This window comes from Lemur catta, chromosome 3 (assembly GCF_020740605.2).
Source record: "Lemur catta isolate mLemCat1 chromosome 3, mLemCat1.pri, whole genome shotgun sequence".
In the NCBI taxonomy this organism is placed as follows: domain Eukaryota; kingdom Metazoa; phylum Chordata; class Mammalia; order Primates; family Lemuridae; genus Lemur; species Lemur catta.
Window position 1 is genome coordinate 99,301,273 of NC_059130.1, and position 112,048 is coordinate 99,413,320.

Genomic DNA, 112,048 nt, shown 5'->3' on the forward strand with positions numbered 1-112,048 from the left:
ACCAGGTGAGGAGAGGAGGGAGGCCTTAGAGAACAGCATGGCTGCAAGGGGGAGGGGCACTTGCAGGATGGGGGAGGAAGGGTCACAAAGGGGAGGGCAGGTGGGGGGCACCGGTGGAGAGAGGCTGGTGCCACGCCCTCACGTGGGAGAATGAGTGGTTTTTCCAGACCTTGCTGGACAAAGCGGACAGTGGCCCTGGCGTGTGTTAGAGGAGCCTGAGCTCAGTTACAGCAAGGTGGAGGATCTGGGAGGGTGTGCTTATGGTGGTACTGGGCTTCGGAGGACACAACAGGCCTTCTGGAAGGGAGGGTGAGAGACAGGAACAGGGAAGCGCAGAGCAGTGCTCTTGGGAATGATCTAGTTTGTCATTTCTCACTGGGGCTCCTCAGCCCCTCCAGCCTCTCCTCAAATTCAGCTGCCAGAGACTCCTAAAGCAAAGCTCTGACCCTGCCTCTCACCCTCCTCTTAAACTCTCAGGGGCTGCCCATTGCCCTCAAGGTAAATGGCCCTGCTCTTTAGCCTGGTACCATAAGGTCCTTTTGGAAGGACCCCCTCTGCTGCCCCCTTCCCCATCTTTCTACCTCTCTCACCCTAAATCTCCACAAAGTAGAACTTCTTACAGCTCTAAGGGCACCACAGTGAATCAGGCCTCTGGGTCTTTGCACCTGCCATTCCCTCTGCCTGGAACACCTTTCCATCATGTGTGCCTAGAAAATGCCAGTAAATCTTTCAAGCGTTTCTTCCTTGGAGAAGCCTTTTGGGACTCCCTCAAGGAGTCATGATCACCCCTTACTTTGTGCCATCGCTCTACTCATCTACCTTGTCTCACCAGACTTCTAGGAGTCTGTTTCCTTCACTAGACCAGGAGCTGCTTAGGAAGACAGACCGTGTGATATTCATCTCTCTGCCCTCCCTTCCCAACCTAGTGCCTGGTATACAGTGGTACTCAGTTCCTGTTCAATGAATGCAATGACAAACCTATTGCTAATAATAACAGCCAGCATGGACTAAGTACTTACTACGTTCCTAACACTGTGCTAAGCTCTTTAAATGTATTACCTTATGTTACCCCCATAAGAACAGTGGTGGGCTAGATATTGTTACTGTCCCTGTTTTACAGATGAGGAAACTGAGGCTCAAGGAGGTGAAGTGACTTGCCCAAGGACATTAAACTAGTCAGTGGTGGAGAGAGGCTTCAAACACAGGGCTAGTTCCTGTGCCCACGCTCTTTGCCACAATGCTGTATTGCCTCCATGAGAGAGAGAGTGGTAAGATCTTAGAGAACAGGCTCATGGAGACCAGGGTTTGCTAGGGAGTCTGTGATAAAATGACAATAACAAAGTCAGCGTTAGCCCTTCTTTGGTGCTGACAGAGTTCTAATTTTGTCTGTGAATATGCTCCCTCAGCTAATTCAGGTAAATCCTGACTATTCTAAACTAATTTTAGTAGCATCATCCCTCTTATCTGTTGGCATGTAATCCTGTTAACTGCTAAAAACAGACCTCTGGACTTGTTACTGGACTTGGTGGGTGAAGATGTAGTGCCCGGAGCTGCTGCAGCCACTTTTGCTCATGAGGGCAGTAGCCAACACATTGAGGGTGATAGAATGAGAATATAGGAAATAATGTGATTCTTCATGGGGGTTGTTGAACTACTGGATCATTCATATGTCAGCTCTTCTTGATACATTAAGTCATAAATCACTCTATTGTCTAAGCTATTTCGAGTTGGTCTTCTATTAATTGTAGCTAAAAGTATTATGATACAGTGACAATGCAGGTGGTAAAAGAGTTCTTGCCTTGCAAAGTGACATAAATGATGAGGAACTTGGCTAATCTCTAGGAGTTACTGCCTTGGCTCGGGGCCACTGACCTTTGTCTGGTCTTCCAGTGAGAATGATGATCTTGAGGGGTGAGTAGTGATAGCGACCTGGGACATCATCTGAGTAAGCCTGTAGGACCTATAAGAGGTACAGCCCCGGCCGTCTGGGGGTTCAGTCCACTGAACATTGATTATGTCCAATGTGCTGGGATCATAAGGACAAATCAGACACAGTCTCTGCTCTTAAGGAACTCGAGTGAGGCGGAGTGAAGATCACAGGCCAATGATGAGTGACAAACAGGTCTGCACAAGGTCTGGTGTCTGACTTGCAAGGTGGCCAGGTAAAACTTCATGCAGACATTTCAAAAGATGGTAAGAGATGGGTTAGGGAAAAGACATTTTTAGGCAGAATGAACAGCATGTGCAAACCTAGGGTAACACAACTTTCTCAGGGAAACTACAAGCCATTTGGCATAACCTGAACTGGGCTGGCCACTTAAAGGTCTTACGTCTCTGAGCAATTTACCTGATGTCTCTGACGCTCAGAATTCACATTTATAAGAAAAAGGAAAAAAAAAGAAAAGAAAAAAGAAACGAGAATGGTTGCGAAATTAGGTAACAGAATATATATGTGACGTACAGTGTTTGGCACACGTTAGGTGCACGGGCAACACTCTTTATTACGCACCCGCTATCATCACATGGTTCTAATTCATTATCTCCTCTGACCCAGGTGGCTTTCTTCCCCTTCTCACTCATTCCTGAGCCTAGTAGCGAGGCCCCCTAACTCCCACGGACTTTTCCTCAGGCAGGAAACCCGAGCCCACTGCCTGGCCTAAGACAGCTTCTAGGGCTGGGTGGTTTGTGTTATTTCTTCTCTTCTCTCTCTCTTTTTTCCCCTAAATGCAACAAAATAAAACCAAACAAAAAGCCCAACGCCTGGCGTGGCTTGTCAGGGAGTTATGCAAGTGTGTAAAAAAATAAAATAAAATAAACATTGAGTTTTCGGCATTTGGGGCTGTTTGATGAGGCACGGAGTGGAGCCAAGGGCCCATTAGATGCAGGGAAGGCTCACAGCAGAGGGGAGAGGGGAGGGACTGGGGGGGTTTGGAGGGGGTCCCTGGACCAACTCGGAAATGGCTGTTTGCCTCCTGCAAACTTGGCAACTGTTTGGCTGAATGAACCCAGACGCTGGGCAATGGGGACCCAAGCACTCCACTTTCTCTGGCTGTCCACCATCCTGTTCCCTGGCCGTCAGGACACTCCAGGGATCATTCCATCCATTCCCTTGTCATTGTCAACGACCCTGTGCCCTTGTCTCAATAGACAGGGCTCCCTCCTCCTCTCCTAAGGAGATTCCACAGTCTGTCTTGATTACTCACCCTCATCAGTACAGCTCTTCTGCTCTAGCTTAACTCCCGCTAACGATAGTTTTAGCCCATTTTCCTTTCCCAGGTGGAGGTGAAGCTGCAGAACAGCTGTTTGCCACCCTAAGAAGTGTCTCCTTCCCTCCGTTCTTCAGGCTTGACTTCAACATCATCCAGGTCACTGAAGGTGTCTGTGGCCCTTCCAAAGTCATTCCACAGACGTTTCTAGAGTTCCTACCATTAACCAGGCATGTGCATCCTTCATTTCACTGAACCCTCGAAACAGATGAGAACCCTGAGACCCAGAGAGGTTAAGTAACTTGGTCATGGCCACACAGCTGGTAAGTGATGGGGCAGGGATTTGAGTCGAGGTTTCATTCTGTAATCTTCCTCACTCTCATGTAGTAGCTGCGTGAGGAGGTGTCCTCACCTGGGTCCCCAGGGGCTTAGTATTTCTTCCTAACTGGGAAGATGCTCTGAAGACTTGACCCTGAAAGGGAGGAAGGTGTGGCCAGGACCACAGGGCTCTGTTGAGCTTGTTCCTTGTCACTTTCCAGGCTCCTGATGGGGAAGCTGAGGTTTCCCGATGGTCCCTGGCGGTGTTCTCACCCCAAGATGCGCGGAGCTGCTGCCGGTTGTCCGGCTGCGTGGAATCCCCGGGGTGGGGGGTCGGAGAGGGGCCTAGGGCAGAGGGTCTGCTCCAGGGTCCCAAGGACTCGTCCCTCCGCCAGCCTTGCGCTCAGAGCGCAGCGAGCCAGCTTCGGGCAAGGGACTCCCGGGCCGGCGCTCCAGTCCGTTTTTTCTTGCGGATCCCTGGAAGGGGGGCCGGCTCGGGGGTGGGACTGCAAAGGGGGGGATTCCCTCCCTCGTGCTCGCAGAGGACTGGCCCCTCTCCGGGCTGGAAGCTCCGGCCGAACGGAGGCGCGACGGAGAGCAGGAGCGCAGGGCGGAGAGCCGGGAGCGGCCAGCCGGAGCGGGGCATTAGCCCGTGTGCCGCGGAGAGCGGGGGCCGCACCGAGCCGCCCGGAGGACCGATGCGCCGGGTGGGGCGCTGGCCCCGAGGGCGTGCGCCGTCCGCAGATTGAGCAACTTGGGAACGGGCGGGCGGAGCGCGGGCGAGCGGGGCGCCCAGGACAGTCCTGCGGCGGGTGGGTGAGCGGGCCGCGCCCTCGCCCCTCCCGGGCCTGCCCCTCCGCAGCCGGCAGCACCGAGGTGAGTCCCCTCTTAGCTGCCCCGCTCCCCTCCCTAGCGGCCCCCTCCCCGGGAGCAGGGGAGCGACAGGCCCTGCGGTCGGGTCTTGGTCGAGCTGGGTGCCGGGGTGGGGGGACACAGCAAGAGGAAGGGGAGTCCGACTGCTGTGAGCAGTGAGCAGGAGAGGGCCCCTCCTGGACGCCCTCCTGCAAGTCCAGCCGCCGCCGTCATCCCTCGGGTGGTCATCCTCACTGGCTGTGCTCACTTCCCGCCTCCGACCCAGAAGTTCTTGATGCCTAGTCTCGTGGCCTCGGATTCCCCCCAGCCCCACGGTCCTTAGTGACCCCCACCCCAGTCCCGCAGCCCAGGCCCGGGTTCGACGTGGCAGGCAGCGCAAGCGTCGGCCCGGTGCTGGTGCGCAGCGAGGTGGCGCGGCTCCTTGGCGCGTGGGGTCGGCGCTGAGGGACGATGGCATAGCTTAGCTGGGGAGAGGTGGGAGCTATGTTCGCCTGGGGCTCCTGGGACGGCAGAGACGGATTTGGGTACGAGTGCTTGGGAGCAGGAGTTTTCTTGGGAAACTGGCCTCTCTGACTCGGACAGCTCTCTTGGCTCTTGGGGGGCAGCCAGGGGGACTTCAGGTGCGCCTCTCCCTCCGCACCTGTTGAGGCCTCGTGGGGAGGGAAGAAGAATGTGCGCGCTTGGGACATGATGGAGGGGCGTGAAGGAGCCTTTCTCCGCTGCCCTTGGTTTTGGGGGTGGGGGTACTGCCCCAGCACCTGGCTAGGCTCTGGCTCTGGCAGACACAGGTCCCGCAGGCACGAACTTGGTCCCGCCCCCTGCCCGCAATTCTTCTGCCCCCGCCTGCCAGCCTGCCCAGGGCGGCCAAAACTCTCCGGCCTTTAGCCCATCCTGGGGAGGGCTAATGAGAAATTATCTGGATGGTTTACATTTTGGGGTCTGAATCTGGCCCCGGACGGAGTACTAATTTATCCTGATAGGGTTGCAGGCAGGAAGGTGAAAGTTATTCCTGCCCTCTGCTGAGATTTAGTCCCCAGCCTCAGCTCCACCCCCAGCTGTGTCCCCCCTCCCCATCCTGTGTCTTCCCCTCTGGGGACCATGTGACCTCTCTTTGATCTCCCGCCCCAGCTCTGCCTCTGCCCCCAGCCCCTTCCCCAGCTCCGCAGCTCCACTCCCCAAGCTGGGATGTGCCCTACACACCTTGCCAACACCCAGTCCTGGGTATCAAACCCACTGGCTGGTCCCTAACTAGGTCTGTGACGCCCAAGACCCTTCACCTCTCAGGGCCAGGTTTCTCCCCCTGTCAAATGGGAGAGATTCTACCTTCCTCCTCCAGTTGTGAGGAGTAAGTGAGGGCCTAGCAGGAGGCAGGTGGTGGAACGCACCTAATAGGTGTGACTCCCTCACCCCTACCCTGGCAGAGAGAAATGCCCCTTCTTTCCCCCACCGATGTCTGAGGCACTGCCTGCAGATCCCATTCTATCTCTGTAGAGCAACGAACTTCAGAAAGTGATCTGCCTGCGCCACATAGTGCAAGGCCCACAGGGAGTCAGCCAGAGGAACTATGAGAGAAAGGAGTCACCAGTGCCTGTCTGCCCTCTCGTTCACGTTGTCCCTGTCTGCAAGTGTGCGTGCGTGTGGGGCCAGGGACTAGCTGGAGGGATGTGGAGCCTCTTGGTCAGGGACTGTGGCCCTCTGGGGACTTGGTACTGCAGGGTTCCTAGTCCAAGACCTGGTCAGTGTTTAAAATCAGACTTCACATAAGTTCCTGAATTTTCCACTTCTTTTTTGAAAAATCAGAAGAGCTGGCACTACACAGCCATTATTCCTGCCTGTCGCCCATCAGCTGGAGTTGCACAGAAATGCTTCCCGTAGATGGGGCATTGCCCTCCCCGGTGCCCCCTCCACATCCAGCTTCGATCGTATCTGTTTCTTGTATCCCTGGGATAGATGAGCACTTAGGTCCTTTGCAGGGTTGGTTCTATATGTATTTTTTCAAAAAGTGCTTGAAACTCTTCCCATCCCAGAGGTGAGGGAGACCACCAGCATCCTTTGCTCCGGTGAAATTCGCACCTGGATCCTCCTCACAAGTTCCTGGCTGAGACGGTGGTTCCCCGGTGATCCAGGTGGGAGTGGGCCCAAAGATCTTTGCTGGCAAGAACGGGGTGAGTGTGTCAAGGGTCGGACCTGGGAGGATTGAGGGGGGACATGCAAGGGGAGTCAGGGGAGGGAGAGCGGGGGAGCTCACATCTGGTGAGCACCAACCCTGATGTGCCAGGCACTGTGCCGGGCAGGCACAATGAGAGAGAGTTCTTTTCTGCCCCAAGAACCCCAGGGATACTGATCACACAGCAAGACCAAAGTCTCATAGATCCAGGGTTAACACCAAATTTGTCTAATGTAGTCTTCTCCAGTGTTTGTCAAACATAAGGACTCATGGAACAGATCCGCTGGGGGTCCCCAGACCTCAGTTTGAGAAATGCTGCTATTAAAGGTAAATCCTATCACTTTGAGTAGTTGCTTTGGTGCCAAGGCAATCAAACATAAAAATAAATGCAAACATGGAATTTGTATGACAGTGCTCAGTATTAAGGTTAGTATCTAGATGACATAGAAAATGTTCATACTGCTTTTTCTTTTTCTTTTCTTTTTTGCTAATTGTCTTTGCAATAAACATACTGCTTTTTAAATGACCATTAGAATATAGACACAAAATGAAGCTTTGGTCATAAAAATACAACAAATATTGAGTCATCACACATGCCCAGCACCATCCTAAGCAGCTAGAGGTATTAACTCATTTGTTATAAAAAACAACCACTCTCTTGCAGGTAAGGAAACAGGCTTAGACCAGCCAAACAACTAACCCAAAGTAACACAGCTAATAAGTAGCAGAGCCCACATTTGAAGCCAGGCAGCCTGGCTCGGAAGTTTATGCCTTTAGCCATCATGTTGTGCAGCCAGTCTCTGAGACTACAGACTTGAGGCTGAAGACCCCAGTTTGATAAACTCAGCTGAACACCCACAGTCTGTGGGTGCTGGAAGTGTGTAGTGGGGGCTGGGGAAGATAGGCTTTGGCAGGTCACGCAGGGAGTACCGGAGGGGTGCGGAGGGATTGGCAGCTGACGGGCATTTGGGGGTGGCTGGGGGCATCTCCGCTGGCTCCGGCCATAGCACCAGGTGGGATCCATCAGCCTCATGTAAACACTTCTCACAGGCAGCTTAACCACTTGAGTGTGTCTGGCCTTCAAAGCCAGTGGGAGAGGCCAAGGAGAGGGGTACCGAACTCCCTTAGGGGATAATGATTTATCTCCCATGCAGGTGGGCTCTGCTGGGGCCTCCCTGAGAGGCGAGGGAGTGGACTGGCACTGAGGAGCCTAGAGGGGAAAGGGCTGGGACGGGGGTGCGAGCGGGGGCGCCTCCACTCCAGCTTCTCAGATTTCTCGCCGGTAAGCCCAAAGTCAGCTGACTCTTAGAGCGAGCCTGTGAAGTAGTCATGCTTATCCCCATTTTATAGATGAGGAAACTGAGGTTCAAAGAGGCTAAATGACCTGTCCAAAGGCATCTCACCAGAGGATGGGAAGGCGATGCTCTGCAGAGCTTCCTGTGCTCAGACTCGAGCACTCAGTGCTGTCTTGAGTCCCTGTGCGGCGTGGGTGGCTGTGCGGGGAAGTGTGGCAGGCCTCTGCTGTGAAAGTGTATGGGGACTGTCACAGCGTGAGTGTGTGATCCGTGAATGGGAAGCAGAGTTTTCATTCTCACTCCCAGGTTGGGCTCAGATGTCCAACTTCCCAGACACATCAGGGGAGGGACCAGCTCCCCTGCCCCCATCACCCCAGCCGGCCAGCGGGTCCAGAGACCTGGCTCTCACTGGGCTGGGGGATTAGCCCCATTCTCTGTGTCTCTGGCCAGGGCGGGCATTGCTACCTCTTTTATCCTCTCACAAAGGCCAGGCCCGCCGGGCCTGCTGTGTCAGAGTTTCTGTGGCCGGGGGAAGCCTTACTTCCTTTTCTCCCGCCAAGCCCAGAGGGCCACGCAGAGTCTGCCAGTTTGTTAGGGGCCGCTGCTCTAGCTCCAGGACAGGTGAAAGGCACATGGGTGGCTCAGCACTGGGAAGAGGCGGCTGAGGGGTCACTCACGGAAGGGCACAGAGAGAGAGAGAGAGCTCCTCTTCAAGAGACATGACGTTACTACAGCATGAGGTCTGTAGGACAGACTTAAAGAAGGACTTCCAGTGAGAGCTGGACAATATTAGGCAGGGGTGGGGCCAGCTGGCTCCCATTATTGAGAAATCATCAGTGATCCACAAGCCTGGTTGAGTGTCCACCATATTCTGGCTACTCAGGTAGCCGGCTCTAGTCCCAGGTCAGGGAATTCTGTAAGATTGGAAAAAGAGCAGATTTCTTCGAGAAGGAAGCTAGGTGGGTAATGAACTGTGCAAACATTCTGAGTTCTCACAGTCTTCTGGGTAGGGGACCACATGGGAAGGTAGGAGACATAGGTGGGGGGGGCCCATGGGGCCACAGAACTAACCCTTCTCTCTCCTCCCCCCACAGGTTGGTTTTTGGAGTAGTCCCTGTTGACGTGGCAAAGAGAACTCCCATGTGATACTCCGGGGTGCCTTTGAGGAAGGCTCTCTCTGAGGACCTCCCTTTGAGCTGATGGAAAACTGGGCTGCCCATGCCCTCTCTGTCCCCAGCTGAGATTATGGTGGATTTGGGCTATGGCCCAGGCCTGGGCCTCCTGCTGCTGACCCAGCCCCGGAGGCGTTAGCAAGAGCCCTGTGCCATCCACCCTCCCAGAGACCACCCCTCCTCCCAGGGGCCTGGAGCTGGCAAGTGACTATGCGGCTTGGGCTGTGTGTGGTGGCCCTGGTTCTGAGCTGGATGCACCTGGCCATCGGCAGCCGTGGTATCAAGGGGAAGAGGCAGAGGCGGAGTGAGTAATGGAGTGGGCGGGGCCACCGCTGGCCTTGGGAGTGGGAGGGGGCCACGGGGACTAGGGGGCCTTCGGGAGTTTTATTCTGCGATGACCCTTGCAGATTTCCACTCTGTCTATTGCAGCTTTGTAGATTACTCGGTAGATGATCCTGTTTGTGCATCACCCAGTTGGTGGATTAATTTGTTGAGATTACCCACTCTGTAGATTACTCACTTTGTCTATTTTCCCCTTTGTAGACTCTGCTTTCTAGATTAACCCCTCTCTTGTGAGGACCCAGGTTGTGGATTATGCCCTTTGACATAACACCAGCTTTGTGCGGTATCCATGGAGATGCTTCCCTGGCCCCCGCCCCAGCGTGCTGGGCTCTCACCGCTGGAGGAGTTCAGGGATCCTTTCTTTCAGTGGTGGCTGGAGTGCAGCCCTCAAGCCCTTTGGGCCGGGAACTTGGCACAATTTGGCAGTGGGCAACAGGGCTTCCCCTACCTGGATCCTGGGGCAGGAACAGGGAAGTAGGGAGGGTTGTGAGACTGTGGGATCAGGGAGCTGCAGCTGGGGTCGGGGCAGGCGGGTGGGCAGGGGTCTGGCGCTACCACCCTTCACACCAGAGCAGCTTCACTTTTCCCCACTTTCAGTAATGAGCTTCCACATAAGATGTCGTTGGAAGAAAGGGTTCTCATAGCTTTAGAAGAAAAACTAAATTCTATCATTGCACAGATGCCAAGAAAGGGGAAGAAACAGGCCTTGGGACACACACAGTCAATGTTGGAACTCAGGTCTCCTAATGCCTAGGAGCCCAGTTTTCTTGAAAACAGAGTTCGTCAGAGGGTGAGAATAGCCTGTGCCCACCCCCTGGCTAGATGCTTCTTAGCCTCTGCTTTCTGTCTCCTGTGATCAGGGCCCGTATGTCATGTGAGCAGCCACAGCGTGTGAGGGACCCATGCTAGGGAGAGGGTAGGGGCCCTTAGAGTCCCAAGGTCCCCTCTCTTTCAATGTCCCCTCCAAAGAGATGCCATGCCCACAGGCAGGAAGTCTCCCTGAAGTCTAGCCCAGCTACCTCTTGCTTCACGTTTCCCGTCGGACCGAGGCTCACCAGTGAAGGCTGAAAGGCCGTGGAGTTTTGTTGGGTCTCCACGGGAGCGGCCAAGGCCAGAACTTAGCCTGGGGAGAGAAGCTCAGAGAATTGGTGAAGCTGAAAATCCCTGGCTTAACAAACAATTAGAGACGGTTAGGTTTAATCAGCAGCAAGGCCGTGATTTCCCTCCCTCTCATCTGTTGTGGCCAGTATTTTGGACTCCATGGGCCAGATGCAGTTTAGCGGTTTATAATCAGTCTCCTCTATTTCCGAAATGAGAGAGAGAGAGGAACCATTCACGCTCCGGCGACATGCATGAGTGGCTACGCTGACGCTCACACAGGCAGAGCCACACACCAACTTAAACCAGGGGTCACAGACCTGAGTTCAAGTCTCTTGTACTTAAAAAAAAAAAAAAGTACTGGACCGGGCATCAGAAAGGGCTTGGTCTTAGCAGTGGCCAATCTAATGCGGTGGTTTGATGTGCCCATTTTAGACAGTCGCATCTCACAGCCGTGGCTGCATGGGAGCCAGTTTTTACCGCCAAGCAATGTGAGTGACAGACATCCTTAATCGTGAGAGTCAGGGTGGGGCGCGGCGAGGGTCCAGGATGGACAGAGTTGCAGAGAGGGATGAGGGTGTATGTTGTTAGGCAATACTTGTCACCTGATAACTATAATAACCACAATCACAAAGCTGAAATGTGATTGTGTAGGGATATAGTAAGGCTGACATGAGATAATAGATATATATTTTTAATAAGCTTTGTAAAACATCAAGCTCGGTGTAGACTTCAGGATGCAAGTCATTGTTATATAAACAAACTGTGGACCATTTTGCCCCGGATCTCTGGGGACGTAGGGGAGGGAAGGAGGAGGACCAGACACCTGTGTGTGGCCGATCGGGGCTCTGGTCAGTGTGGGAGGGTATGGGGTGGGCACAGGGCAGACTCGGGGCACAGGTGGGTGTGCTGTGCATCTCAGCCTCAGGGCTGTTGACTCTGTCTGACATCCCTCGACTGCAGGTCACTAGAGCCGCCAGAAGCCACCCAATGTAACTCTGATCCTGAGCGGTACTCCAGTTTTGAACCCAGAAATGTCTAGTCTCAGAGCCTGAGTGATGGTCTCCCTGCACGGATAGCGGGAGAAGCTGAGCAAAGAACCTCTCTTTAGCTTTGAGTTGGGAAGTCCCTGGCAAGGCTGCTCCCTCCTCCTCTCCTCCCCTCCTCCCCCTCCTCCTCTCTGTCCCCCTCACCCTCTTCCCCCTGCTCCCTGCCTCCTCCCCTTCTCTTCCACCTTCTTCCCCTCCCCATTCCCCTCCTCTCCTCCCCTTCTTCCCCCTGCTCCTCCCTATCCTCCTTTCCCTCCCCTCTCCCTCTCCTCCTCCTCCCTTCCTCCTCCCCCTCCTCCTCGTCCCCTCTCCTCTTCCTCTCCTCCTCTGTCCTCTTCTCCCCCTCCTCCCCCTTCCGCTCATCCCCCTCCTCCTTCTCCATTCCCTGAGCCCTTCCTCACTCACCAAGCCCCTGTCTTCTCATGAGCTCTCACCCCTCTGGGTGCCTTTCCCATCTGGGGTCCCTGTACCTCATCGAGCCTCATCCCCATCCATCGCTCGCATGGAGCACTCCCCTCCCTGAGCCCCTTCTCCTCTCTGAGTCCTGGCCCTCCTTGAAGCCCCCATTCCTTCACTGAGCCCTGACTCCTCCAGAGCTGTGATCCTGATCCCGTTTTGCCCCTTCTTAGTACCCCCTCCTCCATCTGGAGCTTCTACCCCCCGCCATGCTGACCACCCTGAGTCCCTCTCCCCTCATGGTCCTGCTCCTTCCTTGGGTGGATCAGCAAATGTTCACTAGAACCTACAGAGGCTGGCCCTGGATCGCAGAGTTGAATCCTGAGGCGCCTGCAAGCTGGTGGGGGGCGAGACCATTTCAACCCGTGTCACAAATGCTTCGGCAGGAGGCAACCCCAGGGGCTGGGGGAGCCCAGGGGAGCTGGGAGCAGGCATGGAGTATTTGATTATGAAGTGGAGTGCAGCTAGGAGTAGCTAGGGAAATGATTTGTCCGTGGGGTTCTGGGGGGCCCTGGGATTTTAACTGGAGAAGCTGTGCTTATATCTGTTTCATACATTGGGGATCCTGTCTATTGAAAAGAAGGGTTCTGCTGCTAAAACAAAAAGCCCAATACGCATTAGGATACAGCAACTAAAGCTGTCTGGGGCCGAGGGAAGGGTCTTGGTAGAGGTCAGATCATCACACTCTTGGTACTTGCCAGGCTGAGGAGTGTGGACTTGGCCTGCCTCGAGCTCTGGGTGATGAGGGGCCGCTGAGAGGCTGTAATCAGGAGCGCACACGCTCCAGCTGCAGTGCAGGCTGGGGGGGGGGGTGGCGGGAGGTGGCGGGAGGCAAACAACCCAGGTGGAAGGCTGTTTGGCCCAGGGGAGAAAAAGTGAAGGTCTAAACTAAGTTCCAGAGTTAAAGAACCCTGGATCTTTCCCGGAGGACATGCCCAGGGCTTGTTGAATGTGCAGCCCTGGGTACCAGGAAGCCACAGGAATAGACAGCTCCTGGGACAACGTGTGGCCCGGAAGGCTCTTGCCTGCCCCTTCCTCAGTCTCTTAACTGAGGCCCCACTCCCTGTCCGCCGAGCCCCGCCAACTGAACTCAGGTCTGTCTTACTGAATCTAGTTCCTCCAAGGCTCAAGTCCACCCCAAACCAAAGTCATCACTCCTATGGGTCATGGCAAGTCTCTCCACCCACCTTGACCCTAACTCAGCCTACCCTGGGCCCCCCATTTCCGTGCAACCCCAATCCTTACACTTTAGTGAGTGATGCTCACTGACATCTATCCACACAGCAGCCTCTTCTGGAGCCTCTGTCTCACTCACCATACCCTCAACCCGACATCCCGGGGAGCCCTGTCCCCTCATGGAGACTTACCCCTTCACTAGGCTCCCATTCAGAAACAACAGGCTCTGCCCTCCACAGCTCTTTCTAGAGGGAGAAAAAGACATGTTAGCAGATGATGACAATATAAGGTGATGTTTACCATGATAGATTCATGGTAACAGGGGAACATAGAGAAATACTCCTTTCAAACTTTGCAAGGAGGCGAGGTCAGGGAAGACTTCCTGGAGGAAGTGACTTTAATTCTGAGGCTTGAAGGAGTCAGTCAGCCTAAGGAGGAGGAAGAAAGTCTTCCAGGCAGAAGGACCAACTTAAGCAAAGGCACAGAGGTGAGAAACAGTATGATGTGTCCAGAAAAACAAAAATAGTTGGATATTGCTTAGGGGTGGTGTTGAGAGATGAGATGGGTGGGATCAGCCTGCGAAAGCTTTTTAGTCCAGGCAGAGAGCTGAGTCTTAACTCTGGAGGTGATGGACAGCCAGTGCTAGAGTTTAGGGAGGGCTGTGAAAACATCAGATTTTTGGTTTAAGAAAGATCCCTGGAGACGAGGAAGGTGGGAAATGGAAGAAGTGAAGCCCCTGGGAGGGGCTGTGAGGCAGAGCCATCCTTCAGGGAGCGGCAGGGGCTGGGCCACCTGCAACAAGTCTTCGTCCTTGCCCAGGGCTGGAGGAGGCTGGGAGCAGGGGGACCTAGGAGGGCGTAGACGTGCTGGGTCAGTGAAGCAGGCTGGGAAGCAGTGTGCTCTGAAGCCAAGGGAGTGGGGTGGGTGGGCGGGAAGGGCAGAGCTGTGCGTGCGTGTGTGCGTGTGTGTGTGTGTGTGTGTGTGTGTGTGTGTGTGTGAGCATGAGTGTGCAGGTGGGAAGCAGGCTCCCTCCCCACTGAGCCCCCAGGCCCTTGCCAAGCCCACCTGGCCTCCTCAGCCAGGCTTGCACCCCTACGAGGCTGCCGCCCCCGAACGCCACTTCTTACAACAGGCAAGCAGCGGGGGAAGCTTCTTGAATCCCCATCCTTGCACCCCCGTCTGACCACGCCCTTCCATGGTCTCTCCTCCCCATTAGAGTACCTGAAGCCCTGCTTCCCATTTGGCGGACACTCTGGGATGGTCAGGGCCTTGGAGCCTTTGCAGGGCTGTTCCCCCTGTGTGGACCCCCTTGCCCTAGGCTGTGGGGTCAGCAGTGCGCGCTGCAACTCCTCTGCACCCATTCTGCAGCCTGTCAGTGGTCCTGCTTCCCCCTCCCTGGGTGGGCCTTTGTGGCTATTCCTGCACGGCCCAGCTCCTAGCACTCCTGGGCACCTGTGAGGTGGGCACCAAGCGTCTGTATGAATGAGTGTTGGTTTTCCCCTTTGAATCATTAGGCATCCCCCCAAACATGAGCCATCTTCCTCGGACCCTCCATTCAAGGCCATATTCCCACTGTCGAGCCCCCTCCCCCAGGTCTCCACCTCCTCACTGCCTCACTCAGCTCAGAGCACCTTTTGGTCTCTGTCCCCTGATTGACGTCCCTTTCCTCCCTGAACTAACCCCTGCCCGTCCCTGAGCTGCCATCCCCCTCTGAGCCCCCAGCCCTCATGGAGCTCAGCTGCCCAGTCGCTTGTCCTCGAGTCTGGCCCCTGGTCCCTGCCCTGACCAAGGCTGAGCTCACCCCTGAGTTCTGCACCGTGGCCCTGCGTGTCCTCACATCCCCCGTCACTGAGCCTCGGAATCACATCCCCACCCCGGCTGTCTCCTCTCGGGCTCTCTCTGTGCTCTCTGGTTTTCTTCTCTGTCCCTCTCCTTGCTTTGTCCCCACCTCCTTCCCTTCCACTTGCCCTCAGCACACTGTGGTTTGCCCCGGTCCCCACCTTCCCACTCAACCGCGCTTCTCAAGGTCACCCCATCAGTGACCGCTGATCATCGAGTCTCGTAGGTTTGCTTCAGAGCTCGCCAGCCTCAGCCTCCTCCCAGCCCTGGCCCGAAGACCTCTGCCTTTTGATGTGGCTCCTGTCACCTCTCCCTCTCAGTCTCTCCGAGGGTCCTTCTCTGCTTCCTGGCTGGGCCCCCTTCCTCTGCTTCGCTGCTGGGTGCGGGTGTTGCCCAGGGCTCAGCCTCTTCCTGGGGCTGCCCGTGCCGTTGTCTAACCAGCAGTGACAGCCGCCCAGACCGCCCTCCCGTTCTCTCCTCCCCTCCACGCCAGCTTCTGGAAGGAGGCAGCGCTACCTCCTCCCGCTACCGCCTCGCCTGCCTTTTACTCCTCGAAGACTGCCCTCTGCGTCCGTCCCCGCCGCCTACAACGGGTAGGGTGCAAGTTCCCTGTGTGACATCTCAGCAGCAGCTGGCGTGTTGATGCCTCCCTCTTTCGCTGAGCGTGTTCTTCCGCTATGATCCTCTGTGTGCCCTGCCAAGGCCTTTTTCTGTCCTCCTCTTAGACGACTAATTCTCCTCTCATCCTCTGACCCACCCTTCTTGCCGTCATGGGCCTGCAGGCCTGTGGTGACTGTTTTGACATTCAGGACTCCATGTCTCAATCTCCAGGCAAAATATTTGTCTTGAGTTCCAGACCCACGTGTTCAACTGCCCAGTACACATCTTGCCCTGGATGTGCCACAGGAACCGCAAACCCAACATGTTTAACACTTGGCAACTCATCATTCCCCCACCACCCAAGCCCACTCCTCCTCCTATGGTCCCTCTGTCAGGGAAGGGCCGACGGCCACCCTGTTACACAAGCCCAACTTCTTGGAGTCACCTTGACTTGTGCTTGTCCCTGTCTGCCACCCCACATCCAGTCCACCCTCTTGTCTTATTGGCCCTGCCGCCTGGCTGTCACACGTGTTTGCTCCTTCCCTCCTCTTAGCTCAGCCTGAGCTCTCCTGACCTGGACTTGTATTGTGGGAGTCATCCACCTGCACTTCTGCCCTCCCAAAAACCATTCTCCACTCTATGAGTGATCTTTCTAGAATGTGATCCTGACCACATCTCCTACTGTAAACCCCCCAGCAATCCCCCTTTGCCTTCAGGATAGTGTCTGGCCTCCTTCATCCGGGCTGAAGACCCTTCCTTGTCCAGGCCCTGCTTCCCTCCCCAGGCTCTTGTCTGATCTCTCGCTCCACACTCCTGCTGTGCTGCACTGATCCCAGGTCCCCCATGTGTCACGCCTTCTCTGCCATGTCATTGATAGTGCTGAAGGGAAATGCACGCAGAGAACTCTGCTGATGGTTGAATAGGGGGTGGGCACTGGGATTCTGAGAAGGCGGCCTTTGCAATCTGTCCTCAACAAAGGTGACGGCAAAGGAATAAAGGAGTATGGCAAGGTAGCGAGAGAGCTGCACATGGCACACAGGGTCACCTCAGTTACTGAAACCAAGGCACAAACCAGGAGGGAGTATTCATTTCAACAATGAATTAAATAAAAACAGTGAGTGAGAGAGGATTCAATATCTTTGAAGTGGAAATGGTACCTAAAATCTACAATGATTTAGTAATTAGTGATACAGCGAAATAAAAGCCCAAAGTAAAAGGAAAATAACCCCAAGGACTCCCTTATAAGCTACAACAACACAGCATTCGAAGTACTTTTGCTCACATGGTGACTATACCAACAAGAACAGTAGTAATTTTTAAATTGATTGATTAATAGCAACATTGACTCTACACAAATTCCTTTTTTTGTTTTTTGTTTTTTTTTGAGACAGAGTCTTGCTCTGTTGCTCAGGCTAGAGTGCCATGGCGTCAGCCTAGCTCACAGCAACCTCAAACTCCTGGGCTCAAGCGATCCTCCTGCCTCAGCCTCCCAAGTAGCTGGGACTACAGGCATGAGCCACCAAACCTGGCTAATTTTTTAATTTTTTGTGGAAATGGGAGTCTCACTATGTTGCCCAGGCTGGCCTTGAACTTCTGGCCTCAAGTGATCCTCTTGCCTCAGCCTCCAAAAGTGCTGGGATTACAGGTATCTGCCACTGCACGAGCTAGGAGGGTGAGAAGTAGCAGGCGGGAGGGCGACAACAAACAGCAGTCATCACGATGACACAGTAATGGCCACAACGGTGGCAGGGTATTACTAACTCAAGCAGGCCGGGTCGGTGGGCTCACACCTGTAATCCTAGCACTCTGGGAGGCCAAGGCAGGAGGATCGGTTCCATACTTAATTCCATACTTAAAAAAAATGAGTCTAACCATATTTTCAGTTTCCATGCAGCCTCGTATCATTCTACCCTAGTTTTCTTACACTTTGTTCCCTCTGCCTGAAACACATACTGGCTGAGAAATTTTGTTCAAGTCATTTAATCTCTCTTTTCTATAAAAATGAGGACAATAAAAAAATTAAAAATAACAATAACAATAGTACCTACCTTGTGGGTTGTTGTAAGACTTGCATGAGTTGTACTCGTCAAACACTGAGAACAGTGCCTGCCACAGAATAAGTGCTTGACAGTTTGTTTTTTCTTTTTAGACAGAGTCTCACTCTGTCACCTGGGCTAGAGTGCCGTGGCGTCAGCCTAGCTCACAGCAACCTCAAACTCCTGGGCTCAAGCAATCCTCCTGCCTCAGCCTCCTGAGTAGCTGGGACTACAGGTGCTTGCCATCACACCCAGCTAATATTTTGTTTCTATTTTTAGTTGCTTGGCTAATTTTTTCTATTTTTAGTAGAGATGGAGTCTCACTCTTGCTCAGGCTGGTCTCGAACTCCTACCTTCAACTCCTACCTTCAACCGATCCTCCTGCCTTGGCCTCCCAGAGTGCTAGGATTGCAGGCGTGAGCCCACCGACCCGGCCTGCTTGAGTTAGTAATACCCTGCCACCGTTGTGGCCATTACTGTGTCATCGTGATGACTGCTGTTTGTTGTCGCCCTCCCGCCTGCTACTTCTCACCCTCCTAGCTCGTACATATTCTCCTGTTCTGAAAGCAGGAATCATTCCTGGAGCATAGACTCCCCCCTCCCCCAGCAGCCCTCCAGAGTGAACATCTTTATCTTCCTTTTCCAGGGATGGAAGTGGAGGCGCACAGGATTCGGTGTTTTTCCCAGGCTCCCAGACTGGGAAATTGGTTCAAGGTCCCTCTGACTCGGAAGCCTGAGCTCTGGGTCCGCTGTGCTGCGCCGTCTCCTGCCATCTCTACATTGATGTTCGCGGCGCTCTGTCTGCAGCCTGTGTCCGCAGCTCCTCGCTGCGTGGCTCCTCCTCAGTGGCTCACAACTATTTCCCTTCCTCTCCTTCCACCTCAACGTGCTTCTCTTCCCATGGGGCTCTTTTCATGTCTGGCCTCATGGTTTGCCCACACCGTAGGCAGAACACCTGGGAATCACCCCAGCCTCCTCCCCTCCTCTGCACCTCGTAGCCACTACGGCCAGGCGACGGCATCCCTCGAGCATCTCTCACATCTTTCTCCCTCCATCTCCACTGAACAGAGTTTTAAGACTTTCTCACCTTTCTCACCTGGGTGATCTAGTCGGCTTCCTCCCAAACAGTCCTTCCATCCCTGGTCTGCACCCCGGCTGCCAGAGGAATCGTCCCAACATGTAAATTGCACCAGGTCTCACCCCTGCTTAAAAATCTCCTCCCTGCTGTCTAAATAGCTCTGAGAAGGTTCCCAGGAAAGCTCTGCAAAACAAGTGTTCTGTGGCCAAAATGTTTGGGAAATGCCGCTCTCTCTGTTCCTCCTTAAAGAGTCGCTCTACACAGGAATGTAATAAAGGTTGCAAGAAGCCCCATGGTTAAGAATCTTGTTTAGATTTGTTTGAGCCACTGGCTCCTGGTCTCACCTGATACAGTAGCCTTTTCTCCACATCCTCCTATTAACATATGGGGAATCGTGCTCTGAGGAGCACTCTTTGGGAAATATCACCTGGTAGCATCAGGTTCAAGTTCTTTAGCATGATATGATATACAGAAGGGACACTTTATCTTTCCCCCATTCCCCTCCCATTCTTACCTCCACCCCAAGTGATCTGCATTTCCCCCTTTTGGGGAGTTTTATACCTCAGTGGGGCTGTTACTTGAGAGCCCCTGTCCCTACTTCCTAAAGGACAAATCTCCAATAATCCTCCAAGAGTTAGCCCCAGTGGCACCTCCTTTGTGAATCCTTTCACTCCTTTTTGGGTCCACTATGGCATGGCTTGTGGTTGTCAGCGTTTACCTGTTTGTGGGTCTGTCTGCTCTGCTGAAAGGTGAGTTCCTCTGCAGAGTGGCCGGCTCATTTCCTCCCTGTCCTCGGGGCCCACACTGCACGTGGTGCACGGCAGGGGCTCGGGGAGTGTTGGCTGAACAGTGAATGAGGGAATGCGATCAAGGGTCTGAGGCTCGGTGCTGGGACGGAAGATCATGCCGCCTCCAAGGGTGGTTCCAAGCCAGGGTTTCTCAGCCTCGGTGCCATTGACATTTTGGACCAAATAATTCTTTGCTGTGCCCTATGCATTGTAGGATACTTAGCAGCATCCCTGGCCTCTAGCCCCTTAATGCCAGTAGCAACCCCTCTCCCCAGGTGTGACAATCAAAAATGTCTCTAGGCATTGCTGAAGGTCCCCTGGGGAGGAGCAAAATCATCCCTGGTTGAGACCACTGTTCTAGCTTAGGTTATTCCGGTTGTCTTCCAGTCGCTGGGCAGATGGTCCTTTTCTCAGTTTAACTCTGTATCCCTCTTGTCCTTAAAACTTTCTCAGGGATTAAAAAAAAAACAAACAAAGAACACTTCCTTCCATGCCTGAGGCTGAATTTTTCTTGCTCTGGGGAGAGTAGGGGTAAGTTCCAGGAAGGGTGCAGCTTCAGTTGCTTCCCTGGGGATGGTGGAGCCAGCCTAGAGGGTGAGCTTGTGTCATGCCTGGGGCTAGGGAGGCATGTGGGACCCCTGGGCCCTTTACTCCAGGCGTCTGTGCTAGTTCTCTGGAGAGAGGATACTGGGGACATTTATAAAGCAGCCTTGCAGAGAGCTGCCAGCCTGGCCCGTTCTTTCTGAGCAGCACATTCCTTCAGTGGAAGGAAACTCCAGTCTACTCATGTCCCGTTCTTGCGGGAGCCTGGAAAGACGGGGTCTCCTCTCCAGCCGCCTTCTCACCCTGGTTCCACCCTTGCAGTCAGTGCCGAGGGAAGCCAGGCCTGCGCCAAAGGCTGTGAGCTCTGCTCGGAGGTCAACGGCTGCCTCAAGTGTTCGCCCAAGCTGTTCATCCTGCTGGAGAGGAACGACATCCGCCAGGTGGGCGTCTGCTTGCCGTCCTGCCCGCCTGGCTACTTCGACGCCCGCAACCCCGACATGAACAAATGCATAAGTGAGTTGTGGGCAGGGCTGCAGGGGGCCCAGACTCTGCACTGTTGGGGGCTGGTGCTTTGAGCCATTGGTGGTGGATGAGAGGAGTTGTGGGGGCGCTGAGGGGAGGGGAGGGGAGGAGGCTCCCGATTCGACTATCCACTGCCAGCCAGGCATCTCCCACCCACGCTGCCAACCCAGTGTGTCCATACCAGAAACCCGGCTCCTCCCTCCGCACCTGCACCTACCTGTACTCCCGCAGGTCACTGTCTTATGCCCCAACCATCACCTAAGCCACAGACCTCGCTTGTGCTGCCACCTCATCCATCCAGTCACTAGATCCTGCCCACTCATCTCCTTTCTGTCCTCTGCTGCTGTCTTACCCAGGTTCCCATCACCTCTCTCCTGGACCATTGCAATAGCCTTTTTTGGGGGACAGAGTCTCACTCTGTTGCCCCAGTGAGAGTGCAGTGGCATCATCATAGCTCACTGCAACCTCAAACTACTGGGCTCAAGCCTCTTGCCTCAGCCTCTGGAGTAGCTGGGACTACAGCACCACGATGCCTGGCTAATTTTTCTATTTTTAGTAGACACGGGGTCTTGTTCTTGCTCAGGCTGGTCTCAAACTCCTGAGCTCAAGTGATCCTCCTGCCTCGGCCTCCCAGAGTGCTAGGATTACAGGCGTGAGCCACCGCGTCTGGCTTGCAATAGCCTTTTCTACTGTCCTCCAGCCCTCGCCTGGTTCCCTGCAACCCGCCTGCTGCACTGCAGCCAGAAAGATGCTTCTGAGACACACAACCTGTCCCATCACAGTTCTCCTTAAAAACCGCTCTTGGCTCTGCACTCCAGGGACATGCACGCCCTGTCAGCACGCTCTCCCACCTCTTCTCCCCCGGTCTTCTAGCTCTGCGTTTCAATGCCAGCTACAGTTCACGTGCTCCAAGGCACATGCTATGCTATCTCCATCCCATCTCTGTAGCCGCAGCTGTGACACACTGGGGGACACACAGTGAACACACTTGGGGGAACAATGCCAACGCCCCCACCCATTTGTTCAGCGCCCCGCAGTTCAGTGTGCATTTCCAGATCTCATATTGGTCGAGTCTCACAACGACCTTTGGAGGGAGACAGGACAAAAGTGATGGTGTCCTTCTCAGAACTAATAACATCAAGGCCCAAAAGGGAGATGACTGGCCCAGGGTTAGCAGACTGTGTTCCGATCTCAGCTCTGCTACTCAGTCACTGTGTGACCTTGGGCATGTCTCAACCTCTCAACACCTCATCTTTACAATGGGAATCCGTGTTTTCACCCTCTAGGGTTGTTGTGAGATGCACATGGGTCTGGCACTCAATAAGTGGTAGCTGCTATTGTTCTTACTTTCCTTCCTATTTTGCTGGCAACCAAACCCAGGAATCAGAGAGTCAGGGAGGGAGAGGGAGGTGAGACTGGGATAAAGCCACAGAGGCCAGGAGGCACAGAGGAGGTTGGGGGCCTTGTGAGGATGGAGGGGACCCTGGAGCTGCCCTCCTGGTCCTCAGGGCATTCGGGGTTGGGAGCTCCTGGCTGTGTCAGCTCCTGGGAAACTGGCAGCCTGGGCTTCAGGTGCCAGAGACTGGGAGGAAGTCAGCCCTGCCCACACTCTGGGAAGGGAGAGGTTGTGAAAGGCCCTGCCTGCTTCCAGCCAAGCCCTGCGCGGCTCACCCTCCCCCACCCCCCCAGAGGAGAGAACTAGTAGGAGGGAACCAGGGAGGGACCCAGGAGTCCAACCAAGGTGGTTCCTGGAACTCAGCCTTGCACAGGGAGAGGAATTTGCCCTGGGATTGCTCCCACTCCTCCGAGCAGATTCCTTCAGCCCTAGGCAGGAGGAGAAAACCAGGGTCTGGGATGTGGTGGATGCCCAGCAATGGGGGAAGACGGGACCACACAGCCACTCTCTGGGGGTCATTCAATCTCAGCTCAACTCTGACTAGGGTGGCCCTCGGGATGCCACGAGATGCTGAAACACTCCTCTCCCACCCCACCGAGCCCTGAGGGCCTCACCCTCTTCCTCTCTGGGGCCTAACCTTGGGCTCCAGGGCCTGAGACCGGGTTCAGGTTGGGCTGACCCATGGCAGCAAGAGTCCCTAGCTGGCCCCACTTCAGCCCCTCCCCCCGCCCGCCCTTGCCCTTCCCGCCTCCCCTCCCACACCCCCTCCCCAGTCATCACAGCCCCTCCGTGTGGGCGGGTGTGGACGGGAGGGCACTGGGGCTGGGGTGGGGAGGGGAAATGTCCACTCCAGGCTGGGCCAGAAGCCCGATCTGTTCTCTCCTCAGAATGCAAGATCGAGCACTGCGAGGCCTGCTTCAGCCACAACTTCTGCACCAAGTGTAAGGAGGGCTTGTACTTGCACAAGGGCCGCTGCTATCTGGCCTGTCCTGAGGGCTCCTCAGCTGCCAATGGCACCATGGAGTGCAGCAGTCCTGGTAAGCTGTGGCGGGCACCACAGGTAGAGGGTGTGGGACCCCAGGAGGAGGGACAGGGTGGGGTCTGGCCAGGGAGCGTGTGGCTGGGGCACTGTGCCAGGAGAGCTGACCCCACCACCACTTTCTGGGGTTTCTCTGAGGACTTTTCTGCCTGCCCTCTGGACTGAAGCTGCCTTTGGCCTGAGGCCCAGGCAGAGGGCAGGTGGGGGAGGCTCCCTGGGCTATTCCGGGCCCTGGAAGATGTGACCCCCTCCACCTCTTCCTTCTCTTCCTCTCCCCTCTCTTGCTGACAGCACAATGTGAAATGAGCGAGTGGTCCCCATGGGGGCCCTGCTCCAAGAAGAAGAAGCTCTGTGGTTTCCGGAGGGGCTCTGAGGAGCGGACACGCAGGGTGCTCCATGCCCCTGGGGGGGACCATGCCACCTGCTCTGACACCAAGGAGACCCGGAAGTGCACAGTGCGGAGGGTGCCGTGTCCTGAGGGTGAGCTGCAGCCTCTGCTTCCCTGGGGTCGGGGCTCAGGCACCAGCCACGCAGGTCCCATCATCTCTGCTCGGGAGAGGGCCTCAGGGCAAGGCCAGACAGTGTCAACTGGAGACTCATGCCCCCATGCTGTTCCAGCCGGGTGCCATGGCCTGGCAGAGTGTGCCCCAGAACTCTGTGTCTGGGGAGCCATAAGCTCTGTGGTCAATATCCCTCCAGTTTCCTCATTTCTCCTGAGCCAGTGGATGTCCATGCTAGAGGGGCCCCCAGAGGTCAGATGTGGGGGTGGAAAGGGGCACTAAGGTCCAGAGAGGTGCAGTGATTCCACCAAGGTCACACAGCCTACAGTTAGCAGTGAGATGGCTGCTGCTTAGTTGCCCAGCCCCAGAGGCAGCCAATGGGTGCCGGGGTCTGGGGGACTGTCCCGTCTCTCCTGAGGGCTGCACTGAACACCTGGGCAGCACTCTTGGCCCACTGGCATCCAAGATCTGAGGAAGCCATAGGGAAGAGGATGGTGTCTGGCATGCATTGAGGGTTGGAGGGTGGCAAGGCCCTTGGGATCCCCTCTCAGTGCCCATGCTGCAGAGTCCTTTGAAGTGGCTGCTGGTCAGAGGAGGCCTCCAGGTGACCCGACAGCATCCCCAGGCCTCCTTCCTGCCTCGCCCCCCCAGCATCCTCGCATTCCCCTCCCAGGGCCCTTGGCCAGGCCCAGGTCCTCCCCTCACATCCTTGGTTGACTCCTCCTGCTGTTGGTGCTGTTGCAGGGCAGAAGAGGAGGAAGGGAGGCCAGGGCCGACGCGACAACGCCAACAGGAACCTGGCCAGGAAGGAGAGCAAGGAGGCGGGCACTGGCTCTCGGAGACGCAAGGGGCAGCAACAGCAGCAGCAGCAGCAGCAGCAGCAGCAGCAAGGGACGGTGGGGCCACTCACGTCTGTGGGGCCCACCTAGGGACGTGGTCCAGCCTCCAGGCCCATGCAGGAGTCCAGCGCTGCTCTGTGTGATGAAAGCTTTCCTGAATTGGAGCGTCGGCGGCAACACGTGCACACACACTCCATCCATCCATGCCCACACAGACACACACACCCCATGTTCAAATATGCAACCATACATACATGCACACACGGATGCGTGTACACACACACACACATACGCACACACAACTGAAGCCACCAGAAGACACTTCCATCCCTCGGGCCCAGCAGTACACGCTTGGTTTACAAAGCTCCCAGCGGACGCGTCAGAGAGAACGTTTTCCGGCATCCAAGCCCAAACGATGGGGAGTGGAGCCTTCTGGCAGAGCTGCTGGGATTGGACCCGCGGCTGTGGCAGATGCCAAAGCTTGAGGACTGCTGGGGCCCCGGGGGAGAAGTCTTCCTTCTACCCCGTTGGGCACTGCCAGCGGCGTGACTTTATCGCTGGAGAGTCCTGTTACATACACACCCATGGTACTTACCAGGGCTGACCTGACTCTGAAAACTGCTTAAAGGTTTATTTCAAATTAAAACCAAAATCAACGACAGCAGTAGCCACAGGCACCACGTTCCTTTTCAAGGTGCAAGGATTGGTGAGGTATGGACAGGAGCAAGAAGGGACAGGGCTGAATTTCCAGAGACCCCTCGTAGCCTCCTCAGCAGAGGGTGCGCAGCAGGAAGACAGCGTTGGGGCTACTCTGAGGGCTGTAAACAGGTTCTCCACATCCTCGTTACTCGGAATGTGGTCTGCGGACCAGCAGCAATGTTGCCACTGGGCAGCTTGTTGGGAGTGAGAATCCTGGGTCCCCTCCCAGAGCTGAGGAGCCAGCATCTGCATTTTAACAAGATTCTAGATGATGGCATGTACATCTAAGTTTGAGAAGTGCTGCTCTAATTACCCCTAAGGATGGAACAAAGAGCCCCAGCCAGCTTGCAGCAGGAGGGATTGTGGTCAGCTATAAAGGAGGACTTCCAGTCAGGGAAAGGCAGAATCTGTATACTGAAGCCTATGGCGGCCCTCCTAGAGAAGGGAGTGCATAGGCTCTCTGACGCAGTGGGCAATAGTCCCGCCCAAAGTCAGGGCGGTGGATGGAATGAGTTCTTGTAGCATTCTGAAGTGCGTGCCAGGCTCTGGGCTAGGTGTTTGGCTTCCAGTGGGGAGCCAGACAGACACAGGCCTTGCTCTCATGGAGCTTCGAGGTGGGTGGGGAAGACAGGCAGGTATCAAGCAATCACACAAACAAACATAATTACAAAAGGTTGGAGTCAAGGGCGAGCAACCACTGGCACATACACGTAGCTGTGAAAGTGAATAAAATGGAATAAAAATAAAAGACTTTATCTCAGGGAGGCATGATATTTAAGCCAAATTCTGAAGGATGGGCAGAAGGATTTAAGACAAAGACTGGCACTGTCCAATAGAAAAATGTGAGCCACGCATGTAATTTACATTTTTCTTAGTAGCCACAGTTTAAAAAGTAAAAGGAAAGAGGTGACGTTAATTTTAATTATATCTGTCATTTAACCAAATATATGCAAAATATAACCTTTTTAACATGGAACCAATACAAAGAATTATTAGTGAGATCTTTTACATTCTTTAAACTACATCTTCAACATTCTTTCTGTGTGTAGTTTCACACTTACAGCATATCGTAATTTGTTTTTTTTATAGGCAGCATATCTTAATTTGAAAGCTAAATTTTCACCAGAAAAACCTGATCTGTATTTAGATTTCATAAACATTAAAGTTGAAAAAGAAGATTCACATACTCAAGTTGTTTTAAGAATATTTAACAGTTTTCCAATAACTGAATGGAATATAAGTTTTTGAATTTTAGATTTAATTAACAAAAATTAAATGACATAAGCACTTCAGTTTCCAGTTGCACTAGCCATATTTCAAGTGCTCAGTAGCCACATGTGGTTAGTGGCTACTGTATTGGACAGCACAGTTCCACACAGAAGGCACAGCACATGCAAATGTCCTGTGGCAGAAAGTAGCTTGGTCAAAGAACTGAAAGGAAGCCAGTATAGCTGCAAGGCTTGGAGGGCAAATGAGGTGAGATGATTCCAGAAGGGTCACCTGGAATTGGGCATTTATTCTCAGTGCCAAGGGAGCCTGCTGAAGGGTTTTAAGCGGCAGGCCAGCTTGTACTTTGCAATGATCACGTTGTCTGTACAGTGGAAGACAGACTGGGGAGAAGCTGCTTAGGAGGCTGTTGCTATCATCCAGGGGAGAGATGCTGGAGGCTCGGACTCTGGGTGGTCGTGGTGGAAATGGAGAGAAGTGGACAAAGTCAAAAGGTATCTGGAGAACAAAGTCGACAGAGTGTTGTGATGCTCTGGATATGGAAGAGGGGAGAGAAAGAGAGGGAGGTGTGATGGCGGAAGTCCCCGTTTCTGGTGCAAACACCCAGACACATGACAGTGCCGTGTTCTGAGGTGGGAAGCCTGTGAGCAGGACCAGTTTGGGGGAGGAAGCAAGAACATAAATTTGATTTTGACCCTGTTGAGTTCGCAGTACCTCCAAGACATCCCGGTGGAGATGGTGAGTTGACATCGCACAGACATAAATACAGGTCTAGGTGGATCGGGGTCGCTTGGGCTGGAATATACACCGGTGCGGAGAAGACAGTTGAGGCTGTGGGTTTGGAAGGGGTCAACTAAAAAGCGAGCACTGGGTGAAGAGAGGGCTCAGGATCCAGCTCCGTGTCCCTCCAAACATCAAGACCCGATGATGGAGGACGAGTTGACAAAGGAAAGAAGGAAGGAACAGGTGAGAGGAAGGCCGGCAGGTATCGAGTCCCAGAAGCCGGCAAGAAGGAGACAGAGAGCAAGTGAAAGAGGCCTGGGAGAGCCCCTGGGCTTAGCGACACGTGTGCCAGTAGCAATCTTAGCAAGAGCTGTTCGGGGAGGGTGATGGAAGCAGACAGTTCCTTCAGGACGTTTAGCTGAGAAAGGGGGAGGAGAAACAGGACAGGGCCTGGAAAGAGATGTGAGTCAGGAGAGACTCTTGTTTCTGTTAGGTGGGAAAGACTTCAGCATGTTCAGAGCCTCTGTGCAGGGTGCAGTTAAGAGAAAGGGGCTGGGTACATGGGAGAGGGAAGTGGACATCGGCAGTGGAAGATTCTGGGGGAGGGGCAGCTCTGCAGGAGCGAGGTGTGGCTGATGCAGGTATGCGAAGGCTGGTAGGCGAGGAAGGTGGGGGACATCAGGTCTGCGCATCTGCCACCCTGCTGGTCTCACCCCCACTTACGCCTCTGACCCCCTTCACTGCTGCCCAGGATTCGGAGCCCACGCTGGAGGCTGCAGGGTCACAGGCTGCACACGGCCAGCACCAGCCCTCTCCTCTCGTTCTTTCCCTGGTCTCCTCTCCCTGACCCTTGGCTCTATCTGCCAGCTTCTCTGTCCCTCTCAGTCTCCCATCTCTGCTATGCCTCTGTTTCTCTATCTCTTGTCTTCTCGGTCCTTCTTTTTGTCACCCTGTCTTTCTCTGTTCCCACCTCAACCCCTGACTCTATTTGCATGCTGCACCATTGTTTCTCCCTGTCTTTCTGTCTCTCACTTCTGAGTATCAATCCTCAGTCCCGATATGTCCCAGCTATCTCCCAGATCCTTAGGCCTTTGGTACTCAAAGTGTGGCCCTGGACCAGCGACCTTGGCCTCATCTGGGGGCTTGCTAAAAATGCAGGATCTTAGGCTCCACCCAGACAGAAGAATCTGAATCTGCCTTGTGACAAGATCCCCCAGATCATTCATGCACACATTCAATGTTTGAGAAGGTCTGTCATAAGCTTACCTCTAAAACAACGCTGACACAGAAATCCAGAATTTAGCAACATCAAAGAATGAGCTGGGTCCTCCTGGATCACCTTGGTGATGCTCTGAGACATTCAGCTTCTCTGCATCACCTCCCCGAACCCCCTAAAAAGCTGCTCCTGAAGCTCTAGGCAGCTAAGCAAAGAAACATAACACAGGTTTCAGAAGGTGCTGGGTCTGCTGCTATACGCGCCACACCTCAGCTTCAACGTCTGCAGAATTACTGGCCAGAGGGTGTTCTAATACTGATTTACTGGGTGCTTCCAAATGTGATCCCACTGCATCCCTGAAAACAATTATCCCCACCCGGACCTACTCCTGTCTGTCTCACTCCCTCCTTTTTTGAGCTGGAGGTGGGTAGGGATTTGAAAATGAAGGACAGTTACCTGCTCACAACCTAGAGGCATCCCACCTAAGGCAGCGACAATAAGGGCTGAAAGCAGCCCAGGGTTGGTCCAGAATTCACACCTTGTGCTTTTTAGGATGAGCGGGTGCTGGAGAGAGGGAATCTGTGTCAAGATGTAGGGTTGCCTAACCCTACTCCCAGGTTTAGGCAACAACAGCACATGATCGTGTGCGGTCGTTATCTGCCCACATTGTTATTTGGAAAATGTTAGCTTTTTCCTCTACAGGGTCACAGACTTGCCCAGACTAACACATTTCTGGCCACCTCACCCAGTTCCAGCTCTGGTATGTTTCAGATCAAGTCACCAGAATATGGATTTGTTTTCCATTTCAGTATTTTGGGTGACGGTTTTCTGGATTTGCTTTTTTTTTTTAAGTGGGGTTTTTCCTCCTGGTTTGTTTGGTTTGGTTTTGGAGGACCGAGAGGGAATTTAGGAAAAGGGTCAGCTTTGGGGGCCCTGTGACAAGTCCCCAGTGCAGGGCCAGCAACCCAGGTGCTGGCTTTTTGCCGGTCACTCCTCCAGCTCTGACCCAGGCCAGATTTAAATGGGCAACAGGCAGAAACCCTAGTGAACGGTGGTAAGGTAGGAGCAAAACAACCAAAGAGAACAGGTTCCATTTTGAAGGACTGAATGGATTCATTGCAAAAGAACTGGAGTGCTGTCTCTTACTGCTAGCAGAAGTGAGCCAGAACAAAAGCCTAGTTACAGGGGAGTGGAGAAGATCTGAAGATTAGGTGCCTCAGGGATCGCTGACATGTGAGCATACCAGAGTTGGGTGCACCTGCTTTGGTGTGGCGAACCTCCTGGCTCTCCCAAGGGGAAGAGCCAATGCAGGGTGAAGAATAAACAGGTCTTGGCTGGAGGCTTGGTTGAGTCTCCTTTGGCATCAAGAGAGTAACTTGCACTTAATAGACCCTTGGATGAGCAGCACAGATGGGGACAATGGGTGACTTAGTAAATCTGGGCCCCTGTCTTTCTCCAGTACTGCTAACCTACCAGGTTGGTGGTGACAACAAGAGACCCGGGCCAGTGGCTGGAGAAGGTGGCTCGGGTTCTGCCCTAGAGCCTTCCAGAACTTAAGTAGGAAATTGCGAAACAGGGCTACATTTTGAAAGAGAAAGTATGTGAAAAATGGTTCCTCCCTTACCCATTTGCTCTCCCGGAGCTTGGTGCGGGGAGGTGGGTGAGATGGATTCCTGGCTGAACTCAGTGTAGTGTGGGAAAGAGGGCAGAGCCAAGCCCCCAAGGGCCCATCGGGCCGGGTCACAGCAGCTGTCAGCCTTTGCTTATTGATTATTGTTACTGGGACGCACTCTTTCCATCTGTTGAGTATCAGCCTGGTCCATGGAGAAGGCAGCTCCTTCCTCTGGCTGGGTTTTGTCTCCTGGAAGGGTTGGCTTCTGAGGGCTCCCTCTGCAACCCAATATGTACAAGGGGTTGCTGATTAAATACTTGGAATGTCTTTAGGGTGAGCCAGGCCTGTCCATAAAATGGAGGCATTTTGGCAGTTCCAAGGCCCCTGGCACCCAGTCTTGGCCCTGGCCTGGCTGTCTTCTTCAAGGATCTGGGGTGGGCCTCCTGCCAGCGTGCTTCCCTGGGAAACATCGAAGTGAGTTAAAGTCAACAATGAGTTCATCTCTAAAAGGAATAAGCCACAGCCTTCAGGGGAGGGAAACGGGGGAGGGGGGCAGGGACTGGGGGGCAGAGGAGGAGTTGAGGTGATGCTGCAACAGCGAGACCAGATCCAAGCCTGTCCAACGAGCTGGCAGCCCAAGGAACAAAGAGAAATGCATTTCCAGGCCAGTCCTGGAAGGCTCACTTGGCAAAGGTGGTGACTACGAGCGTGTCACAATCCCAGGGACCATGGGAAGTGTTCTCCTAAGGATTGGGAGCTGGAGCAAGACACTGAAGTGGACAGAGGCGGGGCAGTGAGCTGTGGCTCTGCTGGTCCCAGGCCTGCCTCGTGGGTCCATCACGATGGCCATCTGGGCAGTTGAACTCCACAGAATCATCTTGTAGGATTGGAAGAGGGGACTCGATGCCAAGGCCAAGTGACAAGGCAGGCTCATAATTGCAGAACCCAACATTTTAATCTGAACATCTCTACCATTAGATTTATTTCTGAGGGCTTTCCATGTGGATAATGGTTCCTGATTTGAGCCAGTGTCTCTTCATGCTGCAGAGCCACATCCTAAAGGGTACTGGACTGCCCTTGACTCGCTAGATCTGACACACTGTGGGCCTCAGGAGCCAGTGGCATGGCAAGTCCAAAGTGAACACTACTCTGGGACAGTCAACACCTCTCTACAGGCACCAGAGTGTGAACCCCAGCCTGTGCAGCCACCGCTAGGGCTGGGCTCAGAGCGGAGGAGGGCAGCAGCGCCTCCCTACTTTGGACAGAAAAGCCTGATAAAAAGCTGCCTGTGCCAGGTTGAGATACACAGAACGCATCTGGCTCAGACCTCCGATATGCCCCAGGGGGCTTGCAGACTCTGGCAACAGCTACCTTGAATGTATACTTGGCCTTTCTCCCAAGGGCAGGACCATTCCGATAGACTGTGCTTGATTTCTCCCATGCTCTCGCATTCATTCTCACAAGATATTTTATTGTACAAGGTATTTGCCTACCATGCATAGTTCCAATTCTTTTCCCACCACCAAACCAACAAAATGTCCACAGACATCGCATCTCAATTTCTCACAAACACATTTCATTTCATTCCCATGGTTTACCCTTCTCCTGTTTCCCTCTTTTTTTTTTTTTCTTTGCTTTTTCTCAACCTGCTTCTGATCCTCCTGATCCCTCTCCATGCAGGCTGACTTGGTTTTTTCTGCTCCCGGAGAGACTTTACCACTCATTCACTGCCATCCCTTGTCTTCCTTTTTTTTTTTTTTGCTTTCCTTAGGATGTGTAGTCACAGGTTCTTCATAGACATGGCTTGTCCAGTCCATAATTCTCCCATATATCTGAACAATTGCATTTGTCTCTTGGTATCACAGGCTAGATGTTTGTTGCATGCATGAAAAAAAAAGTGAATGAATGAAAAGCTCCCACCTGAATGGGTTTTTTCTCATATTGTCCCTGGAGATGATAGTTATTAATGGTGCTTACTCCTTTTTTCTTTCTGGGAGGAAAAATAAGGCCAACAGCAAAGTTCAATGGGACACTGGGTCAAAAGCAATGCGACCTCAGCTGCTCCCGAAACTGTCCAAGATTGCCTTACCACTGCTATGCCTGCCATGTGTGCACCGGAGTCGTGCCACAGGGGGCTGCCTCGGAATGCTCCTGAAGCTGCCCACCCTGGGGACAGCCCCTGAAGATCCCCCGTGCACCAGGACAATGCTGGGCAAAGCGGATGGTCTCCTCTATTTTGTGTCATGCTTTGCCTCAAGGTCACCAAAGCGGCTCTCACAAAGACTCTAAACAAAGGTGCTGTTTGGATTTCTGCCTGAAGCTCCCTTCTCTTTTGGGCTCAGGAAAAAAAAAAATCCCAAGGCTTGGCTAGGAGACTGACAGGTCAGTGCCGCTCCTCCAGACCCCCTTTTGTCCTCCAATACGGCGCTCTCTGAGACATTGAAACCTCTGCAGAGAGCCCCCTGCTGGCCCACTAAAGCATCAGCGACACTCAGATGCAGAGTGAACCCCCTCATCTGAATCCCCAGGGCAGAAAAAATGAATGTATCTCTACATGGGGATAGGCACCATTCACTCTCAGAGAGCAATGGCAAATGGATAGTCATTTCATAGTCAGTTACATGTCTATTCAACGCCCAGAACACACACCAGCACCCTAGGATAGGGGTCGTGGGCAAGTTTTTTCTGTAAAGGGCAAAGTAGTAAATATTTTAGGCTTTGCAGGCCATATGTCATCTGTCACAGCCACCCATCTCTGCCTACGTAGTGCAAAAGCAGCCATCGACCATATGTAAACAAATGGTGTGGCTGTGTTCCAATAAAACTTTATTTATGAACCCCGAAATTTGAATTTCATATAATTGTCATATCACAAGATGTTATTCTTATTTTGACTTTTTCAATCATTTGAAAACATAAAGACCATTCATAGCTTGTGGGCCATATAAAAACAGGCAGCTGGTGGGATTTGGCTGGGCGTCTGTAGTTTGCCTACCCCTGAGATCAGAGACAAACTATTTGGTGTGGTTCATGCCCCTTCTTGTGCACTGGGGATGTAGGGAAGAGGGAAGGACACAGCAGAAGCATGAGTCCCCAGGTCTGGGCACAGTGGCTAGGCATCCTGCGGATTTTCCCAGCTCTGGCTAGAAAGAAAATTGGCACTCTAAAGTCTCTTGAATAGACATTTAAAGCATCTAGAAGATTCCTCCAACCTGGCTTGCACAGTGAGTTGAAAGGATTGCTTTTTCCAAAGATCAGAGAGTGATAGACTTGTCTTTTTCTAATCAGGGCTCTAAAAAGTTGTATAACTCAAGGTTTTCACTAGTTCTTCTTCTGCTGCTTGAGAAGTTATTTACCCTGCCTTCCTTCCACACTTTAACCTAAATCTCTCTTTTGGAAATAAGATTTTTTTCCCAGTCTAGACTAGATCAGACAGGGGAGCAAGAGGCATGGAGGAGGCCATCCCATTCTGTCTCGATAGACACAAGCTGCCCTTAAGGCAAGAACGACCTCCTGACAGATAGAGCTTCCCCTGACACATTGGTTTGAGGAGTTGACTTTTCAGATTCTTTAACATGACATTATTCTTCTGGAAACAATCCAAGGGACCTGATAAAATTTTTTAAAAAGTGTTTTCCTAAAGAAACAGAGGGAGGTCGGCAGAAGACAAGCAGATAAAGAACTATACAAAGATTTAGTCTAATGGCTTCAAAATCAAAAGGGTCACTGGACAGATAGATACCAAGTGTAACAGGAAACCAACTGAGCCGGGGAAGGTGACTTACTATGGGCCCTCCAGCCTCCTCGGAGCTTAAATAATTATCTACAATTTGGAATTATACTTTAAATTCCCACATCAGTGTGTGTTCTGGATCCATTTCTCAGGACACAGCCAGCAGTCTTGAGTTATCTAAACCAGGCTGAAAATTAGAGGCCATTATTAGCATCTCAGAAAAGTGTTTCTCAGATTTTCTTAAGCTGAATATGCTGAGGGCCACAGGGATTCAGCGATAGGAAGGAGCAGAATGCTTCTAGTTGTTTTTCCAAAGCTTAATCTGGGGATCTTTTTGAAGAGCTCCTACCCAGCGATGAGATGAATGCCAAGACTAATACGGACTATGTTTTTCCCACTAAGAAGTGGTGACCACGAAGAGAAGTTTCTTGGGTTTGCTAGAGGTGAGTCTCTCTGCCATTTTTCATAGCTAGCCAGCCCACCAGCTTGCTATATCCTTGCCCAAGAATTACCCAGGCACCCTAGGCTGAAAACTGAGGGCAATTTGGCTTATGAAGCTTTGCCTTATTTTTCTTATACTTGTAAAGTGCTGAGGTTGTATAATCAAGGACTCACTTTTTTGTTTTCTACAAATGAAACAAAACAACAAAACCCTGAAAACGTATGCTGAGTGCTCCTCTGTTCTTCCAGGGTCCCAGAGCCTCCTGCTTGGGGACTAGGACTGTTTCACATTGAGCAGCAGCCACTCCAGGGGCCCAATTGTTGGTCCCGGCAGGCAGGGGTCAATGTATCATGGACTTGCCAGCGGAGAGACACGAGGGGACTGGATAGAGCAGCCTCTGCGAGCGGTTCAACTGGGAAGTATAAACCACCAAGCTGGCACTAATTAAGAGCTAATGGCCTTACAATGGAATGTTGCCAAAGGATAACAACCCTCCGGCTGCAGCATAAATATCAAGGCATTTGGGGCAGAGCCAAGACATATATTTTCAGAGTGCATTAGACACTGCTGCAGCCCTCCTCGCCCTGCTGTGAAAAATGAGAGAATTTAAGATAGGTGGGAAAGAAGCTGGACCTTCCAGGGATGCCTTTGGTCAGCTAGACAGAAAGCCTCAGGGTGACTTTTGGAAAAGACTTTGCTTTTCAAATCTGAAACTTTTGTGTATACAGGAATCACTCGAGGAGCTTGCTAAAATGTAGATTCTCTGGGCCCCACCCCAGAGGGTGCAATTTTGGAAGCTCTGAGATGAAGCCCATGAATCTGCATGTTTAACCGGCTCCCCTAAGTGATTTTGATGCTGGTGGTCCTCAGTCCACACTTTGAAAACTGCTACTTGAGAAGCTGCTGCTATTTGCTCATTAGACCCCAGCAACAAAGTCTTTTACAGAATGAAGGCAAACGAGGTCAAGATTCTCTGCTTCCCATGAAAACACCAGTCCAGACGGTGGCACAGGGCTGTTTCAGAAAGGTGGCATTTCCAGCCAGTCTCTGCTAGGGTCTTCCCGTTCACACAAACCTGTGGTTACTAGGAGCAAGATTCCAGGAGATGAGGTGCTAACCTTGGGTCTAAAAGAAAGACAGCATCCCAGCTGCATGGTGTACCATGTCTGCAATGCTGTCATATACCATAACGCATACGATCATACTGCAATCTTTCCGGGTAAATTAAGTCAGTTTCAGAGCTGAGGGACTATAGACCTGTAAGTATGTCTTGTCTCCCCTGGTCACCATGACATCAGAAAGGAGAGTGAAAAATAGTCCTTGTATTACAATCGCAGTAAGCAGGACAGGGAAACTAAACCAGTAATTTAAGCTTGACTTACCTTGATCAGGCTTATTATCTGCTGGTAGAACTGAAGTTGATGGTCAGGATCAGCAAATATTGTTGTAAAAGGATTGATGGGTCAGATTATAAAAATAGATGGAAAGTTTGTATGATAAATGCAAGCAGAGTATGAGAACAGGAGAGAAACAACTCACCATATCATCTGGGAAAATGAAACTCCTTGGCAAGACTTCACAACAGCCTGATTCAAAATTTCATAATGAAATTATGTCTCTGATCAAAGCCTGAATGAGCTCATGGGCTGATTTTTGCCATTCGTGTTTATTCTGGTTTGCACCAAGTTGAGGCATCAGAAACACATTAACCCAATCTTCTAGCTTACATTCTAGTTTCAGGGAAGCAGCCTCTGGGAGGAGGTGATTATACCCTCGTTTTGGGGATCAAAGGGACAGTGTGGGGTGCAAGGGGGCATCTGAGCATGAAGAGTTTTCTGACTAGCTTTGAGAGATTCCCTCAGGTACATGTAAGGGTCAGAGCGTTCCTAGCTAAAACCTGTTTAATCTCAGGATACTTGCCCTTAGGGCAAGAAAAGCGACGCTCAAGAGAGAGAAGGTAGATCCAGCTCTTATCTGGGACATGGCCTGCTTTTGCTCTAGAAAGAATGTTTTCGGGTTTGTTTGTTTCAAACTCGGAGAAATAAAGACTCAATCATCCCTCCCTCAATTAGAGTACCTCACTTTTTAAGAAGTTGTTTGTTTTTACTGAATGAGCTACACTACAGGAACCCACCCTTCCTCCTGCCTAACCATCTCTTCTCTGGTCTATCCTGAGGGCACAGTGATGGACACTTCCGGGCTGCTTGAGGTACCAAACAAGAAGGAGGGCTTCATGGCTGAAACACTGGCATCTAGAGACGTTATTTTGACAGATGTGGTAGCCATCCTTCACCCTCAGGGCAAGAGGCATTTCCATCTATTTATTCTTTCATTCCATGAATATTTGTTAGATCCTTACTTTGTTCAAGGCTTGAGGTCACAGCAGTGAGCAAACCTACAAGGTCCCTGCTCTCAAGAAGCTTACATTCTATGCTGGCACAGTGGTGCATGCCTATAGTCCCAGCTACTTGGGAGGATGAGGCAAGTTCAAGGCTGCAGTGTGCTATCATCGTGCATGTGAATTGCCACTGCACTCCAGCCTGGGCAGCATAGCGAGACCCTGTCCGTATTTTAAAAAGAAGCAGCAGCAGCAGTAGCAGCAGCTTACATTCTAGTTTTAGGGAAGCAGCCAATAAACGTGTAAACACGATAATTTCAGTTAGTAATAAATGCCACAAAGTAAATAAAACAGAATAATGTAACAATAATTGCAAAAAAGTGGGAGGTGGATGATTTAGACAGATTAGACAGAAAAGACTTCTCCCAGTAGGAAAGGTTGCCAGATAAAATACAAGACATACAATTAAATTTAAATTTCAGGTGAACAATGAATAATTTTTTAACATAACCATGTTCTAGGCAATATTTGGGACATACTTGTCCTAAAGAAACGTATTCACTTTTTATCTGAATTCAGATTTATCTGGGGGTCCTGTATTCTTATTTGCTAATTCGTGCAGCCCTCCTAGTAGGTGATATTTGAGCTGAGGAGCGAATGACCAGAAGGAACCAGCGGTGCAGAGCAGAGTTAGGGAAAGAGTGGTTCAGGCAGAGAGCACATCCAGTGTAAACGTCAGAATAACCAGAGGGAGGGAGGTACAAATGAGGTCAGATAAATAGGCAGGGACTAGATCACAGAATTCTGTAGGGATGGCAAAAAATTTGAATCTCTCTCTCTCCTCTCTCCCTCCCCCCCATCCTAAGAATGATAAGCCATTGAAGTTTTAAGGAAGAGGGTGACACGTTCTCATTGATATTTGGCTGCCGTGTGGTCGGCCATTTTTGGAAGGGCTTAGAGGACAATCTCTGAAGATAATTAAACTAAAGCTTGTGCCATTGGCCTGGGAAGAGGCTTCTGTATTTGGTGGTGGACCCAACTAGGAGCTCTGGGCTGCGCGTCCAGGGTAACTAGGCGGTTGCTATGGAGGGGCAGCTTGGTGGTTGCTAGGGCAGAAGAGGGTGGCGGCTTGGCGCAGGCTGGTGTCTAAGTGACGGGGCGGGGGCGGAGCCAGGAAGGTGACGGCCCCGCGCCGCGCGTTCGCAGGAAGTCGCGCGGGGACAGAGTTGGGCGCGAGCGGAAGTGACGTAGTTGTTGCACACGTGGTCCGGCGTGGTTCACGCGGGTCACTTCGGCCGGGCCTGGGAAGTTTTGAGCTCTTTCACCCGAGGTTAGCCGGACTTACCACTCCGATCCCCGTCTCGTCGCCAAGATGGTGAAGCCCAAGTACAAAGGACGGAGCACCATCAACCCCTCCAAGGCCAGCACAAACCCGGGTACAGGCGGCGGGGCTTGTCGCGGGTGGAGCTTGGAGGAAGTACCGGGGAGAGCTCTGAGGAGGCCGAGAGGGAGGAGGGGCACCTGGGTGGCGTTGGTTGGCGAGTGACCTCGAGGGGAATGGCTGTGGGGGATGAGAAGGGAGAAGGAAAGCAACATTTGAGGTGGTTTTTTCACTGGGGGGTCCTGAGGAGGGCTGACATTTTGCACGACTGGCAGGCCAAGGTGTAGTCACCTGGTAACGTGAACACTCAGGCCCGGCAGCCTTGGGTCGTCTCCAGTTGAGAGATTCAGAGAAAGATTAAACATAGTGTAGGCCGACCCAGTGGCGCTTTTACACTTAACTACACTTGCCTGCCACCTTAGCTTTGACCATTTAAATGAGAACGGGATTGTGGATTTGGCCCTTGGAATCATCCCATTGCTGTAAAATGTATAGAAAGTCCTACAGATCAATCAATATGATCGCGTCAATAAAGATATTTTTGGAGATATATATAAGTTGGGATGAGGTTCCACCTACAGGATGAACAAGATAGCCTTTGAGGGAGTCCCTTCCATTCGGGGTTAGTTAATAAAACTTTGTTTTTAAATACGGTTTAGAGATTCTAACGACTTTAATGTATGTTGACTGTTTTCCCTGGATTGATAATAAATCATTCAATTTAGGTACACTGTAATCTGAGAATGTTAGCCCTCAAAAGTCCCTTAGAGATGATGATTTTATAGATGAAGAGAAGGAACCAAAACAGGGGAAGTGGCTTGTCATGGTTGGCACAGTCAGTGAGTAGTAGAGCCCCCAGTGGTGTAATTTCAGCCCGTTTTATACTGCATCACTTCAGGTGCAGATAGGTGGTTTGAAGGGCTCCTGAAATGAGAAGCTAGGCTAGTATTATCATGCTTATTTGTCCTTCTCTTTCTCTTGGAGATGAAGGCAAGAGTTGCTACCTAGTTAGCTGTGGATTAAACTACAATGAAACATTAGGAAGTTAAGAAACTGACACCTTAAGAACACTTGTGTGTTTATATATTTGTGTGTGTGTGTATTTAAGTTGTCTCCATGGTGCCTTGCATGTAGCAGGCACTCAGTATTTGTTAAACTGAGACATAGAAATAGGTGTCTTCATGGTTAAGAGCACAGATGGTGATCGAATGCTTGTGTTCAAATTCCCACTTTGCCATTGGGTGGCTGTGTGATCTTGAGCAATGTGTCTGACCACTGCCTCAGTTTCTCAGTCTGCAGCGTTGGGATGTTGTATCTCTATAGAATTATTGTGTGACTTAAATGAGGTGATGCCTGTTATGTGGCTAGCACAGTCATTGCTGTTATAATAGTCAAAAATATTAATGATTATCATTCTCAAATACAATCCCAGTGAAGATCAAAGATTGGGTCAGCTTTGTCATATCATGTAGCTTTGAGTGATAATAATTTTATTGGAGCAACATACAGAAAAAGTAGAGATTTTGTGGTGAGGTGGCAGCTTGTCTAGCTTGTGTGAGCTACTTAGCATGTTTTAAGCAATGACCTTACTTGTACCTGTTGGTTATCAAATAGTGCACTGTCTCCTTCTGCTTTTTGTAGATCGAGTGCAGGGAGCAGGAGGCCAAAACATGAGGGACCGGGCCACAATCCGGCGCCTGAATATGTACAGGCAAAAGGAGCGCAGGTGAACATTGGGTGCTATTATCCTACCCCCTTTCCTTCATGATCTTGACTTGTAGCTGAGACTGATTAAGGCTTTGATGTTCACATCCCCACTTTCTCCAAATAGTAGTATATTTTCAAATATCATTTTATATGAGTGTTGCTGTGATACACTGTTAATTTTTGGTTAAGGGCAAGAGTCGTGGGTGGTTTCACAGTACTCCACAAGTAAAGGTCTTGTTCCCCACAGCCCCAGCCTTCATGAATGTCACATTAAACTCACAGGTAAATATCTGTCAGATGGAAATACAAACAGTATAGGACTATAGTTAAGAAAGCCACCAGCAAACTTGTTTTTTAATGCCAAACTTGAGATCACTTCATTGTGGCACTTGGACACTCATCCCAACTCTGAGTTCTGCTGAGGCAGCCTCTAACACAGGAACTTGCTGAGTATGGCATTTTGCTTGCTGGTCTTAATTTGTTTGGTAATTAGATTCTTCGTCTGTTCTAAAAGACGTGTCTGAAACCAAACATCAGTGAACTTGATTTGCCTTAGTCACCTACTTTGCAGTTTGTTTTAGAATTTTGAGTTCCATCATAAATCACCCTCTACTTAAAAATTCATTTAAACCAGCCTTCAAATAATTACCAAAAAACTCAAGTATGTGACTTTTTTAAAAAAGTAAACAAACAGTAAACAGATTTTTAAACATCAGCATTATTTATTATTCCTCTAGCAGAAATCATTACGTGCTCTGTTGCAAGAGGTTAAATGGCTTGGGGCAATCTGTTTCAAATGTAGAAATACTTTTTTGTTTACTGGAATCTGTATTTCGTGATCATTTAGAACCAGAATAAAAAGTTCTTTTGATGGAAAGTGTATTCTGTAAACCAAACTTTGCTGTTGCCTTTCTTCTGTTGTCAACCAAAATCTGTTATTTCCCCAATTTAGGAACAATCGTGGTAAAGTAATTAAGCCCCTGCAATATCAATCAACGGTGGCTTCTGGCACAGTGGCAAGAGTAGAGCCAAATATTAAATGGTTTGGTGAGTATTATCCGCTGTTACTTTGCTTTACAAAATGTATGCTGTAAGGGAAAGGCTAGAATGTTTAAATGTCTAACAGGCAGGAGTTTGTGGTGAGTGGAATTATCAAGGATTATATGAGAAAGGGATAAGAAATACCCTCAGTGGAAAAAGTGCTGAGAAAATAGTGGTGGTAGATTTTGTAAATAACTTGTTTCTTTTTTCTAAACTCATTTTGAAGTCTTCATAAATAACTTCTATGTGAAGAGCGCTCATCATCATTAATTATAAGTGAAACCTCTTGAGCAGATAAGACCATCCTTGATGACTAGCATTCACAGACCTTGGGACTCTCATCTTAATCTCTGGTTGCCTAGAGAGATTACTGTTTGAGAGGTGGCCTTGCAGGTGTGTTTGTGTGTTTAGCTTGCAGGATAAGTGCATTAAGCTGAAGTTTCTCTGAAACACTTTTTCTTAATGGAGTTGTCTTTGAACTTGAGTAACAATGAAAGGATCTCATTTTTGGTCCTTCCAGGAGTGACTAGGGTATCTCTAATCACAGAGAGATCAGAGCTTCTTCCTTTGGAAACTTCCCTTTCCTTTTAATCTGGGCTTTCAGTTTTTCCCTTAGCCTTTGGTAGATGTGTGGGCACTTCAGATGGTCAGCCCCAGTGTTTGCCTGGCATTTGACCTCTGTGCTTGGGGGCAGATGGCAACTACCATTGAGTATCTTTTACACCTTTTGAGAAGATACCCACTAAGAACTGCAACACAGAGAAGTGTCCGAAGGAAACTGTGGAGAGGCATTTAGCATGGTGGCTGGGTATTGTGACTCCAGATCCAGACTGCCTAGGTCTGAATCCTAGTTCTGTCATTTACGTGACGGTGGGCAAGTTATTAAGTCTGTTCATCGATTTTCTCAGCTCTAAAATGAGAATAAAAGTAGAACATATCTCATGGGACTGTTGTGGTAATCAAATGAGTAAATACATATAAAGTGTGTAGAATAGTGCCTGTAGTTTGTAGCAAATAGTGAGTGTAAGCGTTAACTGCTATCATCATCACAACCTTGATGTTTTGCATTTGTGCCGCAATATACTGTTTAATTGAATACTTTCTTCATGATCTTTCACTTACAAGGTGTCGTGGTGTTGCAGGCCTGCGTCTTGTTCCCTTGCATGCATTCATTAGTTAATTTAATAGTCCTTTCAAACCATTATAACCCTAAAAATTGTAACTATGACTCGAGTGTTTGTGTTTCAAGATTCTCTGTTTATACTGACTGATCAGCTATGATCAGCTCCAAATTTCTCTGCCAGATCTAGCAGGAAGTTGGACATTTGTCAGATCTCAGTTCCATTCAGTGCTGTTTATTTTTTGGTTGGAAAACTATTGAAACCCTTTGTGTGTCATGGGTTGATAGAATAGTTCCTAGGTATGAGTGCAGAAAAGGCAGTTTTTTGTTCGTTTGTTTTTTTCCCCCTCTTTTAAGTTTGAAAGCAGCTACAAGGGATAGATATATCAGGCGCTTGGGTGAGTGAGGGTAATTTAAAAGCTTGCCTTTCACTGTGTCAGTGGAAGATGGATGCAGAAGTAAAACCAAGTTATTTATTAAATGGCAACATTCTTTATTTATAAAACAGGAAACACACGTGTGATTAAGCAGTCATCATTACAAAAATTTCAAGAAGAAATGGATACAGTTATGAAGGATCCATACAAAGTTGTCATGAAGCAAAGCAAGTTACCAATGTCTCTTCTCCATGATCGAATCCGGCCTCATGTAAGATGTAGGATATCCCTGGTGATGGAATTTCTTGGGCAAACTCCATGCAGATCCCTCTTTGACATATTTGTCTTTTGTTTTTCCTTAGAAAATAATGACTTTAATGTAGCAGTGATGAACTCTCTGGGACTTCTCTTTTCACCTTTGTCAGAGGTCTAACCTTCAGTATGAATCACATTTTATCAGGGAGGTACAGTAGTATAGTGGATCTAAGCACCGATTTTGGAGTGAGACCTGAATTTTAATCCTTGCTCAACCCTTTCCTGTGCTCTTAGTTAGGTTTCTCCATGAGCTTTAACTTCTCATAGACACAGTGTAGATAATCCACCTCCTTGAGTGACTGGATACAGATGAAATGTCTGTAAAGCACTTGGCCCGTAGTAAGCCCGTAGCATACCTCCTCGGAAGACCTAAGTACATAATAACTATTAGTAATATTATTTTTTATCATATATTTATTTTGGTAGGCAAGCTTGTTTTAAGTGGTAATTCCATTAAACTTTGGGGAAATGTAGAATTAGGATTGAGTTGGTAGAACTTTGGTGTTGTGTACTTCTAGCTTTTGTGAGATCCTTGGAGATTTCTTCTCTGCTGAAGGAAAGGGTGCTCTTCACATTGGTTGTTGGTTGCTGAAGTTTGAAGTACAGTAAGGATTCAGTCTGGCTTGAGTGGAATGAGTTGCACACAGAACAAAGAAGTGGCCTAATGTTTGCCTGCACGCTTTTACTTGCATTGAATAATAATTCCCAGAAATGTAGCCAGGACATAAGCTTCAGTTCCAGTATAAGGAGGGGAGGGAAACATTGACATGCATACATGGATTAAACAGTTCAAAGAAAAGTGTTTACTTGCAGAACAAAATAAAACCAAGGCCTGGTTATTGCCTCAGGTTTTGTCATTTATGTTTTGTTTTATGATGGACTGGAAGAATGGCACCTATTAGTGGAGTGACTGTTTTCTTTCAGGGAAACACATGAGTGTAATTCATGAACCACAGACAAGTTGCTCATTTCCCATGTTCTCTTTGTCTATTCTCCCTAAAGCTATCTTTTAACCAACTATTGAATCCTGTTTATGGGAAGGACAGAGAGGTTCTATTATGGATTTATTGCTTTGTTGCCTGTTCTAGTGTTCACTGCTTCTAAAATTCAGTGTTTAAATATCTGACTTGTAGAGTGAAGGATCTGCAGTTGCAGCAGTCAGCTTCTATTTTGATGCAGAAAGGTGCTCAGCGTGGTTGATGAGTTTTCTGCTTTGGCCTTGAAAAACCTTACCTATTTTATTTTAATATGATATCTACTACTTGCTATACATTCTAATTCTGAGATTATTCTGCACGTTGGAATCAAATCAGATATGCTTTTAACTTTTGCACATTCAGCTACGTGTGTATTAGAATTCCTATATTTTTGTAGCAATGCGGTAAAAATACTGTAAGTTATTTTGCATGTACTCTATTATATGCTGCATTATACTGACTAATGTGTAGGTTTATAGACATAAAACCTTTTTGTATACTATACTTTATAGGTTATGTGAGACACTTTCAGGGATAATTTTGGTCACACTTGATTTTACCCAGTGACATTAGAACCTATTTCCCATGTAAAATGCGATTTTTCTGTTTGGAGATGCTCCTGGTGGAGGGTAGTGACTGAAACTAAACTAAGTGATGGGATGGGGAGTCTGAGAAAATGCTAAAAGTTTAAGGATCTATAAAAGTTGGAAGCAGAGATCTGTTAAAGTTCAGAATCCATAGGGGGTTGCTCCGGCATCCCCACAGCTTTTATAGTAGGGGAGCTTATTCTGAGGAGAAAAGGAAGTTTTTTTGGTTTTGTTTTTTTTTTTTTAAGGATATTCTCTACGGCCTGTTAACATTTTGCTACGTGATAGATCCTAACTCAAGCTTTGACTTTTATCCTGCTTCAAAAATTCCTATGTCTGTAACTTCTTTACAGGCACATCAAGTTCTAGTTAGTATCAGGTTCCTTTTTTATCACATCTAAACTATTATTTTGGACTTTTGCTAGATGTTTTTCATCTGAAGACTTTCCATGTGTGTTTAATAAAAACGTTACCTAAATTAGGGAAAATGTTATCTGAAACTAAAATGCATCTTACAAAATAAGCAATTCCTTTTAGCCATGAAAGAAATTAACTTCCAAGAAAAAGTTGGCATTTATAGGTGGTTTAAAAAAAACACACAAATTTGAGTATGATTGTCCTTGACAAAATCTGTGAATTTGGCGAATTTTGTGCACTTGTTTAAAAGCTCAAAAAATGGCAGAAAAGATAAGTTAATTTTCATCATTGTAGCCTTAATTACATTTGACTAAAGTTTATGATAAATGAAATAAAGGAAAGCTTTTGGCAAGTCTTACACAACTATTCGTATTTGCTTTGATTATTTGTATTACTTTTGTATTTCTCCGAGGAAGCTTACAGAACTTCAGAATAGGGGAACAAGTGCTTGTTGTGCTATTTAAAAAAGGATTGCTGATTTGGAAGGGGACTGAATCCATGTTCTTGTGGATTTTGGTATGGGCTAAGCTTTGGAAAAATAGAATCAGAAAGTCTTTTCCAGGTAGGTTTTTAACTTTATGCTTTTTCTCTGTGTTTTCCTTAGTTTTACCTGTAATTTTCCTTTCTCTTTAGAACTCGAAGGTGCACATTCTTGATACTGAAAGTTTTGAAACTACATTTGGCCCTAAGTCACAAAGGAAGCGACCAAACTTATTTGCAAGTGATATGCAGTCTCTTCTAGAAAATGCTGAAATGTCCACTGACAGCTATGACCGGAACAAAGATCGAGATTTGGTCACTGAAGACACTGGTGTGAGGTACAGTTTTGAGGTTCATGTAGATCTTGTCATTTGCTCTTCTGCAACAAAACATTTTCCTTAAACTTTTTTTTGCCTATGTGAAGCTCAGTAGCTTTAAATTGTAGATGGAGAGTTATCCTCTTCCCTCAGACTAGAAATGTTGGTGAAATTGGGGCCAAACTGAAAATAGTTTAAGGTGGCTTGATTGCCACATGTCTCTCACCATCCCCAAAATAAAAATAGATGACATTTTCTTCTTCAATATCATAGCAGTATATCCTGTCATAAACAAATTAAAAAATATTGTTAAGTTGGAAAATGCAACAAGATGGAAATAACTCATCTATGACATACGTTAAACATTGTTAACACCTTCCTTAACTGGAGGTCTCTGGACCACTGGGGAGTTCATGGATGGCCTTTGAGGCTTCTGTGACCCTCTGAAGATAATATGGGAAATTTATGAACCTGCTTAAAGGTGGTGGGGTTTTGTTGTTTTTATTTTTGTTTTTGTATTGTTTTGGGGAGGAGGAGGAGAGGAAGGATCCATAACTTTCATCATATTCTCATAGGGATCCATACCCAAAAGAAGGTTAAGAATCAGTCACTGATATATATCTCTCTAGATAGTTTTCCTTTTTTTATTTATTTATGTATTTATTTGAGACAGAGTCTCACTTTGTTGCCTGGACTAGAGCACAGCAGCCTAGCTCACAGCAACCTCAAACTCCTGGGTTCAAGTGATCCTCTTGCCTCAGCCTCCCAAGTAGCTGGGTCTACAGGCACGTGCCACCACACCTGGCCAATTTTTTTTTTTTTTTAGTAGAGACGGGTCTCGCTCTTGCTCAGGCTGGTGTCAAACTCCTGAGCTCAAGCCATCCTCCTGCCTCGGCCTCAGCTAGGATTACATGTGTGAGCCACCGCACCCCACCTTAATTTACTATTTTAATCATTTTTAAGTGTACAGTTCAGTGGCACTAAGTGCATTTACATTGTTGTGCAACCATCACCACTGTCTGCCTCCAGAACTTTTTCACCCCAAACTGAAACTCTGTACCTTTTCAACACTGAGTCTCCATTCCCCCTCTCCTCCCCAGCCCCTGGTAACCACTGTGCTACTTTGTCTCTTGTGGGTGTGACTGGTCTAGGTACCTCACATCAGTGGAATCATACAGTAATTTTCCTTTTGTGTCTGGCATAATGTTCTCTGGATCATCATGTTGCAGCATGTGTCAGAATTTCCTTCCTCCCTTCCCTTCCCTTCCCTTCCCTTCCCTTCCCTTCCCTTCCCTTCCCTTCCCTTCCCTTCCCTCCCCTCCCCTCCCCTCCCCTCCCCTCCCCTCAGCTGAATAATGTTTCATTATATATATATGCCACATTGTGTTTATCCATTTGCCTGTTGATGGGCATTTGAGTACAGTCACTTTTTAAATTCAGTTTGTTTTCAGTCCATCTCCAACTGGGTTTGAGAACCTTTCCTTTTGTACATGGACTTTTCCCTGAACCAACCTTTTAATCTTGACAGTGCTTCAGTTGCTCATTTTGGGTGCTTTCTTATTTAGGAATGAAGCCCAAGAAGAGATATATAAAAAGGGACAGTCCAAAAGAATATGGGGTGAGCTGTACAAGGTAAGACTCTTAAATTCTCTTTTATTGAGTGATTCCTTTGGGTTTCGTGATTTTATATGAGAATATTGGTTTTGATATATGGAAGCTCTATCAGGTAAAGTGCAGACTCCATTGCCTGTTCCATCCTCTTCCCCTACCCCAAAGAAATTAGGATTGACGTAGCCATGCATGATGTATTACCATTGTTTTAGGTAACTGACTTTTTGAAATTACTTGTAAAAGAGTAACAGCTACCTTTTATACACTCATACATTACCTGTCAATATTTCTTTAGATTACCTGCTAAAGTGATAATTGTATTTAAATTTATCATGCCTGGTTAGAGCCACATGTGAAGTTTTAAGCTATTTAGTCCACCCATCTCCTTTTATAGGTGAGGACATGTATCTAGAAAGGTTTAACACCTTACCTAGCTTACCCAGCTCATTAGTAGAAGAGGCTTTGCGTATTGTGATTCTTGATCCAGTGCTCTTTAACTGGCTGGTTTTATGCACACATAGTAATAATAATCTTGGGAAGAAAGACCTTCAAGCATAGTTACATAATTAAACAATAACATAATTGGAAACTAGTACCATAAAGGCAAACTACATTTTTAAGTTTTCTATAAAATACGTAAAACCTATAACAATAGAAACTTACGGAAGTCTAAGGAGTAAATGATTCAGTTCAGTAATCCATGGTAGTTATGAAATAAGATGGGCTTCATCTAAGCTTGTTTTCCTGTTTGAAATTTGGCAAATTCAAATACCCACAGGATGAAAAACCTTTTTATTCTGATCTCTGGGCATTAAGATTGGCTACAATCTACTCTCCCCACAACTGTTTTGAAATTATCTCTAAATATTCTTATTTTTTCCAGATTCCCTTAAATGTCATCTCTCTTGTGTTTGTCCTGTAGCAAATCATTTTTGCCTCTTTAAATTTGCAGGTGATAGATTCATCAGATGTTGTAGTTCAAGTTCTTGATGCTAGAGATCCAATGGGTACTCGTTCCCCTCACATTGAGACTTACTTGAAGAAGGAAAAACCCTGGAAACACCTCATTTTTGTTCTTAACAAATGTGACCTTGTTCCATCCTGGGCAACAGTAAGTATAGCTACTAATCTAAAACAGTCTGTCAAGGTCACTCAACGTGTACAGACTTTGAAATATCTGTTAATAAATCAGTTTTATGGTTTTTAGGATAACGTGTTGCACTTTTGAGATTGCTTGTAGTCATTGGGGTGTTCTCATTGAAAACAAAACTTAAATGTGCTTCATTGCTGATGGGCAGAGGCACCTTTTATCCTCTGGCAGTTTGTAATTCTCTGGCGGGACAGCTGCAGTGTCCCCGCACAGTGAAGACTGTGCCCCTTCAGAAGGAGACAGTTGCCGCCACCACTGGCCTGCTTCGTATTATGTTCCATTAACTGTGCTTAGTAGCAATGAAGGCATTTTGGGAATATTGTTTTGCATTTATAAGACAAAAGACAAAGCATTAACTGTCACACTTGAAAAAAACATTTCAAAGAAATATAGCTAACATTTTCCTTAGATAACAGTGTATTTGGAACACAATCCTGTAATTCAAGCTCTGATTTCTTCCACGTATTATAAATAAACAAGCTACAATTTACCAGCATGCCTCTTTCTCTCCCTTTAGAAACGATGGGTTGCTGTTCTCTCCCAGGATTACCCAACACTTGCTTTCCATGCAAGTCTCACCAACCCCTTTGGCAAAGGGGCATTCATTCAGCTGCTGCGGCAGTTTGGAAAGGTACGGAGACCTGACCTGTTTCTCCTGACATTGTGTAGCTGTGAGTTTGTGTAAGAATCTCGCTTGCCACGGGGTGGCACAAAGTTACCAGTTTCGCTTCCCTCACCTTGGTGTGTTTTCTAGAGATGTCAAACTCATAGAGCCTATGGATTGGAAGGGATTCTGAAGTGTTTTCTTGCTCAACCTTTGCCCCAATCCCTGACCAGCGTCGCCTCCCTTTCTGCCACATCTCTGGCACCTTATGGTCCAGCCTCTGCTCGAGGATGGACCTCCTCCCCCCCTCTTTGTTCTCCACCCTGGGCTTTCAGGGCTTGCCCTGCTTCCTCTGCCTTCAGGGCTTGTGCAGTTTCTGTCTCCTCTGGCTGTGCAGGGCCTTGGCAAAACTCAAGCCTCAGATCCCTGGTCCGATGTCAGTTCCTCAGGGAATCTCTGAAACCGCATCACCTTATCAAATGTTCTCACAGCTTCATGCTCTATCCCTGTCATTTTGAATTTGTGTATTTGATTAATACACAACAAAAGACCCACGTCTCCTGTTCACCCTTCCCCACTTCCAGGAGTGAACACTTCCAATCCTTAGCTGTTATTTCTGTTATTTTCCTTCACACTTTAGTGCAGGCTTATGATTTTATTTCTTGATCTCCCCGCAACACACCTCCCCAGTTTTACATGCTTATTAATTCCTGCTATAGAAAATGAGGATTCAGTTTCTCACAGCCATCCCCCCCACCACACACACATAACTTTCCTCCCTCTGTTTTCCCTATATTTTTAGGCAATAATGTTGGGTTACATTATTATTCGTTCAGTGTTTATGTTATAACTGTAAAGTATTAGTCGTGCCTGATCCACACGGTGTGCTATGACTGTAATTCCTTTCTGATAGAAGCCTTCATTTTCTCTGTTGTTACTTTGATGTGTTTTATTTGTTTCTGTCACTAATGTGCCCCCACATTCTCTGGTAGAGTGGGCACATTCAGGATGTCCAGGCACAGCATGTTGTTCCCTTCGGTGGCTAGCCCTCTGTCCCCCTAGTTGGGACTGGCTGCCCTCCAGGCCTGCTGCAGCATCGTGTGTCTGGGATTTTCTTTCACCATCATCCTGAGAATTCTAATGGCTGTTTCCCTGTATTGGATTCCTTGTTTATTGGATCCCTTTTCTTTCCTTTTTTTTTTTTTCTGGTTTACTCCTTCCTTTTGATGGAATGTAATTTCCAGAAGTTTCTTGAGAAGGGTGCTTAGAAAGAATGTTTTCTGAGATACCTTGTGTTCCGAAAATATCTGTATTCTACCCTCATACCTTTTCTTCTGAGAATGTTGAAGGCACCACTGCATTGTCTCCTGACTTCTGAGAGATCTCAGGCTGTTCAGACCCTTAATCTTTTGTGGCTATGATCTTTTCTTAAAATTCTTCTTGTTGTAAAGTGTCAGAGTGATGTGCCTCAGTGGGTCTTTTACTGTTTAGAAAGCTAGGCATTTCTGGGGACTTTCAGCCTGATATTGTCTTACATTATTTCTTTGACATTTCCTATCCCCCTCTGTTGTCTGCATTCTTGTTTAGAAATTTCGTTTTACCTCGTGGTTGAATTCTTTAATTTTCTTGTCATTATTTTGGTATATATAACATTTTGCTCTATTTTCTGGGCTGTTCCCTTGACTTGATCAGTGAGATGTTCTATCACAAAATTTACTTTGCCTTTCACTTTTAATTTTTAATTTCTGAGAGCCCTTGTTTAACTCTTGATTTTCCCCACCCTCTTTGATGTCTTATTTCACAGATACAATGTTTTCTCTGTCTCTCTGAGATTGTTAATAATAGTGATATTTTGGAATTTTCTTCTCTGCCTACGTTGATTCTGTTCCCTCCAAGTTTCCATTAGAGTTACACTTCAAATGTCTGGTTATTCTTCGTTCTCCATTCATATTTAAGAGTAGGGCACTAAAAAGTGATAGCATTTTTTGTCATTGCATGGGGTGGGCTTGTTGACTGATAAACTTCACTGTAGGGTGATTGGTTAGGAGCCCAACTATTTTGTTGGAGGATACCCTATAGATGTCACTGTCTGTGGGTCTTTTTTCTTGGGCTTGTGAGTTTCCCCAGAAAAGAATCGTCCAGTCTCCAGCTCTGGGTGTGTATTAAGCCTGGCTGCCAGCTTTCTGGGTACTCCGTAACAATAGGGGGTTGGGGGTCTCACTATTCAATATTTAGACTTTTAATTAATCACTCTGGGAATACTTGCCTTTAGCTGCTGTTACCTCTAAATCTAGGATCCCTTTCAGGTCTGAAAATTAAAGATATATTCAGACATGTAGGAATTCCAAAAAATCTTTATTTCCTAAGGCTCTGGACTGCTTGTGGGGTAGAGAAGTTTTGTGCCCATGCTGATTGAGGAGAGTGTGGAGGGGTGTGGCTGCTCGAGAGACTTCTGCAAGTCCTCTTGTCTTATGCCTGGGGCATCTACTGTCCATTCCTGGGGCTTTCTGTGATCACTGGCATCGATTTTTTAGTTTTTCTATCTTTGCAACTACCTAGCTTTTATATGTTATGGTGAGCCAGGTTAGATGCTACTTTTTAGTGTCTAGTATTTTATTTAACATAATGTTACTTTTCATTGTCTCATCTCCACCCTATTGTTTGGTTTTGTGTGCTTGGTTCTATTGGGTTAAAAGCGTTAACGCCCATGCTGTCATTCTCGTGGAGTTAGGGAGGGAGTGCGGTTGGCATCTTCAATCAGAAGGCGCCATCCATGCACGGGCCTCTTCTGGATAACAGGCTGAGCTCTGTCTCCTTGAGACTTTCACTCAGTAGTCTAACTTTCGAGGCTGCCCTTTTTCATTTGTTGTTTATTTTTGGCAGTGAGAATGCAAAACATATTGTGTAGAGAAAAGGAGGGTTGGGTCATGGGACTGTCAGTTGGTAAATCTGTTAAAATTTTCTTTCCTGAAGACATTTTATCAGTGTATTGTTCTAAGTTGATGACTAATGAACTATTTCTTCCCATATTTCTTGACCTACATACTTTTAAACTTAAAACATTGAAGGATAATTTCACATAAACGATTGAGGAAATGACTCACCTCTGATTTATTAATAAGCATATATATCCAGCTCACACAGATTACGTAGGTTGTGTGTGTGTCAAGGCTTCAGATCAAGTTGTGTCAAGAGTTTTGCACTGTATTCTTGATATTAGCAAATTAACACAGCCTGCATGTCCAAAGGGATATTCACAACTGCATGTATGTGGTATGTATTCTCCTTTTCAACAGTTGCACACTGACAAGAAGCAGATCAGTGTCGGGTTCATTGGCTATCCAAATGTTGGCAAGAGCTCTGTGATAAACACATTGCGTTCCAAGAAAGTTTGCAACGTGGCCCCCATTGCAGGTGAAACGAAGGTATGTCTGGCTCAGAGGGATGTTACTTCTGCATATTTTATTTCCCCAGAGGGTGATTGTTTAAGACATGGAGATTTCTATCTGCTTCTCTTGAATGCAGACCTCTATTGAGAGTTTAGGTTTTCCACGTAATAGTTTGGAACATACCAGAGTTGTTTCTGCCCACTTTGATAAAACTGAGAGTACTTTGTATGCCACTGTGTGGCTTTGGTGTGATTTGGTTAATGTGATTCATATTTAAGTCTGTTTTAAATTGTCACTCCAACATTTTACTTTGGTAAACAAAATAAACCCAAGAAAATTTGAAGCCTGGGTTAAGAACGAAAACTCAACCTTAGGGTAGGTTCTGAGAGTTGGGGTCACATCCTAGAACACAGAGTGTTTGAGGAACAGCATGGTTCTGCTTAAAGGGAAAGAGGCTAAGCAGTACTGCACTTCCAGGAGTACTTTTAAAACTCGGGGAAAGGTTCATTGGTTGTTATTGCATGATACTAGGTGGAAATCCTGTCTCTGTGTTATTTTTACTCTTAGCTGATGGAAACTATAGTTTATGTTTAGTGGCAATGTCTTGTGCATGGCACAGATAGAGGAGAAAGTTAATAGCTTAATTACTCAGCAGGTTACTTTCCTTTGACTCCCCCTTCCCTCCTTTTTAACATCATACGTGAGCATGAGGGGTTTGTGAAATTAGACTCCTAGTATTTGACACAGGACATCGCTGACTTTTTTCTGTCTTCAGGTCTGGCAGTATATTACCTTGATGCGTCGGATATTCTTGATTGACTGCCCAGGTGTGGTTTACCCGTCTGAGGACTCCGAGACAGACATCGTGCTAAAAGGAGTTGTGAGTATTTGGTCCTGATGGGCTGTTTATATTTTGGGGAGAGTGTTCTGTAGGGGCCCCTGGATACCTCTGCTTTTTACTCATTCAGAAGGCAGTCTGGGGTCAGCCTGTCTGACCAAACTTTAGGAACATGACACTAAACAGGGCAGCTTCTCGATGTAAGCCTGTTTGAGTAGTTCGTGGAACCGTGGGCATATCTGGTCAATATCATCCCACAAAAGAGTTCATGGTTTACGCACAGGATCCAAAGGGAAGCAGGGCCTGTTTATGTTTAGTGATAATTTGTCTTTGTGAGTTTATGGGTTGAGTCATTTGGAACCCAGTCATTTCCTCACTTGTTTCTGAACGTGACTGAGAACGTTAAATGGTTCCACTTAACCTTAACCGTACTTCTGGCTTTACATCCTCGGCACATTCCTCTCCTTTCTTGAACTATTCCATTCTTTCTGTGTCCTGGGATTGGCAGGCTTTTAACCATTTCTGCAAGTGAGTAACAGGAAGCATTCCAAGTTTAAACTGCTTGCGGAAGCCACACAGTTAGTTTGTGGTGAGCTGTGATTAAGGCTGAGTTCGGGGCTTCGTGGCTGTGGTCACCCGTCAGTGGTGCTCCCTGCAGCTGACCGTGCCTACCCACCTCGGAGACAGGGTCCTACCAGGCTCCAGTTGGCTCGTGATGTTGAAATCTATTTTCAAATAGTGTCATAAAGAACACAGGGAACGTCACTACTTCCACAACAAACTTCATAAGCAGGAGATTTCGTATTAACATTTAGGTTCAAGTGGAAAAAATTAAGACTCCCGAAGACCACATTGGTGCTATACTTGAACGAGCAAAGCCAGAATATATCAGCAAGACGTACAAGATTGATTCTTGGGAGAATGCTGAGGACTTTCTTGAGAAGCTAGCTTTCCGGACGGGGAAGTTACTAAAGGTGAGCCAGGGTTTGTGCGAATGTAGACTGGTACATAGCGCAGGCATGTGTGTATGTGATGTGGACCTTTGTTTGTATGCATTGTGTGAGCATTCAGAATGCTATGCTCATTGTTCTATAGGGGGTGATGAACTGGGACAAGTGAAGTGCCCCCAAAGTGGGAGGTGGTTTTGCTCATTGAATTTAATTGGGAATCTTTCTGTGACATTTCAGGGAGGAGAGCCTGACTTGCAGACCGTGGGTAAGATGGTTCTCAATGACTGGCAGAGGGGCCGGATTCCTTTCTTTGTCAAGCCGCCCGATGCAGAGCCACCTGCGGCCCCCCAGGTAAAAACAGTGGCCCACCTCTTGGAAAGCATGATTCTCTAGATGGGGTGCAGCTTTTGGCAGCCTCCGTTTATGGAGCAGCTTTTCCTAGGTGGCGGGTATTTGGACTGCAGTATCTCTCATTCCGGTGTGCCAATGCCATGGCCTTGTGGGGTGGTGCATTTGGAGTCTATAAATAGATGTTTGAGAGAAGACTAAGCTTAGATACCAGTTTGTAGGGCTTTGGAAAGAGAGGGCTCATTAAACATAAGTGATCTTCTGATACACATGTGTTGTCTCATGCTCGAGGAACAGAATCATTGCCAAAGTTCATTTGTTTAACAAACATTTATTGGCACCAGCCATGTGCCAGGCACAGGGAACATAGGAACGGATAACAGCCCTCGCCCTCAAGAAGCTCGTGATCGGTGGGAGAGGAGAGTGACATGGTCAGTATTCGGGGAAAGAAGTCTTGGGTTTGGGGCCTCTGGCTGTGTCAAGAGGCTTCCCTACTGCCCTGGTTCCCACGCCCCTGCAGTGCACTGCCACAGGGCTCAACATCAGTGCTTCGCTTTTCTGTTTCTAGGACCTTTTTCAGAACTCAGCCAGGTATCTTGAAGAGGTGGCTTCGCATTTTGCTTCTGTGCTAATCTTGTTGGGTCCGTACAGCTCTAGCTGCTTCTTACCTGAGCTCCATTCCCAGAGATGCAGGTGTAGCTCAATGTTCCCAGAATATATTCTCCAGCATTTTAAAATTAGCATACCTGAAACTGGCGTTAATCAACCTTCTCCCCTCTGTGCCAAAACCACCAAACAAAACAGTTCCTCGCCCTCTTCTTTATATTAAGTTATTCATTTGTTGGTACACTCACATATTGAGTGCTGAATGAACTCACATCTCCTCTGTACTCTCTGGGTACTGGAGGTGCTTCAGTGAGAAGCAGACAAGGCCCTGCCCTCCTGCACTTATATTCCAGTGGGGGAATGTGGTTTTTTTCTGACACCAAGTATGTGTCTTTTTCCCACACTGATTCTACAATTCTTTGACACCAGCTAAGTGTCTAACAATTAGATCCGATTCTGACACAAACTTCCAGAGTTAGTACAGACCCCAAAGGTGAAGGCCTCAGTCCCACATGCCTGCCCTCACTTGAGATGCCAGCTGCAAGCTACCCACATTTAGGCCCGGCTGACAACAAATTTAGGGGTTCTGGGGTTGATAATTTGCTAGAATGACTCAGAGGACACAGGGAAGTGCATTACTTAAGATTGTAGTTTATTATGATGATAAAGCTCAAGAACAGCCAATGGGAGGGAAGCACAGGCAAGGAAGAGGTACAGAGCTTCATGCCTTCTCAGGGCAGGCCACTTCCCAGCACATTGATGTGTTCACCAACCCGGCAGTTCTCGGAACCCCAGCGTGTAGGGTTTTTATGGAGGTTTCATTACATAGACATGACTGATTAAATCTGTCGCAGTTGGTGACTGGACTCAATCTTCAGCCCCTCACCTCTCCCCAGAGATCAGAGGTGGGGCTGAAAGCTCCAACCCTCCAATCAAGTGCTTGGTCTTTCGGTGACCACTGCCCCATCCTGAAGCTATCTGGGGGCCTCACCATGAGTCACCACATTGGCATAAACCCTGGTGTGGTGCTGAGAGACTTGTGAATAACAAAAGACACCCATCACTCAGGAAATTCCTAGGGCTTCAGGAGCTCTGTGCCAGGAACTGGGGACAAAGACCAAATATATATATTTATTATATCACAGGGAAACAGATAAATATACAATGCTAGGAAGTACTGTGTGCTGTGAGGGAAGCTGGACCAGGTGAGGGGTTTGAGGAAGACACAGGAGTACATTTGTGTAAGGGGTGATCAGGAAAGGGCTCTGAGGAAGTGGCATTTTAGCAGAGACCCAACGAAAGGAGGCAGGAGCCATGCAAATGTCTTGGGAGAACATTCCAGGCAAAGGGAGCAGTGCATCCAAAGCACCTGAGGCAGGAGTGTGCTTGGCGTGTCCGGAGTACTGAAGGAAGTCACTGTGGCTTGAATGCAGTTGGCAGGGGAGGGTGGCATGATGGGAAGCTGTTGGGGGGTTTTGAGTTAAAGAGCATTTGGGTCTGAGGATCATTCTGGATGCCTGTGTGTCTCTATCGCTGCTGTCTTGTGACCCTGTGTGTAAACACTGGAATTATCTTCAATCCTTCCTCCACATCTAGCCATTAAGTTTAAATAATTAGTTCAGAAAATTCTTAAGAATTATTGTGTCCCCTCTTCTGTGATTCTCTTATTTTCCTTTTTTGGTGAGGGCAGAAACCCCTTGAGAATCTGAAAGCTAAAAATTGCCTCACTAGGAAAATGTACAAATGTACATACAAATTTTTTATACGGTTTCCCAAATTATATTTATAGAGTCCTGATGTATTGAGTACTTTACCTGACCACTCTTGTGAGTCTCAGTTGCAAGGATAAAATGATATCATATACGTGAAGCAACAGTAGAGACCTTGGCGCATGCTTATCTTTGCACTGTTACCTAAACAGGCCTATCATTTTAGATTTTAGTGTCCCCAAGCTCAGTGCTCCTTGTCAACTCTCCTCACTCACAAAATTCCCCCTCCTTAAGTTACAGTCTTCCTTCAAGTTGCCTCCTATCTTGGTCTGTTTTGTGCTGCTGTAACAGAAGACCACAGACTGGGTAGTTTATAATGAACAGAAATTTATTTGGCTCACGGTCTTAGTTGCTGTGACATCCAAGAGCATGGTGCCAGCATCTGGCTGGGGCTGGGGTGGGGGGGGGGATGCTTCGAGTTGCGTCATCCCATGGCAGAAGGTGAAAGGGCAAGAGAGGGCTACAGCCACACTCACTCTTGCAGCAACTAACCCACTTCCAAGATAGCATTAATCCATTCATGAGGGCAGAGTCCTCGTGACCTAAACACCTCTTATTAGGTCCTGCCTCCCAACACTGTTGCATTGGAGATTGTTTCCAACACGTGAATTTTGGAGGATTCATTCAAAGCATGAGACCTCCTCAGTGCCCCTCCTTAGTACTTGACACTTTCTAAGCTAGTACTGTTCTGATACTTACCATTCAGCCTGACTTTCAGTTTTAGGTTGTGAGTGCTAATTTTGTATGTGCTTATCACAACAGCCCCCTATTCCTAACGATATTGAAGGAAGATTAGGGAATCTTGGCTATGGTAAATTATTGATTGGTTTTAATGGTTAAATACTCTTAGTTGGCTCATCCTTTGGATTTGTAGATATATTCCTTTGATTGTTTAATACTGGTTTCTGAGTTTAATGTATGTTGGCTTGAAGTAGATTAATGATGTAATTCAAATTTGGGTGTTTTCAGTACTTACCCTTAGTCCTAAAAACAGAACTGCCTCATTTGAGAGCAAGATGTAAGTTGGGAAATTTAGTTTTCATTTTCTGATTCCATTTTTCTTCCCTACATCCACCCCTTTTGGCCTCAATAGCTTCCACCATCCTCGTCTTTGGAAGTTGCCACAGAAACAACCAAGAACAATCCAGAAGAGGAAGTCACAGACACTGTAGGTGAAGGGGCAGAATCTGTCACCGAGAAAGAAAAACAAGAAAACAGTCACTGCGATGCTAACTCTGAGATGCAACAGATTCTTGCACGGGTTCGGCAGAACTTTGGCAAAATCAACGTTGTGCCTCAGTTTTCTGGGGATGACCTAGTTCCTGTGGAGATGTCAGATCTGGAGGAAGAGCTTGAGAACTTTTCTGCTGAAGAGGAGGAGGAGGAACAGGAGCAACAAGAAGATAGCGAGGAAGAATCTTACCAGGAGTCCCAGGAAGATCATATGGAAAACAGCACTAAAGCAGTTATTAAAGCCCTCGATGAAAAGATTGCTAAATATCAGAAGTTTTTAGACAAAGCCAAAGCTAAAAAGTTTTCAGCAGTCAGGTAATATTTTCATCTTCTACAAATTGTACTTTGTTCGTTTCCCAGAAACTTGCGTGGGTATTAGAGCAGTATATTTATGGGGGTGGGAGGGTTGTTGCCATTTTTTTTTTTTTGTGGGTTCTGTTTTATTTTGTTTTTCTTTGGTTTCTCTGAGATGGGGTCTTTCTATGTTGCCCAGGCTGGCCTCAAACTCCTGGGCTCAAGCGATCCTCCTGCCTCAGCCTCCTGAGTAGCTGGGACTAACAGGCGCATGCCACCATGCCTGGCTGTTACTGCCATTTTCAAAAAGTGATTTGTAAATTTTATAAAATTCAGCTGCCTGAAGTATGAAAACCTTAGTTAATCCAGTCTTTAGAAATGCCCAGGGAGCTGCAAAAACTGCTGGGTGTTCACTTCTACCACGGGTGATAACTACATAAATAAGGGGTGGGGTTTCTTTCATCTGTGAGTTTGTTGCAGGTTTCCAGGTCATGTGACTTGGGCAGTACAGCTTCATTGCTTTGTTCTTCTGTTTCAGAATATGCAAGGGGCTGAGTGAAAAGGTATTTGCAAAACCTGAAGAACAAAGAAAAACATCTGAAGAAGATGTAGATGATACAGGTGAAGATAAATTATTTAAATCATTTAGATGTGATTTGCATCTTTTTTTGTGATTTGCGTCTTTAGAACTTTGGGGAGCCTGAGTTTAATCTCCAAATTATCTCTCATACAACCATCCACACAGGTCCTTATGGTATCTGGCAGACTACCGATTGCCTTGCTTCCGCATACTATTTATCATATAAATTGGATCATCCCCTTTTCATTGTGCACATTTCTTAGGATTAAAATGGCAATTCAGGAAACTTCTTTAAAAGGGAACATTATTAACCTTAGAATCCAAGGGTGGGTTTGCAGCCAAATGAGGGGACGTGGCTCACACATTTACATGTTTATTCTTTACTCCCTTTTGCTGTCAGCGTCCATATTGGGAGAGCGTTTAGAGGCTTCCTGCCTAAGCCTGGTTTACCTCCGCACCCTGCTCACCCTCTCTGTCCACACTGGCCTTCCTCCTCCTCCTCCTCCCCGACACATCGAGCTCGTTCCCACCACGTTGGGTTCACAGACAAATTTTGAATAGAAAATTCCTGGGCTTTTTTCTTTCTTTCTTTTTTAAAATTCCTATTTTTTTGTATGTGTGTTTGTGTATTATTTGTATCCAGCACCTACCAGAAAGGGAAGGAAGCGGAAGGCACAGAGGGAAGAAGAACAACGTTCAGATAAAACCCGCAGGACGCTTACATCTAAGGAAGTGAGTATTTTAGGTCTTAAATATGGCCCAGGTAGAGAAAGTAGAGAGAAGTCCATTTCTCAAGACCCACTGTTTCTGAAACAAATGGTCTAGAGCTCAATGCCAGGAACCCCAGTCCTCAGTGACCTGGTTGAGGTCAGAAATAGGGTTAAGAGGTGGCCTGCTAGGTCACGGTCCTTGAGTCCATGTCTTGGGTTTTAGGAGTTCCTGGTCACTGTCCTCAAGCCTGTGGCCTATCTAGAAGAGCTGTTTGTTTTGTGTGGCCCCAGAGAAGTGACACACAATAAGCAGAGCAGGTTAGGAAGACAAATCTCAATCTCTGGGAAGGACAGCTTGGGCAACGAGCTGTTCAGAGCTAGGGCGGGCTCTCTGGGCAGGGGCATAGTTCATTATCAGCAGTGTTCAGCCTTACTGCAGGGGACCACTTGTACAGAAAGAATTCGAGCACTGGATGAGGGTGGGCCCAAATGAGAGTCTGTAACTTGGGAGTCCTCACAGGTCACAGTGGAAGAGTAAACAAGAGGTCTGTGAGGTGACCCCTCCCTCGTTACCACAGCTTCCAGTGGCTGTGGAGGCGGCACGGGCAGTGGCGTGCAGAGATGAGGCTCCTGTCCTAGGACTTTCAGTGTTTGATTTCAAAGTTTCTCTCCCCTCTCCCTTTATTTTGCCATTTTTTACAGCGGAGGCGAGCAGTGCGGCAGCAGCAATCCAAAAAAGTCGGTGTACGCTACTACGAGACACACAATGTGAAAAACAGGAACAGGAACAAAAAGAAGACCAATGATTCAGAGGGACAGAAAAACAAACAGAAAAAATTCAGACATAAGCAGTAACGTTTACAAAGTTGTTTATTAAATTATACAAAAATATGCAATTAGAAATTGTGTTCATTTTCTTCCCACAAGCTGGCATTTCTAAGGCCATATTGCATTTGTTCTGAGGTTTGACAGTTGAAGCCATTCACCAGCCCGGGTGAAGATTAAAGCCCCCTCAGCCCTAAAGATTTCAGTGATCGCGTCCATTGGCACTTGAGGTGCTTGGATTAGCCCTCTTAGTCCCTCCAGAGAGTAACCCTGTCATGAAAACATCTGACAGAAATAGGGGATGAGGTCTACAAAATGGAAAGTGTGATATTTCTCTTGTGCTGGTAATTAGCAAATTGGAGCAGAAGGTACAAAACTGTCAAAAGAAGAAAATCTCAAGGATGGTTGTGTACACGGCCTGGGCTTTAATATCTGAAGGAAAGGCAGCAGCAACTTCTGTCCCTCATTGAGTCTGAAGTGGACCCACCTAGGACATATGTGCATTACTGTCTTAGAGCCCTGGAACTAGCAGATCTCAGTGGACAGGGTTCTTTCCCATGGAGGTGACAACATGGGCAGGTCATTTTAGTGGAGCCTCATAATTCCTCAGGACAGTGTGTCAGTGTGAAAGCTGTGACTTCAAACTCGAGACTAGAGCATACGGGGCATGTTTGTCTCAGGGAAACACAGCTCTTCCTGTGGGACTATGGTTCTTCCAGTGAGTCTTGAAGTCCTAACCAGGGTGGGTGGCGGATCCAAGCTCTGGTAAGAAGTGAGTCCCTTCTTGCACCTCTTCAGGAGGATACTGAGCATGTCAGTGCCTTTAGGTAATGTTACTTGTGCAGTTTCACTGAGTGATGGAAGTCACCCATCATGCCACCCGTGCCAGATTTATGCCACTATTTCAATCTTCTCAGCCTACAAAACCAGAAGAGTTTGATTTAAGAGAGATAGTAAAATGCAGTTGTCTCCACGCCATAGTCTGATCATTAGTAATTAGAGCTACATGTGAGATTTGGTTACCTCTCCAGTTAATTAAACATAGCTAACTGGGGAGGTAGAGTCAGGGTTAGATTTTCTGCAGAATAAGGTGAACAAATCAAATCTGGTGGTGGAGAAGCTGAGTTGCTAACAGCTCAAAAGGACACTGTGACTGGTATTCCTTTCCAGCAAACATTTACTTTCTGCAAAGCCATGGGTTTGACTTTGCCATTGGTTCCTAACCGAGGTAGTTTGAAAGTGGAGGGGGGGGGAAATCCAGTTGACTTAGCAGGTGGGAACAATACAGTATAAAACCAAAGCTCAAAAATGAGTAACTATAGAAATGCATTGTAGTAGGGATGAAAAACCATCAAATAAGGAAGGACTGAGACCAGAGAAGCCCAAGTTGAAGTGCAAGATGAATGAACCAAAAGTTTGAGGGGCAAAGAAGCAGCTTCATTTGGCCAGAAATAAGCGATGGTGTGGAGTGGCGATGAGAAAGCCAGTCTTACTGTTTGAGTTGGCAAATCCCAAGGTTGGCTAATAAGCCATATGCTGAGACTGTCTGGCCTACACCACCTTCTACTGCCCAGCCAGGTGCCTGGCTGGCAGACCTTAAGTGTTTGATGACACTGGGGCAATAGCGTGACTTCTGAAAAACACACAGGTGGTGATTAGGGGAGGATATGGCTTGCTCACTCAGGAAACTAGCTTTTTATTACAAAGGGCTTATGATTGGGTAGTAGTGTTTGCTGAGACCCATATGGAAATTATCACTTCTTCGGGGCAATAATGCCTTCCAGTTGGGCCTGAAAAACAAAAACAAACTCCCATTAATATTTGAAACTTGCAGCCTAACACAAATAGCTAAGAGGTGATAAAAATCTCTGGGAAGAATAATCCAAATATTGCCACTCCAAGCAATCTCTTTTTCCTTCATTCCCAACTCCATATTTTCTAGATTAGCTGCCTGGCATACAGTCTTGCTACATTAGAAGTAACCAGAGCTGTCCTGGTTTCTATACAATGATGGCTCAGTGTATAATAGAAAGCACTGAAAAGAAAATTGAATAAGTTGTTGAAATAGTGGTTTTTCATGGCTCAGATTCCAGGCCTGAATATGTCTGCTGAGTTAAACATTTGTCTCTCTGGTTTAGGATCCTGGGAGCTCTGCTGAGACCAGAGGTTTGGGAAACAGCAGATTTTCAGCCACCAAGACAACTTGACACCCAATTAGCGAAAATTGCTACCAGTGAGTGGAGAGCTGTCCCTCTTGTATGTAAAGCTTAAGATACTTGGGAGTTATTTACCATGTTCCTCTGGCAGCCAGTAAAATAATTTGCTGTCATGGTATGTGGGCAGATTTTAAGTAGTTCTGTTCTTGGGAAGGCAAAGCTGTTTTATTTGCAGTGCAGCTTTGTGCCAATAAAAATAACTCACTTGTAAAGAATTTTTCACCCTGGGGATTACAAGCTTGCTGTTAAATGTTAGAAAGATGCTAAGGTATTTGGTTTCCTCTTGTTGCTAATACTTACTATAGGAGGAACTGAGGAACTCAGGATTATGATAAAGGAATATGGCAGATAAGGGAAGCAGCTTCAGAGGCTGCTAAGCAAACAGATTCACCTTTGGGTGTGAAAGTTTCTAGCTTTTCTACTTTTCAGCAACAAGAAATCTGTAACCTTCCACTAGCGGTTCATAGAAAGCTGCCTTTATCACAGATAGCTAGCCCTTAGGTTTGTAGACCTAACAAGCCTGCCAATCTCAAGAATGTAAGCTTTCTCTGTGAGACCAGGGAGGAGAGGAAGATACATCCAGGGGCCTTTGGCCAGGGCCATGGGAGAAAGCCACTAAATGCCAGCAGTCCATCTACCCAGAACAGTGATTCTCAGACTTCAACAAGCATCAGAATCACCTGAGACCAGTCAGAACAGACTGCTGACCCCAGCCCCAAAGTTCCTGATTCAGTAGATCTGGGTAGGCCTAATTTGTATTTCTAAAAGTTGCCAGGTGATAAGGATGCTGCTAGTCTGGAGCCCAACCTTTAAGAACCTTCGGACCAGACAGAGCCTGGAGTTGCAGGGGCCAGTAGCATGGCTTCCTGCCCAGGCCTACTCACCAGCCCCTCTCATTGCCTTGGTTGCAGAAAGGCATGCTTCTAGCACTGGGCTTTGAGGAAAAACACCTACAGCTGGGTTCCTTTGGTCACACACATGGGGAAGGTTTCTGACTTGAAATGGTTCTTCCTCTCAAAAGGCCTTCCCTGCCTGCCCACCAGTTCTGATTTCTTCCCTGGTTATGCCCCAAACACAGCGCCTCAGGGGCCTGGCAGTGGGCAAGCACTTCCACTTCCATGCCAGCCCGCTGAAGAATCCTGCCTACTAGAGGAAGGCTCCAAAATACCGGCTTTGACAGGAAAGAAGTTCAACTCTTTGCCATATCCACCTCTCCCTTGAGGAAGAGCAACTTTTTCTGGGGGGAGGTGGGGGGAAATCCTCCACTGGAGAGCCAGGCTGCAGTGTCACGGGGATTCCGAGTTGAGAACAGAGCCCCCTCCAGAGCCAGGTGGAATAGAAGCTCATCCACCCCCAAGTCAGCTGGCTCCCTTTACTCCTTGGCATTGCGTGCGGACAGATGTCTAAAAGCCATCGGTGGCAAACGAAGCGATGCCTGGCCTGCGCTGTTACCTTCAGCTGCTGATTCGTCCGCTTTAGGAACTGAATCTCCTCGTTGTGCTTCTTCTCCTCCACCTGCCGCCTCTCAGTCTCCCGCTTCTCCGTGGCCTCGCATTTTGCCTTCTGCTCGTTTACTTGCCTCTCCAAGTCTCTCTTTTCGCTCTCCAATTCTGCAATCTGAGGACAGAAAGCCCAGTCATCCTGGGATGTCAGCAAGTGGACGGGGTGGTGGGAAAACCTGAGAGGAGGGGACCTGGGACACAGCCGTCCATCCCAAGACATTGCCAGGGTGTGTACTGCCACCCAGTGGGAGGTCAGTGACAGGCATGGAACATCCACAGGAGATAACCCTGCCAGGACCACCAGGCTGGCCATTACCCTCAACCAAGGGTCTTTCCTGAGGTTATGTAGGTCCAGGGGTGGTGAATGTCAGGAGAGCACCTTAAGGGGCCAGAAGTTAGTGCTGGAATGACAACCATGTGGCTCTGAGGTTGACAGATGAGTCACAGAGGACCAAAGGTCATGGTAAACCCCACTCACTTTCCTCTCCATGTCTGACTTCCCCTGTTCGGCCTGCAGTGCCTTCCTCATGCCAAACGCCACACTGCTCTCGTACAAGGTCTGGTAGGCAGCGATAGTCATGCGGATCTCGTCCCGGACTCGCAGCAGCAACAGCCCCCTCTCCGCACAGTTGATGGTGACCTCCCGGATCAGCTCATCTTCCAATGCACACACACCAGGAATCAGAGAAGGTGGGGGCAGGGGGATGCACGTCTATTGCAAACTACCTTTCCTCTTGGGAAGGACTCTAGGGTCTGTTCTCCTTGCTTGGAGACAAGGTCTCAGAGAAGGTCCTCAAGGAGGGTGCCTTCAGTGGCCCATGGAGCATTGCCACGTGGCCACTCCTCTGAACTTGGCACTTTGGAGTAGCACGCAGTCAGCAAGCCTAGGTTGGCCAGGGCAGAGGGAGACAAGAACCTCCCAGTTTGTTTGCAGCAGTGGGTCCCCTCCCTTCCATCCTCAGGTAGAAACTGGGTACTAGTCAAAGAAATTTGACTTTTTCAGTTTAAAGACGGTGGCTGTTTTAAAGCAGCTGTGAAATCTTGTGTGCCCCCTTGGCTGGATTGGTTTGGGGCTGGTAATAGCAGGGGCTAGAGCTTGCTCACCTATCTCCTCCATAAAGGCCGACCTGGGGGGCAAACCATAGTCAGACAGGGGAGCCTGCTGGGCCCTGCTGCTGCCTGAGCATTTGGAAGTGGTTTGCAGATCAGAGTCCATAAGAGCCAGTGAGACTGGGCCGGGAGACAGCCATTTGACACCGGCACTCAAGGCAGATCTTAAATCCCTTGTGTCTGCTGGCTAACAACAAATTACCCTGCAGTGTTTTTCTGGACTGAGGGCCAAATGTTGATGGGTAGATATAAACATAGAATATTAATTTTTCCAATTAAAAAATTAGCATATGTTGGCTGAGTGGGGTGGCTCATGCCTTGTAATCCTAGCACTTTGGGAGACCAAGGCAGGAGGATCACTTGAGGTCAGGAGTTCAAGACCAGCCTGAGCAAGAGCGAGAGCCTGTCTCTACAAAAAATAGAAAAATCAGCCAAGTGTGATGGTCTGGGCCTGTAGTCCCAGCTAACTCAGGAGGCTGAGGCAGGAGGATCACTTGAGCCCAGGAGTTTGAGGTTGTGGTGAGCTATGATGATGCCCCTGTACTCTAGCCTGGGAGACATCCCTTGTTTCAAAAAAATAAATAAATAAATAAATAAATAAGCATATGCTTATTAGAGAAATCTTTGAACAAACAAAGATTTAAGACGGACATTCTTGTCTTACTCGAAACCTCTGCTAAGGGATGAGGAGCCCAGGTTGTCAGGAAGATAGTGACTGGTAGCTGGGGGACTGGGAGGGGGAGGAGGGGGCATCTAGCAGTTGCAGGGTGGGTTACGCAGGGGGAGAAGAGATGATTCCAGCATGGGGTGGGCTTCAGCTCAGGGGAGCTCAGGGCTTGGGTCTGTGCTGAAGGGGAAGGGAAGGAAGCAGTAGGGTGGGTAGCACCCATCCCCCACGTAGCCCACTCACCAAAACACTGCGAGTAGAGCTCCCTGCGCACAGGGCAGATGCCCGTTTCCCGGGCCTGCCGCTGCTGCAGTTTCAGGTCCAGCTGCTCCTGGAGGTGCACCACGTCCATCCTGGTGCTGGGGGTGCTGGACACCTGCTGGATCCATAGCTGCGTGTTTTCCACCCACTCCCTGTGGCACAGACACAGCCAAGCTGAGCAAAACCATTGACTGGAGAGCATCCACAGGACATGAGCAGAGTGGGCCCTTTGAGCTCTCTGCTTGAGCAGCAGTGATTTGCCCCTAACCCACCAGAATCCTCCATCTCTCCCTTGGAGTGTGAGGCTCCAAAGCCACACCCACTCTGCTGCCTCCACAGCGACCCTACTTTGGGACTGGGTAGGTGGGAAATTTCTAGTTTCTAAGGGTCCTCTGTGAAATCATCACCCACTGTTCCTTACCCTCCTAACATGCTTAAGACAGATTTATGGTCATTATTGCTTGATCTGAACAGAAAGCCCAGTGGGAATTCCTCATTGGCTTACAGGGTGGGAGACACAGGACAACATAAACCTTGTGCAAATCAGAAAGAGGCAAATGTGTGTAATGGGGTTGGGGAGGTTCTTGAAGGTGTGTGTCTGCATGGGCCCCCGTAATGAAACTTGCATCAGAGGTGGCCAGGGTTTGGAGTCACAAGAAGAGGGAGCTTAAGGGCAGAACTGCCATGGGGAAAGGACCTCTATGCTATTGGTGGGAGGGAATCAATTTAAAAATCACCCCCCTCCCTGGACCTCCATCTCAGAGAAGATCACAGTCTCTCTTTGTTACTCCTTTTCATCATAATCTTAAAAACTGTACAGTCAGCATATTACATAGAAACAGCTAAAAAGGCAATGTTAGTGATACATGTGGCTGCAGAAGAAAAAGGCAGGGAAAGGGAATCGTGCTGGGGAGAAGTGCTCTTTTATGCAGGGTTCTCAAGGAAGGCCTCCTGGAGGAAATGCCATTTGAGCAAGACCTGAGCGAAGAAATGAAGGGAACCAGGGGTATATCAAGGGAACAGCCTTCTTAGCAGTGAGGACAACTGTAAAGGCTCCGAGGTGGAAGAGTGAATGAGGCACTTCAGAAACAGCAAACCAGGCCCCTGTGGCTTCAGCACAGCGAACACGGAGAGTAACAGGAGATAAAATCAGGGACGTATCACAGGCCAGACCATGCCACATCTTCCAGGCCACTGCAAGGACTTCGGATTTGAGTCTGAGTGAGATAGGAAGCCATTAAAGGATTTCTGGCAGAAGACTGCATGATCTGACTTATGATTTAGGGGCTTTGTAGATTTTAGGAGCAGTGTGGAAGCAGGGTTTTCAGCTAAGAGGCCATGGCAGGACTGCAGTGGCCAACAGTGACTAGGAACAAGATGGTGGAGGTGAAGGTGGTGAGAGATGGTTGGATTTGGGATAGAATTTGAAGGTGAAGCCAAAAGAATTTGATGAAGAATAGACACATTGTGTGAGAGACCAAAGGGAATGAAAGGTGGCCTGAGTCCCTGGTAGAAAGGAGAAGGTTGGGGGAGGAAAAACCTGTGATTTTGTTTGGACATGTTGAGTTTGCCACGTCTATTAGACGTCTTTCTGAAGGGAATGAGGAATTAGAAGACCAGAGCTTAGGGGAGAGGACAGGGCTGAAGTACGCACTTGGGAGCCATCAGCATACGGATGGTATGTAAAGCCCTGAGATTGGGTGAGAGTGCTCAGGAGATGAGGGCAGATTGAGAAGAGGTCTCCCATCACCCACCCTCCCAGGATCCAGCCGTAAGTAAGCAAAAAAATGAAGGGAACCAGGGGTACTGGGAGGAAACCACAGCCAGGAACAGAGGCATAGTGCCGCCCCCCACACTCCCAAATTCTGGAATGCAAAAGCCTAAGCCTTCTCCCAGCCACTGCTCCTCCTTTACCTTGGGGGTAAGATGGCATTCAAGATTTCTTCTGCCTGCTTTGTAGGATCTGGGACACAAATATTTGAGGGGAGCTTGGTCTTGGGTGGCTGTGGGACTGGACTTGAGGGTCCAGGCTGCTGGGGGCTGACTTTCAGTGGCCGAGCCTGAGAAGGGACAGGTGAGGGCAGGAAATGATTGAGGCACTTAGCTCCACACATCCTGGCCCCAGAGACTGCTCCAGGTCACCTGCACACCCCTCCCCTATTCCCAGTCTAGTTTCTCTGTCTTCTCAGCAGAAATTATGTCTCAGAGCTGAAGGAGGTCATGAAGAGTCTCTGGTCCCAACTCAGTGCTTGAACAGGTCTTTCTGGCACAAGTGCTCAGGCCTCTGCTTTCCCACCTCTAGTGATGGGGAAATCACTACCTGATCTATTATTCTTGGACCCAGCTACCATGAAGAAGAGTGAGCTCCATCCATCTCCCTGTGACCTTCTTTCTCCTCCTAAATCTGTCGTCTGATGTCACACTCAGTATCTTGGGCTTCTTGTACTGCTCTCTCACCCTCTTTTCTTGATTCAATTCCCTTATTCCCAGTAGCTGCAATCCCTGTCCCTTGAGGGATTCCCAACCCTCAACGCAGGGATCTGTCTTTCCCTATTGGAACTTCCAGGCTTCCTCATCCCCCAAGCCCCGTCCTTACCTTGGGGCTCCGTTTCTCCGGGTTCCGGCTCACCAGCACCGGGGTATCATACTTGAGCAGAGAGTCCGCGGGGGGGATCATGGCGGCAGCTGGGACTGCAGCCCAGCTTGGGCGGCCCCTGCAGGCAGGGCCTTGTTTGCTGTCACCATGGAAACTTCCCCTCACAGCCTCGTGGCTTGGGCGGGGCTTCGGAGTGGGGCGGGGCCAGTGGCGCAGGAGTTTCGTTCTGCGTCAACTTCCGCGAGAGCTCTTGTGCTGGCTTCTCAGGACTCCGGCTCACCAGGTGACCCCGGCACTCTTGCAAACAGGGAGAACGGGGGTTCGAGTCCCTGGCTTGCGTCCAGTTCGCTATTTGAATGAAGTGGGCAGATCACCTTTGGTGAACCTCAATTTTGACACCTGAAAAACAGGAATCATCTGACTCCTCAGAGAAAGGTTGGAGACGATTCCCAAAGGAAGGCATCTGGGGTTCCCAGGTTTTTAAGAGTTTTTTTTTAAATTAAGTGGATAAATGACAACATAGAAAGTTCAGGAAATGGCGGGGGTGATAATGATTTGCCCGTGGTTTTACCATCTCCGTTTGCATTTCCGTCTCTTCTCTTTGTATTTCCAAACGAAAATGTAATCACAGTTTTGCGTGCAAATTTGTATCCTGCTTTTTCGTTAACAAGTCGGGACTTTCCATTTGCCATATACGGTTTGTAAATAGCTTTACTAATAGCCACATAAGATCCACTAATTGTCTAAACAGTTCCCTACCGCTAGGCATTTAGGTTGTCTTCGTGTTTCCTATTTACTAACAACGTGGTGTAGGGGCCAAGGGAAGCCCCTTTCACCTTCTGAAGGTTCGCTGAAGGATCAACTCAAAAAAAGGCAGATTATTCCTAAACTCCTGAAAGCAAATGAATTAAAAAAAAAAAGCAGATTACTTGGAGAAAAGGCATACAAACTTACTTAACGTGTAGACACGGGAAGAATCAGTGATTGCCCAGCTTCCAGAGTGGTTCAGAAGCTTATATACCATCTTGACAAAACAGGTTATGGGAGAAGGGGAAAACAGGATTTTTGTTGAGGGCCTACAAAGGATTACTAGGGAGAATGAATGAATCGGGGAAAAGAGATTAACTTGTGATTAACTTGTAAATTAGCTCTCTTTGACAGTGAAAGGGTGTGTTCAGGTGTGGCTACTTTCTAGGTCTTACAGGCAGGGGAAGAAAAAGCAACCGTTCCTTTGGTGGGGCTGGATCTCGGCAGATAGAGGAACTGCAGCTTCGAGAGAGACCTTGACGCTTCTTCAGGTCAGCATATCAACGCGCCATATTTTGCTTTCCGAGCCCCAGTAGTGGCAATAAACAGCCCTGAAAGGGTTGCTTTTTCCTAGAAGTTTGCTTTGAAAACTCAAAACCCCCGCCACCCGAGCTGCTCACTGCGGACCCGCCCACTAGGGGGTCGTCACGTGCCTCACCTCGCCGACGCAAGGATTTCTGGGAGAGCAAGCACCCTGGAAGCGGAAGTCCAGGAGACAAGTCGTCATTTCCTTCGGCGAGAGGAGCTCAACGGACCTCTTTTCTCTTGCTCAGGAACATCGCAGAATGGAGGCGGTGAAGAGTGAGCGGGAGCGGGGGAGCCGACGAAGGCACCGGGACGAGGACCTGGTGGCGCCGGCGGCGGTGGTGGTGAAGCAGGAGCGCCTCAGCCCGGAAGCCGCGCCTCCGGCCCACCGCCGTCCGGACTTCTCTGGCGGTAGCTCGTCCCCGCTGGCAGGCGAGCCGGGCCGCCCAGGCCACCGCGGAAATCGAGCCCGAGGAGTTAGCCGGTAAGTGGGAAACGCCGCAGGATGGGTCTAAGGTAGGGCTCATTCAGAAAGGAAGGCAGGGTCAGCGTCAGAAACACGGTTTGAATACTGATCGCAGCTGCTTAGACTTAATACTGAGGTGGTGGGAGGGACCCAGTCGTGCTTGTGCTAAGGAATGTTTACTCCGGTACCTGTCACTTGTGTTATAGCTGAGTGTTAAGAGCCAAATGCCCCTTCATTCTTGTGGTCCCAGCACTTTGCAGAGTGTGGCCCAGCAGATAGCACTGATCGTCTGTTAAGAGATTTTCCCCATCTGCCCACAAATGGAGTGCGGGTGTTGTCTTTCCAGTTATCTGCCCTAAAGGTTTCCATATCGAGGTCTAGGCTACCTATGTGATAGAAACTCTGGGGAGAAATTTTTTGTTTCTTGCTAGACGTATTCATTTATGCATAAGTGCTTTTAGATGCTAAAGACTGTTCTAGGTATTGGGGCTGTAAGAGTGAACAAGATAGATGGTCTTTACCCTTGAGAAATTGGTCATACTCTAGCCCCAAGACAGATGATAACAAGCAAATAAAATAGATTCAATTAGTAACAAGTATTAGGAGTAGGTTAAAACAGTAATGTGATAGAGATTGGAGGGAAGTGGAAGAAGCCCTCTCTAAAGAGGTGCCATTTGAGCTGAGACCTGAATGATAGGTCTCAACTTTAAGAGGCTGAATAATCCAGCCTCTTAAAGATCTAGGCAGAGGAAACAACATGTGCAAAGAACATGAGGTAGAATTAAGAGTGATTGGAATGGGAAAAAACAGTGTAGCTGGAGTATAGCTATCAAGAAGGAGGAGTGGTAGGAATGAGATGGGATAGGGAGGAAGTAGAGCCACAGGATGGATGGATTGTGATTGGGGGGGGGTTGTTGGTGAGGGAAAAAGAGTCAGTGGTGACTTCTGGGTGGTGGTGCCAATTAGCAAGATGGCATGGGAGAGGAACGGTTTTTGAGAGGTTGGGAATCAAGTAAGAAGGTGCAATAGGCAGTTTTACGTGTGTCTGTGACTCAAGGGAGATTTTAGGGGTTAGGAAAGTGAAGCTCCTGGCTCCTTTAGTGTGGTCAGTAGAGACCTTCACAGATGTGGGTTTGTGTTAGTTGGTAAGTTTGATATTTGAAGCTAATTTATATGGGGGAAGGGAAATTGAGATAAAATCCTGTGTGTACCATGCTCTAAATAAGGTCCCCAGCCAAAAAGAAAAACAAGTCCTCAGGGAGAAGAAGCAAATCTCCTCGGAGTAAGAGAAGCCGAAGTCCTCACCATTCAACAGTCAAAGTGAAGCAGGTAAATGGGGTTGGGGTGTTTTGATGCTCAGTCCAAATCGAGAGCCATTTCCCATCATAGCTAAAGAGAACGAGTGTGTGAGTGTGTGTTGACCTGTACCTGCAATGGTTCCTAAAACTGAGAGCATCTTTGTTTTTTCTGTTTGTTTTCTTAAACTTTTTATTTTGAGATAACTGTTGATTCACATGCAGTTGTCAGAAATAATATAAGGAGATGTCCTCTACCCAGTTTCTTCTAATGGCATTGTCTAACAGAATTGTAGTACAATATCACAGTCAGAGTAGAGATCTCGGTATGGTCAAGATACAAAACATTTCCATCACCGCAAGGATACCTCATGTCCTTTTATAGCCAAACCCACTTCTTTCCCAACTTATCCTTCCTTAATTCCTGGCAACTTCTAATCTGTTTTTCAGTTCTGTAATTTTGTCATTTCAAGAATGTTACATAAATGTAATCATGCAGTATATAATCTTTGGGGTTGTCTTTTTTCACTGAGTAGAATTCTTTGGAGATTCATTCAGGTTGTTGGCATCCATCAGCAGTTCATTCCTTTTTATTGCTAAGTGGTGGGTAATTCATGGTATACCATGGATATAGCTATTGGCCCGTTAAAGTACATCTAGGTTGTTTCCAGGTTTGGGCTGTTACTTAAAGCTGCTGTATAAATATTTGTGTACAGGTTTTTGTGTGAACATTAGAAGTGAAAGCTTAAGAAGCCAGCAGGTTTGGTTTCTCCTAAAGAAACCCTCTCCTTGGCTTGCTGATGACTGCCTTCTCACTGTGTCCCTATATGATCTTTCCTCTGTGTACAGGTATCCCTGGTGTCTTTTATTATAAGGGCACCAGCCATAGTGGACCGGAACCCCACCCTAATTTTAATTCAGTCAACTCTTTAAAAACCTAATCTCCAGGCTGGGTGTGGTGGCTCACACCTATAATCCTAGCACTCTGAAAGGCAGAGGCGGGAAAATCGCTTGAGCTCAGGAGTTTGAGACCAGCCTGAGCTAGAGTGAGGCCCCGTCTCTACTAAAAATAGAAAAAATGAGCTGAGTGTGGTCGTTGCCCCTGTGGTCCCAGCTACTTGGGAGGGTGAGGCTTGAGCCCAGGAGTTTGAGGTTGCTGTGAGCTAGGCTGACGCCATGGCACTCTAGCCCCAGCAACAGAGCAAGACTGTGTCTCAAAAACAAAAAAATCTAATCTCCAAAACCAGTTACATTCTGAGGTATTTGGGTTTGGTACTTGAAGATAATAGTTTTGGTGGGCACAGTGTAGTCCATAACAGTGGCTATACCATTTGACATTCCCACCGCCAATGTATGAGTGATCCAGTTTCTCTGTATCTTCACCAGCGTTTAGTGTTACCACTTTATTTTAGCCAGTCTGATAGGTGTGTAGTGAGTGATACATCATTGTGGTTTTAATTTGCATTTTCCTGGGGCTAGTGATGTTGAACATATTTTCAGGTGCTTATTTGTCATCTGTATGTAACCTCTCAAATGTCTCTTTATATTTATTTTCCAATTAGATTATTTGCTGGTTTACTGTATAGATTTTAAGAGCTCTTTGTATATTATAGATAGATACAGTCCTTTTGGATATGTGGTTTACAAGTTTTTTCTCCTAGTCTGTAGCTTGTCTTTGCATTCTTTTAACAGGGTTAAGTTTACCATTTAAGTCCATGATCTGCTTTCAGTTTGTTGTGATACAAGGTGTGAGACTTCAGTCAAGGTTCTTTTTTTGGCCTATGAATGTCCACTTGCATCAGCGTTTGTTGAAAAGCATCTTTCTCCTCCTCAGTATGTAAAATATAAACTGAGACACTGAATTGCTTTTGCTTTATTGTCAAGAGTCAGGTGGGCATACATGTGTGGGTGTGTTTCTAGGATCTCTGTTCTGTTCCCTTTATTGACAAGTCTGTCCTTCTGCCAGTACCACACAGTCTTGATTACTGTAGCTATGTAAGTCTTGAAATTGTATAGACTATTTCTCCTGCTGTATTCTTTTTAAAAATTGCTTTAGATATACTAGTTCCTTGGTGTTCTGTATAAATTTTAGAACAGTCTTGTCTGTATAAATTTTTGCTGGGATTTTCATAGGAATTGTGTTAAAATGGTATTTGGGGGTAAGAATTGACTTTTTTGTGTTAAGTCTTCAAATCTATGAACACCATATGTCTCCCTTTTTTTTTTTTTTTTTAGATCTTCTTTGATATCTTTTATCAGCATTTATAGTTTTCAGCATACAAGTCTTTTTTTTTTTTTTTTTGAGACAGAGTCTCGCTCTGTTGCCCGGGCTAGAGTGAGTGCAGTGGCGTCAGCCTAGCCCACAGCAACCTCAGACTCCTGGGCTTAAGCGATCCTACTGCCTCAGCCTCCCGAGTAGCTGGGACTATAGGCATGCGCCACCATGCCCGGCTAATTTTTTCTATATATTTTTAGTTGTCCATATAATTTTTTTCTATTTTTAGTAGAGACCAGGTCTCGCTCTTGCTCAGGCTGGTCTCGAACTCCTGAGCTCAAACGATCCTCCTGCCTCGGCCTCCCAAGTGCTAGGATTACAGGCGTGAGCCACCGCGCCCGGCCCAGCATACAAGTCTCATACTTATTTTGTTAGATTTACACTTAGGTATTTCTTCTTTTTTGAATGATTATAAATCTTTTGGGGGGATTTTGTTTTTTGTTTTTTAAAACAGGGTCTTGCTCTGTTGCCCAGGCTGGAGCTCAGTGGTATGATCGTGGCTCACCACTGCCTCAAACTCCTGGGCTCAGGGGATCCTCCCCCCTCAGCTTTGGGAGTAGCTGGGACTGCAGACAGGCACCACCACACCCAGCTAGTTTTTTAAAAATTTTTATTAGAGATGGTGTCTCATTATGTTGCCTAGGCTGATCTCAAACTCCTGACCCCAAGGCATCCTCTCACCTCAGCCTCCCAATGTAAGTGTAAATAGGGTTACAGGCATGAGCCACCGTGTCCAGCCTATAAGTGGTATTTTAAATGTCTACACGTTCATTACTAATATGTAGAAATATAATTGATTGCTGTGTGTATATCTTTATTCTGTGTCCTTGCTAAACTCATTTATTCTAGGAGGTTTTTTAAATTATAGATTACTTGGATTTTCGACAGAAAATCATATCTACAGATAGGGACAGTTTTATTTCTTCCTTACAATAAAATACACATTTTATTTCCTTTTGTTATTACACTGGCTAGAACTTCAAGCACTGTGTTGAGTAAGAGTAGTGAGAGCAGATAAAATCTTGAGGGGTAAATTCAGTCTTAAACTCTCTTACGGGGTGCAAGTTGAAGCACTGGCTTTAAGCAAATGGGATTTTCTGTGAATTTGAGAGACTGGCCAACTTTCTACTACCTTAATTGGAGAAAAGGCATGCGGTTATATATAAAGAACTTGAGCATCCTTGGATATTTTTATCCTCTGGGGATCCTGGAGCCATTCCCAAGGGTACTGAGGGATGGCTGTATTCTCTTTTCTACCTCTGAATCACCATTTTCAAAACAAATATATTGGGCCAGGTGTGGGTGTCTCATGAGTGTAATTGTAGCATTTTGGGAGGCTGAGGTGGGAGGATGGCTTGAGGCCAGAAGTCCAAGACCAACCTGGGTAACATAATGAGACCCCCACCTCTACTAAAAATTTTTTAAAAAATTAGCTGGCCTTGGTGGTGCATGCCTGTAGTCCCAGCTACTTTGGAGGCTGAGGTGGGAGGATCGCATGAACCCAGGAGTTTGATGATGGTGGCTCAGCATGTAATCCTTGCAAACTGGGAGGCAAAGATGGGAGGATCACTTCAGGTCAGGAGTTTGAGACCAGCCTGAGCAAGACTGAGACCCTAACCCTACAAAAAATAGAAAAATTAGCCAGGCATGGTGGTGTGCACCTGTAGTCTCAGCTGATCAGGAGGCTGGGGCAAAAGGAACACCGAAGCTCAAGAGTTTGAGGTTGCAGTGAGCTATGATGATGCCATTGCACTCTAGCCCAGGCGACAGAATGAGACCCTGTCTAGGAAAAAAAAAATGGAAAACAAATATATTGATTGCATGCTCATTATAATAACACAAAAGTATATAAAATATAAACTGATAGAGTATTGTGTTTCTAGTGTATGGTTACTCTTCTCATCCCCAAAATTGTACCACCTCAACAAAAAACCTCCACTTCACTTGCCAGAGGTAACTGCTATAATAGAATCTGTGCCTCTGTCATCATGTGGCCTTCTGTGTTTCTTATTAAGAACATTAGTCACATGATGCACATCAGCAGTGACCTGTGGACAAAAAAAAATTAAAAAATTTAAAAGAATTTATGATTTAAATAAATAAAAATAGAAAGCTATAGAAATTTGGAAAAAAAGAAAAAGGAGCACCAGTCACATGGGATTAATGACCCACACTGCAGTATGACCTTATCTTAACTAATTACATCTGCAGTGACCCTATTTCCAAATAAAGTCACATTCTGAGGTTCTAGGAAGGACATGGGTTTTAGGGGGCACTGTTCAACCTCGTATAGATGTGTCGTGTTTGAGATATCTATTAGACATCCAAATGGAAATGTTGAGTGGACAGTGAAATTAGAGACATCTGGCCTGGAGATAAACATTTTGGAGTCTTCTGTATGTAGATGTATGTAAAGGATTAGAATTAGATGAGATTACAAAGGAAATGAATGTAGAGAGATGACCACCCGACCAAGGACTGAATCCTGGGGTGATACAGTGTAAAGAAATGGTGGCAGCATTATCAGCAAAGGGGGCTGGAAAGAAAGAAGAGTAAGAGTCTGGTAACTCTGAAGCCACAAGAAGGAAGTGTGTTGAGGGCAGAGTGATAGATGCTGCTGGTAGTTAAGTAAAAGGAAGACTGAGAATTGGCCATTGGATTTAGCAATGTGGAGGTCATTGATGATCTTAACCACTGATTTCAGTGGAGTAGTCAAGGTGAAACCTGATTAGGAGGGTTCAAGAGAAGACAGAGGAGAGAGGAACTGGGAACTGATTTTTAAAAAACAACACTCTTTTTTGTTTTTCGAGATGGAGTCTCTGTCACCTAGGCAACTTTTTGTAGAGATTGGGTCTTGCTATATTGCCCAGGCTGGTCTTGAACTCCTAGGCTCAAGCCATCCTCCTACCTCGGCCTCCCAAAGTACTAGGATTATAGACATGAGCCACAACACTGGTCCCCCTTTGAGGAGAATAACTGCAAAGAGGATTGAAGACATGGCGTGGAAATGGAGTCTAGAGAAGAGCATGTTCCTGTGCTGGTGGTAGTGATCCAGTAGAGATGGGACTGCTGCTGGAGTAATATTCTTGGTGAGAGGAGATGTGACCAAGCTCCCAGGTGTAGGAGTTAACTTTAGATAGCAGGACAAATAGTTCATTTATGGTCCCAGGAAGGGAAGGCAGAGGATACGAGTATAGATACTGATAGGTGGGTAGATGTCAAAGATTGTTTCGGAGTAAGCAAGGAAGGGACGGGGAAGAGCATGTTGGAGATGGAGGAGAGAGAAGGAGTGAAACAATCATCAGGGAGAGTGAATGGATCAAGGAACTGTAGGGTAATTCCTGGGTATCCCTAAGAAGTCACGGGGTTGTGCATGTAAGTCAGAATGGTTTGTATTTTCCTGTAACCATATTCATCTGTTGGTGCTGGTTGTGGTTTTGCCAGGAGAGTGCAACAGAATGGCACAGGGACAAAGGATTTGAATGTGTGTGCAAGGGAGTCATCATACTGCTTGACTGTGGAACTTAACAATTTAACTGCCCTGTGAGTTGTGTTTAACTCACTCTAGTTTTGAGCCCGGGGCCTCACGAAGCCTCATGGCCCTTCACCTTGGGAGCCATGTGAACTATTTTTCAGGTTGTATATAACTCATGCACAGAAAACAATAAATAACAAATTTTTCATTAAATTAGAAACGATCGTTTTGTTTTCAAAGTTTTTATTCTATTTTCTTAATAAAACACTGTGGCCCCATGGCAAATTTTTTTTCTAGTGTGGCAGTTATGTTTTAAGCTAGACAAGAAGTGGTGAGAGGCTATCAGGGTGAGGGACTGTGCAAAGTAGTTATCAAAGGATTGGCTGTCTTACTGGGATAAGGATTGTTGGATTTGGGGTAAAATGTGAGCTAGAAAGATGAATGGTAGCCAGGAAAAGGATTTCTTGAAATTGCAATTATAGTGAGGTTAGTTATTAGAAACAAAAAGGTCTGTATAACAAAGCGAGTGGGTGGTATTGAGGTGAAGGCATTGGAAGAGAGGAACTCAAAGAACAAAGAGACCAGCATGTTGGAAAACCTATGTATATGTAACCAAAATCACCAAGAATGATGTCAGAAAGTGACTTGAGCTAGCAGTGAAAGGGCTAAGAAATGAGGGAAAATGATTTGAGGGGTAATAGATGACAGTAACAGTGAGAGTAGTGTTGATAATGGTCTTGTGTGAGATTCAGAGCTGAGGGTTTTTAGGTAGAAATGAGGGGTTGGGGAGTGTTCTAGAATTTGCAGCAAGAAGCCAGGAGAACATCTGCTTTATATTCATGCCCAGAGATTGGGGGTGGGGAGACAAGAACAGCTACTATTTGATTTGAGAGAGCTTTGGGGAAGCACTATGCTTAAGGCAGAGGTAGGGTTCTGTTAGAGCAAAAGGGGAAGGAAACTATCAGAGGAAATGTTAAGGGTGTAGATTTTGCTGAGTTTTCAGTTCCAGGGGGCTTAGTACAATGGTTCAGGAATTGAAGAAGGGTGGGCTTTGGGGACAGATAGTGGATGTTCAGAGCCTTATGGGGATTAGAATACCAGGGAAGTGGGTGTGATGACCAGGAGTCTGTGGCTTCTTATAGTGACTCTTAATCAGGGATAAAGGGTGTAATGAGATTAGTCCTGGTGAACGCTAGGCAGATAGCAGTGGCAAGCTTGTGTTTGGGGGTAAGAAGGGTAGGTGTCTGAGGCTCCCTCTTGATGCTTGTCTTTGGAGGCTAGGAAGTCTAGAGAAATTGAGTCTTACTCAGAGCTAGCAGGCCCCCACTTGACTCCTGTGAAGGGCAGGTAGAAGGCCTTGGAATGAGGTCTCGGGTCCAGTGCTTCCACTTTTAGGCTGTTGTTAATGCTGCTGTGAACGTGGGTGTACACATATTTCTTTGAGACCCTGCTTCCATTTCTTTTGGATATATACCCAGAAGAGAGATTGCTAGATCATACGGTAATTCTGTTTTTTTATTTTTTGAGGACCCACCATTACTATTTTCCACATTGGCTGTACCATTTTACATTTCCACCAAAGGTGCACAAGGATTCCAGTTTCTCCACATCCTCAACCAAAACGTGTTATTTTCTGTTTTTTGATAGTAGGCATCCTAATGGGTATGAGATCACTTAACTATTTAAATAATTCCATAACATCATTAAATACCTAGTCAGTGTTGATATTTATTTTATATGATGGCTTGTAATTTTTATATAAGTTTATCTGTTCAGATCAGGATCAAAATAAGATATACACATTGTGTCAGTGCTTCTTTTAAGCCTCTTTTGTCTGTAGATTCCTGTTCCCTCTCTCTTTTTTCCCTTTGCAATTTATTTGTAATTTACATCACGTGGAGTCTTTTTAAGAGATAGGGTCTCTGTCACCCAGGCTGGAGGACAGTGGTGTGATCATAGCTCACTGCAGCCTCCAACTCCTGGACTCAAGGGATCCTTCCGCCTCAGCCCCCTGAATAGCTGGGACTACAGGTGCGCACCACCACCCACGCTTGGCTAATTTTTTAAATTTTATTTTTGTAGAGATAGGATCTTGCTGTGTTGCCCAGGCTGGTCTTGAACTCTTGGCCTAAGCAGTCCTCCACCTCAGCCTCACAAAGTGCTGAGATTACAGGTGTGAGCCACTGCCCCTGGCCAAGTGTGGGATCTTTTAAAATTACTATTATATTTTCATTCTTGGCAGAAAAGAAAGCTAACTTTTTTCTTTGCATATCTTGTACATGACTACTTAACTAATAACTCTCTTTGTTAATTCTATTTTCTGTACACTCTTCCCTGTAAATTTGCCTTTGTTCTGAAAGGGAGACAATTATTTTTTTCTTCTCCTTTCTGTGCCAAATAATCTCTCTCTTTTTTTTTTTTTTTTTAGGGCTCTGGGCATGGGCGTCTGCTGTTGGGGCTATAGTTGAGTAGCAGCATGGGATATCGTCTTTGTGTCCTTGCAAAGGAACATAACCACCACAGATAGTCTTATTTGTGTGGGACATTTTATTCTGAAGGCCAGAGTGCCCATTACAAATGACTTTTTGAATGCAGCTTATTCACAGATTGTGGACTACCTTTAATTTACTGAGTCTGTTTGAATTTCAGGAACGTGACGATCATCCCCGGAGAGGACGTGAGGATCGGCAATACCGGGAACCATCAGAGCAGGAACACAGGAGAGCTAGGAACAGTGACCGAGACAGACACCGGAGCTATTCCCACCAAAGGAGAACCTCTAACGAGAGGCCTGGCAGTGGGCAGGCTCAGGGACGGGATCGAGACATTCAGAAACTACAGGCTCAAGAAGAAGAGCGGGAGTTTTATAATGCCAGACGCCGGGAGCATCGCCAGAAGGACGAAGTTAGTGGCAGTGGCAATGAGGCTCAGGAGTTGGTTCCTCAGCCTGGTGGCAACAGCAAAGAAAAAGAGGTGCCCGCTAAAGAAAAACCAAGGTTTGAACTTTCTGGAGCGCTTCTTGAGGACACCAACACCTTCCGAGGTGTAGTTATTAAATATAGTGAGCCTCCAGAAGCACGTATCCCCAAAAAACGGTGGCGTCTCTACCCATTTAAAAATGATGAGGTGCTTCCAATAATGTACATACATCGACAAAGTGCGTACCTCCTGGGTCGACACCGCCGCATTGCAGACATTCCAATTGATCATCCATCTTGTTCAAAGCAGCACGCAGTCTTTCAGTATCGGTACGTATACATATGGAGGAAGAAACTAAAATGCAAGCAGAAGCTGAATTTCTCAGTCAGGATTACCAAGATTTGCGTACGTGTTTATGCGGAAGAATCCCATACCCCTCATATATGATGTTAGTCCTAAAGAGTATGCCTTTTGAATAAGTGCTTACATTTGTATAGGAGCATTAAACTTGGTGTCAGAAACCCAGATTTTGAATCTAGCCCCTGCCACTTAACCTTGGGACAAGCCACTCCCTGGGCCTCAGTTTGCACCTACTTCACGAGGCTATCGTGAGGGTTAAGCGGAAATGTAACTGAAAATGCCTGGCATTTGTTAGCTGAATCTGGATCTTGATAGCTTGCATGGTACATTTGTTACCATTAGATTCTCATTAACAATCCTGTGAGGAGAGTAGGACAGGTATTAATATCCCCATTTGACAGATGAGAAAACTGAAGCTCAGTTAACACCAAGTGACTTGACTAATGATCACCATGGTAGAATTCTGGCTCAAATATAGCTCCCTTGACTCTGAGTCCAGATCCACTGTTTTTTTCCTATTTGGACAGAAGCTAAGATATATTGAAATATTGGTGAAAGAAGCATTAGATTGAGTATAAACAACAGGAAAAAAGTGTATTTTCTTAACCACAGCAAGAGGCTTTGGTTTCTGCATTTCTACCTTCTGATCTGCCATGGATTCCCCCAATCCCTCAGCAACCAGTTCTCACCTTTTCTGTTAAGTATATTTTAAACTCCCAATTTCCCTACCCAAGGGCCATGCTTTCCCCTTGAATTCTTGATTTCCTAGAGTTTTAACTTGAACTGTGTTCAAGCCAGGTTATTAACTTAAGCTGTTTTAGCAAAGAGCTTTAGAGAAACTGGGTGATCTGAGTCAGGATTTTGCTTACAGATTTCTTTTTTCTCTCCTAGGCTTGTGGAATATACTCGTGCTGATGGCACAGTTGGTCGAAGGGTGAAACCCTACATCATTGACCTTGGCTCAGGCAATGGAACCTTCTTAAACAACAAACGTATTGAGCCACAGAGATACTATGAACTTAAAGAAAAGGATGTACTTAAGTTTGGATTCAGTAGCAGAGAATACGTCTTGCTCCATGAGTCGTCAGACACTTCTGAAATAGACAGGAAAGAAGATGAGGATGATGAAGAGGAAGAGGAAGTGTCTGACAGCTAGCAGACTAAGAACCTAAATTATTGAGATACCTTTTCCTTCTTGGAAGGCTTTGACTCAGCACTGTGAGGCTCTCTGTAATGCCTCTTACTGCCTTAAGTCTTTCCTCTGTTGCTGACCAGCTTACGTTACAATTTATGAACACTGACATGTGTTTCATTGAACTTTTTTCTGGGGCACATCAGCCACATGCCTGGGGTCATTTGTTTTCAGAACAGTCTCACCAATTACAGCACATCCGTGTTTTAATAGAAGTGTGGCTTTAGTTGGTGCTTTCAGAACTGCTGTCTAGGAAACCATAAACCCTTGGTTAAGGGGGAATTGTGGCTTGTTCTCTTTGTACAGTTAACTTTATTTATATAGTTGTTAAGCTTTGTGGACCAGGTATTTTTGTTTTGGGGGCAAACTCCTGAGCAGAGATTCTTGATAAGCTTTGGTTATCCCAAAACAGTCTCCACTATATACCAAAGCTTTGACCTGGTTGAGCTCTTGAGTCATACAAGTTGATTTTGCACTTAGTTTTTTGGGGTGGGAATTTACTGCAGCCAATAAACATTATTGACTATTAAACAGATGCTTTATGGCAGCTGCTTAAGCCTACAGACTGTATAGAAGGATCATGGTGACTACCAACGGGTGATGATTTAATGTCACAGAAGAGTGAAATGGGTTGTGGATCTGTTCTCCACGAGAGAATCCCTGATTTCTCCATGGAGCGTGTACATAACAATTTTGATCATATTAACTGTTCTTCAATTTTGTGTTTTTATTCAAATATTATCTCCTTTTTTTTTCTTTGAGAAATACATTGTCATTTACGTGGCAGGGTCCTTATGTTATTTTAACAACGTGTATATGTCTAAAGGAAATTGTTTTGTTTACATATTTCTAAACATTTCATCTTTAAAAAAATTGTTCAGAGAGGTTTATTTACCTTCCCAAGGCTGGAAAGCAGGGCAATTTCCCAGTTTCCTAATTTTCCACCAGAGGAATATGTGTAAGTAGAAAAGTGTTGACTGCTTACATACAGTGTGTATGTATGTACATATATAAATTGTGTGTTAAAGAGCTGATACTGATTTTCATATGACAATGTTAGGCAAGGGCCTCCCTGCATTTGAAGAGCAGGTTTTCATTTATATGTATTTTTGGGACAGAAAATAAAATTTGTAAATATAGCCCCATTTCAAAGAGTAATACTTTCCTAGCATAGAAGACCTTGTGTTCATAGGTCTGTTCGCAGCTAAAGGAGACTTTGTATATCAGTATTTTTAAGATAAAAATAGGTAACTGTGTAGGGTATTGTGGGACAGGTTATATGTAGTTGGCCTTCACATTGGTGAAATGCTAGTCCCTGCTATTTCATCCTCAGGTGGTGATGGTGGGGGGTGGGGTGGGTTGGGGAGAAAGAAGATGATAGAACTCAATCAGTGCTGCTGCTAACTTCCTTTGGGTTGAAACTTCTGATGCTATTAAATTAGATTATCTTCTTTTCAATTGTTTTTACATTATGGTCTCATATACCTGTGTGCTCCGGGCTAAAGGTTGGCCAGTGTGGGGAGGGGCAGCTAATTTTCATTCAAAAGAACTTAAAAGATCCTGCTTGAAGAGTGAACTCTTAATAAGTTCATTACATGAAAGGTGAGATGAAGGGTGTATTCTACGTTGGCCGCCGTAATTGCTAATTTCCTTGCTTGGATATGTGCCATTGATCACATATTACATATGTGCATGTCTGAAAAGTAGATTTTATTTTGATGAATTTTTTCTTGATCCAGACTGATGGGTTTCTCTCTTCTGGGATTAGACACTAGTCTGATATCTCATTCCAGGGCCTCCTTGTTCAGTCTGTACTGCTTCCTGGGAGCCTTGGGCTTTGCTTCAGACACCATCTTGGTGGGCATTGTGCTAGAGGTCCTGACTGTGTAGTTAACTCTTGCTTTAGTGGGGGCAATAGCTTCCTGGATTAAGAGATTTTTCATGCCATACATCTGGAGAGGTGTTCTTTTGTTTTTGTTTTCCCCTTCCCACCCTTTTTTTGAAGAAAGAACATCAAAACAAAGATACTACTCATCTCCAAAGTGAGATAGCACCAGCAGACTTCTCACGTGAAGTTGACATAATCCTAAAGCTTTCTTCTTGAATTAATGCATTCTGCTTAGAAACTCATGTTCATCTTAGCTATTTGCACCTTCGTCATTACCTTTTCTTCACTGTGGCTTGTTTGCAAGTCGTTGTCAAAATCAAACTTATTTTCAAAACCAAACTATTTTCAAAACAGCCCTTTGCTTCTGAGCCCTACCCCTATGTCCTCTGTGGTGGTCCACAGTTCTGCGGATTTACGGGATAGAATCTTCAGATTTTTCCCCTCGAGTCTCTTCCTAGGTGTATTCTGGTTCCCTCATTCTAATATTGACAAAGGACAGTTCATTAGGTGCCACTGGTGATGTAACTTTCAAATACCTTTATTGTGTCCTGGTGATAAGCTAAAGCAGAAATAACCAATTGAGATACTAGAAGATTTTTAAACATTTTTTAAATTGTATTGAGTATGCCAATATACAATATAGCTTGGTTTTAAAACTTAGAATTTAAATACATATTTCAGATTGATTGTCATTTGATACATTGCATAGATGGTTATTTTTTAACATCCTTCCCAATATGAACATTAGTTGTTCATCTGAGGAACAAAATGATGTCATGTTAATTGGAACCTAAATGTGACACACAACATGCCAGCAATGCTTGCTTGTGAAATAATGTTCTGAGCCCACATATTCCTGGGTATGTGAGTTTATGTCAAGTGAAAAGGCTACTTAATTTAAATTAAAAGCTTTGGAATTTAAAGCTTCATTTGGTCTCTTGGGTAAAGTTTTCAGTATATTTATCAAACGGGAAACAATTTTAAAAGACAGTTGGTATTTCGCATTTACTCTAAAGAGACGTAATCCAATCAACAGTTGTAGCTGTGATTTGGAATTTTGGAGCAATAGCCCAGCATGGTAGCCATAGTCCCAGCTACTCCAGAGGCTGAGGCAGGAGGATGGCTTCAGCCCAAGAGTTTAAGACCAGTCTGGGCTGGGTGCAGTGGCTCACGCCTGTAATCCTAGCACCTTGGAGGCCAACTCTGGAGGATTGCTTGAGGCCAGGAGTTTGAGACCAGACAGAGCAAGAGTGAGACCCCCGTCTCTATTAAAAATATAAAAAGTTAGCCAGGCATGGTGGCTCATGCCTGTAATCTCAACTACTCAGGAGACTGAGCCAGGAAGATTGCTTGAGCCCAGGAGTTTGAGGCTGCAGTGAGCTATGATCACACCACTGCACTCCAAGCCTGGGCAACAGAGCAAGACTGGTCTCTTAAAAAAAAATTTCCTCAAGAAATGAAGCTACCAGTCTGAATGAAAAAGACAGCACTTCCAATCTAAAACCAGGGAAATTAATTAGATCTAAAGAACAAATAGAAACTGTCTAGAAGATGGCCGTTAAAGAACCAGATTTCAGAATTAAAAATCAATTGTTGCCCAGGTGTGGTGGCTCATGCCTGAAATCCTAGCACCACGGGAGGCTGAGGCAGGAGGATTGCTTCAGGTCAGGAGTTTGAGACCAGCCTGAGCATGAACGAGACCCCTGTCTCTATTAAAAATATAAAAAATTAGCCTGGCGTGGTGGCTGATGCCTGTAATCCCAACTACTCAGGAGGCTGCGGCAGGAGGATTGCTAGAGCCTAGGAGTTTGAGGTTGCAGTGAGCAAATGAATGATGATGCCACTGCACTCTAGCCCAGATGACAGAGTGTCTCAAAAAAAAAAAAAAAAATCAATTGTAATCCCAGCACTTCGGGAGGCTGAGGTAGGAAGATCATGTGAGCTCAGGATTTCAAGACTAGCCTGGGCAACACAGCAAGATCTCATCTCTACAAAACAAGTTTTAAAAATTAGCTTGGTGTTGTGGTGCATGCCTGTACTCCCAGCTACTCAAGAGGCTGAGCCTGGAGGATAGCTTGTGCTTGGGGGTTGGAGGTTGCAGTGAGCTGTAATCACACTATTGCACTTCAGCCTGGGCAACAGAGCTAGACCTTTTCTTAAAAAAAAACAAAACAAAAAAACCAAAACCTCTTGCAATTTTACTAACAGCAAATCAATCCTTTAAGAAAAACTTATTCTAACATAGGGGACCAAATATTTTTAGTTTTTTTAAATGCATTTTTAATATCAAAGGTCAATCTTTTTTGTAAGAGTTGAGGTCTGGCTACGTTGCTCAGGCTGGTCTTGAACCTCTGGCCTCAAGTGACCCTACCACCTCAGCCTCCCGAGTAGCTGAGATTACAGGCATGTACCATGGCACCCAGCTCAAAACTCAAATCTTTAGAAAATTTACAAATAATTGTCTTTTAATTATAGCTGACTTAATCACATGCAAAATGTTTTTCATAATTTTTTCCCCATAAACCTTACCACAACTTACTCAGACCACTGACAACGTTCTTGAAATTTCTGCTTTGTTCTGTATTTCTTCTTAAATAACCAGTCATTTTATATTTAGATAAAAATGTACTACACAGGATTATTTCTCATATAAAATTATTCTTTTTTCTTTTTAACCTTCCTGACCAAAAATATATCTTCATATCCGTAACTTTCTTCATATCTCTCCTACTTATTGGTTCCTTTCTATCTTGTTCCATATTTTGAAACAAACTTTAAACTCCAAATTAGGCAAAATTATTCTTTTTAAACAACATATTTTATGCCTTTGTAATGATTTTTTTTTTTTTTTTTTTTGAGACAGGGTCTTGCTCTGTTGCCTGGGCTAGAGTACAGATCATAGCTTATTGCCACCTCAAACTCCTGGGCTCAAGCAATCCTCCTGCCTCAGTCTCTGGAGTAGCTGGGACTATAGGTGAACACTACAACGCCCAACGACTATTACTTAATTTAACATAACTTTAGATTTCAAATTACATAAAAAGTTCATTGATAGATGCCTATCCTATTTACATTTACCTAATTTATTTTTTTTAACAGTTTACTTAGATTACTTAGGATAACTGAGATATTAGACAAAGCTAGTCATCATTTCAAGTTAGTTTTGTTTTTTTTTTTTTTTTGAGACAGAGTCTCACTCTGTTGCCCAGGCTAGAGTGAGTGCCGTGGCATCATCCTAGCTCACAGCAAACTCAAACTCCTGGGCTCAAGCGATCCTATTGCTTCAGCCTCCTGAGTAGCTGGGACTACAGGCATGCGCCACCATGCCCGGCTAATTTTTTCTATATATATTTTAGTTGTCCAGATAATTTATTTCTATTTTTAGTAGAGACATGGTCTCGCTCAGGCTGGTCTCGAACTCCTGACCTCGAGCGATCCACCCGCCTCGGCCTCCCAGAGGGCTAGGATTACAGGCGTGAGCTACCGTGCCCGGCCTCAAGTTAGTTTTCTGTTAACCATATCTATAACCAGTAAATATAACGTGTTCACCTAAGTAAGAACCTTAAAGTTAAATATATGGGTATTTTGCCAGTAACTCAGAAGATACAGCTGTTTTCATTAAACCAACATTAAATTAGTCTTATCCAAAAATTATACAATCATTCTGTTTTAGGCTGGGTTTATAGTTTTATAACCTTCATGTTAAACCCTGACACTTTAAACTATATATCAGAGACAAATATAAAACTGACCAGTAAATCCAGGCAAACATGTATGCTCACAGTTCTGAAGACATTTCTATTTTTATTTGATTAACAATTTTAAAACCAGCTTATTTATTAAAGATTTACTAAAGTCGTGTGAACTAACAGGCACTTGGGTTAATTATCATGTATTTTATATAAGTATCCATCGATCTAAATAGAATTTCTTAAGAGATTTCTGGCTGATTTTGCCAGATTTTACCATGTAGACACACTATATAATACATTTATGCATACATAAACATATCTAGACACATATACTCACATAAAGATCTTATAGCTTTCTTTTTAGAATTTTAGTATTAAAAGTCTGGATCATTTCCAAATAATGTAATACACTAGTTTGTAAAAGACAGTTGGATCCAAATTATATTTCTGACAAAATTGTCAGAACCAGTTCATATGACTAAACTCTATTTGCCCTTATAGGTAATCTAATGAAGGCTGTGGATGAAAAGAAAAAGAAAAAAAAATCCCACCTAGGGTTATGATGGTGAAATTGCAGAACACTGAAAATTGGAGAGCTGAGGCTGAAGAAGTAAGCAGGAGCCTAGTGAAAACACCGTTTACACATTGCTCTTGGAGATAAAAGCTATGTACTTACAGCCATCATTACGTACATTAGATGATTTACTCCTCACAGCAACTGTATTAGGTAGATTCTATGACTACTTTCACTTTACAGATGAGGGAGTTGAGACAAGTGAAATCTAGTTACTTGCCCCAGGTGGCACATTTTATCAATGCAGAGGTAGGATTTTGAACAGATAGTTCTGCCTCCAGTTTGTGTCCTTAACCCCTACACATACTTGTCTCTCTAATGGGCAATGGGAAGCCACTGAAAGGCTTTAAACGGGGGAGCGATATCACATTTGTTTTTAGAAGATGATCCTGGTACCATTGCAGATAAAGGATTAAAGGGGTCTAAGGGTGAAAATAAGGAGGCTGTTGGAATAATGTAGCCCCAAATAGGGAGGGCCTGAGTAAACTAGGGAGGTAGCAGAGGGAAGCAGACACAAGCAGATGGATTGCGAGCTTTTCTGCAGTAGAGTCCGCAGGACTTGATTTTGGATCAGATTTTAATCCTGGGTCGACAGGGAGAATGATAACCAGGTTTCTCACTTGGGCAATTGGGTCGATAGGGAAAGTCATTCACTGAGGTGGGCTGAAGTGGGGCACACAGGAGACTTGGGAGGCTTAAGGACAAGCTTGTCTTTGGACGCAGTGAATGTGTGGTGTCTATAAAGCCCAGCGGCCAACCGAGGGGCAGAAAGGCGAAAAGTACCAACAGCAGCAGCCTCATCACCAGGAACCCCAACTCCAGACTAACAAGCGCTGCGCAGGGCGCCTCGCCGGAAGCCGCGCGCGCAGGCGCAGTGCGGCAAGTCGCCCCCTGGCGGGCGGCGGCGCGCAGAGACCGCCCACAGCTTCGTGCCGCCGCCCGCCTCAGCCCAACATGGCGATGCACAACAAGGCGGCGCCGCCGCAGATCCCGGACACCCGGCGGGAGCTGGCGGAGCTCGTGAAGCGGAAACAGGAGCTGGCGGTGAGGGGCTGGGACCGGGGGCGCCCGGCTCGGGGCCCCGAGCCCGCCCCGCCTCCAGGCCCCAACTGGGCCGCGCCAGGCCATTCGTTGCCCCGGGGGGCGCAGCGCGGCGGGCCGGGAGTCCGGCGGCCCGAGGCAGGCGGCGCACTCCGCGGCCCGCAGGCGGCTCGGCTTCCCGGCCGTGCGAAGCCGGAGCCGGAGCCGGGAGGGGGAGGGGGAGGGGGAGGGGCGGGGCAGCGGCAGGAGGGGGCGTGGAGGGAGGAGGGCGCCTGGGGCCGGGGCTGGGGGCTTCTGTGAGACAGCGCCAGAAAGGGCCGGTGTCTGAGCCTCGGACGTGGGTGAGGGCGAGCGAGCCCGTGGTCTTGGCGGGTGCGGTGCGGGCGTGTCCGTGGGCTGTGGGGAATGAAGCGGCTGTGGGAGGAGGACCCGCTCGCCCAGTCTGGACTTTGGAGGTCGGTGGGGAGCGTGTCCTTTTTGGTACTAGGAGTTATTGAATTGGGTTTTTGATAGGCAGGGATGTGATTTGTTTGGGAACATCTAGAAGGTGACAGGCGAGGGCAGAGGACTCAATCTAGAGAATTCGGAATTGTGACATGCACCCAAGGCCCCATTTACCCTGGTGGCAAAGCCGTCCTTGCCCCCGCATTTTGATTTGAGCCCCCGGGAGGCTCTTCTCACCTGAAGCTGCCCTTCCAGGTTTCCATAGCAACTGGCAGCCCAGCGCCAGCGGCCTGTCTGAGCCTGCGGGGAGGGGAGTGAGATGATGCTGAAAGGCTGCTCACTCTTCCCTCTCCTGGTAGCGATACCTTTTGTGCGTGGGAGTGGAGATGGCCCCATGTTCAGCCTTAACGTGGGTTCTTGACACTGGGTTTCCATGAACTCTCTGAAGTATATGCAAAATTTTGCATATGTTGGCATTTGTCTGGGGACAGGTTTTATACATTCCATTCTGTTCTCAAGGGGGTCCATCACCCCCAAAGGTCTATCAGCAGTCCCTAACCTTTTGGAACCAGGGACTGTTTTCATGGATGACAATTTTTCCACAGACGGTGGGGATGGTTTCGGAATGATTCAAGCACATTACATTTATTGTGTACTTTATTATTAATACATTGTGATATATAATGAAATAATTATTCAACTCACCATAGGTTGGAGACCCCTGGTCTAGACTTAGTCCTAAATAGCCTGCTTCTCCCCATATCATCCATCTCTCCGCAAGGGTGGTTTAGTGTGGGCGGGCTTGGATTTACAAGTCTAGTATCAGGATTTCAGTGTGGTCAAACTTAAATGTTTGCATTTAAAAGGCATTATTTATGTCCTTGTTTGGCATCTCTCAGGAAACACTGGCAAACTTGGAGAGACAGATCTATGCTTTTGAAGGAAGCTACTTGGAAGACACTCAGATGTATGGCAATATTATTCGTGGCTGGGATCGATATCTGACCAACCAAAAGTGAGTGTCAGAAGCCTGTAGTGTACCTATTGTGCCCTAGTAACATTTGTTTGTAGGACTATATGCTCTTGGTAGCAACTTTGCAGGAGGCAGTAGTAAAGTGGTGTTGTGGAAAGAGGTGTGGATGTGAACTTGAACTCTGGCTCAGCCACTGCCTTACTGAGTAATCTTGGCAAAGCCCACATCTGTAAAATAGGGACAGTCAGGCCTGTGGCACAGAGTTGTGTGTGGCTTAAAATGAAATACAGCATATGACAATACCTTACACAACTGTGCTCTGTTTGTGTTTTCCACATTTTAATCAGTCATGAGCTCCACCCTCACAATTTTTGCCATACCTCTGTGCCAACCGTATGGCTATTTACTTAGTAATAATATTCTTTAAAAATTTCTAAACTTTTGGAAAATTTTCAAATCTGTAGAAAAATTGAAAGAGTAGTACGTGAACACTTGATACTGTCCACCTATATTCACAAATTGTTAACATGTTGGCTACATTTTCTTTCTCATTCTCTTTCTCTCTATAGTATATATAAACACACACTTGTATCTACACTTAAATTTTTTTATTTTGAAATAATTACAGATTCATAGGAAGTTGCACAAATAGTACAGAGCTGGGCATAGTGGCTCACACCTGTACTCCTAGCATTTTGGGGGCTGAGGTTGGAGGATCTTTTGAGCCCAGGAGTTCGAGACCAGCCTGGGCAATAGCAAAGACCTCCATCTCTACCAAAAATTTTAAAAATTAGCTGTGTCTGGTGGTGTGCACCTATAGTCCCAGCTACTCAGGAGGCTGGGGCAAGAGGATCACTTGAGCCCAGGAGTTCAAGGTTGCGGTGAGCTATGATGTGTGCCACTGTACTCTAGTCCAGGCAACATAATGAGACCCTGTGTCAAAAATAAATAAATAAATTTAAGAAAAATAGTACAGAGAGGTCCTTTGTATCCTTCACCCAGTTTCCCCCAGTGGTTGTGTTTTATGTAACTATAATACAATATCAAAACCAGGAAATTGACATTGGTACAATGTTTATGTATAGTTCTGTGTCATTTTATCACATGTGTAGATTCATGTAACCACAATCAAGATATGAAACTATTCTATCACCACAAAGATCTTCATGCTATTCCTTTATAGGTATATCCCCTTGCCCCCCTGTACTTTTTTTTCTGCTAAAGCATATGAAAATTAGATGCAGATATCCTGACACTTTACACCTGAATATGTCAGCAGTTACCTCCTGTGAATAAGGACATTTCTCCTACCTAACCATAGCTATCATACCTAGAAAATTAGCACTACATTAATAGTATCATCTGTCTAATACAGTCTTTATCACAATTTCCTCAATTGTGCCCCCGATGCTTTGCTCCTTTGTTTTGATCAAGGATCCAGTGAGCATTCATGCATTGAGTTTGGCTGTTATGTCTTACAGAGAGTCACCCTCTTTGGTGGTGGTTGTAGTGGTATTCATGACATTGCCTTGTAGAATGTCCCAATTTCACATTTTTATTGTAACCTCATGAGAGATCCTTTAAACATTTTTGGCAAAAACATTACATAAGTGATTTGTATACCTTTTGTTGTCTACTTCTGTTTTACCAGGAGGCACATAATGTCAGATTGTCCCATTATGGGTGCTGCCAAGTTTGATCATGTGATCTCTGCTATAAAAGTTTATTTTTCCCTCTATGATTAAAAATAATTTTGGAGGTTATACTTTTATTCTTTTTTTTTTTTTTTTTTTTTTTTGAGACCAAATCTTGCTCTGTTGCCCGGGCTAGAGTGCAGTGGTGTGATCATAGCTCACTGCAGCCTCAAACTCCTGAGCTCAAATGATTCTTTTGCCATATGCTCCTGAGTAGTTGGGACTACAGGTGGGTTCCACCATGCCCTGCTAATTTTTCTATTTTTTGTAGAGATGGGGGTCTCACTACATTGATAGGTTGGTCTTGAACTCCTGGCCTCAAGTGATCCTCCTGCCTCGGCCTCCTAAAGTGCTAGGATTACAGACATGAGCCACCATGCCTGGCCAGGTTATACTTTTAGACACTGTGAATACACTGCTTCCTCCAAATTTTTATTTAGTTGTTTTAATATCCATTGTTAATTCTTATCTGACTCAGTTATTACATTGGAAGTTCCAAAATGGTGATACTCTAATTTTATTATTCTGTTTATATTTATTACTGGCATTCTGAACAAGAGTCTTCCTTTTTTAATTTTTCTTCCTTTCATTTTTCCGCATTTGTCCCAAATGTGGTCAGAGGGAGCCTCCTCAAGCTGATTCCTTTGTCCTTTTGACATGACACTATTAGTCTTGGAGTACTTTGTTGCTTTCTGGCCCAAAAGATACCCTATACCCTATACTCACCTTATTTCTCCCCCCGTCCCAGACTTGGTATTAGCCATTTCTCTAAGGAACCTTTAAATTTGAAAATTAAGTTTATTTAAAAGACACTTCACTAGTGTTTGCTAGTCTTTTTTAATAATAAGCTTTTTTTTTTTTTTTTTTGAGACAGAGTCTCACTCTGCTGCCCAGGCTAGAGTGCTGTGGCGTCAGCCTAGCTTATAGCAACCGGAAACTCCTGGGCTCAAGCAATCCTACTGCCTTAGCCTCCCGAGTAGCTGGGACTACAGGCATGTGCCACCATGCCCAGCTAAATTTTTCTATATTTGTTTAGTTGCCTGGCTAATTTCTTTCTATTTTTTAGTAGCGACGGGATCTTGCTCTTGCTCAGAGCTGGTCTTGAAATCCTGACCTCGAGCAATCCTCCCACCTTGGCCTCGCAGAGTGCTAGGATTATGGGCATGAGCCACCGTGCCCGGCCAATAATAAGCATTTAAAAATACATATTAAAGTGAAAATGTTTGAGAAGCAACTAAATCTCATGTTCCACAGTGGAGCACATACCATACATTGGAAAACATTGCTTTCTATGTAGGCAGTCTGCATGAAGGTCATTTAGGCCAACATAAGTGATACGGAGGCTTTCTGCATAGAACTTGGTTTAAAAAGAATAGTTCTTGACATAAGTCTTGGGGCATCCCCAGCTCAAGCCATAGACATAGCTTGGTGCTTATAATGAGTTTCTTCTGTGTGTTGTAGAAACTCCAATAGCAAAAATGATAGAAGGAACCGGAAGTTTAAGGAAGCTGAGCGGCTCTTCAGTAAATCTTCAGTTACATCAGCAGCTGTAAGTGGTGGTGAGGGGGGATCTTTCTGTGGCCTGTTGTTGGGGAATGTGAGTTTTCTCTTTCCATTCCTCGGGGAGTGCTCTCCTGAGGTCTGCTCACTTTTCTAGTAATTGGTGGTTTTTGTTTTTTTTTTTTTTTTTTTTAGGCAGTAAGTGCATTGGCAGGAGTTCAGGACCAGCTCATTGAAAAGAGTAAGTTTATGTTTTTACTTTTCTCGTCAGTTTGTTTTTAAGCTACCAGAGCCCCTATATTTAACTCATATCCAATTATGTATCTGAGGACTGCACCTCTTGTACTCTTCCCTCTTCTTGCTAGCAGGTAGGAAGCCTTTGGGGTGGACTTAATCATGTTTTTCTTTCAAGGAAGAAACCACCATTTCCTTCCTGCCTCTTCTGTCACATGAAGGTTGGCTTTAGCATCTCAAATACACAAAGATGTCTTTACTCCTGATAAATCTTAAAAATTCTTAGGGAATTTTAGAAAAATTAAAGCAATAACTTTAATGGAAAATTTCAAACATACCTAATAAATCCTCACATACCCAACTTAATAATTCTTAGGAAATTCTTATCCTATAAACAGACTGTACTATGTGTTCTTAAGTACAAAATGGGAAGCAGGTACCATTTACTTTGTAAACAAATTATATAATTTTCTGTTCATAAGCCATACAGTCTCATCCTGTTCTAATTTCTAGTGATGGGATCTAGATCTGTACCTTTAACTTTCTGAGTCTGTGTAGCTGTTTGGATGTTCCCTCTGTACTGGGTCACTTTGAAATACAGCCTATTTTTTTTGTATTGCTGTGTACTGCTTTCAGGTGATATACCTGGTGAGATCTAGTTTTTTTGTTTGCATTGGGACAATAATTTGAGGAAAAAGAATTTTAGTAGTTTGGAAATTAGAACTACTCAGTTATCATCTCACTGTACAGATTTCTAAATTTGTTGCTCTATCCTTAACTTCTTTCCTGAGCTTTAGTCCTGCATTTCCTTCTAGACACTTCTACTCAGATCTTTAAACTCAAAACATTTTGTCTAAAACACGGCTGTTCTATTTCTTTTAAAATTTGTCTGCCCAGTTTTTTTGTTATGGTACTTTTCTTCACCCTCATTCAGAAATCTGTGGACATCTTTGGCTCCTTTCTGCCAACCTAATCAATTGTACCAACTCTTTTTTTTTTTCTTTTTTCTTTGAAGAGCCATTTCGTCTCAGTACCAAGTCTTTTTGATTTTTCTTTTACTGTAACTCTCAGCCATATCTTATTTCTTTTCAATTAATACCACTTCTAGAATGTAGGGCTGTATCATCTCCTTTGTAGAGTAACAAGACTGGTTAAGGAACATCCTGGACCTCATTCTTGTAAATTGAGATGGAATGATGTCTGACTCAGTTTTCATAAGAGCCTGTAATGCCACCCTGGATGAGATGAGCTAATAATTCAGTATATGGCTCTGTACCTATCTACCCATACAGAACAGCTACATCTATGTACTGGTCAGGAAAAGACTCTTAAAGTCACTGCTCTTAGAGGCTTGCTTGAGACAAACACTTACGTATTAAAGATTTTAAAGTCTTCATCCTGGATTGAGCCACACCTCTGGAATGTATCATATTGGTATCTTTTGGTTTTCCTTGTAAAGTTATTTTTGCTGAATTATGCTCTGGTCCTGTAAAATGTGTCACTGTATGTTGTGAGAGGATGTTGCAGATGTTTATTATCATTACTAATTATCTCCTTTAGAAATAATTTTCCCTGAACAAAGTTGTTTTTTTTTACTGCAAAATCTAGTAATTGACTGTTTTCTTCCTTGTGTGGGTGCTAAAATGCTTAAAGCCAAATTTGTTGTTCCCCTCTATCAAGCAAATAGATATTTATAGGATACATTTTGGGAATGAATCTTAAAACTGCATCTAGCTTATTTTCCTCTTTTATTTCTCTTTGCCTTACTTTTCTCATTTTTAATTTATTTTATTGGATTTCATTATGTGAATCTTGGTAAGCTGCCTTGAATTCTTTTTGGAATAAAGCAGAATATAGAGAATTACATAAATACTGGAGTTCATGAATTCAAATGTCAGAGGCCCTTTACAGTAATTCTGTTGTGTTATATCCCACCACCTCTCTGTCATTACTGCTCCTCACTGCTCTTTTTTAAGATTTCATTTTTGTCTTGATTTTCTGCAGCTAACTACAATGCATCTAAGTATGAATTTCTTTATCTAGCTTTGGTTTCTTTGGACTTCTTGAAACTGTGGTTTGCTGTTTTCCATCAGTTCTTGACAATTCCTAGCTATTATTTCTTCAGATATTGCATTTGCCCCATGCCCTTTTTCCTCTTTTTCTGGTACTTTGGTTAAATGTATTTAAATCTTCTCAGTTTATCCTGTATGTTTTTTATTGTCTCTTCTATCTTTGTCTCTGTGTTGCATTATAAGAGCACTTTCTTTTCCTGACACACCTACCAGTTCACTAATTCTCTTTTCAGCTGTGTCTGATATGCTGTTAACCCTTCTCTTGATTTTAAATGTTTTGTTTTTGCATTTTTGATTTCTGGAAAATCTAATTATTTTAAAACTCTGCTGTTTAATTTTTTCATAGCTTTTTCTGCAGTTATTTTCAGACTTGTCTTTTACTTCTATACATTTAGTAAGCATTGTTGTTCTATAGTCTGTAGTTTATTTCAGTCTCCAAAGGCTTTCAGGGCCTGTTTCTATTGTCTGTTGTTTCTGCTGGTTATTACTCGCGAAATCTAAATTCCTTGTGTGCTAGGTGATCTTTGTGTACTGCTCATTGTAATTAAAAAAGTATTTAGTAAAATAATTTGAGGGCTAGGATGAAGGTACTGTCTTCCAGATAAGAATGTTTGCTTCTGTTAGGTACTTGGACTTCTTTAAACCAGGTTCAAGGCTTGAGGGTCCCTGGAAGGCCCACATGATTCAAACCAAACTTTAATTCCATGAAAGGAAAGGTTTAGTTTGCCTTTCACTTCTTTTCCTTTGTACAGAGTCCTTCCAATGTTTTAGAATTTCTGTATGACAGATTTTGTGGAATGAGTTCTTGTTTATAATGCCTTTGATCTTCAGTGGTGATAAGCAAACATTCTTTTTTCTTAGAATTTTTACTTGGCATATTCTTAGATTTAAAGGATTTTGGAGTTTTGCACTTAAAGCATTCTGAAGTTTTTCCTCAAAAATGCATTACTTTCTGCTTTTTTTTTTTTTTTTTTTGCTTCATTTGTACCCACACTAAAATGATAGAGAAGATTTGCATGATCCCTAAAGGGGAACTTTTTGCAAATTTGGGAAGCATTGTATATTTTGTAAAAACAATAAAAGGAAAAGAAAACAGGCAGATTTTATCTTGTTTCCTTTAAAGGATCAGCACAAGCTCTGTTTCTTTTACCAAATTTCTTTGACGCTTTCATTAAATCAGATCTCTCTTCAGCCTTTAAGTTATTCCAGTGGGTAGGTAAGCATTGTTCTGGGTGTCTTCTCTTCCTCCTTTAAACCTTTTGTGCTGCAAAGTTAATGGCTGCGGCCTAGCACTTTGGAAGCCTGAGATGGAAGGATTGCTTGAGGCCAGGAATTTGAGACCAGCCTGAGCAACAGTGAGACCCGGTATCTATAAAAAATAGAGAAATTAGCTGGGCCTGGTGGCGCATGCCTATAGTCCCAGCTACTCGGGAGGCTGAGGCAGGAGGATTGCTTGAGCCCAGGAGTTTGAGGTTGCAGTGAGCTGTGATGGCTCTACTGCACTCTAGCCTGGCACACAGAGGGGAGACCGTGTCTCAAGAAAAAAAAGAAAAAGTTATTGGCTTTAATAGCCATTCCTTTCTCTCTTTTTTTTTTTGAGACAGAGTCTTGCTCTTTTGCCCGGGCTAGAGTGCCGTGGCGTCAGCCCAGCTCATAGAAACCTTAAACTCCTGGGCTTAAGTGATCCTCCTGCCTCAGCCTCCCGAGTAGCTGGGACTACAGGCATGCACCACCATGCCCGGCTAATGTTTTTAGTTGTCCAGATAACTTCTTTCTATTTTTTTTAGTAGAGACAGTGTCTAGCTCTTGTTCAGGCTGATCTCTAACTCCTGACCTCGAGCGATCCTCCCACCTTGGCCTCCCAGAGTGCTAGGATTACAGGTGTGAGCCACCACGCCCAGCCTATTCCTTTCTTTTAGTAAGTAGAGCACTGAGCACCTCATTTGTGGATTTACAAATTAATCAAAATCTGACATTCTTTGCCCTAAAAATGAGTTGCTCATTTTTATGCCAGTGAGAAACAAACTTAAGTGTTTTTTCATGGTGGCAGCGTCATACAATTGACCGATTTGCTGCTGCACTTTGAGGCGTGACCTGCCTATTTTATGATCATACCTCTTCTGCTTCCATGAGCCAAGGCAGAAAATTATTCTCACTTTGTCATTTCACTTTGTATGTTAATAGTGTTTAATCTAGTCACCCTTGTTCCTGATTCTTTTTATAAACCACTTCTAGCCTAGTAATCCTAAAACACAGGTTTGTACAGACAACTCACAAAATGTTCATTGTTTTATTTGGCTCCTCTGTTCAGAAATTCTTTCTTGGTGGCTTTCCCTTGTTATATCCTGCTCACAACTGTTTTGCTAGAAATAATCTTTACTGTTTGTTTAGAATTTGACTTGTATGTTTGTAGATCTCAAGAATATTAAGATTTGAACACTTACTGTGTTCCAGACTCTGAGCAAGCACTTTACTTGCATTATCACCTTTAATCCTTAAAGCTACTTACTCCTTAAGGATAGGTATAGAATTGTAAGCTCCATGAAAGGAGGGAACATTGCTATAGCTCTAATGTCTAGGTTGATGCCTCATCCATAAGAGATACTCATAAATATTAATATTTGCCATATGTGAGAAAGAATTGCTATTTTACAGATGGGGAAACAGACTCAGAAAGTTAAGTGACAAGTCAGTTCTCTTAACCATCACCTCACACTATGTAGATGAAATTCCTTAGTCTGGTATTTGTGACCCCTGGTAACCTGTCTTTCCAGTTCACCTTTCATTTTTCAAGCTTTCTGTTTAAGAGATATTCTTTGATTCATTTGTACCAAATATACCTTGTGTCTCTTACCTCTGTACCTTTGCTTGTGCTATTTTTTGTACTTATCTTGGCTTCTCATTTTTCAGAGTCTCGTTTCAATTCCACCCTCTTAATGAAGCTTTTCCTGAATGATCTGCTCTTTGTTCTCTGTGACTCCCATGGTGCTAATATCCATATCAGTCCTTTGGGACATCTGTTAACTGCCTGGTGTGTTACATCTTCAGAGAGGTAACACAGGTGAATTCTCAATTTATAGGGCTTTGATTCAATTTAAACTGTGTTATATATGTTTGTACATGTGTGTATGAACATATGGACTTGTAGAATGACCAACTCATCCATTTACTCAATGCTCCCATAGCAACTGACCAAAAATGAATAAACAGTTGGTTTTGCCCATCAGCATCTTTTAGTAGAATTGCAACATAAACAAAATTTGGGGCATCTAACTTGCCTTTCTTACCTGTCTCCCACCTTTTAGTTATCTCTTCCCTCTCCCCCTGTTCCCAGCCCCTCCTTAGTCTTGAATCCCTTCTGGCATTCTGTCTATGATCCAGAGCTTTTATGGCTTCATGCCCTGTCAGCCTTTTCTCACTCCAATCAGTGTTTCTGCCATTTGCATTTTTAGAAATGATATTTCTTTACCTATGTCAAAGTAGGAGTGACTGGGTATGGGAGAGGAGGGCTGACTGTCCTGACCACAATTCTCCCTTTCAGACTTACGTTTTTATATTTCATTAGATCCTTCCCTTCCCTTCCCTTCCCTTCCCTTCCCTTCCCTTCCCTTCCCTTCCCTTCCCTTCCCTTCCCTTCCCTTCCCTTCCCTTCCCTTCTCTCTTTCTTCTCCTCTCCCCCCCTCCCCTCTTTCTTTAGAGACAGGGTCTTGCTGTGTTGCCCAGGCTGGAGTACGATGGCTAATCACAGGCACGATCTTAGTGTACACTACAGCCTTGAACTCCTGGACTCAAGTGATCCTCCTGATTCAGCCTCTGGAGTAGCTAGGACTTCTGGTAGATTTTTTTTTTAAACTAGAAAAGCAATACATTCTCAGTGTGATAAGTCAAGTAATTCAGAAATGAATATGAAAAAGGTTAATTACCTCCTGTTCTATTTCAGTCCCAACATTCTGAGGTAACTAACATTAAAAGCTTTATATTATCCTGACACATCTTTCTGGATGGCTTATTGACCATTTTGTCTGTCTTTGGAGAAATGTCTATTCAAATCCTTTGCTAACTTATAAATTTGGCTTTGTGTCTTTCTACTATTGAGTTCTAACAGTTCTTTATATATACTAGATACAAATCTCTTGCCAGATATATAATTTGCAAGGATCTTCTCCCATTCTGTGTGTCATCTTTTCACTTTCTTGGTATTGTTTGCAGCTCAAAATCTTTTTTGTTTGATTTGGTTTGGTTTTTTTTTTTTTTTTTTTTTGAGACAGAGTCTCGCTCTGTTGCCCGGGCTAGAGTGAGTGCCGTGGAGTCAGCCTAGCTCACAGCAAACTCAAACTCCTGGGCTTAAGCGATCCTACTGCCTCAGCCTCCCGAGTAGCTGGGATTACAGGCATGCACCACCATGCCCGGCTAATTTTTTCTATATATATTTTTAGTTGTCCAGATAATTTCTTTCTATTTTTAGTAGAGATGGGGTCTCGCTCTTGCTCAGGCTGGTCTCGAACTCCTGACCTTGAGCGATCCACCCGCCTCGGCCTCCCAGAGTGCTAGGATTACAGGTGTGAGCCACCGCACCCGGCCTTTGGTTTGGTTTTTTAAATTTTTTGATAGAGGTGGGGTCTCCTTATGTTGCCCAAGCTAGTTTTGAACTCTTGGGCTCGAGTGATCCTCTTGTCTCATCCTCCCAAAGTGCTGGGATTATAGGCATTAGCCACAGTGCCTGGCCAAAAGTTTTTATGTAAATGATATAGTCCAATTTATATATATATATTTTTTTGTTACATTTGCTTTTGTGGTTATATCTAAGAAACCATTGCCTAACACAGTGGATTCTAAGAGCTTTGGTCCTAGCTCTTACATTTAGGTCTATGATCTATTTTGAGTTATTTTTTGTGTATGATATGAGATAGGGGTCCAACTTCATTATTTTGCATTTGAATATCCAGTTGTCCCAGCACCATTTGTTGAAAAGACTATTCTTTCTTCATTGAATTGTCTTGTTGCCCTTGTCGAAAATCAATTGACTGTAAATGTAAGGGGTTTATCCTGAACTCTGGATTCTAGTCGTTGACCTGTATGTCTATCCTGTGCCAGTACCATGGTGTTGATTACTGCAGCTTTGTGTAGTATGTTGTTTTTTTATGTGAAATCAGTTTTCTTGAACTTCAGAAGGACAAGATTGGTCAGTCTACTTTTCCTAGCTTCATAGCTCTAGAGCTTCCTTTTTTGTTGTTTTTTTGAAATGTGTTCAAAAATAGGGTTTCATGATTTCTGAGATTTGGCTGTTTTTCTCTTCTCCTTTTTTGGGACTGTCTCTTTCCTTTACTTCTCATATCCATATGCTACTCAGTTTAAAATCTCTTCCCAGCAGATTACAATATGAAGACCATAAAAAGAAGAAAACTGGTCCCCAGTCCTGCTACCCACATAACCCCTTTTTACAATTTTTAGAAACAGATAATGTATATATTTGGGATCCTTCAACAGTTGAGTAATATGAAAGTCTTCTCTCATCCTTATCAGAGTTTCAAGAAATTCCTTTCAGCAAAAACAAGTATACGTATATAAAATTATATGTAATTATATTCTTAAAAATGTATATTTTTTTATTCAAGTTTTTCTTGAACTTGCTTTTGTTTATTTAATATATCTAAGTGATGCTTTAAAATTGAGACTATGTGTCAGCTGAAGAGTATTAGTACTTTTTAAAAGCATTCTTAAGACTTAACAGAGTAATTCAGGAATGGGCTCTTCTCCCTCTTGGGCCCTTTTTCTTGATAGAAAGACAGGACTCCTTTATGGTTTGGGAAAAGAGCCATGGCCAGCTGTAGGCAGTTTTTCCAGGATCATCCCTCATCCCTCTGGAGACCTATCTGGCATGTTCAGTAATTTTTTTTTTTTTATAATTATTAATCCCATTAGTGTATTCTATGTTTAAATAACCTTTATGCAGTAAGGTTATCCTGGTTGTAAGTTCCTATCTCCCAGCTGTCCTTAGAGCTGTTGCCTCTGGCTACACTGTTTCAGCTTACCTGTTTTTCGGGAACTCTGGTAACTTTGATGCTTTGTATGTATCTTCTCTGTCAACATGTATTTTTCTCTCTGTCAATTAGAATGTATGGTCCTTGAGGGTAGAGAATGGTCTTTTTCTGCATATTAGTGCTCAAAAAATCTTTCCTGATTATGGACAGATTGCCCAAGCAGTACTGATGATGTGTTTGGGGCTTTGTGTTTTATTCCCTCCAGGGGAGCCAGGAAGTGGGACAGAAAGTGATACTTCACCAGACTTCCACAATCAGGAAAATGAGCCCAACCAGGAGGATCCTGAGGATCTGGATGGATCTGTGCAGGGAGTGAAACCTCAGAAGGCTGCTTCTTCTACTTCCTCAGGGAGTCATCACAGCAGCCATAAAAAACGAAAGAATAAAAACCGGCACAGGTCAGTGGCAGGGATCCCACTGCTTAGGGCTTCATGACCATTGCTGTGAAGGGGCTTTCCTAGAATTAAACTCTTTAGGATTGTTGCAGAGCCTTTCTGTTGCTGATGGAAAGATAGTCCTTCAGACTTTCTAGAAGGCATGGAAACCAGGTATTCACAGGGTTTCCCTACCTCCCAGCAGGTTTGAGGCCAGGGCAAGATTCCTTACTCTTGAAACTATGCATTTGTCCACTCCTCTTGGGAGCGTGCATGCTCAGGAGGTGAGATCGGGTATGCAAGGCGTGGATAGGGTTCCCTGTCTTCTGGTTTGCTTCTGGGTTTGCTTTATAAACCTGTAGGCTATTCTTTCATGCATGCAAGGTATTAAAGTTGTTAGCTTTGTGGGTATGGATATGGGGATAATGTAGAATTAACTCTAACTGATTTCAACCTCCTTGGCATCAGCTGATTCTTCCAATCTGTTAAGAGTTTTTCTTGTTGATGGCAGTAGTGTTTTTTAGGCTGCAGAAATAATATTTCCTCCAAATAGTGATTAAGGACTGCTGCTTAACATTTTTCTGCAAACCACAAGTCACCATGCTAATCTCATAACTAGTAAGAAATAGCAAAAATTATGCATAAATATATATATATATTTAAATAAAGCTACAGGTTATTTCACCACTGTAATAGGACTGGTGCTAGCTTATCACAAGCAGCAGAGAAACATACTCTTGAAAATAATATTTTTTTAAATTGTCAAGATAATTAAATGTCATGCTCTGTGTTGCTTTTATTGAATTTACTCCAGTGTCCTCTTAAGGTAATGATTATTTTCTTATTTCATAGTGTCTAAAGTAGGAAAGAAATTTCTTAAAAGTTTCTGGGACTTTTTTTCCCATTACTGATCAATAGACTCTCTAGATAGCTGTTTATTTCAGGTAATACCTCATTTCCATTAGTAACGTGATCAGCTGATGACTGATAAAAAGGAATTAGACAGGCGTTGAACTACACTTTCTTCTTGCAGGTGTCTGGTAAATTTCCATAGTAATACTTCTTCCTATCCTTTCTTCTCCCGGCCCTAGCAGCTAACTCATTCCAGAAAAAAATACTAATAGTTATAAAGATCTTTGATATTAGTTATTGCTTTCACAAATGGTGTTTTCTGTTTGGGAAGCAGAATCCTGGTTTTTATAGCTGTCCTTCATCTTTCCTCTGATTTAGATTGCCTCCATTGGCCTTAGGCACTCATCTGCCCCAAGAGAGGAGAGTAGAGCTGATTTGCTGCTTTTCTAGGGAAGCCAGATTCAGTGTGACTGAGTGGCACTTCAGTGGCCAGTTAAGGTTCTTGAATTCCTGCCATCTTTAGTCAGGAATTATGTCTGGTCCAAGCCTCTTACCCCTGACTGATAGCTTAGTGGGGTGGGTATAAATATTGTCCCTGCATATTGATAAGTTTGTACCCAGTACAGTATGTGTTTCTCCTCCAATGTGGCATACCCTGTAAAGTCAGAGAGAGTCAATAGTAAATTATTTGAACAAATATTTGAGCACTTACTATGTGCTAGGCACCGTTCAATGCTGAACAAAGCAAAGTGGAAATAAATGTGGCACTTTAACAAATGAAAATAACTTTTGAATTTGCCCTCTTCAGGAATATGAAAATACATTAAGTAATTTTTAACATTCGTGGTTATCACAGTGTTCTTAATTCTTATACTTTATATGATAACCTGAACAATAAGTCAGTCCTAGTGTCTTTAAAGAAAAAGTTGAAATAATAGCATATAGCTGCTCTTAGAGGTTTCTGCTACTATAGTAAACCCTAAAATTCTTCTAGGTAGTTTGCGAAGTTTTGATTAATTAGGTACAGTCTATTTTAATTTTTGAACAAAGTTAAGTCAGACTGAAAATGAAATATTTGATAATACCTGATTTGTAACTTACTGTATATTCTCCCAAATGTCTTAAGTGAAAATATTGTATAAAAGATATTGACATTAGCTTTCTACCAGCTTCATTCTTGCAGACATTGTCTAGTAGGAAAAGGTAGCCATTTGCATATTGTTTTGCCGCCTGTTAAAGCCTGAAAGGCGTTGGTGCCAGCTAAGAAGCAGGTGTCATGCTCTGGGTTAATGTTTGCTTTGGAGGTCTGCCCAGACCATGGTCTGTTAGCAGTGATGGCATAAAATGGCCTCCTCCTCTGTCCTCCCATCCAGATCCCTGAGGCTTAAGGTGTTTGTGGATGTCAACTTTCCTTTATTTTAATAGGGGCACTGCAGATTTGGTGTTCCTTAATTGCAGCCCCGGCATAAACAGTTAACTGCCATCACCAATTTAGGCTGCAGAGTAATATTGCTCTTCAGTTTTTGGAAAAAGACTCTCCCACTGAAATTTATTCCTTCAACCCTTGGCTTCCAGGGTGAAGGCGTAGAAAAGGAGCACCATGTTCCTTGGACACATTTAGAACATATAACTTGAGTAAAAAGTTGCAAAATGTTTTCCTTTTTTAAAGTTTAGAATGTTTTTGTCAGCTTTTATTTTAGTGAAAGTGTATTATGCTGAGTTGTTAGTACTGTCTTCAAAGTGCCCTTCATTATATGACTTAACCTTTCTTTCTCTGTTTCTTCTAATGCTCTAGTTATATTTTTCAATACAGTTAAATATTGTTAAAGTTCTAACTCTGAATCTGGCAGCTAATAAGAGGGCTCCAGGTATCTGTAGTTTTCTAATGAAATAACTTTTCCTTTCATAGTCTATTCTTCTGATATGAGATCCACTGAGGGAAGGGAATCTCCTGGCCACAAAATCTTTGGTGCTATGATGTTTGAAACTCTATGGCTTACGATTCTTAAAGCTGATTTTGTATCTACAATTCTTGCTAGGGTGGCTAATCGACTAATTTATTCAATTAGTATATTAATTTCTATTGCTTTCTTCCTTTCAAATGCTGCCCCTCAGCCCGTCTGGCATGTTTGATTATGACTTTGAGTAAGTTTGATTTGAATTAGTATTTGTGCTGTGTTGTTTAGTGTGTAGACACCAGTATGCCTTTTTGAGACCTTTCTAACCCATAGTTTATCTGTTTAATTGTAGGTATGTATATTAGGTTAGGCTGGGAAGTTTTTTTTAAAAACAGAAAAACGTGATGGAGGTAACATTTTATTTAATAACTTAAGCAAAATTAAGTAAACTTCACTTTTATGCATTTTAATTTCCTTTAAAATAGATAACCTTTACTTTAATTCATATTTAAATTGATTTTCTGGCTTTGCTTCATAAGGAGATTAATAGTTTAAGATCTTGATATTTTGCTTTGGAAAGATTTAAAAATTGAAATTCATTTAATTTCTTTTGTGTTTCATGTCCAGAAATACAAACTCCTAGTGTCTTTCCTGTTCTTAATCACCATGTGTCTCAGTAATTTTCAGTGATACAGTTACAGAGCTAATGTATTAACATAGAGCATGCCCTTTTAATTCAATCTCTTTAATACCTAATTTTGGAATAGTTTTTAAAAATTATATGGCTTTTGTAACTGCTATATACATTTCTTTTTAGAGTCATCTAAGTTTGCCTATGGCAAAAATATCTGCTCTTAATTTTTAATACTTGCTTAATAATATCTGGGTAAACAACTAAATATGACATAGCTTAATGAAGAATGTGGATTTTACTTAACCAAATAGTCTTTGTTATAGCTTGTGCCCTATGCAGTAGCTGATTGTTGAACCCATTTCTGTAAATTAAAATCCAAATATCTTTTATCTTTCCTATCACAGGATTGATCTGAAGTTAAACAAAAAACCACGAGCTGTAAGTATCAGCCAGACCACTTCAGAGGGGCTGGCAATTTTGTAGATGATTAGAAAAACGTATTCCTCTTTAAAGCTTGAGTGTTCCTAACCTGGGTTCACAATACTTGTTTTTTAAAGTCTGGGGTGTCCTTCTGGATACACTTCACTTTTTAAGTGTGTTATTTACTTTTTTTATATTTTGGAGAGAGAAGGAGGTCACATACATTTTTACTGAAGAAAAAAATCCTTTTCACTAAATAATAAATTGTTAATACTAGCTCTTTTTCTTGACTGGTGAGTTCAGGTGGTCTAATAAGAACAGAATTGATGGGCTGGGCACTGTGGCTCACACCTGTAATCCTAGCACTCTGGGAGGCCAAGGTGGGAGGATTACTTGAGCGCAAGAGTTCGAGACCAGCCTGAGCAAGAGTGAGACCCCGTGTGTACTAAAAATAGAAAAAATTAGCTGGAGGTGGTGACTCACGTCTGTAGTCCCAGCTACTCAGGAGGCTGAGGGAGGAGGATCGCTTGAGCCCATAAGTTTGAGGTTGCTGTGAGCTAGGTTGATGCCATGACACTCTAGTCTGTGCAACAGAGTGAGACTCTGTCTCAGAAAAAAAAAAAAAAAAGATTAAAAAAAAAAAAGAACAGAATTGATGTTTCAATCCCTTTGTGGACTCAGAAGACATGCCATTTTCAGATGCGAAATATTACACATTTGAAATAGAATCTTTAGCTATAGAACAATCCCCTAGCAGAGTTTTTTATGAGAGTTTTTTCCCTTAGGGTCAAACCAGTGTTCTGCTGAGAGTAAGTTGGGACTTTTGTTTTTCTCTCTTTAGGACTATTAGAAGATGCATTAGTGCAGAAGCTCCCAGGCTGTAGAGCCCTGCTTTCTTTCTCCGACCTCACAAAGATAAACATCCCTCACCTGAGTGTGTGGCCATCCACCTCTGCTCTCCCAGACCCAGTGCCTGTGACTCTTGAGTAGTTTGTTCTAAATGTGGTGACAAACATTTCTCTGAGACATTGGATCATTTACTTTGTGTCATTTTTAGTAACAGATCTGCGGGAAGACCAAGACATGGTTATAATCCCAGCAAATTGCTAACTGTGCATTTTTCCTTCTTAGAATGAATGTCTCCCCCAAAACTGGCTGGCACCAGCTTCATCTGTGATACCCATCAAGAATGTTCTCTGGTTTTATTTTATGCTGAAAGTAGAACACAAGTCACATTTCAGATGGAGGCTGTAAATATCTGGCATTTGCTTATTTGGTTTTGTGCTTTATTATTTTTCTATTGTTGTTTTTACCATCGTATTTTCTTTTGGGCCTTTTTTGTAATGCCTTTGTACAGCTCGTACCTTCCTGCTGGCATATCTGATAATCTTTTTCATGCAGTTGCCAATATTCTTAACGGAAAATAATCTGGTTTATTGTAAGTAAAATGGGAAACTTGGCTCTTTGGTTTTTTGCAAGGAGAGGTAAAGAGTGTTTATTTAGAAATTACCTATCTTTAATCTTTCTGAGTTGGAAGCAGATTCCTGTTCAAGGAACAAGAAAAATGGAAAAACATAAGTTTAAATCAATCCTTTCTAAATATTTTAATTCTTTTGTATAAATAAAATTTCACAGGCTTTGACCTCTCATGCTTTACTTTTAAGCCTGTGATTGTTTTTTCACTTATTTATTCATATCATGCCTTATGGAAATTTCTTTCTTTTTCTATATTTTCTCTCTTTGCTGGTATTCACCTGATTAAATAATTGCTCTAAAAACCACCATGGCATATGGAAAGACCCAAAATGACACCAAAAGCTGATAATGTATAGAGTTCTTGAGTGAAAGATTGTATCAGTGAAAGCCAGCGTCGCCCAAGAGATCCCCCTTGCTGGGGTTGATGGCCTTAGGGATTTGCTGATAATAGTTACCTGTCTTTAGTGCCTGGTGATCAGCTGGACATTGGAATCATCTAGGAAGCTTTAAAAAATACAGATGCCTGGGTCCCACCCCCAGAGATCTGGGGCATATCCTGGTTGCTGGGATTTCCTTTTAAAGAGTCCCTGGGATTCTGATAAGAAGCCAAGTTGAGAACTACTGCATTAGGAGACTTGAATGGTTTGATTTAAATCCTATGTTATGAATCAGTCTAATGAATAAGATCTGGGCCTGACCTTTCCTTTGACTCTAGTTATCATACTCCTTTACTTATGCCCATATCTTTGTAAGAAACAGTTTGTTCCATTTGTGATAATATTGGTAGAGCTGACTATGGATGGCATCTGCTGTCATAACAAGTCTCCCTTGTCAGATGTGTAAAAGCTTTCACTCCTATTCTCAAATAAACTTTTTGTTTTTGACTCTGTGACTATTTAGATGTCTTTGGCTATGTCTTTGGAGCAGAATTTCAATGTCAGGGTTTTTAAGGAAGTAGTTTCTCATATTTAGATTGTTCCATAAAAAAACCCAAATTCCAGAAGCACTCTGTATCCTTTGTCTGTCTGTCTCCTTTTCTGGGAGGGAGGAGTGGGTTGCTTGCAGTTTTCTTAACTCTAAGGAAAGCACACAGCAGATGTTAAAATATTTTTGACTCTTATAGTTCAAAACATTGCTGGAGAGAGAATAATACTGCTCTTTTTTTTTTTTAACTTTTTTTTTTCTAGACTAGTACTCTTAAGAAGATACAGTATTTAGGCCAGGCACAGGGGCTCACGCCTATAATTCCAGCACTTTGGGAGGTCAAGGGGGAAGGGTCGCTCAAGGCCAGGAGTTGGTGACCAGCCTGGGCAACATAGTGAGACCCTGCACCTACCAAAAAATTAAAAAATTAGCTGGGCTTGGTGGTGCATGCCTGTAGTCCTAGTTGCTCGGGAGGCTGAGGCAGGAGGATTGCTTGAGCCCAGGAGTTTGAGGTTTCAGTGAGTTGTGATTGCACCACTGCACTCCATCCTGGGTGACAAAGCAAGACCCTGTCTCAGAAAAAAAAAAATTATTTAAAGGCATATTTATGTGTGTGAACATACCTGTGTATATATGTAGTTATGGTGGGAGACAGGTTACTTGCTTTATACTTATTTTCTCTATGATGTTTAATCCTTGAATAGGAAACCTTCCAGTTTTCCTATAAGTTGACCAGGTGTACTGGATATGTTCAAGCCCTGAGCGATTGCTTAGCTTCCCTACTTTGGAGGTATTTAGAAAAAGGCACCAAGGGTTCCCTGCTGTTGTGCTTGTGATGTTTAACTTCAGTTAAAGTTTTGACTTTAAAAGTGGGTGAGGTAATGACTTTGGTCAAGTCATTGATCAAAAGAACAAATGTGCTAAGATGGATGGACATAGGAGTTTAGGTGGCAGTTGCCCCTCACAGTCGCTGCCTGTGACACTTGGCATTGATTGCTTGGTGACCTGTACCTTCCCATCTTAGCAGCCTCATCAGGTGTCCCTGAACTGGAATGCCTGCCAGGACCACTGAGAAGGTGCTTCCTCTGAGCATGCCTTCACCAGTTTGGTTGAGTTTGGCACAGTACTTTGCTACATGCCCATAGGGACGGAATGAATTGGTTTAAAGAACTACAGCCAAATTGCAAGAAGTTGGCTCCCATGATGTGTCCTTCTTCCCTTTCTTGTAATCCAGAGGGACCAAAGAGGGAATGGGAGGACTGAGGACAACCCTACTAGTTTATTTCTACCATCTGGATAAATTTGTTTTTCTGGATTTATCCTTCTCTAAGGTGAGAATAGGTTGTCTTTGGCCCTTTTTCGTAGTTATAAGACATTAAAAAAAAAAAAGTCCAGGCCCTTTGTAGTTACATTTTTTTTGTCTTATACTGGGAGGATGGTGCCAGTACTCAGCTTCGTGGGGAGTATATTTCTCCATGGGGCTGAGGAAATAGTTTACTCTGTTTAAACTCAAAATGTTCTAATCACTGTCAGACCCTACAAGTTGAAGATGGAAAGCAGAAACAACCCATGAAGTTCAGAAGCCATTTGGGACCTAGGGGAGGGACTGACAGGAGGCTTCTGAATTTGGACAGGGCCAGTGTGGGGTGAGAGCTTGTGGAATTCAAAGCTCTGTACTGATCTGGAGAGGCCACATGCCTTAGGGACCTCTGAGCACCATAAGAAATTGATTAGTAATTATGCAGGGTAGACATTCTCCCCACAATCAAGTTTATACTGTTTGCTTAGAAGAAAATCCCTCACTTTGAAAGAGTAGGAAGCAGCATCAGAATGATTTCCAATTCTAAGCTTGAGCCTTTGAGTGGTGGGGTGATGTAAGTACTCTATAAGTTATCTATAAAGAGTATTCTTGACATATTGACCTATGCAGCAATGAGAGAATTAAAACAAGTATTAAATAGCCTACATTTGAAAGCAGTTAAGTATGTTGTTTTGAAATACTCTGTGACTTAGTTTTTACGTTTATTCTGTCTTCTCTGCTCCTCAACCTTACTCCATATTACTGAGGCATTATTATGCTTAAAAATTCACATTGACCTGGGCTTGTTGGTGTGCGTGTGCCATAGTCCCAGCTGCTGCGGGAGGATTGCTTGAGGCCAGGAGCTCGAGGCTGCAGTGCTTTATGAATTGTGCCTGTGAATAACCATTGCACTCCAGCCTGGGCAACATAGCCAGACCTTATCTCTAAAAAGAAAAAAAATTCACATCTGAAACCCTGACTAAGGGGCACTACACTGGTTTGTGTGAAGTGTGGAGAGAGAGCAGGATTGGGCTTCTTTGTACACATTTACTTGTCTCAGGCTAGTGTCATAGTCAGTGCCTAGGAAGGTGATGTGCATCTAAGATGCAGTGATAATGCGAAAAAGGATTGGAATTTTCATTCCTGTGTCAGTCTAAATTAGTGTTATCATGTCTGAATTTTCTAAGTGGTAAGCTTCATGATTTGAAACAAAGTTTTCATTTTGAAAAACTCCCTCTGCTGGGCATGGTGGCTCATGCCTGTAAGCCTAGCACTTTGGGAGGACAAAGCAGGAGGATCTCTTGAGCCCAGAAGTTTGAGACCAGCCTGAGCAACATAGTGAGACCTCGTCTTTACAAAAAATAGAAAAATTAGCCAGGTATGGTGGTGCATGCCTGTAGTCTCAGCTACTCAGAAGGCTAAAGCAGGAGGATTGCTTAAGCCCAGGGGTTCTGCGCTCCAGCCAGGGTGACAGAGTGGGACCCTGCTTCTGTAGAGTAAAAGTTGGCACCACTGAAGTGAGATGTGGGAGTTGATGCTGAACCTCACTTAGGGCAGAGGTCTCCAAGGGAGAGGGGGTGTAGGATGGTAGGGGTTGGTGGAAAGGAAAGATTAGGCCGTTGATTTATATTCACTTTCAGGGTCAGCCTTATTTATAATATACATTGTTATACAATATGTTAGTTCATTAGTACATGTAGATAATTTATAAATATTAGGTTGAACCACAAGAAATTGCTGATATTTAATTGTATTTGACCTATAAAAGTAGCAGTTATCATAGTTTTACAACATACGCAAGTTGGAGGTGTGTGTTTCAAGTTTTTACTGTTTGTGTACAAGACATAAAGTTTGGAGACCCCTGGCCAATACAGCCCTCCTTAGCTCCACACCCCCACCCTTATAACATTTCTATATCCTGGGCACGGGGATGGGGAGACTTTAAAATATTTAATTTGAATACATGTGTCTTAGTCTGTTCAGGCTGCTATAACAGAAACATAAACTGGGTGGCTTATAACCAACAAACATTTATTATAGTTCTGGAGGCTAGGAAGTCCAAGATCAAGGCACTAGCAGATTCAGTGTCTGGTGAAGGCCTGCTTTCTGGTGTCTTCTCTCTGTGTCCTCACTTGGTGGAGGGGGAACATGTGAGATGCTCCCTCAGGCTTCTTTATAAGGCCTCTAATCCCATCGCTGAGCACTCTGCCCTTGTGATTTAATCATCCTCCAAGACCTTGCCTCTTAAGCCTATCACCTTGGAGGTTAGTATTTCAACATACGAATTTTGGGGGGATATAACCATTCAGACTATAGCAACATGCAAGTAGCATACATTCAAATGGTACTGAACTACATTCAGGGTAAAAGTAAGTACTTCTATCTGTTAGCTACCAGTTCTCC

The 112,048-nt window shown here is 45.6% G+C and overlaps 5 protein-coding genes across 8 annotated transcripts; 4 read left to right on the forward strand and 1 right to left on the reverse strand.

Annotated features, from left to right (window-relative positions):
* Positions 1-3,498: 3,498 nt before the first annotated feature.
* On the forward strand, positions 3,499-25,927 carry RSPO1 (R-spondin 1). Of its 2 annotated transcripts, none has more exons than XM_045546463.1 (7): positions 3,499-3,529; positions 6,425-6,562; positions 8,954-9,335; positions 20,358-20,549; positions 22,842-22,991; positions 23,285-23,473; positions 24,238-25,927. In XM_045546463.1, exons 3-7 carry the CDS (start codon positions 9,242-9,244, stop codon positions 24,420-24,422), a joined length of 810 nt encoding a protein of 269 aa, XP_045402419.1. In that variant the 5' UTR covers positions 3,499-3,529; positions 6,425-6,562; positions 8,954-9,241; the 3' UTR covers positions 24,423-25,927. The 2 variants fall into 2 exon arrangements, with proteins under 2 accessions (XP_045402419.1, XP_045402418.1); XM_045546462.1 differs by lacking the exon at positions 3,499-3,529 and adding an exon at positions 4,312-4,400.
* An 11,603-nt stretch (positions 25,928-37,530) lies between these two features.
* Positions 37,531-60,019, forward strand: GNL2 (G protein nucleolar 2). The gene is made up of 16 exons (XM_045548234.1): positions 37,531-37,758; positions 39,345-39,429; positions 40,363-40,457; positions 42,080-42,219; positions 44,878-45,062; positions 46,607-46,673; positions 47,605-47,763; positions 48,320-48,433; positions 51,703-51,831; positions 52,571-52,675; positions 53,449-53,607; positions 53,821-53,934; positions 57,400-57,854; positions 58,372-58,454; positions 59,057-59,145; positions 59,826-60,019. The coding sequence occupies exons 1-16, from the start codon at positions 37,695-37,697 to the stop codon at positions 59,976-59,978; spliced, it is 2,196 nt and encodes a 731-aa protein (XP_045404190.1). The 5' UTR covers positions 37,531-37,694; the 3' UTR covers positions 59,979-60,019.
* On the reverse strand, positions 59,976-68,449 carry DNALI1 (dynein axonemal light intermediate chain 1). 2 transcript variants are annotated; one of them, XR_006734198.1, is made up of 7 exons: positions 68,301-68,435; positions 67,619-67,764; positions 65,687-65,856; positions 64,145-64,323; positions 63,617-63,781; positions 61,442-61,738; positions 59,976-60,866 (listed from the first exon to the last, which is right to left on the reverse strand). XR_006734198.1 is itself a non-coding variant. In XM_045548235.1 (6 exons), the coding sequence occupies exons 1-6, from the start codon at positions 68,379-68,381 to the stop codon at positions 61,703-61,705; spliced, it is 777 nt and encodes a 258-aa protein (XP_045404191.1). In that variant the 5' UTR covers positions 68,382-68,449; the 3' UTR covers positions 59,976-61,702. The 2 variants fall into 2 exon arrangements, 1 of the variants encoding a protein (XP_045404191.1); XM_045548235.1 differs by having other exon boundaries at positions 59,976-61,738; positions 68,301-68,449.
* A 1,008-nt stretch (positions 68,450-69,457) lies between these two features.
* SNIP1 (Smad nuclear interacting protein 1) lies at positions 69,458-82,753 on the forward strand. Its single transcript, XM_045548236.1, has 5 exons — positions 69,458-69,598; positions 69,881-70,116; positions 71,325-71,427; positions 79,793-80,391; positions 81,314-82,753. The coding sequence occupies exons 2-5, from the start codon at positions 69,893-69,895 to the stop codon at positions 81,576-81,578; spliced, it is 1,191 nt and encodes a 396-aa protein (XP_045404192.1). The 5' UTR covers positions 69,458-69,598; positions 69,881-69,892; the 3' UTR covers positions 81,579-82,753.
* Positions 82,754-88,650: 5,897 nt separating this feature from the next.
* MEAF6 (MYST/Esa1 associated factor 6) lies at positions 88,651-108,305 on the forward strand. 2 transcript variants are annotated; one of them, XM_045548238.1, is made up of 7 exons: positions 88,651-88,812; positions 90,153-90,268; positions 93,382-93,469; positions 93,616-93,661; positions 101,973-102,165; positions 105,930-105,963; positions 106,787-108,305. In XM_045548238.1, exons 1-7 carry the CDS (start codon positions 88,723-88,725, stop codon positions 106,793-106,795), a joined length of 576 nt encoding a protein of 191 aa, XP_045404194.1. In that variant the 5' UTR covers positions 88,651-88,722; the 3' UTR covers positions 106,796-108,305. The 2 variants fall into 2 exon arrangements, with proteins under 2 accessions (XP_045404194.1, XP_045404195.1); XM_045548239.1 differs by lacking the exon at positions 106,787-108,305 and adding an exon at positions 105,244-105,301 and having other exon boundaries at positions 88,659-88,812; positions 105,930-105,964.
* The last annotated feature ends 3,743 nt before the right edge of the window (positions 108,306-112,048 follow it).

What these genes read in the sequence shown, in the direction of transcription:
- RSPO1 (XM_045546463.1), top strand. Translation starts at nt 9,242, where the DNA reads ATGCGGCTTGGGCTGTGTGTGGTGGCCCTGGTTCTGAGCTGGATGCAC. An exon ending in GGGGAAGAGGCAGAGGCGGA is followed by an intron (nt 9,336 to 20,357) that starts GTGAGTAATGGA and finishes CCACCCTTGCAG; the next exon opens with TCAGTGCCGAGGGAAGCCAG. An exon ending in CATGGAGTGCAGCAGTCCTG is followed by an intron (nt 22,992 to 23,284) that starts GTAAGCTGTGGC and finishes TCTTGCTGACAG; the next exon opens with CACAATGTGAAATGAGCGAG.
- DNALI1 (XM_045548235.1), bottom strand. Translation starts at nt 68,381, where the DNA reads ATGATCCCCCCCGCGGACTCTCTGCTCAAGTATGATACCCCGGTGCTG. An exon ending in GCTCTACTCGCAGTGTTTTG is followed by an intron (nt 64,324 to 65,686) that starts GTGAGTGGGCTA and finishes GTGCATTGGAAG; the next exon opens with ATGAGCTGATCCGGGAGGTC. An exon ending in AGTCAGACATGGAGAGGAAA is followed by an intron (nt 63,782 to 64,144) that starts GTGAGTGGGGTT and finishes TTCTGTCCTCAG; the next exon opens with ATTGCAGAATTGGAGAGCGA.
- MEAF6 (XM_045548238.1), top strand. Translation starts at nt 88,723, where the DNA reads ATGGCGATGCACAACAAGGCGGCGCCGCCGCAGATCCCGGACACCCGG. An exon ending in AGCGGAAACAGGAGCTGGCG is followed by an intron (nt 88,813 to 90,152) that starts GTGAGGGGCTGG and finishes GGCATCTCTCAG; the next exon opens with GAAACACTGGCAAACTTGGA. An exon ending in GGACCAGCTCATTGAAAAGA is followed by an intron (nt 93,662 to 101,972) that starts GTAAGTTTATGT and finishes TATTCCCTCCAG; the next exon opens with GGGAGCCAGGAAGTGGGACA.
- SNIP1 (XM_045548236.1), top strand. Translation starts at nt 69,893, where the DNA reads ATGGAGGCGGTGAAGAGTGAGCGGGAGCGGGGGAGCCGACGAAGGCAC. An exon ending in CGAGCCCGAGGAGTTAGCCG is followed by an intron (nt 70,117 to 71,324) that starts GTAAGTGGGAAA and finishes GCTCTAAATAAG; the next exon opens with GTCCCCAGCCAAAAAGAAAA. An exon ending in CACGCAGTCTTTCAGTATCG is followed by an intron (nt 80,392 to 81,313) that starts GTACGTATACAT and finishes TTTCTCTCCTAG; the next exon opens with GCTTGTGGAATATACTCGTG.
- GNL2 (XM_045548234.1), top strand. Translation starts at nt 37,695, where the DNA reads ATGGTGAAGCCCAAGTACAAAGGACGGAGCACCATCAACCCCTCCAAG. An exon ending in TATGGGGTGAGCTGTACAAG is followed by an intron (nt 46,674 to 47,604) that starts GTAAGACTCTTA and finishes TTAAATTTGCAG; the next exon opens with GTGATAGATTCATCAGATGT. An exon ending in ACATCGTGCTAAAAGGAGTT is followed by an intron (nt 52,676 to 53,448) that starts GTGAGTATTTGG and finishes ATTAACATTTAG; the next exon opens with GTTCAAGTGGAAAAAATTAA.